General features: G+C 39.7%; 7 protein-coding genes, 7 long non-coding RNA genes and 1 pseudogene across 16 annotated transcripts; 8 read left to right on the top strand and 7 right to left on the bottom strand.

Annotated features, from left to right (window-relative positions):
* The first annotated feature begins 989 nt into the window (after positions 1-989).
* LOC149106267 (uncharacterized) lies at positions 990-2022 on the top strand. The gene is made up of 3 exons (XR_016209785.1): positions 990-1383; positions 1467-1532; positions 1891-2022. It is a non-coding gene; the product is annotated as an uncharacterized LOC149106267 (long non-coding RNA).
* Positions 2023-6515: 4493 nt separating this feature from the next.
* LOC149106266 (uncharacterized) lies at positions 6516-7494 on the bottom strand. Its single transcript, XM_089298270.1, has 2 exons — positions 7366-7494; positions 6516-7170 (listed from the first exon to the last, which is right to left on the bottom strand). Exons 1-2 carry the CDS (start codon positions 7398-7400, stop codon positions 6771-6773), a joined length of 435 nt encoding a protein of 144 aa, XP_089154396.1. The 5' UTR covers positions 7401-7494; the 3' UTR covers positions 6516-6770.
* Positions 7495-9139: 1645 nt separating this feature from the next.
* Positions 9140-16842, top strand: LOC149106265 (beta-1,3-galactosyltransferase 5-like; annotated as a pseudogene). Its single transcript, XR_016209745.1, has 2 exons — positions 9140-9244; positions 14767-16842. The product of XR_016209745.1 is annotated as a beta-1,3-galactosyltransferase 5-like (transcript).
* Positions 16843-24474: 7632 nt separating this feature from the next.
* Positions 24475-32751, top strand: LOC149106264 (beta-1,3-galactosyltransferase 5-like). Its single transcript, XM_089297936.1, has 2 exons — positions 24475-24654; positions 29581-32751. The coding sequence occupies exon 2, from the start codon at positions 29630-29632 to the stop codon at positions 30782-30784; it is 1155 nt and encodes a 384-aa protein (XP_089154062.1). The 5' UTR covers positions 24475-24654; positions 29581-29629; the 3' UTR covers positions 30785-32751.
* An 11991-nt stretch (positions 32752-44742) lies between these two features.
* Positions 44743-45707, top strand: LOC149106263 (uncharacterized). Its single transcript, XR_016209752.1, has 2 exons — positions 44743-45153; positions 45635-45707. It is a non-coding gene; the product is annotated as an uncharacterized LOC149106263 (long non-coding RNA).
* Positions 45478-68802, bottom strand: LOC149106259 (uncharacterized). Of its 2 annotated transcripts, none has more exons than XR_016209747.1 (3): positions 68345-68802; positions 65513-65541; positions 45478-45676 (listed from the first exon to the last, which is right to left on the bottom strand). It is a non-coding gene; the product is annotated as an uncharacterized LOC149106259 (long non-coding RNA). The 2 variants fall into 2 exon arrangements; XR_016209748.1 differs by lacking the exons at positions 65513-65541; positions 68345-68802 and adding exons at positions 46956-47264; positions 47347-47979.
* LOC149106258 (beta-1,3-galactosyltransferase 5-like) lies at positions 48517-81635 on the top strand. The gene is made up of 2 exons (XM_089297934.1): positions 48517-48916; positions 76913-81635. Exon 2 carries the CDS (start codon positions 76962-76964, stop codon positions 78132-78134), a length of 1173 nt encoding a protein of 390 aa, XP_089154060.1. The 5' UTR covers positions 48517-48916; positions 76913-76961; the 3' UTR covers positions 78135-81635.
* LOC149106262 (uncharacterized) lies at positions 52030-52839 on the top strand. Its single transcript, XM_089297938.1, has one exon. It carries the CDS (start codon positions 52465-52467, stop codon positions 52774-52776), a length of 312 nt encoding a protein of 103 aa, XP_089154064.1. The 5' UTR covers positions 52030-52464; the 3' UTR covers positions 52777-52839.
* On the bottom strand, positions 57353-60700 carry LOC149106260 (uncharacterized). Its single transcript, XR_016209751.1, has 3 exons — positions 60089-60700; positions 59513-59634; positions 57353-58224 (listed from the first exon to the last, which is right to left on the bottom strand). It is a non-coding gene; the product is annotated as an uncharacterized LOC149106260 (long non-coding RNA).
* LOC149106261 (uncharacterized) lies at positions 58349-59158 on the bottom strand. The gene has a single exon (XM_089297939.1). The coding sequence runs from the start codon at positions 58721-58723 to the stop codon at positions 58412-58414; it is 312 nt and encodes a 103-aa protein (XP_089154065.1). The 5' UTR covers positions 58724-59158; the 3' UTR covers positions 58349-58411.
* Positions 81636-88964: 7329 nt separating the features above from the next.
* Positions 88965-91042, top strand: LOC110057968 (uncharacterized). The gene is made up of 2 exons (XR_016209750.1): positions 88965-90426; positions 90906-91042. It is a non-coding gene; the product is annotated as an uncharacterized LOC110057968 (long non-coding RNA).
* On the bottom strand, positions 90760-91929 carry LOC149106257 (uncharacterized). Its single transcript, XR_016209746.1, has 3 exons — positions 91780-91929; positions 91583-91697; positions 90760-90947 (listed from the first exon to the last, which is right to left on the bottom strand). It is a non-coding gene; the product is annotated as an uncharacterized LOC149106257 (long non-coding RNA).
* Positions 91930-91941: 12 nt separating this feature from the next.
* LOC149106255 (beta-1,3-galactosyltransferase 5-like) lies at positions 91942-110699 on the top strand. The gene is made up of 2 exons (XM_089297935.1): positions 91942-92108; positions 104931-110699. Exon 2 carries the CDS (start codon positions 104980-104982, stop codon positions 106147-106149), a length of 1170 nt encoding a protein of 389 aa, XP_089154061.1. The 5' UTR covers positions 91942-92108; positions 104931-104979; the 3' UTR covers positions 106150-110699.
* LOC149106256 (uncharacterized) lies at positions 98982-103312 on the bottom strand. Its single transcript, XR_016209749.1, has 2 exons — positions 102692-103312; positions 98982-99155 (listed from the first exon to the last, which is right to left on the bottom strand). It is a non-coding gene; the product is annotated as an uncharacterized LOC149106256 (long non-coding RNA).
* Positions 110700-110845: 146 nt separating the features above from the next.
* LOC110059137 (uncharacterized) lies at positions 110846-117442 on the bottom strand. Its single transcript, XM_020765820.2, has 3 exons — positions 117145-117442; positions 113165-113273; positions 110846-112599 (listed from the first exon to the last, which is right to left on the bottom strand). The coding sequence occupies exons 1-3, from the start codon at positions 117388-117390 to the stop codon at positions 112436-112438; spliced, it is 519 nt and encodes a 172-aa protein (XP_020621479.2). The 5' UTR covers positions 117391-117442; the 3' UTR covers positions 110846-112435.
* Between the last annotated feature and the right edge of the window lie 2004 nt (positions 117443-119446).

The following is a 119446-nucleotide window of genomic DNA, read 5'->3' as shown; positions in this document are numbered from 1 at the left end:
ACATTGAGGGGCCCGATAGTATCACCAATTTTGTATATTATTATGTGTCCGTGGCTGTATGCGTATTTGGATGCATGTGTGTGTGTGTGTGTGGACGTGGGGAGGACGCCGGTATAAGAGGGATTGTGCAGTATGTTACATTTTCTAAAACATATCATTTTTCAGGTGTAAAATTAATTGCGTGAACTATAAGAAGCACAACTAAAGATGCTGCAAACGTTACCCGATGTCATGGACTGGTACCCAAGAAAAGATGAGGAAATTTGTTGATGAAATCATGAGATTAAGTTTGTGAATCTTTTATGCTGATCGTCCAGTTTATATTTATGACATTACATTGATCTGATTGATACATTTTGTTAACGAGTTAACGAGGGTTGATGCTGTTAATAGCAATATTTTTACGGTGAACGGCCTTTAACATTCCAACAATGCCGGGGTCTTTGCTGCGAAACTTTGCACTTTACTGTGTGAAACTTTTACGGTGAACGGCCTGTAACATTCCAACAATGCCGGGGTCTTTGCTGCGAAACTTTGCACTTAACTGTGTGAAACTTTTACGGTGAACGGCCTGTAACATCCCAACAATGCCGGGGTCTTTGCTGCGAAACTTTGCACTTAACTGTGTGAAACTTTTACGGTGAACGACCTGTAACATCCCAACAATGCCGGGGTCTTTGCTGCGAAACTTTGCACTTAGCTGTGTGAAACTTTTACGGTGAACGGCCTGTAACATCCCAACAATGCCGGGGTCTTTGCTGCGAATGTTTGCACTTAACCGTGTGAAACTTTTACGGTGAACGGCCTTTAACATCCCAACAATGCCGGGGTCTTTGCTGCGAAACTTTGCACTTAACTGTGTGAAACTTTTACGGTGAACGGCCTGTAACATCCCAACAATGCCGGGGCTTTGCTGCGAATGTTTGCACTTAACTGTGTGAAACTTTTACGGTGAACGGCCTGTAACATCCCAACAATGCTGGGGTCTTTGCTGTGAAACTTTGCACTTAACTGTGTGAAACTTTTACGGTGAACGGCCTGTAACATCCCAACAATGCCGGGGTCTTTGCTGCGAATGTTTGCACTTAACTGTGTGAAACTTTTACGGTGAACGGCCTATAACATCCTAACAATGCTGGGGTCTTTGCTGTGAAACTTTGCACTTAACTGTGTGAAACTTTTACGGTGAACGGCTTTAAACATCCCTTCAATGGGTATTTATGAAATTTTTACGGTAAACTACCTCTAGGAATGTGAGTGTCTTTGGTTGTTTAGCTTTCAAGTTAAATTAATTTTGTGACAGTTGTGTTGACAGTGCTTTGCAGTTCGTTGGGTAAGGCATGGATCAGTGACATGGACTGAGATGGATCACCAACATTCAAGGTATGTATTATCAAGATTTTTTTTTACTCATTTTATGATAAAGATTCTAATGTGGTTTATAAACTTTTATCTCGCAATTCCAGAGTGGGAAGCTCAGAGAAGACAGTTGTCCAAAGAAAAAGAAAAACACGTTTTTCAATGCTTTTGAGGTAGACATGGTGTTACTAATCAGCACTAAACCAGCTCCCTTTGGTTGTTTTAAGGAGCTGGCATAACCCTTTATTTTTCAAAAAAATTATTAGAAATAATTGTAAACTACTAAATCGGGGTAAACATATAAAGTGTGTTGCTGTTGTTGAAATTACAATCATTATTGGGCTAGCAATGTAGAAGTAAGGCCGATATGTAGTAGTAAAGGACTTCAATATTATTTTTTGTTCATTTCCCTTACAGCATTATATAAAAGTAATTTTGCAACAAGCATTTCTTTGGTGAAAGCAAGTTTGATCTGAATATCTAGAAGGATTAGAGGGATCTTATTTTAAACATAAGTGTGAATCGTTTTAGATGTCAGAACGTAAAGTGCCAAACTGTCACACGTATGCTGAACCTGGAAGGCATCTGAAGTATCGGAAAACAACGTGCTGGGAGACACCTTGTCCGACCCGCTTAAGACATAAATGGTAAGTTGTATTGTTTTTTAAGGAATAAGGTAATCAAAGTGTAGATTTTGCTCATAGCGGCAAAAATACCACATATTCCTAATTTATCTCTAATAATAGTCAACAGACAATAGGCTGTTGAATAAAGGTCCTAAACAATGCGTTTGTTTTTAATCTAGGTCAAAACGCTGGCCAGAACATTTTTTCGGCTATAATTGCCTTGCTGGCATTTAAAATGTTACCCTTTACTGCTGGCTGGCTACTTGGCTAATTGCCATTTTTCTAGCTCGGTATTCAAAATTTTCATTACGTCTGGCTGGGAGTTTATGAAATAAAGTCGATCTTGCTAGCAGTGAAGAGCGGATATTTTTCCCAGGAAAGTTGCTTATTAATGGTAATTGACGTGGGAGCACAGAATCAGTGCTTGGGAAGTCACATATCAAATTTCCAGTTAAAGTGTCGTTGGGTACTCCTGGGCTAGTGAGTCAATATGTATTGACTCGGTGTTAAGCTAAAGTACCACCGCGGTCTGCAGTCCCGTAGTGGTTGACTTTGAAATTAGGTAAGTATTGTAAACTACTGCTACCGCGGTCCTCAGTCCCGTAGTGGTTGATGTAAACATTTAAATAAGCACTTTTACAAGTACGACAATGTCTTAAATGGCTAAAAATCACGAGATAAATACGTATTTTCGACAAACGCGATCGTAGCTTTAAGCCGAATAATCGAACGAGCCGGATGTAGACATTGCGCGTTGTTGTCAGAAGGTTACATGCGAATCTGATGATTGAAAATTAACGAACGCTTTTGTTCAAAAAGTTTCTATTTCTTCGCCGTTTAAGCAGAAGTGTGGGCAATTAGCAGATTAAGAGAGAGTCCGCGAGTTTCTGTTTGAATCCCTACTTTATTGTTACCGAAGGAACAGTAGTTGAAATGACATTTCGTGCGTGGGTAAACATTACGTTGCGACGTACGTCTTACGTGTTTAACGTGAACGAAAGCTCAGAGATCTTAAACAGTTAAGTTTTGATGTTAAGCAGAAGTGCGGGCTGAAGCGGCAGGTATATTTTGCAGGTCGCAGGTTGCAGGTTGTAGGTTGAAATTTAATTATGACTGGAAAAACGCTGGCACTAAAAATAATTAATAACCTATATACTCGTCAGGGGTTCTTACATGATGTAGTTCGCCTCTTTCACATTGTGAAAACATGCCGTTATTAATATTGAGACCTTCTTTGGCAATCTCCTAACTTGTTACGCCGTGTACAGAAACCAGAGACTTCGTACGCTTCCCAACATATTTGTGATCGCACTTGGTGAGAGCGATGTTCTCATGTCCATCGAAAACACGATCGACCGCTATAAGTACTTATACGTCAGTCACCAACAACAGTCCTTTTTAACCGCGCGGCCATGGGCCGGGAGCGGTTCATGTTCTACCCTTGGTTTATTTTTTTAACCGCGCGGCCATGGGCCGAGCGCGGTTCTAGGTTTACCAGTGGTTTATTATTTTTTAACCGCGCGGCCATGGGCCGAGCGCGGTTCATGGTTTACCCGTGGTTTTTATTTTTAACTGCGCGGCCATGGGCCGAGCGCGGTTCATGGTTTACCCGTGGTTTTTTTTTTTCGACTTTGGTGCGAGCAGACCCAAGCTTCCACTCGGCCAAATTTTGAGTCATGCAACCTGTGATGTATACTCGCCAAAAGCTGTTGAAACATTAATAAATCTCATCTCCGATACTGACTTTCGCGGGAAAAAATTAAAAACCCAGCGTTCGTGAAAAATTATATTTTTTCAGCAGAAATTTAGCTCGGAACATATACATATTTATATTCCTTTGAATCGTCGATGAAATGACCTTTTCCGGATATTTTTTCCTTCGGGGTCAACAAAAACCTCCGATTACAAAATCACGCCGAACCCACACGTTGCAAAAAAATCTCTTCAAAACCCTGATTTCGAAGCGATATATCACTTAAGCGTTAATAGCTACCACACATTGGCAGGCGGTAAATCTATTCCTTAACAATCCAGCCTTATCGTGTTAAAATTTCAGCGAAATCCAACAAAACCAGAATTAACTCGAATTTTTTTGTGACCTCACTCCCCAGACTTGACCTAACAAAGGAAGCAACGGTCGCCCATAGCAACCGAAAAACACGAACATAACAAAGCTGACGTTTCGGCCAAAAAACTCCAGAATTATCGGCTGAGAGCTTAAACCTGAATAGGAACATCTTTTTCGAACTTTTTTCAACTGATTTAGACGAAAGACTGGCCTCGGCGGACTACAAAAAAGACCAAGAGAAAAAACAGAACAAGACAGCAGAAAGAGCCGATAATATTAATTCATCGCGTGGCTTTCGGCACGAAAACGAAAATACAGCTTACTTCTGGATAAATTCAGTCTTAGAAGCCAGCAACTGGTCCCAAATTACTTTCTGTATCCTTACAAATGTCTTGACTTCTATCTCCGAAAGATTTGGCCGCAATTTTTGAGCAAATAAACATTTCGCCGCGGCGACCGCCATTACGGTGGCTTGCATACTAAATTAGCTAACTTAACAAAATTCTCCCGAGGGGGGGATATGACAAATTTGGTGAGAATCAAAAGTAACGCCAATTTTCTGTCACGTTTTCGATCTGTGGTCACTGAAGTGACCAAAATCGATACATCGGTCTGGATAGGGTTTTTTTATATGACTTGTGTGACTACTTTGCTAGCCCTTTACTCGTGGAAAACACCAATCAAATTTAATCATGGCTTTTAAGAAAGAAAGCTGTTGTTAATAGTGTTATTATTGTGTCGTTCATATCGTTAATGCCCATACATATCCTGAAGAAAGTTCTAGATTAAGACCATTACGTCATCGGAGATTTGTCAACGGCTACCACTGATGGTGCAATAATACAGTTTGTGTTGATCAAGTGATGTGATGTCTACAGTAAGAAAAGAATCATCAATGACTGCTTTGGAATGTGCACTGCGTTCCGACGGTAGTGCTAAGCGAACCGTTTCATTTTTAAAGCGCGGTTATAAGATCTAACAGATCTTCTTGTTTTTTTTTGTCGGTGACCAGACGCAGACCTCCGCTCGGCCAAAGTTTGAGTCACGCAACGTGTGATGTTTTTCCGCCAGAAGCTGTTAAAACATAAATACACGGACAATTTTACGGATATTGTTTTCTTTCTTGTGGGTAAAATATATTTTCTTTTCGTTTTATCAAAGCGTTGGATTTAAAGGGAATAATAAATACGCTGAAAAAAGGTATTACGTCAGCCATGGAATGCGCTGACGTTGCAGCTTTCACTTTCGCTACGTGACAAATAAGATCGTGTTTACTTTGCAAGTTTATTTCGCCAGAAGCGACGGTCATTAATTTATTTGTAATTTTGCGAGTATTTCTTGTGGTTTTAGGCAAATGAAGTAAATCCTTTGACTGTTTCATCGCAGCGAATTCATAGATCGGAAGGAAAATTAAATATTTGCAAGCCAAGCAAAGAACGTGTCAGAACGTGCAAAGATTACGTCATTGATAGGGAAATAACCACCGTACTAAAGATAGCCGTAGATAACGCAATTCTTGAATTACGTGACTCGTGTGACTTCTTTGCTAACCCTTCACTCAAGGGAAAAAAACAATTAAATTTAATCGTGACTTTAAAGAAAGAAAGCGGTTTGTAATAGTGTTCGTATCTTCATGCCCATACATATCCCGAAGAAAGTTCTAGATTATAAGACTATTACGTCATCGGAGATGTCACAACGGCTACGACTGATGGTGCGATAATAGAGTTTGTGTTGATCAAGTGCTGTGATGTCTACAGTACTCAATGAATCATCAAAGATTGCTTTGGAATATGCACTGCGTTGCGACTGTAGTACTAAGAAAACAGTTAAATTTTAAAAGCGCGGTTATAAGATCTAACAGATCTTCTTGTTTAATTTTTTTTTTTGTCGAAGACCAGACGCAGATCTCCACTCGGCCAACTTTGGATTACGCAATTTGTAATGTTTACTCGCCAAACGTTGTTTCTTCAGGGTCAACAAAAATCTCAGATTACAAAATCACGCCGAACCTACACGTTGCAAAAAAATCTCTTCAAAACTCTGACATCGAAGCGATATATCACTTTAGCGTTAATAGCTACCACACATCGACAGAAGGTAAATCTATTCCTTAACAATCCAGCTTTATCGTGCTAAAATTTCAGCGAAATCGAACAAAACCAGAATTAATTAGAATTTTTTTTGTGACATCACTCCCTAGACTTGACCTGACAAAGGGAGCCACGGTCGCCCATAGCAACCGAAAAACACGAACATAACAAACCCGACGATTCGGCCAAAAAACTCCAGAATTATCGCCTGAGAGCTTAAACTTGAATGGGAACATCTTTTTCGAACTTTTTTCAACTCACTTAGACGAAAGAATGGCCTCGACGGGCTAGAAAAATGACCAAGAGAAAAAACAGAACAAGACAGCAGAACAAACCGATAATAGAGACCTTAAGCAAACACTTGAGGCGGTTAGGTGGAGGCGGTGATGGCCGCGCGGGAGTTGGGTTGAGACCGCCTCCTCTTGGCGCGAAATTAGAATATTAAGCTTTCGTAGAAGCGGCGGCGAGCAACGGCTGTTTTGCTTTCGTTTTCAGTTGTCCAATTTGACTTTGTTCGTGGATTTTACGAGCATAATGGCAACTTTTCGAGAAGTCCGAGACCTTCTAGCTGTTGCATGCTTTGAGGACATCATAGACGAGGATGAATTTCTGTTGCTGAGGGATCTACACACGTCGAAAAATCTTTACTTTCCTTACGAAGACTGAATCAGCCTTTTCTTTACTAGTGCAACCAAGGTCACTGGCCTCTGCCTCCTCCCATTTTTCTGATATTTCCTCCATCAGAATATCCATCTCGCTATCTTCGATGTCAACTCCACTCAGTTTCGCCTGACTGTGATGTTTTCGTTTCGCCTTGAATTTGTCCAGTAGTAGTTTGAAATGTTCCTGTACGTTTTTCCGCTTCACCTGAAACTTCACGGAGGTTTCGTCATTCAGACGATCCGTGATGGCATTCCATACTTTTCCTCGATCTACAGTCCTTGGTTTGAAGATCCATGGTTCTGAAGTTCTGACTTCTTTCGCTAGGATCAAATCATGTGCTTCTGTCCACTCCATGATCGAGCTAGATGAGAGAAAACAAAAGCTTATTAAAAACAGGTCCTGTCTAATGATTCACCTTTCGGAAATATTCCAAAGTTATAGAGACAAATTGGAAGAACAAAATAGCATTTTGTACCAGCAAGTACTTGCAATCTAAAGTTTTAAAGTCTACAAGACGTGAACATCACTCGGAACAATGTGAATCCAGGAAACTCACCCATTTCTTTTGCTTTTCTCTCCTTCGCTTGCCATCTTTCTTCTTCACTCACACCTCCAATGTGAAGTGAGATTTTCGCTGTAAAGCAAACGAAATATCAAATATTTGCAAAAAACAAAATACAAAGAGACGTGTCAAAAAACATTTTTTAACTTTATAAAAGAGTTTCTGTGTATTTTAGGTGCTACAAATGGGAAAATAAAGCGACCGTCTCTCGAGGCGGCCAAACCTACCTTTCTCGCCGCCGCCACTGTTGGAAGACGCGGGCAACACTCAACGTGATTATGCTAATTAGCTCGAGAGCGGGAAATTTTACTTCCGGTTGGCGTCCACCTCGCCGCCTCCAGTGTTTGCTTAAGGTCTCTAATATTTCACCGCGTGGCTTTCGGCACGAAAACGAAAATACAGCTTACTTCTGGATAAATTCAGCCTTAGAAGCCACCAACTGGTCCCATATTACTTTCTGTATCCTTAAAAATGTCCTGACTTCCATCTCCGAAAGATTTTGCCCCAATTTTGAGCAAATAAACATTTCGCCGACGGCGACCACCATTACGGTGGCTTGCATACTAAATTAGCTAACTTGACAAAATTCTCCCGAGGGGGGACGATGTGACGAAAAGAGCTGAAAAATGGCTTGTAATTGGCTAATGATGAGATCTTCCCACTGTCCAAATTTGGTGAGAATCGAAAGTAACGCCAATTTTCTGTCACGTTTTCAATCTGTAGCCACTGGAGTGACCAAAATCGATACATCGGTCGGGATAGAGTTTCATTATTAAATTACATGACTTGTGTGACTACTTTGCTAGCCCTTTACTCGTGGAAAACACCAATCAAATTTAATCATGTCTTTAAAGAAAGAAAGCTGTTGTTAATAGTGTTATTATCGTGTGGTTCATATCGTTCATGCCCATACATATCCCGAAAAAAGTTCTAGATTAGGACCATTACGTCATCGGAGATTTGTCAACGGCTACCACTGATGGTGCAATAATACAGTTTGTGTTGATCACGTGATGTGATGTCTACAGTAAGAAAAGAATCATCAATGACTGCTTTGAAATGTGCACTACGTTCCGACGGTAGTGCTAAGCAAACAGTTAAATTTTAAAAGCGCGGTTATAACATCTAAAAGATCTTCTTGTTAGAACTACACTCAACCGGACGATCACACTATACGAACTACCGATACTCCTGGGTTCAAACCATTTACTAAAGTTACTCTGACGCGTTGCGAATTATAATCTAAAGTTAACAAGCGCCACATGTTGGCGTAAAGTGAGTGTGACTAAAACGGTCCCGACTTACATGCACCTCTACCATTTCATTCAAATTACACTTTAAATCCAACCAGCCTTTAAACCCCTTGCAAAAGGTTCATACAGAACCAATCTTCTCCTTTGCCTGGATACCCATCGTTGTTTTTGACAATTCTTAAGTTGAAGCAACACGATCCACGCTTCGACAGCACGAGTCAGCAAACTACACATTACTCCACACAAAACGACTCCCCTGTACGGCTATTCTTTACGAACATTGTTTGAGTATTGAAAACCCATTTAAAGGACGTCAAACTGACCAATAACGAGAAGTATCAAGGATATTTTCGACCTTAAAACGAAGCAAAAAAAACAATCTTTTAGTCGAGCTCAGAGAACTGATCGATCGAAGGACAGCACAGCCTGATGGTGATGACCACTGACCAGTTACTGTGACGTCAAAAAAAGTATTTCTGCGGTGCCCTTTTTCATATGGCTGAACAATAATCATATCTTCTCATCTAGTTCTTCATCTATTGTTCCCGATAGAGGGCTACTCTGTTATCGAAGCTTAGAGTGATTTCAAAGAAATATTACTAAAGGAAACTCCAAGCACGGTAAGTCGCTTTTGTAACCACACGAATTTACAATGCTAACACTTACGGTAAGAGACTTTGCGAGACGGCGAGACAAGCGTTTTTCTCTGAGAGCCCGAGACATTTTGGTTTTTTTAGGTTGAGAAGCCGAGACTTCAAAGTGTTTTAAGTGCGAGCGCGAGACGTTCAGGCTCTTAAAATTCGAGCCCCAGATTTAGTTGAGAGCTAGAATGAGCTTGTACAGCCTTCTAGCGTGCTTGTTCGAGCTGGTTGAAACTGTTGCTTCATTGAAATTCAATATCAAGTGACGAGAACACGTCATTTCTAATATCAAATAAACAAACAAATTGGGACTTCGAAACCCTTAGACTTACGATCGCGAAAACTCGGGACTGCGAGACTGCGAGACGCACAAAACCGCTAAAAAACAAGACATCGAGACCCGTGAAATTCGACTAAAATTTGCGAGACCCAGAGATTTTGAAGGACCATTCGCCACCCCTGTAACTGATTACTGTCTTAACTTCTCCAGAGTAGCCCCAAGCGAGTGGCAGAGAATAATTCGGCCCTGAAGCCTGTTTGATTCGCGAAATTCAAGCATGAAGACTACCTTATGCACTGCATGAAATGGCATGTATAAGGAGGTATAATGGACCCGTATATATAATGTGTACGGAAAGGTATACTGAAGTATATGTGCAAGGTCTGTGTAATTATCAGTATACGTCTGTATTCTTATACTAATGTATACTGTCTTGTGGAGATTACCTTATACCTAGTGTAAGGGAACCTTATATGAGTTGACAAAGTAAACTCAAATCGTTTGTTATTTTGTATCATAAATGAAGGAAACGAAAGCCCCCCGCTGCTGAAAATAGTGCTGTTGTGAAAAATCATACCCGGTGATAATGAGTGCTTCGTACAGAAGAACTTACTTAGCGAACTTATCGGCGTGTAAAGGGTGTGTAAAGTAAGCTTTAAGTTAGACAAACAGTTATAAACGCCGGTGGTATCAGTATTAACACATTTTTACCCTTCCTTGCGGATTTCGCACAGGTATCATTAACGAAAGATAGCCATAACACATTTATACGCTTCTTTGTGCATTGCGCGAACACATCAATAACATATTTCAACGCTTCTTTACGCATTGCGTAAAGATATCCATAACGCATCTGTACGATCCTTTGCGCGTAAAGATATCAATAAGGCTTCTTTACGCCTCTTTATGAATTGCGTAAAGGTATCATTAACTCATCTGTACGCTCCTTTACACGTTGCGTAAAGATATCAGTATTCTTTATGGATTGCCTTATAAGGTATTATTATAGTGCGTAACCGGGTATGACGCTAACACAACGCCTCTTTACAGACTTAATCACGCATCTTTCATTTACGCTTCTTTAATTTCTCAACGGTATTTTAGATCACCTGAACGTATCGATCAACAATCTGAATAATGCTTCTTTTGATCTCATCTCTATGTATCGACGTAAAACGCGTTCGCAAAAAAAAAAAAAAAAAACAGACCCAGGAATCGACAGGATGAAGTGCCAGAGCGATTACATGCAGCCCATGATTACTAATGCGACCGGAGACCTAAATATGATATGCTTGATCAGTTTCTGATTCTGGTTGGGTTTGGGTTCACAGCACAATGAGTGTCAGCGGCTTTGCCAAGGGAAGACCAAATGTGTACCCATACATGACGTACGTGACCCAATTTCTATGATTTTGCCGGTTAACCGCCACATTTGAAAGGCGTGCAGATTCGTTGAAGACGGTTTACTTTTTTATTTCGTTGTCGGTTAGAACTTACCTTAGTTTTTGAGGCAAGGGATCTTAATTGGGTAATTCTGCAAACGGTAAGAAGTGGAATTTGAAGAAACATAAGACGAAGGAAACTTCATTTAGCCAACACTATGTGCGGCAATCAATCGAGTCGTCTTCGCTTTCCTTTGGAACTCACCTTGGAACTGAACACGGCGTCGTGCCACAAAGAACGTTTCTCAGTCACAGGGAGATGGATAGTCTTCCTCTTTGGTCTATACAACAGAAGAAATCATGACTTCTGAAAACGTTAACCATGTCCAGGTAAGCTGTAGCCTTCGTTTCATGTAAGCAAGATAAGCCCTTGATAATCTTGATGTTTTTATCTACTTGCAAGAGCATGCACTCGAAATCATTAAACCTTGCTGAAATTATATACATCCTCAAACCGTTTTTAGTACAGGAGATTACACAGAAATGTGCTCTGAACGTGCTTAACGGAAAGTACATTTTATCCCGAAGGACTTAAATTACAGTCTGCAAAATGGTGTTCTCAGGACAACTTGTGAAGAGAGTCATTTCAAGCTAAGGAACTTCAAGTACTCGTGGCTACGGAGGCGAAGGAAAAGGGAACTCTTAACCCGCATGTTAACCTTGTGTTTCTATTAGACGGATGCCGTCAGAGGACATTTTACGTGTATTTTATTTACGTACTCCATTTGGAAAGTACGTGTTAGAGAAGCACGAGACAACTTCCACTGGGTTGAGTTTAAGATAGAAATCAAGCAGGTTTTAATTTGTAAATAATGAAGACCAAAAATAGCAGAGAAGAAAACGATAAAAATGTTGCCACTGCCACTGAGAGTCCCGCAAACAAATTTCATTCTAGCTAAAAACCAGGGTCATTATCCACGAAATATACGAAATCAGCACATATTCCTTCGACACCACATTCAGTATACCCCTTCATTCTCCCAGTATACACACACTATACTGACATGCGGCCTGAACTAGAAGGAGCCCTACCACAACTGTAAGATTCCGTATACACACCGTCCACAGACCTTCCAGTAGTCCTTTTTTACTCAGTATACATCACGTACACTGGCATGTATGCTGACATATAAGGAATCCTGCCACAAGTGTGGAAGATCCTGGTATTTTCCTCGGCCAACCCTGAAATATACTTATCATCATGCGGACCTTGTACATTCTGCCTCATCCTTATATTTGTCTTATACGGATAGATTCGCTGAATGTCTACGACTTGAGGAAGGGTCCTTGTACGGACCATTTTGTGCAGTGTAATATATTTTGACACACAGAAAACCAACCTGCAGCCAAGTGTCTACAAAGAAAAGGTGAAAGAAAAGGTTACGCTCTATTTTGCACGCAGTTCTTTTCCTGTCCGAACGATTGGTGTCGCGAATTCTTTAAGGGTAAAGATTATTTCTCACCAACAGTAACGCCCACGGATTGAATTGCTCGCGTTAAAATCAGGACAGTAGCGACCATATACGCACGTACCAACCGGTTTATTTACTGGTTGAAAGTGTCTTTAATAAACAAATGGGCTAGATTGACAGTCTATAGAAATGCTACGTCCTCAGTGACCATTTTCAAGACCTCAGTCACAGCTTTTCACCATACGGACCTCTCCGCCGGCAAATAACATTTTTTTTTTACTATGGAAAAGCGCCTTTAATAAACAAAGCAGCTGGCTTTACAGTCCGTAGACTCTCCTATTTAACCTACTGACAATTATCCCCAAGGCTGTCATGCAAGATATAATTTATGTTTGGTAACTGTTATTTTAAAACAGTTCGTGAAAACCATTGTCACCGTCAAGGGTTTAAAAGGTTATGCTCTGTTTTGCACGCTGTTCTTTTCCTTTCCAAGCGATTGCCCTCGTGAATTCCGAGTCCTTAAGGGTTTAAATTATTCCCCTCACAAATGTCGCGTACGGATCACATTTCGTGTTAAAATCAGGGACGTGGCGACCATACACGCATGTGCCAACCGGCTCCGAAAATCGAGAAAAAAAAATTTCGGTTGGCTTGACAATCTGTAGACTCTTCTATTTAACTTACTAACAATTATCCCGAACATTGACATGTAAACAATATAAGCTACTAAGGAAAAGGTCAAAAAGTATTATGGAGGGGTGGATCATCAGTTTTTAAGCCTTCGGTAAGGAGTGGGTCATTCAGTTTTCAGCTACTCATGGGGGTGGGTCATCCTATTTTGTAACAAATAATCAAAGCCTTGAACTACTAAAACAGTTGGCCACACATGCATTAAAATTTTGTACGTATTAACAAATAACTGTTAGCCCTCTTTTGTGTCTTTATATGAAACTTAACTTATAATACATGCACGAGATTTTTTTCGTGTTTTACTTCATTGCTGTATTGTACCATGTGGTAAAGGCAACCACAATGAATTTTGATGAATTTTAGCCAACTTATGTCTACATGCTATTTATCGGCAAGGGTACGGGACTCGTGTTCATGGGTCTGGGACTCACACTACTCTTGAATTTGCTGGCTGTGTGAGTCCCAGGACTCACTACAGCTTTTTTCTAAATGGATCACTGTTCCACAGGAACAACACTGGAAAAAAATAAATACAACACAAACACCTGTGATAAGCATTGTCTTCCAACGCAGTTTTTTTTACAAAAAAAAAACAGTACTTGACGTTTCATGTGCTAGTCGACATAAAGCCGTTTGTTGGGACTGTAACGAATTTTACGTTGAAAAAACAAAACGAAGACTCCATGACAGTTAAAATCAACAATTCAAGGCCCTCGCTAAAAAAAGGCCATTCATCAGCCGTTGCTAATCATGTAAAAACCAGTGGTTACGACATTAAATGGGATCATTTTGACATCTTAGCGTTTTAGCATTTTAGCAAAACTGACTTTTATTGCATTTATTTCATTCAAGAGCTTAAGCCTTCACTAAATGTCAGAGTCATAATAGTGAGCAGTTGTTGTTTTACGTACTATCTGTTACTTTTCATGACGTCTAGGCAGGTTAACATACTGCTGCATATCATATTTTCAATCTAGGTTCCAGACCTCTAATATTTATGATATAAATAGCTTTCGAAAATTCGTAACAGCCACTATGTTGACTAGCATACGAAACATCAAGTTCTGTATTAAAATGCGTTGAAATAAATGTTCATCACTGCTGTTTGTGTTATATCTTTAATCAAGCTACGAGGACCTAAAAACAAGAGTTTATACGTTGCGGACATGACTTAAAGTTGCAAGAGTAATGGGAAACAATATTATATTTAGATGCGGTTGTACTATTGTTAAGAAATAAACCTAAAACGTCAATAACACCACAAGCTAGTTCATATACAAAATGTAATTTTGTTGGATTATGCAGCAAAAGTGTCATGTTTTATTAGGGGTGGGTCATGTAATTTTCGACCTTCGATTAGGGGCCGGGTGGGTCACTCAGTTTGGCACCAGATGGAAAGGCTGGGTCATGTGTTTTTTATCCACCACATTTTCAAATGCTCCGCGCCCCCGGCCCCAATACTTTTTGCCATTTCCCTGCCCCTAATTCTATCGGGCGTGCCTCAAACCTCCCTAGTGGCTTGAGCCTTTGGCGCCGAAGGCCTTAATGGAGGGTATATTTCTTTTACATTTTTTTCTTTATCCTCCTCAATCAAATACAATATCAATATTAAAAAAAATAAATTTTTACGATGTTTTAAATCTTTCATCAGACCAGCACAATTTTGTTCCTTTGTAGAAGGAGCTCGCACTTGGAGTGAAGTCATTTCAATTCACCCACTGGGAACATGCTTCATCGACGACAACACTGTCTGTTGTTTCCTTGGAATTGGTTGTGTTTACTCAGAAGGATACAACATGGCTCGATAAAGTTCAAGATAATCCAGCTCTCTCTTGTTACGGTAACGGCAGTTGCTTTAATAACGTATTTAAGTGGCTTTCACATGAAGTCCTTCTATCATCATGAAACACGCTCACAACTTATTAAAGCTCTTAACCTGGGCACGACTTTCAGGCGTTTTGACGACAAGCCATCTGCAGGCAGTGGCGCTCCCTCTCTATCGAATGTGCTGCCTACTCTAGAATGGGATTGAGGCCGTTTAAAGCCCAAACCCTCCTCCGCGCAGCCTGCAATTCATCCTGAGTTTAAATTGTGGAAAACAACGCTCCATCACAAAACCACTTTGATAACCAAGACTGTGTGTACACGGCACTACCCTCTCCTTATCCTAGTTTCGTCTGCACCAGCAAATTTTGAAAGAAGATATTTGATTCGTCAAACATGGGCTGTCGATAACAGCAATGTTCCTCAGTGGAAGACATACTTTCTCCTTGGCCAGACAAGGAATCAAACACATTCAGATTTACTCAAAAAAGAAGATAGCATCTATGGCGACATGATTCGTGCAGATTATTATGAACATTACTGGAACCAAAGTTTGAAGATACAGATGGCCTTCGAATGGGCAGCCAGATATTGTGGGTTTTCTTACCTTCTCAAAGCAGACGACGACGTGTTCGTCAACCCTAAACGTTTAATTAATAGATGTCTTACAGTTAAAAACAACACCTACGAAAGGCCTTTATATGGGTAAACTTCATCACAATCCGTTTGTACAACGAAGTGGAAAATGGCGTGTCAGTCATGAAGAGTACAATGGTACACACTATCCAGATTTCTGTAGTGGTGCTGGCTTTGTTATGTCATATGATGTTGTCGAGAGTCTGGTTCCTTTATTTGATGTGATTAAGCCGTATAGAATGGACGATGTGTATGTTGGAATGCTTGCAGATAAATGCGGTGTAAAAGCAGTGGGCCATACAGGGTTTGTTATGCCATTTGTTGAGACTCTTTATGATAAGTGTAATTTTGTTCCAAACACTCTTGTGCAGCATCGAGCTACTGGAGAATGTTTAATTCGACTGTTTTTAAATCACAAGAACCTTACGTTATCTTCATGAGCAACATTTTTGTGTTTCTATCGAATTTTTGTAGACTTCTACTAGAATACGTCGTAAATAATGCGAATACTTCAATCTGATTGGCTAAGCTATGGTAAACTATTGGCCGTTAGTAGAATTTTACTAGTATACCAATGCAAATGCTGCAATCTGATTGGCTGAGGTACTCGTACATACTATCAGCTATTATAGTTCACCACTAAATTTTCTCCGATTCTTTTTGGTTTAAATTGATCACGTGACGCGATAGTGTTCATCCGCGGAGAGACACTATCAGCCCACAGTACCCGTCCGAGGACAAAACCCGGATGGATAGTACTCGTCCGTGAAAATATTTCTGTAAACTAATAGTAATCAGAGATTATGAAAGTGCGTTCGACGCCCTCACTTTAATATAAATACCTTAAATGAACGATTTCACTAGCTGACTTTCAACCTTTGTCTATTGCTAAAATCAACATTTTTCAGCAGCAACCGAGGTTTTGCCGGTGAGATATGCATAGTGTCAAAGTCCATGCTAGTGAAGAGGTCACGATTTGTTAATACGTTGCGTGACGCCGCCAGTTTCTGTAGACTCACAAGTTTCATAGAATATTTAATTACGTACATTATTAATAATAATAATAATAATAATCAATATTTAAACAGGGTGACCCCTTCAGTCGCAGGACTGGAATCAACGGGTGCCCTGTATAACGTAAAATAAAAAGAGCATGTATAAATAATATATATCTATAAAAAAACGAACTACTTTAAAAGATACGCTGAAATGTTTAAAAAATTAAAAAGCTTAAAAAGGTAATAGCGTTCTCATAAAAATTGGATATCGAATTGAAAATGTTCTAAAAAATAACCTAAGAAAAAAAATCGGAGATAACCTTGAAACGTTTCTTAGGTGGCAAAATCTTTATGTTCGTTGGAAGGCTATTAAATGTGCATGCACCATGATAATAAAAAGACTTTTTAGGGACATCTAAATGAAATTTGGGAAGTATAATGTCAGTGATTGACGATCTAGTGCATCTGTTAAAAACATGTTGGTTGTCGCTCTGGCAGCGTAACAGGAAATAGTCTTTAAAGTATAGAGGAACTTCTCCGACCAAGCACTTGTTAACTAACAATGCACAGTGCTTTTCCATGGTTTTTGTAAGAGGGGGCCAGCGTAGGTTCTCGAGTATTGTTTCCGTGGCTATGTCAGGTTTAAAACCGTATATGATTTTCGCAGCTCGTCGTTGCAGGCGTTCAAGAGTCTTTCTGTTAGTGCTTCCCAGAGGGCAAAAGCACGTATCACAATAGCTTAATATCGGTAGCACCGTGGACAAATAGATCTTATTTGCTGCTTCCGTGGTTAAACAACCTCGTAATCGTGACAGGAGGCCAAGTCTGCTAGCAACTTTTGACATTAAATAGCTTATGTGATCGTTGAAAGATAAACACTCATCTAGCAAGACTCCTAGGTACTTGAACGACTTTACTTGGTTGACTTCCTTTCCTTCCATGCAAAGCGGACTATGAGATTCAGATCTGACTAGCCTTTGCCCAGTTCCAAATAAAACATACTCAGTTTTCTTTAGGTTGAGGAAAAGACCGTTCGCTGTTAACCAGTTAGAGACGTTATTGAGATCAAGGCTTAAGTTCAGCTGTAGTTGGTCAATGTTTGAAGCAGCAGTAAAAATAACGGTGTCGTCGACATATAACATAACACTAGACAGACCAACGGCCAAAGGAAGATTGTTTATGTAAAGAATAAACAAGAGAGGCCCTAACACGGAACCTTGAGGTGCTCCGCTACTGATGTTGGCGGCAGAAGAAAGGTAATTTTCAATGGACACTCTCTGAGTCCTGTTAGTGAGATAGCTCTCAAACCACGAGAGAGGCTGGTCTTGAATTCCATATCTGTACAACTTGTTTAAAAGACCGTCATGAGGAACAGTATCGAAAGCCTTTTTCAGGTCAATAAACACTGCCCCCGTCAATAGCCCTTTGTCCATATGACCACGAATTTTATCTGTAAGGAAGGTAACGGCCAACTGAGTTGAATGATTTGCGCGAAACCCCGATTGATAAGGCGAGAGAAGAGAGTTTTCTGATAGGTAGCTATGTAGCTGATGGAAGACAGCTTTCTCCAGAATTTTCGACAAGATCGGTAAAATTGATATAGGCCTGTAATTGTCCAGATCATCTTTGTTTCCAGATTTGAACAAGGTACAACCTTTGCTTGCTTCCATTCAGACGGGACTGCACCAGTTTCACTAGAAAGATTTATCAAATGTTTTACACAGTCAGCTATCACAACTGCGCTGTCCTTTAAAAGTCTAGCAGGTAGACCATCTAGACCTGTAGCTTTCTTGAGTTTTAGGCATTTAAGTTGCTTAAGCACAAACGGTTTACCCACTGCTGTGAACTCAAAATGATTCTTTGTAAACAGCTCCTCGGTTGTAGAATTAAAAACTGGTCTTGCATACCGGCATGATTCAAATAACTTGTTCACAACAGATGTAAAGTAAGTGTTAAACAATTCTGAAATGCTTTGTTTATCAGTAACAATCTTGTCATCTGCCTTGATACAGGTCGGAATAGATTTCTGTTTCGCGTCCGGCATTATTTTCTTCACAGACCTCCAGAAAGATTCAGAATCACCGCTGTTCTCTTCAAGTAGAGATCTACTATAGCTTTCCTTAGCACGTTTGATCCTTGCACTGACTTTGTTTCGGAGTAATCGATATGCGGCCAAATCGGTGTCTAATTTTGATCTACGATATTTCTTGAGACTGGCATCCCGAGCTCTCATCATCTGTTTGATTTCCAGCGTAAGCCATGGATAATTACGTCCTCTAACTTTTTTGTCGATTCGTGGAGCATGTTTGTCACATTCAGCCGTGAAGTTGCATTTCCACAAAGACCAGGCTTCTTCGACCGACGTTATTCTAAGCCGGAAGCACAAATTTAAGCTAGCATTTGAAATGGCGCGCTCTTTTATCGTAAACAAAGTCCGTGCGACTAACTGGAGTATTTCCCCTGATGAATAAAGTAGACTTTTGGATCTTGCCGTCAGAGTACTTTCCACCGATTCCAAACAATAAAATTTCGACCGGATAAAGACTGAGCTATATGTCGCGACTGGAAGTAATCAACAAATGCAGTCAAAATGTAGCCGTTCTCACGGTTAACATCCCAAAGCCAAGTCGTGTTAATAGACAAGGACACTTACCTCAGATTTCGATAAATGCTACCGTCGAAGCGTTTAAATTCGCCAAAATCTAACGCTGAGAGCACATAATAGCTAAGCTTACGGCGACTGAATGGAAAGAAGTCAAAGAAAGATCCAACGGAAAAACAAGTTGACATGGCCTGCTCACATGCTCACATGTCCGCCTTATGTCTTATCACATGTCTTAACATTAAACGGTACCAGTTTACTGGCCGTGACATGCCCCTGCAAAAATCAACCTGGGTGGCCATTTTGGTGTCCTTATAGGAATGTTGATCTTTCTGCATATAACCGTGCACAGGGCAACCAACTCTAGAAAGCCACAGGTCAAAATTAGGTTTGCGTTCTTCGAACGCAACAAGCGGGCTTATAAAAAATAAACAATTGAATTTGTATTTTCTTTTTCAAATTTTAAGTAAGAATTGTACTAAAACAAAACACAATCACCTCATAGAAATCTCGAGCTCATAATCTAATTGTTAATTATTGAATACTGGATCATTGGATAATGCAATTTAAGAGTTTTCATTGGCTTAGCCATCTTGGTATATGACCCATTATACCATGCTCTACAAACATAATAAGCGTACGCATAATTTTTGGGGGCGTTGTTATTTTAGTTTAGTTTCCCATATTTTGGGGGCGTTTTTAATGAAACAGTTATTCCACTCGCGCTTGTTGGATACGATATGAGATGATTATAGCCAATTAGGCACTATGCGCCTCGTTGACTATCTCATATCCAACGCACGCTAGTAAAATAATTGTTGATTGGTGTTCAGTGGATTGGGATCGTCCATACTGATTGGCAACGTTTTCTCTTTTCTCCGATGTTTGGAGGATGATTTAGAAATATTACAGGATAAATCAATTTCCAAGAACGCCAGAGAAAGGAAATTACTTTGACCGATATTCGACTTTAAAACCTCGAATTTTTCAAAGAAACTCATGAGCGCGTGAAAGCGGCTGTAAATACAAAGGAATAATAAGGGTCTGTTTTACAAGGAGGGACGGTTACCCTAGCAAGCGGGTTAACCCTAGCTGGAGGGCAAAAGATAGCCCGGGTTTACAAGGAAAATTTTACAGGTAGGGTAACCTTACAACCCGTGACAACTTAATGCGCGGTTACACTCAAAGGGTCTGGAAACAATTAGAAAGTTAACCCGGGTAGGCGGGTAAACCCGACCTGGAGTGTTTACAAGGGAAAAAATAACCCGCCTGCAAGGGTAACCCTAGCACGCAGATAGGGTAACCCGCGCACTTGGGTAACCCTAGCTGCCTTGTAAACACGATGAAGAAAAAAAGAGGAAATGTGTGAGTGCTAGGGAAACCCGCTTGCTAGGGTAACCCGCCTTCTAGGGTAACCCTCTCTCCTTGTAAACAGGCCCTAAGAAAAGAAAAGGCTGTTGTTGTTAAACGTGAGTTATGCTAGAGTCTAATGTCAAACACTACTTAATATGCAGAGAAACAACTGGAAACCTCGTTGAAACAGTTTAATGCTCTTTCAATAACAAATTGAAACTTCTATTTTTGTGTTTAACGCGCACTAACATCTATGTTGAAAAATGGTTCCGTGTTAAACCATTCTGAGTGTAAAACTTCGGCGGTCCCACGGGATTTCCCGATGAAATGAATCGTCACGAGTGCCATTTGGTAATGTCATTGTATCAAATCGGGAACACGGGCGCAATGGCGACCTATAGCTAACGCTGGTTCACGCCGTTCGTGTGCATGGGAAGCAGAGTTCGTTTAACTTGTTGTTTTAACTCATTCCCTATCAATCGACCGATTTTGGTTACGTTTGAGTAAAGGTGGCCATATACTTATAGCCATCGTCATCGCTATAGGCGAAACGAACTAAAAAGGAAACGACCATCAAATCTTTGTCACCTTTTAGAACCATGATACGCAAAAAGGATATGTCAGCTGTGTTCGAGGGATGCGGGGCAGATTGTAAATTATGTTTAACTTAGCTGTCACTGTGTAAGAAATATATTTATAATTTAGATAATTCTGTACTTTAGGTAGTTGTTTTTTTTAAAAAAAAATGCTGTAAGATTTGAATCTTAAGTTTTTGAAAGGATATATCAGCTGCGTTAGAGGGATGTGGGAGAAGTTGTAAACTATGTTCAACTTAGTTGTCAGTGTATAGGAAAATATATTCATAATTTTGTATTTTAGGTAGTTTTTAAAAAAATGCTGTAAGTTTTAATTTTTTTAAAGGATATATAAGCTGTTTTAGAGGGATGTGGGAGAGATTGTAAATAATGTTGAACTTAGTTCTCACTATATAAGAAATACATTTATAATTTAAATAATTCTTTGTTTTAGGTAGTTTTTTTTCAAAAAAAATGTTGTAAGTTATGAGCCTTAAAGATTTTTGGTTTCAATCTTTGAAAAGGTTTTCAATAGTATTGTATTTTATCTGTGTCTCCAATTAGTACTGCAATGGCACTAGAACGACCAGTCATTGCAAAAAGTAGGTGGCTAAGGTTTGCGTGACACAGCATAAATTGACCAGCAATCATTAATTTACAAATAATCTTTAAGTTTATTTAGGTGGAACACTAGAGCTGTTTTGATCATTACGATTATAATGAGTTCTAACAAAAATTTGAATGTGTTATGTACACAATACTTTACAGATAAATAACCGGCATAATGAACTTTATTTCTTTCAAATGAGACCAAATCCACATTTATTCGAAGTCTTCTTTCCTTTAGAATTACCCTATCGCACTCGAGTCTAGGGCGATTCTGTTATCGATGTTTCTGGCCTTAGGACGCGTTATTACAAGCATATTCGTTCCTTCACGGCCGAAAAAAAAAACGTTGAATCAAGGGATAGAAATTACTCACAAGAGAGCAGGCTTCCAACTTATCAAAATGGCAAATTTCTGAGGTTTTTAGTGCAGAGTGCACCATTGAGGTGGTTTAGGGGGCTGCTGCTCGCTAAGGCATCAACTCAATAACATGTGCTGATGACTTGTCGAGCCTCAATATCCAAAACTCAGTTCAAAATATAAACTAAGAACGATCTGACGAATATACATTTGAAGAATATACATTTGGCTGGTAACGTTGTGCAGTACTTGTTCTGTGATGTACCATCTTATGTCAGCTGGTGTGCATTGTAATCTTTGATAAACACCCTAACCTCGTCCCCAAGGTCTTTTCCACTTTTCAATTTTATAAATCGTAAAGAGAAGACCCTTGGGCCAAGGTTGAAAATACGCATAGCGTCAAATGTCTGTAAAAGTCACAAAACATTCAGCACCCAGGTTTTGTCATCCGCTACACCTCTGGTAAAATTCTCTCCGGGCCGATTTGGCGTTTAAATGACTGTTAGTCCTTTTGAAATTTGTTTGTGCTCCCAATCAGACTGGATAAACATCGATGATTATAACCCCTGATATATAGCTCCAGTCTGAGACTCAAACTTTTCAATATGCGCAAACCGTGACTGAGCTCCTTTAAATTGGCAGTTTTACTTGAAATCAGTGAGTAAATCTCAAATGTAAGTACCATGGAACCTCGATATTATCAAGGGCCAAGGAGCTGGCGAAATATGTTCGCTATAACGAGGCTTCGTTACATCGGGGTTCTTTTCCATGTATTTTACTATTTTGGGGGCGAGGAATATCGTTCGTTATACCGAGGACTTCGCTATATATATAGGTTTTACTGTACTATCTAATTTGAACAGGTTCCTGGCCGGGTAGGCAAACAATTGGCGACCTAATCGGGTGCCTGTTCACAGGCTACTTTATGAACCAATCACCCTACTAGCTCCTACACAAAACGATAATTTTCACCGCAGATTTGTTTACAAATACAATTATTTTGAAAGAAATTAACATAAACCCTTGTATATGACGTTTCTGCATCATCTTGTCGCCATCATCAAATACAGATAAGTTTTTAAGTTGGTTTAGTGCAAAAGAGTCAAGAAAAACTTATGTCAGAGACAATTTGAAAACTTTAAACACACAAGCTGACTCTATTCGCGCGAAAACTGTTTAATCAGCTGATATTTTCTGGACTCTTTTATGTCTAGATTTAATATATGCGATGTCTATGATTTAAAAATCTGCATTTGATAATGACGAAACATTTGGGCGTATATATATTTAGCTGTCAACCTGTAATCCTTATTTTGAAATAATTACTTCGCTTTCCAAACATACACGGATATTTGCCGGTTGACATTATCTGTTCCACGAAATGAACAGCGTTCTGAGAGCCTCATGGAAAAGATATTCTCCAAGCACATATTCATATCTAGACTTCTCGGGTTGATCAAGATATATCAGAGAGCTCAAGCACTGACGACGGCGACACCAAGGACGCCTTGTAAAATAATATACAGCTTTAGCCAAGCGTAAAAGCGGAGCTCCTTATTACAGTAATTAACCATAGACTGAAAAAGAGGATTTGTTTCCAGTTAAATTATAACAAACTTTCCCTAATAAGCGTACCCAATTTTTCCAAGGTTGTAAAAATTGCGTAAGCAATGTATCAGGGACTTGTGCAAGGAGTACATATGCGGAAGAAAAGTCAACAACGCGCCATCTAGAGGTTTATTTGGGCCGAAATTTTGGAGTTGCACGCACTCCCTACTTCTCTCCCAGAGTAATAAACTGACTTGAGCCTGCGATCCAATCGAAAACCAGTGCCTGGTCAGCGATCAACTTGAAAAACCACGTGATGTCGATGAGCTGTAAACCAGAGCCCGTTATATCGTCAAGTGATACCGGTCAGCGGATAACTTGTTTTGACAGTTGTCAAGTAACCATAACATGGACGTCCAACATCACAGATGTACCTATGATAATGGCACTACTCTTCCTTTTTTCCAAGGTATGAGGCTTGGCATACGGACCTACGGACGGACGGACGGACGGACGCACTTATGTACGGACAGTCACATGAAAACCATACTTTTTTAGATCGATGGGTGACCAAATTTTTCTAAGGTATGGGGCTCCGCTCACAGGCCTTCGCCGCGTAGGAGGTCCGCTATGAATTTCTATTTTACCCCGATATTTCTCAATTGTCGCCATCTCTTCAGTACGCAGATCGGTTTAAAAACCTGTTCAAACTAAGTATGTAATGCAAGCGATCAATTCCAAAAGAAAATTAAATATAATTTATAATAATACCATGGTGTTTACGCTTTCTCCGAAATACGTAGAACTTGACAATTTTCCGTTGTTGTTTTGCATTGGACGGCTACAGAAATAGCATTTCGTGACGCATGGGCAATGGCGTTGCTATTGAATAATCTTACGTAATTAAGCTCTCTGATTGGTTAAAACTCTTTTCTCCCCGACTTTCATTAAAATTTTTCCTATAACGACGTATGATTTAACGCATCCGCAGAATTGTTCATCTGTTACCAAAGCTTAGGCTGATTTCGAAGAAAAATATTGGAAAAGAGAAACTTCTTGTACGGTAAGTCGCTTTTGTAACCACACGAAGTTACAACGCTAACACTTACGGTTACATTACTGTCCTCCATTCCCTGGGCTAGTGCCAAGCATGTGGCGCAGAATAATTCGGTCCTGAAACTTCTTCCTGTTTGATTCGCGAAATTCAAGCATTAAGACTACCCGCTTATAATATATTGTGACACGCAGAAAGCCAATCTGCAACCAAGTGTCTACAAAGAAAAGGTGTACATGGTTTACGAACAGACAAAACCATCGCTTGTAAAAGGTGCGTTTTCTTGTTACTAAGTAAGAAAACTATATTGAATATCGTTTTCACATTTAATTAGGATAAAACTCGATACTATTTATTAAATTCTTGATTATAACAACACATCTTTAAGAGTTGAATATCGACGAATTAGTTATAATTAAGGGACGGATTATATTCGCGTAATAATCTAAGAGGCCAAGTATACTGATATCAGTATCTATTCCATGACATCTTCTGAGGGAGTAAAATTCATTATAAAATATAATATGAAAGATATATTTCATACTTAGTGGCTGTCAGTAAATGCTTGTGAAAATCATTGCTGTCGTCAAGGGTTCGAAAAGCAAACACGGTTTCGCACGCAGTTCTTTTCCTTTGCAAACCAATGGTCTGACAATTCTTCTTCTCGTCAATGTCGCGTTTAGATATAAACACCCCCTGCTGGACTTTTGATAATCGTGAAAAAAGGGACTGTTGGAGTGTTGGTAAACAGTCTACAAATTTTAGGCCCTGGGGTACGAACTGTTTGCATTAAAAATTAAAAGCGTAGCGACCATGTGGGTGCACGCAAGCATTTGCAGACCTCCGGAAATAAAGAGAAAAAATTAACAAATTGACGTCAGTTTTTTTATGCGTCTTTCTTCTTATTGATGATAAATTGTGTCATAACGTTGTCAACGTAGCTGTGGAACCACGAGCCGCAAGCGAGTGGTTCCGCAGTAACCTTTGACAACGCAACCTTTTTTACAATAACAAGACCCAAAATGGTCAAATGCCGGTCAAACGTGATGTATATCCCTCCAATGTCTGATTCATCACTGTGACTGCTTTCAAAAGCGTTGAACTTTTGAGAAATAATTATTTTAAAATCAGCTCCAACGTTCCATCTAATTTAGTATGCAATATTTGAAACTCTATTTTTTAATCGCTTCGGCATTTTTTTGATGTTTATTGAATGATATTGCATTAAAAGGCCTTTTTCTTCAACACTGTGTAGTTTTCTCATTATTTTGCGTTGCAATAGTAATTTCTGAACAGTTTTTAGCGGGGCCTTATTTTCGGCCTGATTTTGCTGCTATTCAGACGGAAAAAGTTTGCGGCTCGATATTTTTGGTTTAAAGCGAAACTGAAACAGAAGAAATTCATTTTTAAATAGTATTCGGTAACCTCTACTTGGGAGATAAAAATCGGCCGATTTTATTTTTTAGCCGGAAATCATCGGTCGTTTCTTAGGCGCAAGATTTTCAACTGATTATCGATCTTATCGACAAAAATGCAGACAAAGGTTTCATGGTTCTTATTTCCTGCCTTATACCCCGCCATCGCTGTGACAAATCTGCAACCCTCATCATTTGATCATGCAACGTGACAACATCCACCGAGAGTCTCTGACATGCGCGTGGATCCGCGCGGATATATGACGTCAGGATGCCGCAATCTGCTCTAAAAATAGGAAAATTGTCCCATATCAAAGGTGCGAGCGGATCCCAAGACTTACGGTCTCCGTCCCCGATTATGGCTCCTGCTAAAAATTAATAAATGGCTATTAAGTTTACATCAGTAGCTTACGTTATACTACAAGTGACAAAAAAGGAAACTACACAAGAAAAAAAACAACAACAAGAACAAAGGACACAAAAAAATAAATGAATGAATGACTTCGTAATTACAGAGAGCGAACAATCTAAATTATTGCTTTGATTACTATATTACGTATTTTATCTGTCAACATATTGATTTGATTTCTGGCCAGGGCTAAATATCCATATATTTTTTTCAAAATAATCCTTGTTTATTTTACGTTCAGTTTCGTATTTTTTTTCTATTTTGTTTTGATAACCTTTAATTTTAGGATGTATTTGGTTTCTTCTGCAGTCCCACAAAAACAGCTTTCCAACAACAATAAAGTAATTTAGTAATTTTGTTGAAGGGCATTGCTAAGACATTATACCAAATAGAACATTCTGCAATAAAAGACGAACCTGTTGATTTGATAAAAGGCACCAATAAGATTCAAAATCGTTCCAAAATCGCCTTGAGTAAGGGCATTGGTAAAGGATGTGGTTCAAAGTTTCTGGTTCGGCCTCACAAAAAGTACAAACATCGTCTGTTCTGTAACCAATTTTGAATAATTTTTTATTTGTGTAGAGTTTGTTGTTAAGCACTTTATACTGGAAAGCCTTAACATAAGATTCGAGGGTTCAAAACGTTATGCTCTGTTTTGCACGCTGTTTTTTTCCTTTCCAAGTGATTACTCTCGTACGCGTCGGAATTCCTTAAGGGTAAAAAATATTCCTCTCACAAATGTCGCGTACGGATTGAACTGTTCGCGTTAAAATCAGGGCAGTAGCGACCATATACGAACGTACCAACCGGTTTATTTACTGGTGAAAAGCGTCTTAAATTTAATAAACAAATGGGCTAGCTTGACAGTCTATAGAAACTCTGCGTCCTCGGTGAGCACAGTTTTTCACTATACGGACCTCTCGGCCGGCAAATAACATAAATATTTTTACTATGGAAAAGCGTCTTTAATAAACAAAGCAGCTAGCTTTACAGTCTGTAGACTCTCCTATTTAACCTACTGACAATTATCCCCAAGGCTGTCATGCAAGATATAATTTGTGCTTGGTGGCTAGTTGTCATTTTAAAACAGTTCAGTAGTGAAAACCATTGTAGTCGTCAAGGGTTCAAAAAGTTATGCTCTGTTTTGCACGCTGTTTTTTTCCTTTCCAAGTGATTGCTCTCGTGAATTCCTTAAGGGTAAAAATTATTCCTCTCACAAATTTCGAGTACGGATCACTGCTCATGTTAAATCAGGGACGTAGCTACCATACACGGATATGCCAACCGCCCCCGGAAATCCAGAAAAAATATAATTATTGATTTACTGGTGAAAAGCGTCTTTAATGAACAATTCGGTTGGCTTGATAGTCTGTAGACTCTTCTAATTAACATACTAACAATTATCCCGAAGATTGACATGTAAAATGTAAACAATATAAACTACTAAGGAAAAGGTCAAAAAGTGTTATGGAGGGGTGGGTCATCAGTTTTTAAGCCTTCGGTAAGGAGTGGGTCATTCAGTTTTCAGCTACTCATGGGGGGGTGGGTCATCCTATTTTGTAACAAATAATCAAAGTCTTGAACAACTGGAACAGCTGGCCACACATGCATTCACATTTTGTACGTAATAACAAATAACTCTTAGTCCTCTTTTGTGTCTTTATATAAAACGTAACTTACCAAAAAAAAATCACATGCAAGTATACGTGCATGTGATTTTTTTTTCTTGTTTCACTTCATTGCTGTATTGTTCCATGTGGTAAAGGCAACCACAATGAATTTTGATGAATTTTAGCCAACTTATGTCTACATGCTATTTATCCGCAAGGGTACGGGACTCGTGTTCATGGGTCTGGGACTCACACTCTTGAATTTGCTGGTTATGTGAGTCCAAGGATTCACTAAAGCCCTTTTCTAAATAGATCACTGTTCCACGGGAACAAGGCTGGAAAAAAATAAATACAACACAAACTGCGGTGATAAGCATTGTATTCCAACGCGTTCTTTTAAAGTACAGTACTTGGCGTTTCGTGTGCTTGTCGACATAAAGCCGTTTGTTGCGACTGTAATGAATTTTACGTTGAAAAACCAAAACGAAGTATCCATGACAGAAAAATTTAACAATTTAAGGCCCTCGCAAAAAGTGACAATTCACCACTGAGCCATTGCTAATCATGTGAAAACCAATGGTCACAGCATTAACTGGGATCATTTTGACATCTTAGCGTTTTAGCATTTTATCAAAACTGACTTTTATTGCATTTATTTCATTCAAGAGCTTAAGCCTTCACTAAATGTCAGAGTCATAATAGCTAGTGAGCAGTTGTTGTTTTACGTACTATCTGTTACTTTTCGTAACGTCTAGGCAGGTTAACATACTGCTGCATATCATATTTTCAATCTAGGTTCCAGACCTCTAATATTTATGATATAAATAGCTTTCGAAACAGCCACTTTTGAAAATGTATGTTGACTAGCATACGAAACATCAAGTTCGGTATTTAAATGCATTGAAGTAAATGTTTATCACTGCTGTTTGCGTTATATTTTTAATCAAGCTACGAGGACCTAAAAACAAGAGTTTATACATTGCGGACATGACTTAAAGTTGCAAGAGTAATGGGAAATAATATTATTTTTAGAAACGGTTGCACTATTGTTAAGAAATAAATCTAAAACGTCAATAACACCACAAGCTAGTTCATATGCAAAATGTCATTTTGTTGGATTATGCAACAAAAGTGTCATGTTTTATTAGGGGTGGGTCATGAAATTTTCAACCTTCGATTAGGGGCCGTGTGGGTCACTCAGTTTGGTGCCAAATGGAAAGGCTGGGTCATGTGTTTTCTATCCACCACAATTTCGAATGCTCCCCGCCCCCGGCCCCAATACTTTTTGACATTTCCCTGCCCCTAATTCTATCGGGCGTGCCCCAAACCTCCCTAGTGGCTCGAGCCTTTGGCGCCGAAGGCGTTAATGGAGGGTATATTTCTTTTACATTTTTTTCTTTATTCTCTTCAATCAAATACGATATCAATCTTAAAAAAAATTCGAAATTTTTACGATGTTTTATATCTTTAATCAAACCAGCACAATTTTGTTCCTTTGTAGAAGGAGCTCGCACTTGGAGTGAAGTCATTTCAATTCACCCACTGGGAACATGCTTCACCGACGACAACACTTACTGTTGTTTCCTTGGAATTGGTTGTGTTTACTCAGGAGACAGCATGGCTCGATAAGGTTCAAGATAATCCAGCTCTCTCTTGTTATAGTAACGGCAGTTGCTTTAATGACATATTTAAGTGGCTTTCACATGAAGTCCTTCTTTTATCATGAAACACGCGCACGACTTCTTAAAGCTCCTAACCTAGGCTCGACTTTCAGGCGTTTTGACGACAAGCCCTCTTCGGTCAGTGGCGCTCCCTCTCTATCGAATGTGCTGCCTACTCTAGAATGGGATTCAGGCCGTTTAAAGCCCAAACCCTCCTCTGCGCAGCCTGCAATTCATCCTGAGTTTAAATTGTGGAAAACAACGCTCCAGCACAAAACCACTTTGATAACCAAGACTGTGTGTACACGGCACTACCCTCTGCTTATCCTGGTTTCGTCTGCACCAGCAAATTTTGAGAGAAGATATTTGATTCGTCAAACATGGGGTGCCGATAACAACAGTGTTCCTCAGTGGAAGACATACTTTCTCCTTGGCCAGACAAGGGATCAAACACATTCAGATTTACTCAATAAAGAAGATAGCATCTATGGCGACATGATTCGTGCAGATTATTATGAACATTACTGGAACCAGAGTTTGAAGATACAGATGGCCTTCGAATGGGCAGCCAGATATTGTGGGTTTTCTTACCTTCTCAAAGCAGACGACGATGTGTTCGTCAACCCTAAACGTTTAATAGATGTCTTACAGTTAAAAACAACACCTACGAAAGGCCTTTATATGGGTAAACTTCATCACAATCCGCTTGTAGAACGAAGAGGAAAATGGCGTGTCAGTTTTGAAGAGTACAATGGTACACACTATCCAGATTTCTGTAGTGGTGCTGGCTTTGTTATGTCATATGATGTTGTCGAGAGCGTGGTTCCTTTATTTGATGTGATTAAGCCGTATAGAATGGACGATGTGTATGTTGGAATGCTTGCTGAAAAACTCAGTGTAAAAGCAGTGGACCATAAAGGGTTTGTTATTTTAGGTCTTAGGAGGTATTATGAGAAATGTAATTTTTTTCCGAACACTCTTGTGCAGCATCGAGCTATTGGAGAATGTTTAATTCGACTGTTCATGAATCACAAGAACCTTTAATTTAGTTAATTTTATGGGTAACATTTTTCGTGTTTCTAGAGTTTTGGTAGAATTCTACTTCAGTACGTAGTCACTAATGCAAATATTTCAATCTGATTGGCTGAGCTATCTTACACTATCAGCCATTATTAAAATATAATTAACACTAGATCATTGAATAATGCAATTCAAGAGTTTTCATTGGCTTAGCCATCTTGGTACATGATCTATTACACCATGCTCTAAAAATATGGTAAGCATACGCGTAATTTTTAGGGGCGTTTTTGTTTTTAGTTTAGTTTACTTCTATATCTTGGGGGCGTTTTCAATAAAATCTCTGAATTGACAGTTTATGAGACATCGGCAGGCTGGTTTTGGTCCTGTAATAGGGGGGAAAACAGATGACACCATCGCATAGCTGTCTGTATTGGTTTCTCGATCGTTCGCTTGTTTGTAGACCATTGTAGTTGATTCTGGACGGGGAAAATCAACAAAAACGTGGCCTGTTTCTTCGGGATGCGAGATGAAGTGCTTTTGTTACATGAATAGTACAATTATTTATTATTTTCTCGAACGCGACTTTGAATGGCCTTGGCTTTGGGATGTTAACCGCGGTAGCCTGCAAACAGGCTCCCGGCGAGGACGGAAAAAAAACATTTGGCGAGCGAAGCGAGTCGACGAGCGCGAAACTGAAGAATTCGGAGAGCGAGGCGATCGGGTCGGGGCGCTTGGGCTTGCCGGGAGCCTGTTCGCAAGCTATGACCTTGGGAACAGGATTTTGACTGCGTTTGTTGATTAGTCTGTTTTCGGTCGAAAATTGTTTGGAATCGATGAAAAAGTACCCTAAAGCCAAGATCTATGGGAATACAAAGCCTGAACTAAGGAACGACAGTATAAATTATACTGTTTTACCTATGGAAATACTCAAATCAGTCGCACGCAGTTTCTTTCCCTCGTTTGTTTACCGTAAAAAAAGCTGATATTCGTGCTTACAGCCGCTTAGAATAATGTATGTGAAAACTATACTTTAACAAATCAGCTTTTATGCTTAACCATTACCAGTAAATGTGAAAATATTTCGCATGAAATTTGAAGGCAAATATAAATATTTTAGTTCTAATAAATTGGTGAGTCTACGGAAACTGGCGCCGTCACACAACGTATCAACCATTCGTAATTTATAGAGGGAACTTCTCCTTGCTAACCAGAAAACCACAGGAAACCCTGGCATGGGCCTTGTCATTGTGTTATATCTGTCTTTAAAACCTCGTTTGTTAATTTAAAAAAATTATTATACTTTGAACTCCCTATCTCTTTTCTGATTGGCCGAAACCGCACAGTGAATTTTCGAAATCAGCGCCTGTGACGTCATCTAGCTGCAGATTATACACTAATCATGTCAAGGACACTCAAGGTCACGGGTAATTATCCCATGTATGACCGCGGGCCATGATTTCCAAGGGTTCTCACGCTTTGTGTTGATTGCCGTCAGTGAAGAAACAAAAACATGGCTCCCTTTTTTTTTTTTTCGTTCAAGGTATAATAAAACAATTATTAGATTCGGTCTCGGGGAGGGTTATCAGCCTCAACCTTCGGCTTCTTCTGATAACCCCTACCTCCATCTTGATTATTCTGGATATCGAAAAAACCTCATCCAATAATTGTTTAAAATTGTCGATTTTTTCATTAGACAGGAGTTGAAAGACAGCTAAAACTAGGATATTTGCCCTCGAAGCTTCGCTTCTTGGGCAAATATTTGTTTTAAGAACATCAAATTCTTTCGGCGCAACTATCAGCCGAGAGTTCCTCGACAGAAACACTCTATTGTTTAATTAGTGTGCAGTGGCTGGAGGTTGTTTGCGAAATAGCGACGTTTTCTCGTTTTTGCGAAGTTTCTGAAGAACGTTTAGATACAAATGGTTAAATAAATTACCGAGAAGACTAAAAAAGGGACGTTCACGGTTTTCAACGTAAAAAAAAAAAGAAAATGCTGAAAAAGCTGATGAGAGCTAGTGCACATCAGGAAATTTCAAACGACAATTCAGCCCACGCGACTGTTCTAAAGCGTTAAATTAAAAACAATGAACAGAAATACTTGGTAATGGTTAGCTGAAGGAAATTTAAGTAAGAATTCTACTAAAACAAAACACTATCACCTCATAGAAATCTCTGGCTCATAATATAATTGTTAATTATTGAATAATGGATCATTGGATAATGCAATTCAAGAGTTTTCATTGGCTTAGCCATCTTGGTACATGACCTATTACACCATGCTCTACAAATATGGTAAGCATACGCGTAGTTTTTCGGGACGTTTTTATTTTACTTTAGTTTTCTATATTTTGGGGGCGTTTTAATAAAACAATTATTCCACTCGCGCTTGTTGGACACGATATGAGATGATTATAGCCAATTAGGCACTATGCGGCTGATTGACTATCTCATATCCAACGCATGCCAGTGAAATAATTAATAATTGGTGTTCAGTGGCTTGAGGTTGGTCCGTACTGATTGGCAGCGGTTTCTCTTTCCTCCGATGTTTGGAGGATGAGTTAAAAACATTACTGGATAATTCAATTTCCAAGAACGCTAGAGAAAGAAAATTGTTTTGACCGACATTTGACTTGATTTAAGACCTCGAATTTTGCAAAGAAACTGATTAGCGCGTGAAAGTAGCTGTGAATACAAAGCGAATAATAAGAAAAGAGAAGGTTGTTATTGTTAAACGTTTCTGTCAATTTAATCCGATCGCGAATTTTGCTTAAGCGTAATGTCAAGCATTACTCAATATGCAGGGAAACAATTGAAAGCCTCCTTGGAACAGTTTAATACTCTTCTAACAACGAATTGAAACTTCTAAGTTTTGTTTAATGCGAATTAATAATTAATGTTGAAAAACGGTTCCGTCTTAAACCATTCGGAGTGTAAAACTTCGGAGGTTCCACGGGATTTCCCGATGAAATTCGTATTGTCATCGTATTAAATCGGGAAGGCCGAACACCAAGAACACGGGCGCAATGGCGACCTATAGTTAACGCTGGTTTACGTCGTTCGTGTACGTGGGAAGCAGAGTTCGTTTAACTTGTTGTTTTGAGCGTTTGAGTAAAGGCGGCCATTTACTTAAGGCCATCGTCATCGCTATGGGCGAAACTAACTAAAAAGGAAACGACCATCAAATCTTAATCAGCTTTTAGAACCATGATACGCAAAAAGGGTATGTCAGCTGTGTTAGAGGGATGTGGGAGAAGTTGTAAATTATGTTCAACTTAGCTCTCACTATATAAGAAATAAATACTAATTCTGTATTTTAGGTTGTTTTAAAGTAATGCTGTAAGTTATGAATCTTTAAGTTTTTAACTTAATTTTTGAAGAGTATATGTCTGCTGTGTTAGAGGGATGTGGGAGAGATTGTAAATTATGTTCAACTTAGTTCTCACTGTATAGGAAAATATATTTTTAATATAAATAATTCTGTATTTTAGGTAGTTTTAAAATAACGCTGTTAGTTATGAATCTTAATGTGTTTGATTTTTAATTTTTGAAAAGGATATATCAGCTGTGTTAGAGGGATGTGGGAGAGATTGTAGATTATAATCAACTTAGTTCTCACTGTACAGGAAAATATATTCACAATATAAATAATTCTGAATTTTAGTTTTAAAATAATGCTGCAAGTTATGAATCTTTAAGTTTTTAAGTTTCAATTTTTTTATGTCAGCTGTGTTAGAGGGATGTGGGAGAGATTGTAAATTATGGTCAACTTAGTTCTCATTGTATAGGAAAATATTTTCATAATATAAATAATTCTGTATTTTAGGTAGTCTTTTAAAAAATGTTGTAAGTTATGAGTCTTAAAGATATTTAGTTTCAGTTTTTGAAAGGATATGTCAGCTGTGTTAGAGGGATGTGGGAGAGATGAATCTTTAAGTTTTTTCGTTTTAATTTTTGAAATAAATGTTAATGATATTCTATTTTAGTACCGTATAGTAATGGCGCTTGAACGACGAGACACTTTAATAAACGACGGAAATGTATGTAGAGCATGTAGCTATATTGCTACAACTTGCTGGGCGTATCGTTGCATGTTGTGTTGTTACTGCCGTTTTTTTTTTTTTTTTTCTCTGTTTCGAATAATTTGTGCAGCTTTCCGTCGCCAGTTGGTTTCCAATTTTCAAGGCACCTTAAGGTATTTTACAATTCTCAGTCGCTCTGTCGTTTACTTCCATTCTTCGAAAGTTAACTCCACAGCCCTCGAGAATGTAAGCTTACATACCGACAAATGCCTTGTTTGCTCCTTGTTATTTCATTCAGGTGTTCCTAACCGAGTTTTCTCGGCGATACAGGACAGCTGACAGGAGTTGCTCTGGTGACGCAAGCCATTAAAATGTTATCCAGGCATGGCTAGTCACATTAAGCAGTGATCTGATTGCAGTCGAATTGCTGAACTTACTGTAGCTGTTTGTTAACTATATCAGTGAAAATATGAGTCTGCGAATACGATCGGCTGGCTCATCACATCTTCAACGAGGATGCTGAAATTTCATGCTTACGATTTTTATTTAAGGTTACTTCAAACCTTCGATTTTTTTTGGTCAAGAAAATCAATGTCCGCGAAGCACAAGTTTGCATACTGTGAACGCTAGGGGTTCTGTTATTTCATTGGCTCGCGGCTTTTCAAGTTGACACATTCCTCTGTGAAGGCGTGATATGTTTATAAATCTTTAGAAGGCGAAAACTCGCACTCGTTTTTCGAGAGAATCCCTTCTCTTTAAATGAATTAATAGGGTATGCAGATTTGACGGTTTTACATGAAATTTGGTCAGAACATTCACTGATAGATATGGAACAAAAGCGTGTTGACGAATTCCATTATTTTAAATACTTTCCTCGCAACAGGTTACGCGAATTTTTCGATAGTCGAACTTGACAGATCTATAAAAAGATAACCAATAGAAATAAAAGAAAATGCTGACACCTTTTTGGAGATTGAAGCTCTTTGATTAACTCTGCACAGTTATTTTGCATGATACCCGATTAATTCGCTGGAACGTCAGTCGGTCATTTTAGAGTTGACGGCCTCTACCGCCTTTGGAAAGCAAAATCCAAAACAAAACATAATTTTATCGAATTCTACATTTTATAACCTTTCTGTTGATATATAGTTTGGTGTTCACAAATGATCTGATATTCTACTAATACATCTGATTGTTTGTATGGCAAACTGAATGATGTGGAGGAAAGTCCAGGCCCTGCAATGTTTGATATGATTGGCCCAGTGACCACTGTGTCTGTGGACAAGAGATATCAAGGAAATGAATTCTCTTTGGTGAAAATGCTGGTAAGCAATGTGTTGAGTTGTCTCATTAAATAGAATATATCAGTTTGAAAACTTATTTCACTCTGAATTTGATTATTGGAAATAACCTATATGGCTCTTCAAGATATTCTGTACCGACAAATATTTGCAGGGGGGTTTATGACATTAGCAGCTTGCAGACGTTTTATTCATTATCGCAGTTTTTATTTCCATTACCGAGAGCTAACCGTAAACAGGCTACCCTGGGCGCCATTCAAGCTAGCCTGATTAATCCATAGTCAGGGTAGCCATAGTGAAATTTAGGCTAATCAGAGTGATTTTTAGGCTAACCAAAACACTATATAGGCCTAAATGTAGTTTGCAGTCTGCAGTCTGCAAAAGTCATATATACACCATTGCATGTTTGTTTTATACATGTACAATACAATAACTTACAATGTTCCATTCCCTTTATGAGATGCGCTAGCAGGGAATCATGGTAGTTGTATTCATCAAAACAAATATCCAATCCAAGATGATGAATACAACCATGATTCCCTGCTGGCACATCTCATAGAGGGAATGTGGAATGGCTATTATGGCATGCAATGCAATGCAATACAACACATATATCTTATAATGAAGTTTCCATATAACATACGCTCTGATTGGCTGAAACAACGTGCTTTATCAGACAACTGATGCATGGCAAGCTGAATTTCAAATTTTTGATTCGAGATTTCGAAACATGTGACTCTAATTAAACGTTCCCTGTGACTCAGACAAACGCAATGGAATCGCAGTGGAAACATAGCTGTCTGGAGGTTATTGTTAACAACAGAAGTGTAACGTGTACCAAAATAACAAGATTTGCTAGATTCCGATAAACCGGTAAGCTTAATTACGTAGCGAAATACACAAATTCTCAACCTAGCGAATGCTTCGACAAATGACATTATATTGGCTAGGAAGGCAGAAATTTTACTTAAGAGGTAAAACAAGGACAGAAAACACCAATTGAGTTGTCTTTGTTTATGATGAGAAGCTTTATTTTTGGAAAAATGCTCAAATAACACCGACATGGAGTTTAGTAACGCTCGTTCGCTTAATAGCGACCTCCGGTCATCTCAGCGAAGTGAAACTCGGCAATTACAACGCTCAGCTCAACCAACGAGCGATCAGTTTAAACCTTGCTGTGATATTCTCCCTGTACACGGAGTAGAACCAGTGGGAGTAGTTTAGTGTTTCCAACTTTGACGCTAGTTTGGGCAATCTTGTTGAAAACCGTAAAGAACTGTAGCTCCTTTCACATGAATACAGTTCAGCATTTCGCATTTTCATCCGCAAGCTTTGAGCTCTTCGTTTCGCAATTTCCATTGGAAAATTGAACGTTTTCATGAGCCACAATGCAGCCGGATTCCTCTGGACTAGAAACTTTAAGGTCGTGTTGTATTGGGATCAACCGTTCCAACTCCAATCGGTTTGGGTTGATGGGTTGACGTCTCTCAATAGCACAATTTTCCAACCTTTTTGGGATGATCATGAATGCGATCACTCCTGGGACAAGTCCTTACGCAAGCTACACTCACGCCACATAATCGCACAAATGCTTTTTCAGCCGTTTAGGCCGGTTGCAAAAGTTGATGAAACAAACTAACCGAATTAAAACGGTTTTCCCTCAATAGAACGCGTAAAAACCCAACCAACCCAACCAACCAGAAACGGCGCGCAACTTGTAGTGGGAGTTATGGGCTTACTGCTGAGTTTTTTTTAAACTTTTCTCCGTTTATTATGGTCTTTTTCTAGATTTCGCGGCCCTGCAAACCCGCCCGTCGCTGCGGTTCATGTTTATATCCGAATGATGTGGACTCTAACTTTTGCCAGGCGTGTTGAGTAGCCACCGCGCCTGTTAAACCAGCTGTACAGCGAGATCCTGTGAACGAGAAGGCGATTCTGGAACGCTTCCAAAACTGTAAGAATTCTGTTGGCTGCAAGCTCTATCAGCGTCAGAAGTCGGCTCTGGAGCAGCAATTGTCCACGTTCCTCTCGTCGGTTTCCCCGCCTAAGACTATATCGTCTCGTTCGGCAGACGACGTTATAAAATTCCCTTTTGCAAATCGGATTTGTGTGTCCGGTTATTTGGACAACCTATTACCTTTCTGTGTGTGATTTATTTAACGTCCGCTTAGCTCCAGGTTTTTCTTTAGGGCGTCTGACTGCAATAAGGATGTTGGTTCCGGGCCCTTTGTCGGCTCGGCGGTAAATCATTGGCTTCGTGGGTACCTCGTAGAGGCTAAGCCTCGCGATAGCGCCGGAAACCGTCCCCACAGTTTTCGGATGGGCTTGTCTAATACTTTGAGATTGTCGGGTTGTTCTCAACAGGATGTTGTACACGCGCAGTACATAGGGTGGCAGAGTGGGACAATGTTCCTAGTGCTGTCGACTTGGTCAGGATCCCAGTCTCCTACCCTGAAAACCTCCAGGCCACTTGTAATATTTGAATGACTTAAAGTTCAGTTTGTTATCGTCCTCATTAGCTCTCCCATCAACTCTCATATTTCAATTAGGGTTGTCCATTTTATAATGTTGTGTGTTTAGGAATGAAGGGATTGCTGAGGAATGGGAGGAGAGTTTGGATTAAAGACACGTTGGCTATGTTGCTGTTCAGTTTACCACGATGTGGTAATGGGGCATGCAGTGAGGATAAATTACTATTTAAATCTGTGGCACATGTTTGGATAGGGCAAATGTCGCGTAATGACGACGCATATTTCGTAAGCACCGCGGAAATACGATTTTTGGGGCGCGATACAGTATCTCAGCGGTACACCTTAGCAAAACTATAAAATGCCGGCAACTCGCCGCGAGTCTTGTCGACAGTGAAAAAGATACAGAACTTAGAGCGCACACTGTAAACTTAACTTTTGAACTCCGCTCATTTGTTGGATAGTTCTCAGGTAATATCATATATTGTGCCAAAGCCAAACTGAACTTGCACACGGTGTGAAATTGTTGCTGTTTCGTGAGAGTTTATGCTCGCAAGCGGCGAGTTAGTGGCAATTTACGTTCTTGTTGTGCGCTGAGCCTAAAACTAGGCAGCCTTTGTGTGTCTTTAGCGGTATTCTGAGGACATCAACCTCTCAAGTTTGTAGAGCTGGTGAGCTTGAACCATATGAATCGGTATGTAAACGGCATTTTGATTAAATTCGTTGGGAAAATGAGAAAACGTGCTCGTGTCTGTCCAGTTGTTCGATTGGGTGCACTCGCGTAAGTAACACCGTCATCATGTCCCCACTCGGTATTACCGAATTATAACGCCACTCAGATAATTTATGAGCACATCCTATATAACTTTCTAAATAACCTTTTACAACAACTGTCTAGTTTCTCGCGCGCTGATTGGCTCATTTTTATCATCAGTAAGAGTACGGACGGATAAAATTTTAATTTATGCAAGCTTTGAAGTTCATCTTTCAGCTGTCAAACTGTCAACTTTTCAAGCAGCAAGATTTTATGGACTTTTTCAAGTAGCCAATCAAAAAGCGAGAAAAGCTATTGACAATGTTCACGTCATTTTGAATAGAATTAACTTATCATTGTTACGACAAGTTTACGGCGTCATTTCCCCTCATTTATTCCCGCCATTTGACCATTTTGGGGTCTTGTTATAAAAAACAAATTGACGTCAGTTTTTTATGCGTCTGTCCTCTTATTGATGATAAATTAGGTCATAACATTGTCAAAGTCTACTGCAGAACCACTCGCCTGCGGCTCGTGGTTCCACAGCCACTTTGACAATGTTATGACCACTTCGACAATATTATCATCAATAAGAGGACAGACGCATAAAAACTGAAACTGACGTCAATTTGTTAAGTTTACATATTACTTTTACAGTACCGCTCAAAGGCATTGCAGCATTACACGCGCGTAAAGCGCTTATACTACACGCACATTACACGCAGTGTCCACGTACCTTACACGCAAATATGCGTGTAATCCGCCGTAAGAAAAAATATGGCGACTGGTACACTCACCCATAATTCTTAGCGCACGAAAACTTAAACAACGCTCACAAAAACATACAGGTACGTTTTAAAGCCTGGTTATCATATGTCGGAAAGATCCCAGACGATCGGGGATTTTACTTTTTGCCGACCATCCCAGATTTTGCCGATATATCGGATATTCGCCACAGGTCTGTCCCAGATTTTCCCGATTATGAATTTGGCGGGAAATGGAAAGTGCGGCGAAAATCGAAACTTGAACACAAACGTGATAGGGGGACTGGAGCCCAGATATTTAGGGGATTGGTAATGAGCAAAATCCATCGCCGACGGACGCCGACGTCCCCGATGGTACAAATTTGAGTTTTCATTTGTCGGGAATGATCGCCGACCATCGCAGAAATCTGGGACGCGTCGGGAAAATAGAAACGCCCCCGATTCTCCAGATTTGTCCTCGTTCATCAGCAGGCGATCGGGGATATCTACGATTTCAAGTTTTCATTAGTCGGCAAAATCAGGAGCGGGCTCCAGGCAAAATCTGGGACGGTCGGGAAACAGTAAAATCCCAGACCGTCTGGGATTTTCCCGACATATAAAAACCAGGCTTAAAACCCTCAAACATAACATACGCATGTCGATAGCACAGGGATAAAAGTCCGCAAAAATCTGGCTTTCCTTGTACTTCACGGGCTGTATTGGGCTCGCATGGTATTGTGGTAAAATGTACAGCCGCCATCTTTTTTCCTACGGAGGATTACACGCCTGCAGTAGACGTGATATTGCGCGTAAAATTACATTCAGTTCTTCAACCGGAACTCATTAAGTGCCTGTAATGAGAACGAAATATTCAAAGTGCGTGTAATGAAAACAAAACATCTACCGTGTAACATTTACCGTCCTGGACTGCACTGCGATACAATTTAGTCTTTCGCCTTCTTGCCTCTGGTCGTCAAACGTTTCCGATAGAATCGACCAGTTTCCTTAGCCGGCTTACTACTTTACTGTAAAAGTATTTTTTCCGTTGTAGTTTCAACAAGCGGCGCCAGTGACCGGCATAACAGAACGTAAACACATAATGTCGCTTTCAATTTTAAATTACAGCAATCAGTGTACTTTACAACAATCCGAAGATTCATTAAAAATATTTCGTACTCCGGGAGCACCTTCAGGATACCCTGCCACACACGCCCTCCTTAAATCTACTGCTCCCGTGGTCCTTGGTCCGTACTCGGCTAGTGAGTCAATATGTAATGACTCGGTGTTAAGCTGAAGTACTACCGCGGTCTGCAGTCCCGTAGTGGTTGACTTTGAAATTAGATAAGTATTGTAAACTACTGCTACCGCGGTCCGCAGTCCCGTATTGGTTGATGTAAACATTTAAGTAAGCAATTTTCCAAATACGACGTCTTAAATGGCTAAAAATCACGAGATAAATACGTATATTCGACAAACGCGATCGTAGCTTTAAGCCGAATAATCGAACGAGCCGGGTGTAGATATTGCGGGTTGTTGTCAGAAGGTTACATACGAATCTGATGATTGAAAATTAACGAACGCTTTTGTTGAAAACGTTTCGATTTCTTCGCCTTTTAAGCCGAAGTGTGGGCAATTAGCAGATTAAGAGAGAGTCCGCGAGTTTCTGTTTGAATCCCTACTTTATTGTTATCGAAGGAACAGTAGTTGAAATGACATTTCGTGCGTGGGTAAACATTACGTTGCGACGTATGTCTTACGTGTTTAACGTGAACAAAAGCTCGGAGATCTTAAACAGGTAAGTTTTGATGTTAAGCAGAAGTGCGGGCTGAAGCAGCAGGTATATTTTGCAGGTCGCAGGTTGCAGTTTGTAGGTTGAAATTTAATTATAACTGGAAAACGGCTGGTACTAAAAATAATTAATAACCTATATACTCGTCAGGGGTTCTTACATGAAGTAGTTCGCCTCTTTCACATTGTGAAAACATGCCGTTATTAATATTGAGGCCTTCTTTGGCAATCTTCTAACTTGTTACGCCGTGTACAGAAACCAGAGACTTCGTACGCTTCCCAACATATCTATGATCGCGCTTGGTGAGAGCGACGTTCTCATGTCCATCGAAAACACGATCGATCCGCTATAAGTACTTATACGTCAGTCACCAACAACAGTTCTTTTTAGAACTACACTCAACCGGACGATCACACTATACGAACTACTGATACTCCTGGGTTCAAACCATTTACTAAAGTTACTCTGACGCGTTGCGAATTATAATCTAAAGTTAACAAGCGCCACATGTTGGCGCAAAGTGAGTGTGACTAAAACGGTCCCGACTTACATGCACCTCTACCATTTCGTTCAAATTACACTTTAAATCCAACCAGTCTTTAAACCCCTTGCAAAAGGTTCATACAGAACCAATCTTCTGCTTTGCCTGGATACCCATCGTTGTTTTTGACAATTCTTAAGCTGAAGCAACACGATCCACGCTTCGACAGTCAGGGGCGTAGCGTGAGATTTTGAAGGTGTAATTTTGAAGGCCCCAAACTAGGGGTTCTGGGGGCATGCTCCCCCAGAAAATTGTGAAATTTAGGGTTTCGGAAATGCCATTTCCAGCTATTTCCGTGGAACTTTTTTGTAAATAAATGCGACGGAAAATGCAGTAGGTAGTTGTTTATTTTACCCATCTCTAGAGTTTTCGGTAACCTACATCAAAAAAATGAGGTAAAACAATGGTAAAAACAGAGGGTTTACAAGCAAAGGGCAAGACGTCTACCCTTTAGATGGGTGAACTCTGTTATAACATCATTAAGGTCAACGTCCTTGCGCTTGTGAATGTGCAAAATTGCTATAGAGCTCAATCTCCCGTCTGTCATGGTACTTCGTAAGGGCGTTTTCAATCTCTTCATACTGCTGAAACTACGCTCAGCAGTGCAAGTTGACACAGGATACGTCGACAATGTTATCTTAGCAACATAATCTCCGGGATAGAATTGAGGGTTGCCACGATCAAGAGACTCAACCAAAGTCTTCAGCTTCACATTACCATCTATTCCACACACTTCACTTTTGCCTCCATCTTTTGACCTCGGATTTGAATTCGCCCTTAGAGATTTCCACGTCACTGCCGAAGCAGCTGAAGATATCATTAACGGCTCTTTCTGTTAGCTCAGTGAGCTTCGCTGGAATATAGAATCAACGAATTAATGTTGTTTTATGCTAACAGCATAGGAGCAGTGATCTCTTTGCCGTCAGTAGGGTAAACAACATATGTAGCTTTTAGGCCCGCGGCTTCGTTTCTCTGTTCTGTTCTCTGACTGTCACCTTTTCCTGCGGCATCCCTATTACTAGCTTATATATATACACAACTTACCAGGAATAAGAAGCTGCGCTTGGAAGCCAGGGAGAGGTTTGACTAATTGCTCATCAAGCTGGTTGATGAGGTGATCTAAAAAGGGAAGATACAGACTCCTCTTCCAGCATGAAGACGCTGAGTTAGCCTCGACCTTCAGCATTTGCACTTTGTTCAGTGGTCTTGTTGATCACGTTAAAGTAATCATGTATGGATTTTCGAGCCATGATACAACTGTGTCAGGTAATACTGTGATAAATTGTGAATTTCAACTCGCAGAGATAGTCATCGGATCGTCTTCTAATTGTTTCTTGGGATTTTGAGGATTTACACAGTCAATGACTTCAGTTGCATTTTGCATGTATATATTCCTGTTCTGAGTTGAGTGCAATTATTTCTGAAGCCACATAGCATTTAAAGGTAATCTCTCCTTCAAAAATAACCCGGGACAGGGGATTGGGGAAAGGCGAGGACCACAGGGGGTGGAGCTTTTTTTTTCGTTTCAATCCACCATTACGTTACAACAACAACAACAACTTTATTAGCTCTTATATTTAGAAAAGAAGACATTTGCATCAAATAAAAATTAAAGCTAGACGGGTGTTGGCTTCCTAAAATAACTAGAGAGTTAACACGTCTAGGAAGCCAAATAACGTTTCTTGTTGTTTATGGAGTAATTAAAAGGTACTTGAAAGACAAACACAAACGCCAGTATAATTCGAAATTTAAAAATCGGTCCTATTTTGTAAAATGCTATAAGGGAATAATAAAAAAAAATTTCCAGATTTCAGCTGTACGCACGGGCGTACGTGCGTATATGGACGCTACGCCCCTGGACAGCACGAGTCAGCAAACTACACATTACTCCACACAAAACCAGTCCGGAATATCCCGATAAATTAGAACGGTCATGACGTCATGAAGCTATTGTTAGCAGGGAAAATGGCTGACCTTCTACGCGGACAAAGAAAATATGTTGTTTCCAGTCTCGCATAGAGTCTGGCCAGCATTATCCAGGACTTTTTGCTACCAAACGTTGAGAAGGAGAATAAGCGGCCATTTTGGTAGTGGGAGAACGTTGACTGTCTTCTAATCATTGAGTTTTTTTGGTATCAAGCGACGATGTTGACGCGGTTTTGTGGCCAAATATTAAGGTTAGTAAAGAGTACGCGTTATTTCCTAGTATTCACGTATTTTTCATTGAGCTGTGTATATTTTTTACTGGTTCTAGTGTTAAAGTTTCATCATGCCAAATTATACGGTTGTAAACAACGCCGATATTTTGTAAACTCTCTTTGAATTTGAGGCGTTACAAGTATACCTGAACCGCTATTGTTGTAAGGCTTGAGTAATGCATCGTTCCTTCATTTTTATGACAGTTGTTTTCAATTTCTCTCTCTTAAGTACATGGAAGGGCATACTCGACTGCTCGAGGCACTTTGTCGAATTTTTGGGGGAAAAACAAAGGGAAAAGAGAGGAAAGAAGACGTCGCTAAGTATGCGGACGAAATTAAACAAATTTGGGAGGTCTCTGTTTTGGTGGTGATTCACCGAATGCGCAACCCAGTTTTATCACTGGAGAGCCAGCAGCCTGTTGAAAACCACCTACAGCACAGAAGTGGCAGCGAAACAGACAGGCCGGGGGTAGTGCAGTGATTCCCTGTAAATGGACGTTATCAGTATCCCAAGGAATGGCACAAAGGGTAGAGAGATTGTTTGTGTTCATTTACCAGACGTTGAGGGCCATGCAAACATGTAAGTTAAGGTTTGTAGGGGCCATTGTACTCTTTTTTTTTTTTTTTTGGCATTTTTTTAAAAACTATACACACTGTAGCTGTTCCTAGCAGATGGTGATTCTTTTCACCTCCCCATGAAGCTTGAATGTACCAGAAAGTAATGTTTTTGCAAAATAATTTATATGAACGCAAAGACTGAAAAGGTACAAGAGTTTGGAATGTAGTGTCAAGTGTTGAACATTACTAATTGTGAAACTAATGCAAAACATTAATTGGTTGTGAACAGGAAACATATCAGTTTGGTACGTTAGGAATATGTAATAAAAAATAGAAAACATAAGAGTTATCAGACCACTTGAGGGCAATCTCTTATTTAGTGAGACTAATGTGGTAACTACATTCAAAATAAATTCATATGTTAAAACGAAAAATACATTTGTAATAATATTGACATCTTTAAGCAATGTAATAATCCTCTAAGTGCTTGTGATTTGTTTCAGGTCCTGCATTCTGCTAAGAGGCAAATTCAAGGTTGAGAGTACCTAAAGAGTGAATAAAATAAAATGGATTTTACTTTCAAGACTGAATTTGCTTTGTATACTTTAAATAAATATATAATAAAAGCTTGGGACATGTGGATGGATTGTGAATGCTCCCTTGTCAACCTGTCCAGGAATTATATTTTGATATTTTTGGGTAAATAACTTGTGAAAGTCAGCAATTATATGTAAGTTTTCATAATTTAAATGTGGAAATCAGACATGATATCTTCTAGCACAGCAACAAGTAGATACAAGAAATATTTGAAATAAATACCAAAATGGAGAAATTTCAGATTTACAAAGTAACAGAATTTTTGACTATCCATGCATCTGACAACACTAAAATTCTGGATACATTTTTTTAGTTTAGTTTATTTTGTATGACAGAACAAGAATTTCTCACTCGTATGCGTTATTGAAAATTCTCTTTTAATAATGATTTAATTTCTTCGATTTAGCCCAAAAAACACATAACATTTTGGACATTTTACAATTTATCTTTCCTGGCATATAAGAACACGCGTCTGCAGGAGTGCTCAACGGGAAAACGTTTTAAATTGACTTGTTGTTGCTCGAAAGTATTAATTGACATCCAATAAGAGATAAATAGTTAATAATTAACAACCGTGGGAAAATAATATCCGCTCCGCACTGCCAGCTAGTAGAAGATAGCTAAATGAAGTTGCCAGCCAGGAACCGTTTGGGGGATGCTTTTTCCCAGCCAGCACAACTTAAGAAACGTTGGTTTTCCCAGCAATTTTTACATTACTTTTTGCGCCAGCCAGGAAGAGTATAAATAACTTTTTTAATTCAATTTTAATTTAATTAATTGAGTTAATTAAATTAAAATTCTGCTGAATCTAATTAATTAATCAATTAATTAATTTGACTCAGTTATAATTAATCAATCAATTAATTAATTATAATTAATTAATTAATTAATTAATTATAACTAAATTAACTAGTGACACACAGGGGTCATGTAACTGCTGTGTAATATGACGTAGCGCATGCCTGGATAGACGAATCCCAAGTGACCATATCACTAGGCGGCACCCTGAGTCCATTCTTCGCGCGAAATGCCTTCGGTTGATGAGTGCATGCTAATTTCCCGGGGCTAATTTTCCAGAGTGGCGGCTGGTAATGGAGCTAGTCTACCAGGGAAAACCTCACATTAAAATTTACCAGCTAGATTCATGCCAAAAATGCGCATTTTCCAGCTAGGATAAGCTTCGGAGTTTAAACCAGTAAGCAAGCAATTGTTTTGAAGCGGGCTTACCAGCAAGTTCCATGCCAATGCTTAAGAATCCAGCGCACTAGGCCCTGCGTAGCGGATATTTTGTATATCGGCTCCGGTGAGCACTCCTGCGTCTGCTGTCAATTTCGGCCCGATAATCCCTAGATAAGAGGAAAGCCTCAATTCTCATATCGATCATTTCTGTGATTAGAAAAATGTAGAAAAATGATGCTTTCCGATTGTACGGTCTCTTTCCAAAGAATGATAACTGCAGCTCGTCAAACTTGGCCCGCATTGCGTTCCGAAGTGCTTCCTTCAGTCCGAGGATAATCATTATCTGGGCAGAATTGTCTGTGACATGGAAGGCGAACACAAACTTTCCTTTTATTTTATAATTTGGACACTATTAACTCAATTCGAGATAAATATATACCTCCTGAAGGCCCGCATTCATGGCATTGGAAAGTACTCGCGACTATCTTTGTCCGCCATCTTGAATCTTTTGGTTTGTTGTGAAACACAACACTCCAACCAAAACACGCACTCTCATTGGTTGAAATGTGTTTCGTGACATCACAGATGTCCTAATATATCGGGATATTCCGGACTGAAAACGAGTCCCCTGTACGGCTATTCTTTACGAACATTGTTTGAGTATTGAAAACCCATTTAAGGGACGTCAAACTCACCACTAACGAGAAGTATCAAGGATATTTTCGACCTTAAAACGAAGCAAAAAACCCAATCTTTTAGTCGAGCTCAGAGAACTGATCGATCGATAGACTACGAGTAGTCCCTCTTTCGCTTAGTCCGTCGTGCGTGACGCGAAAGAAATTCGCGAGAAAAAAATGGCAGCGCGAAATCCTGGGGGCTAGGAGCGCGCGAAAGGAGGGACTACCGCCTAAGCCCAAGAGTTTGCCCTTTCACGGCCGAGTGATTTTTCGGTGTAGGATTTCTCATCTTGACGTCCTCTTATTATCGCCTGTTATCAATAACCCCGGGAGATCTGAATAAAATTACTCTACTCTACTCTTCAAGTAGCCAGACAAAAACATATGCCGTGAGAAGTATATCTTCGTTCAGTGTTCGTTCAGCGAAACTGTCAAAGAAGTTTAAAAAGAAGACGGCGAATGAGGCCTCTTGTAACGATTTTCGCTGCGTCTAAAAGTTATTGCGAAAATTTGAATAGAGTTTCAACCAAGAATTTACATTATACATTATACATTATACATAGGAGATCATCCAACTGCGGTGAAATGTTTGCCAATAGCAGCGGAAAATTTCAGGTGAATGTCCGGCGTCAAGTGAGAGTCCGGTTATATCTTTCAAATGGACGGCAGAAAGGCCAAGCTCAGTGAATTTATATTCGCTGACTTAGACGATGCTGTCGAGCGGCGAAATCACTAACACGCTCGCAGTCGGGGTGGAGGCAGAAAGCTTTGCCAAACAAAACACTAGATAAATTTAAATCTTTCCAAAGTGCCTGTTGGCAGATTCGCAAGAACATCACGGCTTGCGAAGCGCGATTCCAACGCTTCGATTTGCTCTGGTACCGCTTCGATTTGCTCCGGTTCCAAAACATCCCTGCAAGACGTCACAGGTATCTCGAATGTTGACAACACGTTGTCAACGCTTCTAACAAAAGCCAATCATATTTTTGTGTTGTGAGAGCAACGCATAATTCAAACTCTTGGGCTTAGGCGGTAGTCCCTCCTTTCGCGTGCTCCTCGCCTCCAGGATTTCGCGCGGCCATTTTTTTCTCGCGGTTTTCTTTCGCGTCACGCACGACGGACTAAGCGAAAGAGGGACTACTCGTAGTCTAATCGATCGAAGGACTGCACAGCCTGATGGTATATTTCTGCGGTGCCTTTTTTTCGTATGGCCGAACAATAATCATATCTTCTCATCTAGTTCTTCATCTATTGTTCCCGATAGAGGGCTACTCTGTTATCGAAGCTTAGATTGATTTCGAAGAAATATTACTAAAGGAAACTCCAAGCACGGTAAGTCGCTTTTATAACCACACGAATTTACAATGCTAACACTTACAGTAAGAGACTTTGCGAGACGGCAAGACAAGCGTTTTTCTCTGAGAGTCCGAGACATTTTGGTTTTTTAGGGGTAGAAACCGAGACTTCAAAGCGCTTCAAGTGCGGGCGCGAGACGTTCTGGCTCTTAAAATTCGAGTCCCAGATTTAGTTGAGAGCTAGAATGAGCTTGTACAGCCTTCTAGCGTGCTTCTTCGACCTGGTTGAAACTGTTGCTTCATTGAAATTCAATATCAAGTGACGAGAACACGTCATTTTTAATATCAAATAAACAAACAAATTGGGACTTCGAAACCCTTAGACTTACGATCGCGAAAACTCTGCGAGACTTAACGAGGCGCACAAAACCGCTAAAAAACAAGACAGTGAGACCCGTGAAATTCGACTAAAATTTTGCGAGACCCAGAGATTTTGAAGGACCATTCGCCACCCCTGTAACTGATTACTGTCTTAATTTCTCTGGAGTAGCACTAAGCGAGTGGCAGAGAATAATTCAGCCCAAAAGCCTGTTTGATTCTCGAAATTCAAGCATTAAGACTACCTTATGCACTGCATGAAATGGCATGTATAAGGAGGTATCATGGACCCGTATAGTTAAGTGTACGGAAAGGTATACTGAAGTATACGTGTAAGGTCTGTGTAATTATCAGTATACGTCTATATCCTTATTCTAATGTATACTGTCTTGTGGAGATTACCTTATACCTAGTGTAAGGGAACCTTATATGAGTTGACACAGTAAATTCAAATCGTTTGTTATTTTGTATCATAAATGAAGGAAACGAAAGCCCCCACTGCTGAAAATAGTGCTGTTGTGAAAAATCATACCCCGTGATAATGAGTGCTTCGTAGAGATCCACTACGCGAAAAGCCAAATATTCGGGCCCGAATTCGCTCGAATACGGATCGGCGCACGCCGCGTATGCCGCAATATTCTGACGTATTCGATTACGGCTGACTCGAAATACACCTGGAATATTCTAGAGGAATCCGGCCTGTTTTTCCGTATTCAAATTTAATACTCGTGAATGACTCGAAGTGTTCGATAAATCATACGCGCCACGTTTTGGTAGATTAATGTTGCATTAGATGTTCTTCGAAGATATAGCGATCATTTATGACTCGAACATTTTCGAATACTCTCAGGAGTACCCGACGGAGTAGTCTCCTCCGCAGCCGTTTTTTGGGATGTCACGGCTGCGGAGGAGACTACCGACGCAGCCGCTCGACAGAAAACCCGCTCTACAGGCTGCAATTACGCTGGCTGGGAAATATTAGCATTAGATTATTTACTGGCTGGGATTTTCTTTCAGCGTCTGGCTTGCTAAAACCTTATTTAAAACACTGTCCCTAGCTGGTAAAAGAGTGACTTTTCTGTTTCTTCTGGCTGTGACTTTTTCGAGAAAGCAATCAATCCCGCCCTGGGACGTAAAAAACGCGAGACGATAAACCGCAAGCGGTCGTACTTACTCCCAGCGCCACGCGCTGCAAAAAAAAAAAAAAAAAAAATGCAAATCAACGCGCGCGTGATGCCATGCCCGAAAATGATGGCTCCACTGTCAGATTGTTGCGGTTTATCTTTTTCATCAACCAGTAAAATATTGCATAACACCAGCAGCTGTCATTTTCAATGACGTAATAACACTAGTATCTCGAATGGCCGAATCCGTTAAAAACGTTTTTTTCAATGGAACACGGCCGATCTCCAGGATCTCCGCTCGTTTGTCGTTCCAAAGGTCTTAAGAAGCCGTCACTTCAGAAAACCGCTACTGGCGCTATTGTGCTGCAAGCAGTCAGCAGTTATAAAGAAACAGTGGAAAGCAACTTAAAGGTTGGTAAATTCATTCCTATAATTCTCTTGCTTGCACACGGGACAGTGATGGTACATTGTGCTGGAATCAGTGACACTGTTCGCTGTCTGTTTTGCATTAATTCTTTCATTTATAGACAACTAAATTTAAAAAGGTATCGGAGGCATAAGAACCTAGACTCTAAGGTATTCATTTACATTACTATTTTGCAGTCATTGTGAGTTATTTCGAGGGCTCCGCTGGTAAAGGAAAGAAACGAGATCTGCCAAATCTGAGATCTGCTGTGAAAGGGACTTGGCGCAGACAAGCAAAGCAGCTGGATAAAGGGTAGGCATAATGTTCTGTTTATATGCGCTAGTCGTCTGCATCGGTGGTCAACTTTCCTCTCTTGATGCTAAAGTAATCACGTAAAGTAATCTCATTGTACCATACACTCATCGTTTCGCTCATAACATTTTTGGGTTGCTATAAATCTGCAAATTTGCTTAATCGAAAATTTCCCGAAGGTTGCCGGAAGACGAAGGACAATGGTTTGCCCTCTTTTTCAGTCTTATTGGGTACATTAAATGCCTTCATCGTGGTTCAGTACCAGCATAACGAGTTAATGTTTGTCCTCTGGAAAACAAGGGACTATCGCGCGTTGCTCACCGGAAATGGCCGTCGGGTGAATTCATTCCACACTGTTTGCTGTCTCTTTGAGAGAAATGCTTTTATTTTGAGACCCTAAACTTATTAATGTATCGGCGATTCAAGATTGCCGGGAGTTAATTTACATTTGCAGGCATTCTGAGTCATTTCAAAGGCTGGAGAGAAAAAAGAAAAGAGACTAAGGGAAGACATCTGCCCGACCTAAGTTCCGCTGAGAAAAGGACTTACCAAAGGGACAAAGCAGCTGGATAAAGGGTAGGCGTATTTGTTTATATGCGCTAGCTCGGACTGCATTGTTGGACATGCAACTATCCTCTCTGATGCTAAGATAAAGGGATCATTGTATCATACAATCAACGCCTCCCGCTCATGGCACTTTTGTTTTGCTTTAAATCAGTGCAACTTTGCATGATAGAGTTTTCCGAAAGTTGCCGGACGACGAGGGTCAATTGTTTGCCTTCTTTTTCAGTCTTATTGGGTACATTGAATGCAAGGGACTGTCGCGCGTTGCTCACCGGAAACTGTAGTTAAATCATGCAATGTATTTTATTGGCATAATAAGTAAAATGTTAAAATCGTCTATGTTATTAAAATCTTTGTCAGTTAAAAGAACTCAAGATTTTACCTTCTTAAACTTTCCTTCAGTTTGTAGTTGAGAAGGAAACAACTTTCGTCTTTCCGTGCGGCTTTCTTTGAGCAAAACTATATCATTTGTCGCCTTTAATTGTGTTTCACAAAGGGCCCGGACGCACTGGGCAAATTTTTGTTTATTTTGCGAAAAAATCTGTCATCAATTCCCTGAGACAAGTGCGTCATCTACCAAATTTTGTCAAGGCTTACCAAACTTCAAAGACGCCGTCGTCCTGCCTCGGAGCAGGATAAATTTTTGTCAGGCGTGAAATCTGACAGATTTGTCAATTTACACGCCATGATTTGAAGGAAAATGTCAATCAAGAAAATTTGATCTCTATTTTTAGTCGGAGTATTTCAGTCCGAAGCCCGCCAAAATTAAATTTATATTTGCGCGGCAATCAAACGATAAACATGGAAGATTCGTACCTCGGTATGCTCCATGACGATCCGTTCGCACAGTACAACTATTACGGTTCTCAAGTCTACGTTAACGTTCCAGCTGCATCTCCAGGACCAAGCTCTGCTCAATTTGTACATCCGTATGTCCACCCGAGTGAGCCCAATACAAGTACAAGTGCAAGTTTCACGACTACATGTAATCAAATTGAAAGCAGCCAAGCTGAGGATTCAAGAGCAGACGAGAGCAGAAAAAGGGGCAAAGGTCCAAACAAACAAGCGGCAAAGCATGGTGTTAATTTCCATGTGATTGACACTTGTGGTTAACAAATATTTTGCTGTGATTCAGTGCGCCCACGCTTGACAAATTAAAAATTTGGCAGAGACAAATTTTGTCGAGATTTTTGGAAGGGCCAAACAAATTTTGTCAGTCCAGTGCGTCCGGACCCAAAGCTAGCTGGTTGGACTTGTAGGTTCTGCGTGTAATCATGTAATAATTGAATTTCCGTACTAGGAACCGGAGGATCTTTCGAAGCCTAAAGAAGACAGAAATCAGCGAAGGATTACAGAACTCGCGATCGTTTGTCATTTTGAAAACACTGTTTTAGAATTGTGAAAAGCAAACTACTAAGCAAGTGTCCGGAAAATATTGCAAAAGTACAATTTGACGAGCATAACGCGCGATGTGTTTGATTGCGCCAAGCAAGTGAATTTCCGGTAATAAACGCGATCCAAAACAGCTTTCATTTGAACTCGTCGTTGACCTACCAGTTGAGGCAACGGTTTCAATCTGCACGCTAGTGCCGTGAATCAACTGGAGCCGTGTAATGAATGATTTATCGATGAACTGTATATCGAAGTGGACACTTCTGCCAGTTTAAAATTCTTTGACCAAAGAGCGCACGTCTGGATAATAATTTTGCCAGATTATTTGGCAGGCATCTGTCGCCCGTGGTATTGGGCGGGCGTAAAGGCGAAAACTCCCTTTTTTTTTTTTCGGCATGTTCACTCGCTTAACACAAGGCCAATGGGGCGAATTCCTTTGGGGTGATCCAGGTCAGGATTTATGATCCGAGATCACACTGATCATGTTCAAAACGAGAAGCCGCAAATGACCTTTGGAACGTCAGGAGATAAGTTGACCCATGAGAAACTTGACAGAGCCTTAAGACATGACCGCAAACAAAAGAGGTTGTATTCGTAATTAGGCGCTTTGACAAGGTCTGTGCACCCAGTACGTGCACAGGAACCACACAAAATTGCAAAAGTCGTTTCAGTTCGTCGACTAGTAGAATGGGTGATTGGGGGTATAGATCACGTTTCACGGAAAATAAAAAGGCCTTTTCACAATTCACGAAAACTGATATAATATTGGCATTTTACGCTTCACGGAATATATAAAAAAAAGAACGTTTTGGAAAATCACGGCTCACGACTACTAAGACAAAGCTAGTCGCTTCAGTTATGAGCAACTAACGATTGCTTTTGCTCCGGATCAGGAGTACCCAACGACAGTTTCGAAGAAAATCCACCATACAGTGTGCTTAACATTACCCGAGTGTCGCTACGTCAATCTTGTTTAATATTTAACTTTCCTGGGAAAAAAAAATACCCGCTCTTCACCGCCAGCAAGCATGATTTTGAAGTTATCGGACTCCCAGCCAGCGCTCGACGTTGAGGTCGTCAACGAGCCAGCATGCTTTAAATTTGTCACCTAGCTAGCCAGCATAAAAAAAGTTTGCCGAAAGTTTGCCAGCATGTTCGAGTATACCATTTTTTGCCAGCCAGCGAGCGAGTAATTTCAATATACCATAGCAAGGTACATTTCCTTAAAACTATTTATATAACAACGGATTTAGTATTGCGTACCCTGAACGCAAAAAAATACGTTCGTGGTTTCATTTTTACTTTTGAGTGGAAAGGTTTCGTAACACTCAAAAGATTACACTTACCATACAACAGTAAACCAAGAGGGGGAAAGATAAAATGTGCTTACAGTGTTCTGATTATCCTTGAGGGATCCAAGCTTCACTCTGAAAATAAATCGTGAATTCCTTCCAAAAGAAGAGTGAAGTATAAACAATGTCCATTCCGTTAACAGACGTAATCTAGATATTCAGTTAATGAAGATCTATTGTTGTTATTACAAGTACAACAAGCAACCTATCAGTTGTTTCAAACGCTTACATACGACAAACTTTCACATTCATTTCATTTCCCAGAGTTATTGTTCCAAAAAGTCAACGAACCTCCATGCAAAGAACTAAAAAACTGTTTAGCTCATGAAGTAAAAGCAAAACAAGATTACAAAGCCCTCACTAGGCTTTGGCTACCAAGTGTCTGTCATTTTTATAATCAAATAAACCTACGAAACAAACAGATGTCAGCTACCTTTATCAGTATAACATTTCCTTGGCGAAATAGCAAATCCTCGCAAAAGATTCAATACAGAAGCCGGAAGGATTTGCAGCAAAAGCAATCGCAAGTTGTTCGTAAGGTGATCACCGCAAAAGACTCACGACGGAAACCGCAAGGATTCGCAGCAAAAGCAAGCGTTAGTCGTTCATCAGGTGCTCGGCGCAAAGGACTCACGACAGAAGCCGCAAAGATTCGCAGCAAAAGCAATCGTTACTTGTTCGTAAGGCGATCACCGCAAAAGACTCACGACAGAAGCCGCAAGGATTCGCAGCAAAAGCAATCGTTAGTAGTTCGTAAAGCGATCACCGCAAAAGACTCACTACAGAAGCCGCAAGGATTCGCAGCAAAAGCAAGCGTTGGTTCGTCAGGCGATCACCGCAAAAGACTCACGACAGAAGCCGCAAGGATTCGCAGCAAAAGTAATCGTTACTAACTGTTGTTCGTAAGGCGATCACCGCAAAAGACTCACGACAGAAGCCGCAAGGATTCGCAGCAAAAGTAATCGTTAGTAACTGTTGTTCGTAAGGCGATCACCGCAAAAGACTCACGACAGAAGCCGCCAGGATTCGCAGCAAAAGGAATCGTTATTCGTTCGTCAGGCGATCACCGCAAAAGACTCACGACAGAAGCCGCAAGGATTCGCAGCAAAAGTAATCGTTAGTAACTGTTGTTCGTAAGGCGATCACCGCAAAAGACTCACGACAGAAGCCACAAGGATTCGCAGCAAAAGTAATCGTTAGTAACTGTTGTTCGTAAGGCGATCACCGCAAAAGACTCACGACAGAAGCCGCAAGGATTCGCAGCAAAAGTAATCGTTAGTAACTGTTGTTCGTAAGGCGATCACCGCAAAAGACTCACGACAGAAGCCGCAAGGATTCGCAGCAAAAGCAACCGTTGGTCATTCGTAAGGCGATCACCGCAAAAGACTCACGACAGAAGCCACAAGGATTCGCAGCAAAAGCAAGCGTTAGTAACTGTTGTTCGTAAGGCGATCACCGCAAAAGACTCACGACAGAAGCCGCAAGGATTCGCAGCAAAAGTAATCGTTAGTAACTGTTGTTCGTAAGGCGATCACCGCAAAAGACTCACGACAGAAGCCGCAAGGATTCGCAGCAAAAGCAACCGTTGGTCATTCGTAAGGCGATCACCGCAAAAGACTCACGACAGAAGCCACAAGGATTCGCAGCAAAAGCAAGCGTTAGTAACTGTTGTTCGTAAGGCGATCACCGCAAAAGGCTCACGACAGAAGCCGCAAGGATTCGCAGCAAAAGTAATCGTTAGTAACTGTTGTTCGTAAGGCGATCACCGCAAAAGACTCACGACAGAAGCCGCAAGGATTCGCAGCAAAAGCAACCGTTGGTCATTCGTAAGGCGATCACCGCAAAAGACTCACGACAGAAGCCACAAGGATTCGCAGCAAAAGCAAGCGTTAGTAACTGTTGTTCGTAAGGCGATCACCGAAAAGACTCACGACAGAAGCCGCAAGGATTCGCAGCAAAAGCAATCGTTAGTCGTTCGTAAGGCGATCACCGCAAAAGACTCACGACAGAAGCCGCCAGGATTCGCAGCAAAAGCAATCTTTAGTCGTTCGTAAGGCGATCACCGCAAAAGACTCACGACAGAAGCCGCCAGGATTCGCAGCAAAAGCAATCGTTAGTCATTCGTAAGGCGACCACCGCAAAAGACTCACGACAGAAGCCGCCAGGATTCGCGGCAAAAGCAAGCGTTGGTCGTTCGTAAGGCGATCACCGCAAAAGACTCACGACAGAAGCCGCCAGGATTCGCAGCAAAAGCAATCGTTAGTCGTTCGTAAGGCGATCACCGCAAAAGACTCACGACAGAAGCCGCCAGGATTCGCAGCAAAAGCAATCGTTAGTCGTTCGTAAGGCGACCACCGCAAAAGACTCACGACAGAAGCCGCCAGGATTCGCAGCAAAAGCAAGCGTTGGTCGTTCGTAAGGCGATCACCGCAAAAGACTCACGACAGAAGCCGCAAGGATTCGCAGCAAAAGCAATCGTTAGTCGTTCGTAAGGCGATCACCGCAAAAGACTCACGACAGAAGCCGCAAGGATTCGCAGCAAAAACAATCGTTAGTAGTTCGTAAGGCGATCACCGCAAAAGACTCACGACAGAAGCCACAAGGATTCGCAGCAAAAGCAAGCGTTAGTAACTGTTGTTCGTAAGGCGATCACCGCAAAAGACTCACGACAGAAGCCGCAAGGATTCGCAGCAAAAGCAATCGTTAGTAACTGTTGTTCGTAAGGCGATCACCGCAAAAGACTCACGACAGAAGCCGCAAGGATTCGCAGCAAAAGCAATCGTTAGTCGTTCGTAAGGCGATCACCGCAAAAGACTCACGACAGAAGTCGGAATGATTCGGAGCAAAAGGAATCGTTAGTTGCTCATAACTGAAGCGACTAGCTTTGTCTTAGTAGTCGTGAGCCGTGATTTTCCAAAACGTTCTTTTTTTTATATATTCCGTGAAGCGTAAAATGCCAATATTATATCAGTTTTCGTGAATTGTGAAAAGGCCTTTTTATTTTCCGTGAAACGTGATCTATACCCCCAATCACCCATTCTACTAGTCGACGAACTGAAACGACTTTTGCAATTTTGTGTGGTTCCTGTGCACGTACTGGGTGCACAGACCTTGTCAAAGCGCCTAATTACGAATACAACCTCTTTTGTTTGCGGTCATGTCTTAAGGCTCTGTCAAGTTTCTCATGGGTCAACTTATCTCCTGACGTTCCAAAGGTCATTTGCGGCTTCTCGTTTTGAACATGATCAGTGTGATCTCGGATCATAAATCCTGACCTGGATCACCCCAAAGGAATTCGCCCCATTGGCCTTGTGTTAAGCGAGTGAACATGCCGAAAAAAAAAAAAGGGAGTTTTCGCCTTTACGCCCGCCCAATACCACGGGCGACAGATGCCTGCCAAATAATCTGGCAAAATTATTATCCAGACGTGCGCTCTTTGGTCAAAGAATTTTAAACTGGCAGAAGTGTCCACTTCGATATACAGTTCATCGATAAATCATTCATTACACGGCTCCAGTTGATTCACGGCACTAGCGTGCAGATTGAAACCGTTGCCTCAACTGGTAGGTCAACGACGAGTTCAAATGAAAGCTGTTTTGGATCGCGTTTATTACCGGAAATTCACTTGCTTGGCGCAATCAAACACATCGCGCGTTATGCTCGTCAAATTGTACTTTTGCAATATTTTCCGGACACTTGCTTAGTAGTTTGCTTTTCACAATTCTAAAACAGTGTTTTCAAAATGACAAACGATCGCGAGTTCTGTAATCCTTCGCTGATTTCTGTCTTCTTTAGGCTTCGAAAGATCCTCCGGTTCCTAGTACGGAAATTCAATTATTACATGATTACACGCAGAACCTACAAGTCCAACCAGCTAGCTTTGGGTCCGGACGCACTGGACTGACAAAATTTGTTTGGCCCTTCCAAAAATCTCGACAAAATTTGTCTCTGCCAAATTTTTAATTTGTCAAGCGTGGGCGCACTGAATCACAGCAAAATATTTGTTAACCACAAGTGTCAATCACATGGAAATTAACACCATGCTTTGCCGCTTGTTTGTTTGGACCTTTGCCCCTTTTTCTGCTCTCGTCTGCTCTTGAATCCTCAGCTTGGCTGCTTTCAATTTGATTACATGTAGTCGTGAAACTTGCACTTGTACTTGTATTGGGCTCACTCGGGTGGACATACGGATGTACAAATTGAGCAGAGCTTGGTCCTGGAGATGCAGCTGGAACGTTAACGTAGACTTGGGAACCGTAATAGTTGTACTGTGCGAACGGATCGTCATGGAGCATACCGAGGTACGAATCTTCCATGTTTATCGTTTGATTGCCGCGCAAATATAAATTTAATTTTGGCGGGCTTCGGACTGAAATACTCCGACTAAAAATAGAGATCAAATTTTCTTGATTGACATTTTCCTTCAAATCATGGCGTGTAAATTGACAAATCTGTCAGATTTCACGCCTGACAAAAATTTATCCTGCTCCGAGGCAGGACGACGGCGTCTTTGAAGTTTGGTAAGCCTTGACAAAATTTGGTAGATGACGCACTTGTCTCAGGGAATTGATGACAGATTTTTTCGCAAAATAAACAAAAATTTGCCCAGTGCGTCCGGGCCCTTTGTGAAACACAATTAAAGGCGACAAATGATATAGTTTTGCTCAAAGAAAGCCGCACGGAAAGACGAAAGTTGTTTCCTTCTCAACTACAAACTGAAGGAAAGTTTAAGAAGGTAAAATCTTGAGTTCTTTTAACTGACAAAGATTTTAATAACATAGACGATTTTAACATTTTACTTATTATGCCAATAAAATACATTGCATGATTTAACTACAGTTTCCGGTGAGCAACGCGCGACAGTCCCTTGCATTCAATGTACCCAATAAGACTGAAAAAGAAGGCAAACAATTGACCCTCGTCGTCCGGCAACTTTCGGAAAACTCTATCATGCAAAGTTGCACTGATTTAAAGCAAAACAAAAGTGCCATGAGCGGGAGGCGTTGATTGTATGATACAATGATCCCTTTATCTTAGCATCAGAGAGGATAGTTGCATGTCCAACAATGCAGTCCGAGCTAGCGCATATAAACAAATACGCCTACCCTTTATCCAGCTGCTTTGTCCCTTTGGTAAGTCCTTTTCTCAGCGGAACTTAGGTCGGGCAGATGTCTTCCCTTAGTCTCTTTTCTTTTTTCTCTCCAGCCTTTGAAATGACTCAGAATGCCTGCAAATGTAAATTAACTCCCGGCAATCTTGAATCGCCGATACATTAATAAGTTTAGGGTCTCAAAATAAAAGCATTTCTCTCAAAGAGACAGCAAACAGTGTGGAATGAATTCACCCGACGGCCATTTCCGGTGAGCAACGCGCGATAGTCCCTTGTTTTCCAGAGGACAAACATTAACTCGTTATGCTGATACTGAACCACGATGAAGGCATTTAATGTACCCAATAAGACTGAAAAAGAGGGCAAACCATTGTCCTTCGTCTTCCGGCAACCTTCGGGAAATTTTCGATTAAGCAAATTTGCAGATTTATAGCAACCCAAAAATGTTATGAGCGAAACGATGAGTATATGGTACAATGAGATTACTTTACGTGATTACTTTAGCATCAAGAGAGGAAAGTTGACCACCGATGCAGACGACTAGCGCATATAAACAGAACATTATGCCTACCCTTTATCCAGCTGCTTTGCTTGTCTGCGCCAAGTCCCTTTCACAGCAGATCTCAGATTTGGCAGATCTCGTTTCTTTCCTTTACCAGCGGAGCCCTCGAAATAACTCACAATGACTGCAAAATAGTAATGTAAATGAATACCTTAGAGTCTAGGTTCTTATGCCTCCGATACCTTTTTAAATTTAGTTGTCTATAAATGAAAGAATTAATGCAAAACAGACAGCGAACAGTGTCACTGATTCCAGCACAATGTACCATCACTGTCCCGTGTGCAAGCAAGAGAATTATAGGAATGAATTTACCAACCTTTAAGTTGCTTTCCACTGTTTCTTTATAACTGCTGACTGCTTGCAGCACAATAGCGCCAGTAGCGGTTTTCTGAAGTGACGGCTTCTTAAGGCCTTTGGAACGACAAACGAGCGGAGATCCTGGAGATCGGCCGTGTTCCATTGAAAAAAACGTTTTTAACGGATTCGGCCATTCGAGATACTAGTGTTATTACGTCATTGAAAATGACAGCTGCTGGTGTTATGCAATATTTTACTGGTTGATGAAAAAGATAAACCGCAACAATCTGACAGTGGAGCCATCATTTTCGGGCATGGCATCACGCGCGCGTTGATTTGCATTTTTTTTTTTTTTTTTTTGCAGCGCGTGGCGCTGGGAGTAAGTACGACCGCTTGCGGTTTATAGTCTCGCGTTTTTTACGTCCCAGGGCGGGATTGATTGCTTTCTCGAAAAAGTCACAGCCAGAAAAAACAGAAAAGTCACTCTTTTACCAGCTAGGGACAGTGTTTTAAATAAGGTTTTAGCAAGCCAGACGCTGAAAGAAAATCCCAGCCAGTAAATAATCTAATGCTAATATTTCCCAGCCAGCGTAATTACAGCCTGTAGAGCAGGTTTTCTGTCGAGCGGCTACGTCGGGTACTCCTGCCGAATCATTCCGACTTCTGTCGTGAGTCTTTTGCGGTGATCGCCTTACGAACGAATAACGATTGCTTTTGCTGCGAATCCTTGCGGTTTCTGTCGTGAGTCTTTTGCGGTGATCGCCTTACGAACGACCAACGCTTGCTTTTGCTGCGAATCCTTGTGGCTTCTGTCGTGAGTCTTTTGCGGTGATCGCCTTACGAACGAATAACGATTGCTTTTGCTGCGAATCCTTGCGGCTTCTGTCGTGAGTCTTTTGCGGTGATCGCCTTACGAACGACTAACGATTGCTTTTGCTGCGAATCCTTGCGGCTTCTGTCGTGAGTCTTTTGCGGTGATCGCCTTACGAACGACTAACGATTGCTTTTGCTGCGAATCCTTGCGGCTTCTGTCGTGAGTCTTTTGCGGTGATCGCCTTACGAACAACAGTTACTAACGCTTGCTTTTGCTGCGAATCCTTGTGGCTTCTGTCGTGAGTCTTTTGCGGTGATCGCCTTACGAATGACCAACGGTTGCTTTTGCTGCGAATCCTTGCGGCTTCTGTCGTGAGTCTTTTGCGGTGATCGCCTTACGAACAACAGTTACTAACGATTACTTTTGCTGCGAATCCTTGCGGCTTCTGTCGTGAGTCTTTTGCGGTGATCGCCTTACGAACAACAGTTACTAACGCTTGCTTTTGCTGCGAATCCTTGTGGCTTCTGTCGTGAGTCTTTTGCGGTGATCGCCTTACGAATGACCAACGGTTGCTTTTGCTGCGAATCCTTGCGGCTTCTGTCGTGAGTCTTTTGCGGTGATCGCCTTACGAACAACAGTTACTAACGATTACTTTTGCTGCGAATCCTTGCGGCTTCTGTCGTGAGTCTTTTGCGGTGATCGCCTTACGAACAACAGTTACTAACGATTACTTTTGCTGCGAATCCTTGCGGCTTCTGTCGTGAGTCTTTTGCGGTGATCGCCTTACGAACAACAGTTACTAACGATTACTTTTGCTGCGAATCCTTGCGGCTTCTGTCGTGAGTCTTTTGCGGTGATCGCCTGACGAACGAATAACGATTCCTTTTGCTGCGAATCCTGGCGGCTTCTGTCGTGAGTCTTTTGCGGTGATCGCCTTACGAACAACAGTTACTAACGCTTGCTTTTGCTGCGAATCCTTGTGGCTTCTGTCGTGAGTCTTTTGCGGTGATCGCCTTACGAATGACCAACGGTTGCTTTTGCTGCGAATCCTTGCGGCTTCTGTCGTGAGTCTTTTGCGGTGATCGCCTTACGAACAACAGTTACTAACGATTACTTTTGCTGCGAATCCTTGCGGCTTCTGTCGTGAGTCTTTTGCGGTGATCGCCTTACGAACAACAGTTACTAACGCTTGCTTTTGCTGCGAATCCTTGTGGCTTCTGTCGTGAGTCTTTTGCGGTGATCGCCTTACGAATGACCAACGGTTGCTTTTGCTGCGAATCCTTGCGGCTTCTGTCGTGAGTCTTTTGCGGTGATCGCCTTACGAACAACAGTTACTAACGATTACTTTTGCTGCGAATCCTTGCGGCTTCTGTCGTGAGTCTTTTGCGGTGATCGCCTTACGAACAACAGTTACTAACGATTACTTTTGCTGCGAATCCTTGTGGCTTCTGTCGTGAGTCTTTTGCGGTGATCGCCTTACGAACAACAGTTACTAACGATTGCTTTTGCTGCGAATCCTTGCGGCTTCTGTCGTGAGTCTTTTGCGGTGATCGCCTGACGAACGAATAACGATTCCTTTTGCTGCGAATCCTGGCGGCTTCTGTCGTGAGTCTTTTGCGGTGATCGCCTTACGAACAACAGTTACTAACGATTACTTTTGCTGCGAATCCTTGCGGCTTCTGTCGTGAGTCTTTTGCGGTGATCGCCTTACGAACAACAGTTAGTAACGATTACTTTTGCTGCGAATCCTTGCGGCTTCTGTCGTGAGTCTTTTGCGGTGATCGCCTGACGAACCAACGCTTGCTTTTGCTGCGAATCCTTGCGGCTTCTGTAGTGAGTCTTTTGCGGTGATCGCTTTACGAACTACTAACGATTGCTTTTGCTGCGAATCCTTGCGGCTTCTGTCGTGAGTCTTTTGCGGTGATCGCTTTACGAACTACTAACGATTGCTTTTGCTGCGAATCCTTGCGGCTTCTGTCGTGAGTCTTTTGCGGTGATCGCCTTACGAACAAGTAACGATTGCTTTTGCTGCGAATCTTTGCGGCTTCTGTCGTGAGTCCTTTGCGCCGAGCACCTGATGAACGACTAACGCTTGCTTTTGCTGCGAATCCTTGCGGTTTCCGTCGTGAGTCTTTTGCGGTGATCACCTTACGAACAACTTGCGATTGCTTTTGCTGCAAATCCTTCCGGCTTCTGTATTGAATCTTTTGCGAGGATTTGCTATTTCGCCAAGGAAATGTTATACTGATAAAGGTAGCTGACATCTGTTTGTTTCGTAGGTTTATTTGATTATAAAAATGACAGACACTTGGTAGCCAAAGCCTAGTGAGGGCTTTGTAATCTTGTTTTGCTTTTACTTCATGAGCTAAACAGTTTTTTAGTTCTTTGCATGGAGGTTCGTTGACTTTTTGGAACAATAACTCTGGGAAATGAAATGAATGTGAAAGTTTGTCGTATGTAAGCGTTTGAAACAACTGATAGGTTGCTTGTTGTACTTGTAATAACAACAATAGATCTTCATTAACTGAATATCTAGATTACGTCTGTTAACGGAATGGACATTGTTTATACTTCACTCTTCTTTTGGAAGGAATTCACGATTTATTTTCAGAGTGAAGCTTGGATCCCTCAAGGATAATCAGAACACTGTAAGCACATTTTATCTTTCCCCCTCTTGGTTTACTGTTGTATGGTAAGTGTAATCTTTTGAGTGTTACGAAACCTTTCCACTCAAAAGTAAAAATGAAACCACGAACGTATTTTTTTGCGTTCAGGGTACGCAATACTAAATCCGTTGTTATATAAATAGTTTTAAGGAAATGTACCTTGCTATGGTATATTGAAATTACTCGCTCGCTGGCTGGCAAAAAATGGTATACTCGAACATGCTGGCAAACTTTCGGCAAACTTTTTTTATGCTGGCTAGCTAGGTGACAAATTTAAAGCATGCTGGCTCGTTGACGACCTCAACGTCGAGCGCTGGCTGGGAGTCCGATAACTTCAAAATCATGCTTGCTGGCGGTGAAGAGCGGGTATTTTTTTTTCCCAGGAAAGTTAAATATTAAACAAGATTGACGTAGCGACACTCGGGTAATGTTAAGCACACTGTATGGTGGATTTTCTTCGAAACTGTCGTTGGGTACTCCTGCACTCTCAGTTGTTCGAGAGTTTGCGACTGGAACAAGCGATGCACGACGCCTCTTCTGACGTGAAGGTCTTCGAATACTAATGAATACGTCAAGTATGCTCTAATTTTCGAGAATCGCACGCTATGAATACGAAAGTTATGTCACATTTTTCACAGCCAAAGATGTATTGCGTCGTCAAGAACGGGTTTTATGCAGGTAATATACGCTACCGCGTAGTTCGGTCCGACAACACGCTAGTGTTTCGAAGCGTGCGACTGGAACACGAGACTCATGCGAAGTATGAAACGTGTTCATGTTTGAATACTGAGGCATACGTGAGGTTTTAAGGTATTCTAAACGACACACTTCAAGTGTTCTGTGGTGTTCGACTGGGACACGAGACTCGTGCGAAGTATGAAACGTTTTCATGTTTGAATACTGAGGCATACGTGAGGTTTCAAGGTATTCTAAACGACACACTTCAAGTGTTCTGGTGTTCGACTGGAACGCGAGACTCATGTAAAGTATGAAACGTATTCGTGATTGAATACTGACGCCAACGTGAAGTACTGAGGACCCATACCAAAGCTTGTATATCCCCCAAACTGTGTTCAAACTGCCGAGTGTAACACACTTTTAAATTCCTTTGGATTCCTAACAAAACCCACCCAAAAGAAAGAAAATTATCAGGACAACATGCATGTTATCCCAACAAAACGTAAACAACTGCCCTTATGACATCTTCATTTCATTTCAAATAATACTTTATTTATACTGAAATAATAAAACTTATGCTGTTACTTGTTCGTGTATGTTTATTTTCATCAAACTATGGAAGAATTTACATTGCCAAGACCCTATGTTGTGAAAAAGTATAAGGAACCATCTGAGAAGCAAAACCTAAAAAAACACTATAACATTTTGTATGCTTTTACTTTATATCTATATGCTGCTTTGTTATGAAAAAGCATAAGCATCTGAGAAGCAAAGTCTTTAAAAAACACCATAACATTTTTTTTTGCAAACTTTATAACCAGATGCTGCTGTGTTATGAAAAGGCACAATGAGGCATTCGAGAAGCAAAGTCTAAAAAACCACTTCTATAACATTTTGCATGCAACTTTCTAACTAGATGCTGCTATATTATGAAAAAGCACAAGGAACCATCTAAGAAGCAGTCTAAAAAACACTTACATTTTGTATGCAAACTTTAGAACCAGATGCTGCTATGTTGCGAAAGAGAATTAAGGATGAATTAATGAATTGCTGCTTTGCATATTTAGAGCGGTTTTCAGTTGAATGTCGAAAGTAATAATTAGACAATTACTTTGGTTTTGGTTTTGGTTTTACTACAGTTCGAGATTAGCTGAGAAGTCTAATCGGTAAGTAATTGGCTTTGGTTTTGGTTTTACGACACTCAATTGAAAACCACTCTAACATGATTATTGTTTGGTTCAACAATTGGAACCCTCTTAACATTACCATATACCTTTAGAGGTGTCTCACACAAAAGGGATGTAGTGCATCTGATTTAATCTGTAGACACTGTATGTAAACCCCATATCAAATTAAAACTTATAGAGCTGGCTATCAAACTATACCAAGGACTTTCAAATAAAATGAATTGCCACATTTTTCTAGACATTTTAGTGCTGGCATCCAAATCATTATTATTATTATCACATTTTGAAAGCTACATGTACAAGTCAAAGCGAACTTTGTTTCTTGTTAATTTGTTTCTCGGTTTCTGGACACAAAACACGAAAAAAATTGCTTGCGTGTTGCCATATTCAATTGCAGTAAAAAGTTACAGAACATTTCCAAAACAGGATTAAAGAATGGTGGAGTGATCATTCAAAAATCACTCTCAGAGAAAAAATATTTCAAAATAAAAATTAACAGACATGGATGATAAACTAGCTACTGTCCAAAATTTGAGGCAGACTCACTTTGACTGAGCTTTCAAAAAGTGATTTGGATGCTCGCATGGAGAAACCCTGAAAAATTTGACAATTCATTTTATTTCAAAATTCTTGGTATACATGTACGTGTAGATTGATAGCCAGCTTTATTGGCTTTAATTAGACATGCTAAATGGTGTGGGTGCAAGACACTGAAAGATATAGGGTAACCTCAAGACAAAGAGCTGAAAATTCAAACCAAGACCTGAGATCAACACTAAGTGTTGACAGGATTGATGACCAAAAGGTTTTACAGTCACATTTGGAAAGCTACACTGTAAGCACCTGAGTTTCTACTGCATGCAAAAACATACTTAAGATGCCTTTGAGAGAAGAGAGAGTTGAGTTGCACATTAATCAAGTTTCCAGTGCAAATAAAGTATGAAAGGATGTGAGGGCCAGAGTTTGTGGGCTTAAAAACATTAAAAACCATTCAAGCAACAATGTTCAAGGTTACAGATTATGTTTCATTTTGCATTGACAAAGGCAGGAGAGCTCTAGAAGCCTTTCATTTTTTGCCAGATATGGTGCAAACTTTTTATGCATTAATTAATCCAATCAAAATTTGAGTATCAAATTCAATATTGTTCTGAATTTTCAGCTCTTGACCTGAAATGAGTGGCTAATAGCCACTCTGAACAAACAGAATGAACTGATTAGATAACTTCATGTAGACATGCAAACAAATTCCTCCTTAGGCTAATAGCCTAAACAAGTAATAACACTCAATTTTCAATATTTACCTTTGGAAGGAATATGGTTAGTACAGTGGAATCTCGATTTAACGAGCCTCTATATAACAAGGTCCTCAGTATAACAAATGATTTTCATGGCCCCAGTAATAGTAGACTATACAGAAAAGAACCTTGATACAAACCCTGTTATAGTGAACATACTTTGCCAATTCCTTGGCACTTCATTATATCAAAGTTTCATTGTAGTTTGACATTACTATAGCAAATTGTCTTGAAATTTGTAGTGGTCATCAATGAAACAGGGTTTACATGTACCTTAATATAATGTATATATAAAATAACAGATGACGAACTAATCAAATGTAGATTTGACTTGACATTTTATTACTATTTAGTTTCGTACTACACAACTTGTGTGCAGTACTCATCAGATAAAATTGCCAAATGGGAATTTACATCATTGCACTGATTTGAAATACACAAGCGACCACTGGAAATGTGATAGCTACAATAAGTGAATGCTTTTACAAAACAAAGGAAAGTTGGAAATTAGGAATAAACTCTGTTATTACTGAAATACAAGAGAAGATTTAAAATTTAACATTTAACATTTTTCAGGAGGAATTTGTTTGCATGTCTACATGAAGTTATCTAATCAGTTCATTCTGTTCAGAGAGGCTAACTCAGGTTTACAAATAATAAAGTACTTCTCCCAGAGGCATAGGTTACATCGATTTGAAGCGGGGTTATATTGGGCAGCCTCCAAGTGACTTTGACAATAAATCAAAGTTCAAAGTCACTTGAAAGATTTTAAAGCAAGCTTTGTAAACCTGAGTTAGCCTCTCTGAATAAATGGAATGAACTGATAACTTCATGTAGACATGCAAACAAATTCTTCTTGAAAAATGCTAAATTTTAACTGTTAAAGCTTCCGTTGTTACACAATAGTAACAGTGTTTATCTATAATTTCCAATTTTCCTTTTTTCTTTGTAAAAGCGTTCACTTATTGTAGCTATCATATTTCCAACGGTTGCGTGTGTATTTCAAATCAGTGTAATGATGTAAATTCGCATTCGGCAATTTTATCTCACGAGTGCTGCACACAAGTTGTGTACTACGAAACTAAATAGTGATAAAATGTCAAGTCAGATCTACAGTTGCTCAGTTTGTCATCTGTTATAATCACGCTCTAGTTTACTACTGAGCACTCTGAAAACAGATCCGCAAATCACCTTGTTTATATATAAAATATATTGAGACTGACTAGTGAAATGCCAAAATTTACTTGCCAATATAATTTTTCCAAAGCTCTTACAAAAATAAATCTTAAAAAGTCTCCATGGCACCCTAAATAGTCATAAATACATACATGTATCTTGTAAGCCAGGGTTCGTCCTCACAGGTTTTCCTTTTTTGCTTCAAATAAGGAGGCCAGGGATTATACATACATGTAAGGCATTACCAATTTTACTTCATCCTATGATTAAAATACAATACGCATAAAAGGTTAGTTAAGTTTATGTGTAAATCCACACTGGGAAACCTCAAATCAAGCTTGCAGTACTAAGGAACATATCATAATAAATCAATCAGTAAATTTTACACAGTAGTTTGATTTAATGGTTTAATTCACCATCATTCCCATTGCTGTCCCTCTTGAAATCAAGGTTACATTAACTTCCAATGTATAACTTCTGCTTGATAAAGAAATATTTACAACCAGAGGTAATTCTATACCTCTTATGCAAACATTACAACTGAACTTTACCCTGGAAACTTAAGCTTAACTTACTCGTACGTACAAGACAACCCGGGAAGACAACGATGGCTTACGTTTTACCTGTTGTTGTCGACTCGTACCTCCGTATGTATCGATGTTTTCACCAGCTGCATACCACCAAAAACTGCTTGAAATCGTGCACAAAGAAGAAGCGAAGGTAAACTGAATTTTGTCCGCCAAAGTAGAGTTTTTAAACAGCGAAAAAGGACCAAGAGATCGATGCAAGCTTCATCATTTCACACCTTTCAAAAAGGACGCCAAAAGATAGCGCGAGAACCGAGAGAACCTGGTATCTAATGTGGAAAACCGCTGATCCGTGCTTGTTGAAGGTCGGACACTCAGAATGCTGATGTAGGTCGTTTCTCTCATTTCGTTACAAGTCGTTTCGAAACACATTTAAAGTCAATTTCGTTTCAAAAGTAACCTCGAGGAAAAAATTTGATTAAAGTGTTTTCGTCTTCGTAATACGTTTTGTGATTTCTTGTTCAAGCGTAACTGCAATGTTGATATGATGGCAGGGAGTCGACTGAGGAAGCTATTTAACAACTAGTAGCAATCAGAGATTATGAGAGTGCGTTCGACGCTCTCACTTTAACATATAATTATATATCGTAAATAAATGATTTCACTAGCTGATTTTCAACCTTTGTCTATTGCTAAAATCAACATTTTTCAGCAGCAACCGAGGTTTTACAGTCAGATATGCATAGTGTCAAAGTCCATGCTAGTGAAGAGGTCACGATTTGTTGATACGCTGCGTGACGCTGCCAGTTTCTGTAGTCTCTCAAGTTTCATAGAATATTTAAATTACGAACATTATTCTAAGCTAGCATTTGCAGTCGCGTGCTCGTTTCGCGACTAATTCGAATATTTCCCCTGATGAATAAAGTAGTCTCATGGATCTTTCCTTCAGAGTAAACAATAAAATTTCGACCGGATAAAGACTGAGCTATCTGTCACGACTGGAACTAATCAACAAATGTAATCAAAATGTAGCTGTTCCCGCGGTTATCATCCCAAAGCCAAGTCGTGTTAATAAACAATGACAATTTCCTCAGATTGCGATAAATGCTGCCGTCGAAGCGTTTAAATTCGCCAAAATCTAACGCCGAGAGCACATAATAGCGAGGCGTACGGCGACTGAATGGAAAGAAGTCAAAAAAAGATCCATCGGAAAGACGAGCTCACACGGCCTGCTCACATACTCACATGTTCGCCACATGTCTTATCACATGTCTTACATTGTAGCATTAAACGGTACCAGTTTACTGGCCGTGACATGCCCCTGCAAAAATCAAGCGGGGTGGCCATTTTGGTGTCCTTACAGGAATGTGGTTTTTTTCAGCCTAGAACCGTGCACTGGGAGATTAACTCTGAAAAGCCACAGGTCAAAATTAGGTTTGCGTTCCACTTCGTCGAACGCAATTAGACCCGTAGCCCTTGCGGGCTACGGGTCAATAGTCCAGGAGGCGAAGCCGAATGGGCTATTGACCCGTGGCCCTTGAGGGCGAAGGGTCTAATTGTTTTAGTATCACCCAACTAGTCGGACAGAAAAGGTAATAATAAAGTTAGCAAATGCAAGTTGAAGAAATATTTATTTGGGAATAAAACGAAAGAAAGCGTCACGCTCGATGGCGCCAATTTCGCTACTCGATGACTATTACTAATAGTCCCCTAGTAGCGTAGCCAATCAAAATGCAGGATTTGCATTAGTCCACTAGTTGGGGGATACTAATGGGCCGTTATTTAGGAGTTTCGTTGCCCTGCGGGCTCCGGATTTAAACTCATCCCACAGAGCAAAGATATTTGTCTGAAGGTCTCGGGACTTTCTCCACTGAATACAGCAAAACTTCTCCGAAACGAACTTGATTCCTCTTACTACCAAACTTTGCGCAGCTTTACATGTCTCTAGTCAGTTTAACTTTGCGGAACTTTACGTATCCCTTAGTGTCCTATTTGCGGTTTCGTGCTGTGTTAACCACTTCAGACGAGACGGGTCACACAAAGAGAAATCGCTTTGTAGTGATTATCCCGAAAACGTCGGTCAAAACCGAATGAGGGGAATTCGAAGTAACAACAAAGTGTGTAAATTTCGTGACTCAAGCAAAACAAATGCGCTGCGCCGACAACATGAACCAAAAAAGTACAATTGTTCTGGTCAACGAACGAACACACGGTCGTGCTCCTGCCGTATGCCCATATTCGATAAGAATTTTCCAGGTCCACGTCACGGTTGTACACGCCATGAATACTCTAGAATTCTATAGCTTTGGCGTCAAGATCACGTATTCGAGGTTAAACGTATACACGCGCAGATCGCACATACTTTGAATTCATAGTCTAAATTTTGCTTCCAGGAGAATGCTATGCACCCGAACTGTTACCTTCTTTTATAAAGTTCTTTTTACAAAGGGTTCGCCATCATACTCTAGGAGTACGACAGATGTGTGGTATACTTTAATGAAAATCCTCGAACGATTATGAACGAAGCGTATTCCACCATATTCGACACGAATATTCCAGGTGTACGTCACGTCTTGTGTGGGGCTTGAATACTCCAGGATTCTATTGCGTCACAATCACATATTCGAGTCTAGAATACTCTAGAATATTTTAGCTTTCACGCAGTGAGAAGAACTTACTTAGCGAACTTATCGGCGTGTAAAGGGTGTGTAAAGTAAGCTTTAAGTTAGATAAACAGTTATAAACGCCGGTGGTATCAGTATTAACACATTTTTACCCTTCCTTGCGGATTTCGCACAGGTATCATTAACGAAAGATAGTCATAACACATTTATACGCTTCTTTGCGCATTGCGTGAATACATCAATAACATATTTCAACGCTTCTTTACGCATTGCGTAAAGATATCCATAACGCATCTGTACGATCCTTTGCGCGTAAAGATATCAATAAGGCTTCTTTACGCCTCTTTATGAATCGCGTAAAGGTATCATTAACTCATCTGTACGCTCTTTTACACGTTGCGTAAAGATATCAGCATTCTTTATGGATTGCCTTATAAGGTATTATTATAGTGCGTAACCGGGTATGACGCTAAAACGACGCCTCTTTACAGACTTAAGGTTACCGTAAACCTTCGCGGGTGTCCTTAGCGAAAAAAATATCACCGCGCTGTCTTTAAGACAGCCACTACAAATTATATATCAATGCAAAGGTTATAGAATGCTCTATTCGATAAAAATGGTTTTGCCTCAATTTTTTTTAATCATAAGGCGAGCGCGACCTAAAAGCGCGAAACGACCGACGTTCCATTGAGCGAGTTTATCGGGTATCAAACTCGATCGCATCAACAAAGCTACTGCATTATATCATTCACGAGGCACAATCATCAAAACCGTGTGGGGGATTTGCGTTTTTCAAAATTGATCTCCTGCGATGGCTTTCGTCGTAAAACGTGTCGCTGTATTTTTGGACATCAAACTTGACAGAAATTTTCCAAAACAACCAATAGGAATATCGACAAAACCTCACACGGTTTTGATGATTGATGCCTCGTGAATGATATAATGCAGTAGCTTTGTTGATGCGGTCGAGTTTGATACGTGTCAGTGACCAACACGATAGCATATGCTTCTTTGGTCACTGAGCACATTTTGTTTTGGTTTTATTATTATTATATTTTCCTTATTTTTAATTAATGAATTTTTTGTAATAGTGTGCGATAGTGAAATATGTCTGTAAATAGTGTCAATTAATAAAATCTGAAAATCTGAATACCCGATAAATTCGCTCAATGGAACGTCGGTCGTTTCGCGCTTTTAGGTCGCGCTCGCCTTATGATTAAAAAAAATTGAGGCAAAACCATTTTTATCGAATAGAGCATTCTATAACCTTTGCATTGATATATAATTTGTAGTGGTTGTCTTTAAGACAGCGCGGTAATATTTTTTCGCGCTAAGGACACCCGCGAAGGTTTACGGTAACCTTAATCACGCATCTTTCATTTACGCTTCTTTAATTTCTCAACGGTATTTAAGATCACCTGAACGTATCGATCAATAATCTGAATAATGCTTCGTTTGATCTCATCTCTATGTATCGAGGTAAAACGCGTTCGTAAAAGAAAAACAGACCCAGGAATCGACAGGATGAAGTGCTAGAGCGATTACATGCAGCCCATGATTACTAATGAGATCGGAGACCTAAATATGATACGCTTGATCAGTTTCTGATTCTGGTTCGTTTTGGGCTCACAGAACAATGAGTGTCAGCGGCTTTGCCAAGGGAAGACCAAATGTGTACCCATACATGGCGTACGTGACCCAATTTCTTTGATTTTGCCGGTTTACCGCCACATTTGAAAGGCGTGCAGATTCGTTGAAGACGGTTTACTTTTTTATTTCGTTGTCGGTTAGAACTTACCTTAGTTTTTGAGGCAAGGGATCTTAATTGGGTAATTCTGCAAACGGTAAGAAGTGGAATTTGAAGAAACATAAGACGAAGGAAACTCCATTTAGCGAACACTATGTGCGGCAATCGATCGAGCCGTCTTCGCTTTCCTTTGGAACTCACTTTGGAACTGAACACGGCATCGTGCCACAAAGAACGTTTTTCAGTCACCGGGAGATGGATAGTCTTCCTCTTTGGTCTATACAACACGCTATTATGACTTTGAACAACCTATCTGGAATAGAAATCATGACTTCTGAAAACGTTAACCATGTTCAGGTAAGCTGTAGCCTTAGTTTCATGTAAGCAAGGGAAGCTTGATGATCTTGATGTTTTTATCTACTTGCAAGAGCATGCACTCGAAATCATTAAACCTTGCTGAAATTATACACATCCTCAAACCGTTTTTAGTATAGGAGATTACACAGAAATGTGCTCTAAACGTACTTAACTGAAAGTACATTTTATCCCAAAGGACTTAAATTACAGTCTGCAAAATGCTGTTCTCAGGACAACTTGTGAAGAGAGTCATTTCAAGTCAAGAAACTTCAAGTACTCGTGGCTACGGAGGCGAAGGAAAAGGGAACTCTTAACCCGCATGTTAACCTTGTGTTTCTATTAGACGGATGCCGTCAGAGGACATTTTACGTAAATTTTATTTACGTACTCCATTTGGAAAGTACGTGTTAGAGAAGCACGAGACAGCTTCCACTTGGTTGAGTTTAAGATAGAAATCAAGCAGGTTTTAATTTGTAAATGATGAAGACAAAAAATAGCAGAGAAGAAAACGATAAAAATGTTGCCACTGCCACTGAGAGTCCCGCAAACAAATTTCATTCTAGCTAAAAACCAGGGTCATTATCCACGAAATATACGAAATCAGCACATATTCCTTCGACACCACATTCTGTATACCCCTTCATTCTCCCAGTATACACACACTATACTGACATGTGGCCTGAACTAGAAGGAGCCCTACCACAACTGTAAGATTCCGTATACACACCGTCCACAGACCTTCCAGTAGTCCTTTTTTCCTCAGTATACATCACGTATACTGGCATGAATGCTGACATATAAGGAATCCTGCCACAAGTGTGTAAGATCCTGGTATTTTCCTTGGCCAACCCTGAAATATACTTATCATTATGCGGACCTTATACATTCTGCCTCATCCTTATATTTGTCTTATACGGATAGATACGCTGAATGTCTACGACCTGAGGAAGGGTCCTTGTACGGACCATTTTGTGCAGTGTAATATATTTTGACACACAGAAAACTAACCTGCAGCCAAGTGTCTACAAAGAAAAGGTGAAAGAAAAGGTTACGCTCTATTTTGCACGCAGTTCTTTTCCTGTCCGAACGATTGGTGTCGCGAATTCTTTAAGGGTAAAGATTATTTCTCACCAACAGTAACGCCCACGGATTAAACTGCTCGCGTTAAAATCAGGACAGTAGCGACCATATACGCACGTACCAACCGGTTTATTTACTGGTTGAAAGTGTCTTTAATAAACAAATGGGCTAGATTGACAGTCTATAGAAATGCTACGTCCTCAGTGACCATTTTCAAGACCTCAGTCACAGTTTTTCACCATACGGAGCTCTCCGCCGGCAAATAACATATATTTTTTTTTTACTATGGAAAAGCGCCTTTAATAAAGAAAGCAGCTGGCTTTACAGTCCGTAGACTCTCCCATTTAACCTACTGACAATTATCCCCAAGGCTGTCATGCAAGATATAATTTATGTTTGGTAACTGTTATTTTAAAACAGTTTGTGAAAACCATTGTCACCGTCAAGGGTTTAAAAGGTTATGCTCTGTTTTGCACGCTGTTCTTTTCCTTTCCAAGCGATTGCTCTCGTGAACTCCGAGTCCTTAAGGGTTTAAATTATTCCCCTCACAAATGTCGCGTACGGATCACTGTTCGTGTTAAAATCAGGCACGTAGCGACCATACACGCATGTGCCAACCGGCTCCGAAAATCGAGAAAAAAAATTTCGGTTGGCTTGACAGTCTGTAGACTCTTCTATTTAACTTACTAGCAATTATCCCGAACATTGACATGTAAACAATATAAGCTACTAAGGAAAAAGTCAAAAAGTATTATGGAGGGGTGGGTCATCAGTTTTTAAGCCTTCGGTAAGGAGTGGGTCATACAGTTTTCAGCTACTCATGGGGGTGGGTCATCCTATTTTGTAACAAATAATCAAAGTCTTGAACTACTAAAACAGTTGGCCACACATGCATTAAAATTTTGTACGTATTAACAAATAACTGTTAGCCCTCTTTTGTGTCTTTATATGAAACTTAACTTATAATACATGCACGAGATTTTTTTCGTGTTTTACTTCATTGCTGTATTGTACCATGTGGTAAAGGCAACCACAATGAATTTTGTTAATTTTAGCCAACTTATGTCTACATGCTATTTATCCGCAAGGGTACGGGACTCGTGTTCATGGGTCTGGGACTCACACTCTTGAATTTGCTGGCTGTGTGAGTCCCAGGACTCACTACAGCTTTTTTCTAAATGGATCACTGTTCCACAGGAACAACACTGGAAAAAAATAAATACAACACAAACACCTGTGATAAGCATTGTCTTCCAACGCAGTTTTTTTATAAAAAAAAAACAGTACTTGACGTTTCATGTGCTAGTCGACATAAAGCCGTTTGTTGGGACTGTAACGAATTTTACGTTGAAAAAACAAAACGAAGACTCCATGACAGAAAAAATCAACAATTCAAGGCCCTCGCTAAAAAAAGGCCATTCATCAGCCGTTGCTAATCATGTAAAAACCAGTGGTCACGACATTAAATGGGATCATTTTGACATCTTAGCGTTTTAGCATTTTAGCAAAACTGACTTTTATTGCAGAATTAAGGAGACTGTTCAGTCAAGAGCTTAAGCCTTCACTAAATGTCAGAGTCATAATAGTGAGCAGTTGTTGTTTTACGTACTATCTGTTACTTTTCATGACGTCTAGGCAGGTTAACATACTGCTGCATATCATATTTTCAATCTAGGTTCCAGACCTCTAATGTTTATGATATAAATAGCTTTCGAAAATTCGTAACAGCCACTTTTGAAAATGTATGTTGACTAGCATACGAAACATCAAGTTCGGTATTTAAATGCATTGAAGTAAATGTTTATCACTGCTGTTTGCGTTATATTTTTAATCAAGCTACGAGGACCTAAAAACAACAGTTTATACATTGCGGACATGACTTAAAGTTGCAAGAGTAATGGGAAATAATATTATTTTTAGAAACGGTTGCACTATTGTTAAGAAATAAATCTAAAACGTCAATAACACCACAAGCTAGTTCATATGCAAAATGTCATTTTGTTGGATTATTGAAACAAAAGTGTCATGTTTTATTAGGGGTGGATCATGTAATTTTCAACCGTTCATTATGGGGGGTCACTCAGTTTGGTGCCAAATGGGAAAGGTGGGTCATGTGTTTTCTATCCACCACATTTTCAAATGCTACCCCCTACCCCCCTCCAATACTTTTTGACATTTCCCGGAGTCTAATTCTCTCGGGCGTGCCCTCAAACCTCCCTAGCGGCTCGAGCCTTTGGCGCCATAGGCGTTAATGGAGGGTATATTTCTTTTACATTTCTTTCTTTATCCTCTTGAATCAAATACAATATGAATCTAAAAAAAATTCGACATTTTTACGACGTTTTAAATCTTTAATCAAACCAGCACAATTTTGTTCCTTTGTAGAAGAAGCTCGCACTTGGAGTGAAGTCATTTCAATTCACCCACTGGGAACATGCTTCATCGGCGAAAACAACGTCTGTTGTTTCCTTGGAATTGGTCGTGTTTACTCCGAAGGAGACAACAAGGCTCGATAAAGTTCAAGATAATCCAGCTCTCTCTTGTTACAGTAACGGCAGTTGCTTTAATAACGTATTTAAGTGGCTTTCACATGAAGGATTCTTTCTATCATCATGAAACACGCTCGCGACTTATTAAAGCTCTTAACCTGGGCTCGACTTTCAGGCGTTTTGACGACAAGCCCTCTTCAGGCAGTGGCGTTCCCTCTCTATCGAAGGTGGTGCCTACTCTAGAATGGACTTCAGGCCTTTTGAAGTCCAAACCTTCCTCCGCGCAGCCTGCAATTCATCCTGATTTTAAACCGTGGAAAACAACGCCCCAGCACAAAACTACTTTGATAACCAAGACTGTGTGTGCACGGCACTACCCTCTGCTTATCCTGGTTTCGTCTGCACCAGCAAATTTTGAAAGAAGATATTTGATTCGTCGAACATGGGGTGCCGATAACAACATTGTTCCTCAGTGGAAGACATACTTTCTCCTTGGCCAGACAAGGAATCAAACACATTCAGATTTACTCAAAAAAGAAGATAGCATCTATGGCGACATGATTCGTGCAGATTATTATGAACATTACTGGAACCAGAGTTTGAAGATACAGATGGCCTTCGAATGGGCAGCCAGATATTGTGGGTTTTCTTACCTTCTCAAAGCAGACGACGATGTGTTCGTCAACCCTAAACGTTTAATAGATGTCTTACAGTTAAAAACAACACCTAAGAAAGGCCTTTATATGGGTAAACTTCATCACAATCCGTTTGTACTACGACGTGGAAAATGGCGTGTCAGTTATGAAGAGTACAATGGTACACACTATCCAGATTTCTGTAGTGGTGCTGGCTTTGTTATGTCATATGATGTTGTCGAGAGTCTGGTTCCTTTATTTGATGTGATTAAGCCGTATAGACTGGACGATGTGTATGTTGGAATGCTTGCAGATAAACGCGGTGTAAAAGCAGTGGACCACACAGGGTTTGTTATGCCAGTTTTTGAGACTTTTTATGATAAGTGTAATTTTGTTCCAAACACTCTTGTGCAGCATCGAGCTACTGGAGAATGTTTAATTCGACTGTTTTTAAATCACAAGAACCTTACGTTATCTTCATGAGCAACATTTTTCGTGTTTCTATCGAGTTTTGGTAGACTTCTACTAGAATACGTCGTAAATAATGCGAATACTTCAATCTGATTGGCTAAGCTATGGTAAACTATTGGCCATTAGTAGAATTTTACTAGTATACCAATGCAAATGCTGCAATCTGATTGGCTGAGGTACTCGTACATTCTATCAGCTATTATAGAACACCACTAAATTTTCTCCGATTCTTATTGGTTTAAATTGATCACGTGACGCGATAGTGTTCATCCGCGGAGAGACACTATCAGCCCACAGTACCCGTCCGAGGACAAAACCCGGATGGATAGTACTCGTCCGTGAAAATATTTCTGTAAACTAATAGTAATCAGAGATTATGAAAGTGAGTTCGACGCCCTCACTTTAATATAAATACCTTAAATGAACGATTTCACTAGCTGACTTTCAACCTTTGTCTATTGCTAAAATCAACATTTTTCAGCAGCAACCGAGGTTTTAGCGGTGAGATATGCATAGTGTCAAAGTCCATGCAAGTGAAGAGGTCACGATTTGTTGATACGTTGCGTGACGCCGCCAGTTTCTGTAGACTCACAAGTTTCATAGAATATTTAATTGCGTACATTATTCTAAGCCGGAAGCACAACTTTAAGCTAGCATTTGAAATGGCGCGCTCTTTTATCGTAAACAAAGTCCGTGCGACTAACTGGAGTATTTCCCCTGATGAATAAAGTAGACTATTGGATCTTGCCTTCAGAGTACTTCCACTAATTCCAAACAATAAAATTTCGACCGGATAAAGACTGAGCTATATGTCGCGACTGGAAGTAATCAACAAATGCAGTCAAAATGTAGCCGTTCTCACGGTTAACATCCCAAAGCCAAGTCGTGTTAATAGACAAGGACACTTACCTCAGATTTCGATAAATGCTACCGTCGAAGCGTTTAAATTCGCCAAAATCTAACGCTGAGAGCACACAATAGCTAAGCTTACGGCGACTGAATGGAAAGAAGTCAAAGAAAGATCCAACGGAAAGACAAGCTCACATGGCCTGCTCACATGCTCACATGTCCACCTTATGTCTTATCACATGTCTTAACATTAAACGGTACCAGTTTACTGGCCGTGACATGCCCTTGCAAAAATCAACCTAGGTGGCCATTTTGGTGTCCTTACAGGAATGTGGATCTTTCTGCATATAACCGTGCACAGGGCAACCAACTCTAGAAAGCCACAGGTCAAAATTAGGTTTGCGTTCTTCAAACGCAACAAGCGGGCTTATAAAAAATAAGCAATTGAATTTGTATTAAGAGGGTTTTTGTTTGTTTTCTTTTTCAAATTTTAAGTAAGAATTCTACTAAAACAAAACACTATCACCTCATAGAAATCTCGAGCTCATAATCTAATTGTTAATTATTGAATACTGGATCATTGGATAATGCAATTTAAGAGTTTTCATTGACTTAGCCATCTTGGTACATGACCCATTATACCATGCTCTACAAATATAATAAGCATACTCATAATTTTTTGGGGCGTTGTTATTTTAGTTTAGTTTCCTATATTTTGGGGGCGTTTTTAATGAAACAGTTATTCCACTCGCGCTTGTTGGATACGATATGAGATGATTATAGCCAATTAGGCACTATGCGCCTCGTTGACTATCTCATATCTAACGCACGCTAGTAAAATAATTGTTAATTGGTGTTCAGTGGATTGGGATCGTCCATACTGATTGGCAACGTTTTCTCTTTTCTCCGATGTTTGGAGGATGATTTGGAAATATTACAGGATAAATCAATTTCCAAGAACGCCAGAGAAAGGAAATTACTTTGACCGATATTCGACTTTGAAACCTCGAATTTTTCAAAGAAACTCATGAGCGCGTGAAAGCGGCTGTAAATACAAAGGAATAATAAGGGTCTGTTTTACAAGGAGGGGCGGTTACCCTAGCAAGCGGGTTAACCCTAGCTGGAGGGCAAAAGATAGCCCGGGTTTACAAGGAAAATTTTACAGGTAGGGTAACCTTACAACCCGGGACAACTTAATGCGCGGCTACACTCAAAGGGTCTGGAAACAATTAGAAAGTTAACCCGGGTAGGCAGGTAAACCCGACCTGGCGTGTTTACAAGGGAAAAAATAACCCGCCTGTAAGGGTAACCCTAGCACGCAGATAGGGTAACCCGCCCACTTGGGTAACCCTAGCTGCCTTGTAAACACGATGAAGAAAAAAAGAGGAAATGTGTGAGTGCTAGGGAAACCCGCTTGCTAGGGTAACCCGCCTTCTAGGGTAACCCTCTCTCCTTGTAAACAGGCCCTAAGAAACTGAGAAGGTTGTTGTTGTTAAACGTTTCTGAGAATTCAATCCGACCGGGAGTTATACTAAAGTCTAATGTCAAGCACTACTTAATATGGAGAGAAACAACTGGAAACCTCGTTGAAACAGTTTAATGCTCTTTCAATGACAAATTGAAACTTCTATTTTTGTTTTTAACGCACATCAACATCTCTGTTGAAAAACGGTTCCGTGTTAAATCATTCCGAGTGTAAAACTTCGGCGGTCCCACGGGATTTGCCGAAGAAATGAATCGTCACGAGTTCTATTTATATTTGGTAATGTCATCGTATTAAATCGGGAAGGCCGAACACCAAAAACACGGGCGCAATGGCGTCCTAGGTTCACGTCGTTCGTGTACATGGGAAGCAGAGTTCGTTTAACTTGTTGTTTTGAGCGTTTGAGTAAAGGCGGTCATACACTTACAGCCATCGCCATCGCTATGGGCGAAACTAACTAAAAAGGCAACGACCATCAAATCTTTGTCAGCTTTTAAAGCCATCAGTACGCAAAAAGGTTATGTCAGCTCTGTTCGAGGGATACGGGAGAGATTGTAAATTATGTTTAACGTAGCTCTCACTGTATAAGGAATATATTTATAATTAGATAATTCTGTACTTTAGGTAGCTTTTTTTTAAGAAAAAAATGCTGTAAGTTTTGAATCTTCAGTTTTTGAAAGGATATGTCAGCTGCGTAAGAGCGATGTGGGAGAGATTTTCAAATTTTGTTCAACTTAGTTCTCACTGTATAAGAAGTATATTCATAATGTAAATACTAATTCTGTATTTTAGTTAGTTTTAAAATAATGCTGTTAGTTATGAATCTTAGTGTTTTTAAGTTTTAATTTTTGAAAAGGATGTGTCAGCTGTGTTAGAGGGATGTGGGAGAGATTGTAAATTATGTTCAACTTAGTTCTCATTGTATAGGAAAATATATTCATAATATAAATAATTCTGTATTTTAGGTAGTCTTTTAAAACATATTGTAAGTTATGAGTCTTAAAGATTTTTAGTTTCAGTTTTTGAAAGGATATGTCAGCTGTGTTAGAGGGATGTGGGAGGGATGAATCTTTAAGTTTTTTCGTTTTAATTTTTGAAATAAATGTTAATGATATTGTATCTTAGTACCGTAATGGCGCTTGAACGACGAGACACTTTAATAAACGACGGAAATGTATGTATGAACATGTAGGTATATTGCTACAACTTGCTGGGCGTATCGTTGCATGTTGTGTTGTTACCGCCGTTTTTTTTTTTTTTTTTCTCTCTGTTTCGAATAATTTGCGCACCTTTCCGTCGCCAGTTGGTTTCCAATTTTCAAGGTAACCTTAAGGTATTTTCCAATTCTCAGTCGATCTGTCGTTTACTTTCATGCTTCGAAAGTTAACTCCACAGCCCTCGAGAATGTAAGCATACATACCAACAAATGCCTTGTTTAATCGTTGTTATTTCGTTCAGGTGTTGCTACCCGCGTCTCCTCGGCGATACAGGACAGCTGACAGGAGTTGCTTTGGTGACGCAAGCCATTAAAATGTTATCCAGGCATGGCTAGTCACATTGAGCAGTGATCTGATTGCAGTCGAATTGCTGAACTTACTGGAGCTGTTTGTTAACTATATCAGTGAAAATATGACTGAGTCTGCGAATATGATCGGCTGGCTCATCACGTCTTCAACGAGGATGCTGAAATTTCATGCTTACGATTTTTATTTAACTGTGTTTTACTTGCCAACATCGCAGCAAATTACGCTTATGTACACCATGATAAACCGGAATCAAATAATGTTTTGGTTTTCACAAATGATCTGATATTCTACTAATACATCTGATTGTTTGTATGGCAAACTGAATGATGTGGAGGAAAGTCCAGGCCCTACAATGTTTGATATGATTGGCCCAGTGACCACTGTGTCTGTGGACTAAAAATCAAGGAAATGAATTCTCTTTGGTGAAAATGCTGGTAAGCAATGTGTTGAGTTGTGTCATCAAATAGAATATACCAGTTTGAAAACTTATTTCATTCTGAATTTGATTATTGGAAATAACCTATATGGCTCTTCAAGATATTCTGTACCGACAAATATTTGCAGGGGGGTCTATGACATTAGCAGACTGTGACGTGTTATTCATTATCGCATTTTTATTGCCATTACCGAGAGCTAACAGTAAACAGGCTACCCTGAGCGCTATTCAAGCTAGGCTGATTAATCGATAGTCAGGGTAGCCATAGTGAAATTTAGGCTAATCAGAGTGATTTTTAGGCTCACCAAAACACTATTTAGGCCTAAATGTAGTTTGCGGTCTGCAAACGTCGTACACCATTGCATGTTTGTTTTATCCATGTACAATACAATACAATAACTTACCATGTTCTATTCCCTTAATGAGATGCGCTTGCAGGGAACCATGGTAGTTGTATTCATCAAAACAAATATGCAATCGAAGATGATCAATACAACTACCATGATTCCCTGCTGGCGCGTCTCAAAAAGGGAATATGGAATGGCTATTATGGCATGCAATACAATGCAATACAACACATATATCTTATAATGAAGTTTCCATATGACATGCGCTCTGATTGGTTGAAACAGCGTGCTTTATCAGAGAACAGATGCACGGCAAGCTGAATTTCAAATTTTTGATTTGGAATTTCGAAACATGTGACTCTAATTAAACGTTCCCTGTGACTCAGAGGAACGCAATGGAAACGCAATGGAAACATAGCTGCCTGGAGGTCATTGTTAACAACAGAAGTGTAACGTGTACCAAAATAACAAGATTTTCCAACAAACCGGTAAGCTTAATCACGTAGCGAAATGCACAAATTCTCAACCTAGCGAATGCTTCGATAAATGACATTATATTTGCTAGGAAGGCAGAAATTTTACTTAAGAGGTAAAACAAGGACAGAGTACACCAATTGAGCTGTCTTCGTTTATGATGAGAAGCTTTATTTTTGGAAAAATGCTCAAATGACCCCGACATGGAGCTTAGTAACGCTCGTTCGCTTAATAAAGCGATCTCCGGTCATCTCAGCGAAGTGAAACTCGGCAATTACGACAACGCTCAGCTCAACCGACGAGTGATCAGTTTAAACCTTGCTGTGATATTCTCCCTGTACACGGAGTAGAACCAGTGGGAGCAGTTTAGTCTTTCCAACTTTGACGCTAGTTTGGGCAATCTTATTGTAAGCCGTAAAGAACTGTAGCTCCTTTCACATGAATACAGCTCAGCATTTCGCATTTTCATCCGCAAGCTTTGAGCTCTTTGTTTCGTAATTTCCATTGGAAAATTGAACGTTTTCATGAGCCACAATGCAGCCGGATTCCTCTGGACTAGAAACTTTAAGCTGCGTCGTTGCTGTACTTTGCGACGGCGATTAGCCGCGACAATATTATTATTATTATTATTATTATTATTATTATTATTATTATTATTATTATTATTATATTATTATATTAAGGTCGTGTTGTATTGGGATCAACCGTTTCAACTCCAATCGGTTTGGGTTGATGGGTTGACGTCTCTCAATAGCACAATTTTCCAACCTTTTTGGGATAATTATGAATACGATCACTCCTGGGACAAGTCCTTACGCAAGCTACACTCACGCCACATAATCGCACAAATGCTTTTTCAGCCGTTTAGGCCGGTTGAAAAAGTTCATGAAACAAACTAACCGAATTAAAACGGTTTTCCCTCAATAGAACGCGTAAAAACTCAACCAACCCAACCAACCAGAAACGGCGCGCAACTTGTAGTGGGAGTTATGGGCTTACTGCTGAGTTTTTTTTTAAACTTTTCTCCGTTTATTATGGTCTTTTTCTAGATTCCGCGGCCCTGCAAACCCGCCCGTCGCTGCGGTTCATGTTTATATCCGAATGATGTGGACTCTAACTTTTGCCAGGCGTGTTGAGTAGCCACCGCGCCTGTTAAACCAGCTGTACAGCAAGGACGAGATCCTGTGGATGAGAAGGCGATTCTGGAACGCTTCCAAAACTGTAAGAATTCTGTTGGCTGCAAGCTCTATCAGCGTCAGAAGTCGGCTCTGGAGCAGCAATTGTCCACGTTCCTCTCGTCGGTTTCCCCGCCTAAGACTATATCGTCTCGTTCGGCAGACGACGTTATAAAATTCCCTTTTGCAAATCGGATTTGTGTGTCCGGTTATTTGGACAACCTATTACCTTTCTGTGTGTGATTTATTTAACGTCCGCTTAGCTTTAGGTTTTTCTTTAGGGCGTCTGACTGCAATAAGGATGTTGGTTCCGGGCCCTTTGTCGGCTCGGCGGTAAATCACCGGCTTCGTGGGTACCTCGTAGAGGCTAAGCCTCGCGATAGCGCCGGAAACCGTCCCCACAGTTTTCGGATGGGCTTGTCTGATACTTTGAGATTGTCGGGTTGTTCTCAACAGGATGTTGTACACGCGCAGTACATAGGGTGGCAGAGTGGGACAATGTTCCTAGTGCTGTCGACTTGGTCAGGATCCCAGCCTCCTACCCTGAAAACCTCCAGGCCACTTGTAATATTTGAATGACTTAAATTTCAGTTTGTTATCGTCCTCATTAGCTCTCCCATCAACTCTCATATTTCAATTAGGGTTGTCCATTTTATAATGTTGTGTGTTTAGGAATGAAGGGATTGCTGAGTGATGGGAGGAGAGTTTGGATTAAAGACACGTTGGCTATGTTGCTGTTCAGTTTACCACGATGTGGTAATGGGGCATGCAGTGAGCATAAATTACTATTTAAATCTGTGGCACATGTTTGGATAGGGCAAATGTCGCGTAATGACGACGCATATTTCGTAAGCACCGCGGAAGTACGATTTTTGGGGCGCGATACAGTATCTCAGCGGTACACCTTAGCAAAACTATAAAATGCCGGCAACTCGCCGCGAGTCTTGTCGACAGTGAAAAAGATACAAAACTTAGAGCGCACACTGTAAACTTAACTTTTGAACTCCGCTCATTTGTTGGATAGTTCTCAGGTAATATCATATATGGTGCCAAAGCCAAACTGAACTTGCACACGGTGTGAAATTGTTGCTGTTTCGTGAGAGTTTATGCTCGCAAGCGGCGAGTTAGTGGCAATTTACGTTCTTGTTGTGCGCTAAGGCTAAAACTAGGCAGCCTTTGTGTGGCTTTAGCGGTATTCTGAGGACATCAACCTCTCAAGTTTGTAGAGCTGGTGAGCTTGAACCATATGAATCGGTATGTAAACGGCATTTTGATTAAATTCGTTGGGAAAATGAGAAAACGTGCTCGTGTCTGTCCAGTTGTTCGATTGGGTGCACTCGCGTAAGTAACACCGTCATCATGTCCCCACTCGGTATTACCGAATTATAAGGCCACTCAGATAATTTATGAGCACATCCTGTATAACTTTCTAAATAACCTTTTACAACAACTGTCTAATTTCTCGCGCGCTGATTGGCTCATTTTTATCATCAGTAAGAGTACGGACGGATAAAATTTTAATTTATGCAAGCTTTGAAGTTCATCTTTCAGCTGTCAAACTGTCAACTTTTCAAGCAACAAGATTTTATGGACTTTTTCAAGTAGCCAATCAAAAAGCGAGAAAAGCTATTGACAATGTTCACGTCATTTTGAATAGAATTAACTTATCATTGTTACGGCAAGTTTACGGCGTCATTTCCCCTCATTTATTCCCGCCATTTGACCATTTTGGGGTCTTGTTGTTATAAAAAACAAATTGACGTCAGTTTTTTATGCGTCTGTCCTCTTATTGATGATAAATTAGGTCATAACATTGTCAAAGTCTACTGCAGAACCACTCGCCTGCGGCTCGTGGTTCCACAGCCACTTTGACAATGTTATGACCACTTCGACAATATTATCATCAATAAGAGGACAGACGCATAAAAACTGAAACTGACGTCAATTTGTTAAGTTTACATATTACTTTTACAGTACCGCTCAAAGGCATTGCAGCATTACACGCGCGTAAAGCGCTTATACTACACGCACATTACACGCAGTGTCCACGTACCTTACACGCAAATATGCGTGTAATCCGCCGTAAGAAAAAATATGGCGACTGGTACACTCACCCATAATTCTTAGCGCACGAAAACTTAAACAACGCTCACAAAAACATACAGGTACGTTTTAAAGCCTGGTTATCATATGTCGGAAAGATCCCAGACGATCGGGGATTTTACTTTTTGCCGACCATCCCAGATTTTGCCGATATATCGGATATTCGCCACAGGTCTGTCCCAGATTTTCCCGATTATGAATTTGGCGGGAAATGGAAAGTGCGGCGAAAATCGAAACTTGAACACAAACGTGATAGGGGGACTGGAGCCCAGATATTTAGGGGATTGGTAATGAGCAAAATCCATCGCCGACGGACGTCGACGTACCCGATGGTACAAATTTGAGTTTTCATTTGTCGGGAATGATCGCCGACCATCGCAGAAATCTGGGACGCGTCGGGAAAAAAAAAAAAACGCCCCCGATTCTCCAGATTTGTCCTCGTTCATCAGTAGGCGATCGGGGATATCTACGATTTCAAGTTTTCATTAGTCGGCAAAATCAGGAGCGGGCTCCAGGCAAAATCTGGGACGGTCGGGAAACAGTAAAATCCCAGACCGTCTGGGATTTTCCCGACATATAAAAACCAGGCTTAAAACCCTCAAACATAACATACGCATGTCGATAGCACAGGGATAAAAAACCGCAAAAATCTGGCTTTCCTTGTACTTCACGGGCTGTATTGGGCTCGCATGGTATTGTGGTAAAATGTACAGCCGCCATCTTTTTTCCTACGGAGGATTACACGCCTGCAGTAGACGTGATATTGCGCGTAAAATTACATTCAGTCCTTCAACCGGAACTCATTAAGTGCCTGTAATGAGAACGAAATATTCAAAGTGCGTGTAATGAAAACAAAACATCTACCGTGTAACATTTACCGTCCTGGACTGCACTGCGATACAATTTAGTCTTTCGCCTTCTTGCTTCTGGTCGTCAAACGTTTCCGATAGAATCGACCAGTTTCCTTAGCCGGCTTACTGCTTTACTGTAAAAGTATTTTTTCCGTTGTAGTTTCAACAAGCGGCGCCAGTGACCGGCATAACAGAACGTAAACACATAATGTCGCTTTCAATTTTAAATTACAGCAATCAGTGTACTTTAAAACAATCCGAAGATAGATAACCTGTATTTTAAAACGATGAGTATTAAAGCTACATGAGCTTGTGGGGTCGTTATTCATTCATTAAAAATATTTCGTACTCCGGGAGCACCTTCAGAATACCCTGCCACACACGCCCTCCTTAAATCTACTGCTCCCGTGGTCCTTGGTCCGTACTCGGCTAGTGAGTCAATATGTAATGACTCGGTGTTAAGCTGAAGTACTACCGCGGTCTGCAGTCCCGTAGTGGTTGACTTTGAAATTAGATAAGTATTGTAAATTACTGCTACCGCGGTCCGCAGTCCCGTAGTGGTTGATGTAAACATTTAAGTAAGCACTTTTCCAAATACGACGTCTTAAATGGCTAAAAATCACGCGATAAATTCGTATTTTCGACAAACGCGATCGTAGCTTTAAGCCGAATAATCGAACGAGCCGGGTGTAGACATTGCGGGTTGTTCACAGAAGGTTACATACGAATCTGATGATTGAAAATTAACGAACGCTTTTGTTAAAAAGGTTTCGATTTCTTCGCCTTTTAAGCAGAAGTGTGGGCAATTAGCAGATTAAGAGAGAGTCCGCGAGTTTCTGTTTGAATCCCTACTTTATTGTTATCGAAGGAACAGTAGTTGAAATGACATTTTGCGCGTGGGTAAACATTACGTTGCGACGCACGTCTTACGTGTTCAACGTGAACAAAAGCTCGGAGATCTTAAACAGTTAAGTTTTGATGTTAAGCAGAAGTGCAGGCTGAAGCGGCAGGTATATTTTGCAGGTCGCAGGTTGCAGTTTGTAGGTTGAAATTTAATTGTAACTGGAAAACCGCTGGCACTAAAAATAATTAAGTAATGATCCAGATAAGAACTGTAGCATTTTCTATTATTCTGTGGCAATACGCTTTCCCCACATCAAAACGGTTGTGTTTTCATACGTAGAATGAATCAACCGATGGAAAGAAGGTTTATGAAATAAAATGTATTTTAACTCTATTTTGAAAGGTAGTTTCCTTTGTGTTAAAACATTCAACCAATCACAACAGTCGTAAACAAAGGCAATAAAAGCTTCCAGTTTTCCAATGTTCCCCACGTAGGATTACTGTGGTATTTAGACTCAGAACAGGTTTTGTTGAAAGGAAGATAGTTGATCAGTTACGCATTAATATATAAACAGCTATCTGAAGTTTTGGTAGAGTTTATTGATTGAGCCAATCAGAAGTATGGTACAACAATAGCAAAATTGCACAAAAGTTAGCACCTTTTTGCATTCCTTGCCGCGTGGTGCTATCCTTCTTATATGGACCGATACTTAATAACCTATATACTCGTCAGGGGTTCTCACATGAAGCAGTTCGCCTCTTTCACATTGTGAAAACATGCCGTTATTAATATTGAGGCCTTCTTTGGCAATCTTCTAACTTGTTACGCCGTGTACAGAAACCAGAGACTTCGTACGCTTCCCAACATTTTGTGATCGCACTTGGTGAGAGCGACGTTCTCATGTCCATCGAAAACACGATCGATCCGCTATAAGTACTTATACGTCAGTCACCAACAACAGTTCTTTTTAGAACTACACTCAACCGGACGATCACACTATACGAACTACTGATACTCCTGGGTTCAAACCATTTACTAAAGTTACTCTGACGCGTTGCGAATTATAATCTAAAGTTAATAAGCGCCACATGTTGGCGCAAAGTGAGTGTGACTAAAACGGTCCCGACTTACATGCACCTCTACCATTTCATTCAAATTACACTTTAAATCCAACCAGTCTTTAAACCCCTTGCAAAAGGTTCATACAGAACCAATCTTCTGCTTTGCCTGGATACCCATTGTTGTTTTGGACAATTCTTAAGCTGAAGCAACACGATCCACGCTTCGACAGCACGAGTCAGCAAACTACACATTACTCCACACAAAACCAGTCCGGAATATCCCGATAAATTAGAACGGTCGTGACGTCATGAAGCTATTGTTAGCAGGGAAAATGGCGGACCTTCTACGCGGACAAAGAAAATATGTTGTTTCCAGTCTCGCACAGAGTCTGGTCAGCATTGTCCAGGACTTTTTGCGACCAAACGTTGAGAAGGAGAATAAGCGGCCATTTTGGTAGTGGGAGAATGTTGACTGTCTTCTAATCAATGAGTTTTTTTGGTATCAAGCGACTATGTTGACGCGATTTTGTGGCCAAATATTAAGGTTAGTAAAGAGTACGCGTTATTTTCTAGTATTCACGTATTTTTCATTGAGCTGTGTATATTTTTTACTGGTTCTAGTGTTGTTAAAGTTTCATCATGCCAAATTACACGGTTGTAAACAACGCCGATATTTTGTAAACTCTCTTTAAATTTGAGGCGTTACAAGTGTACCTGAACCGCTATTGTTGTAAGGCTTCAGTAATGCATCGTTCCTTCATTTTTATGACAGTTGTTTTCAATTTCTCTCTCGGCTTAAGTACATCGAAGGGCATACTCGACTGCTCGAGGCACTTTGCCGAATTTTTGGGGAAAAAACAAAGGGAAAAGAGAGGAAAGAAGACGTCGCTAAGTATGCGGACGAAACTGCTTAAACAAATTTGGGAGGTCTCTGTTTTGGTGGTGATTCACCGAATGCGCACGCCAGTTTTATCACTGGAGAGCCAGCAGCCTGTTGAAAACCACCTACGGCACAGAAGTGGCAGCGAAACAGACAGGCCAGGGGTAGTGCAGTGATTCCCTGTAAATGGACGCCGTCAGTATCCCAAGGAATGGCACAAAGGGTAGAAAGATTGTTTGTGCTCATTTACCAGACGTTGAGGGCCATGCAAACATGTAAGTTAAGGTTTGTAGGGGGCATTGTACTCTTTTTTTTTTTTTTTTTTGGCATTTTTTTAAAAACTATACACACTGTAGCTGTTCCTAGTAGATGATGATTCTTTTCACCTCCCCATGAAGCTTGCATGTACCAGAAAGTAATGTTTTTGCAAAATAATTTTTATGAACGCAAAGACTGAAAAGGCACAAGAGTTTGGAATGTAGCGTCAAGTGTTGAACATTACTAATTGTGAAACTAATGCAAAACATTAATTGGTTGTGAACAGGAAACATATCAGTTTGGTTAGGAATATGTAATAAAAAATAGAAAACATAAGAGTTATCAGACCATTTGAGGGCAATCTCTTATTTAGTGAGACTAATGTGGTAACTACATTCAAAATAAATTCATATGTTAAAACGAAAAATACATTTGTAATAATATTGACATCTGTAAGCAATGTAATAATCCTCTATGTGCTTGTGATTTGTTTCAGGTCCTGCATTCTGCTAAGAGGCAAATTCAAGGTCGAGAGTACCTAAAGAGTGAATAAAATAAAATGGATTTTACTTTCAAGACTGAATTTGCTTTGTATACTTTAAATAAATATATAATAAAACCTTGGGACATGTGGATGGATTGTGAATGCTCCCTTGTCAACCTGTCCAGGAATTATATTTTGATATTTTTGGGTAAATAACTTGTGAAAGTCAGCAATTATATGTAAGTTTTCATAATTTGAATGTGTAAATCAGACATGGTATCTTCTTACTAGTACAGCAACAAGTAGATACAAAAAATATTTGAAATAAATACCAAAATGGAGAAATTTCAGATTTACAAAGTAACAGAAGTTTTGACTATCCATGCACCTGACAACCGTGACACTAAAATTCTGGATACATCTTTCTAGTTTAGTTTATTTTGTATAACAGAACAAGGATTTCTCACTCGTATGCGTTATTGAAAATTCTGTTTTAATAATGATTTCATTTCTTCGATTTAGCCAAAAATTCGTATAACATTTTGGACAAAATCAATTTATCTTTGTTGGCATATAAGAACACGCGTCTGCTGTCAATTTCGGCTCGATAATCCCTAGATAAGAGGAAAGCCTCAATTCTCATATCGATCATTTCTGTGATTAGAAAAATGTAGAATAAAGATGCTTACCGATTGTACGGTCTCTTTCCAAAGAATGATAACTGCAGCTCGTCAAACTTGGCCCGCATTGCGTTCCGAAGTGCTTCCTTCAGTCCGAGGATAATCATTATCTGGGCAGAATTGTCTGTGACATGGAAGGCGAACACAAACTTTCCTTTTATTTTATAATTTGGACACTATTGACTCAATTCGAGATAAATATATACCTCCTGAAGGTCCGCATTCATAGCATTGGAAAGTACTCGCGACTATCTTTGTCCGCCATCTTGAATCTTTTGGTTTGTTGTGAAACACAACACTCCAATCAAAACACGCACTCTCATTGGTTGAAACGTGAGTTTCGTGGCATCACAGTTGTCCTAATATATCGGGATATTCCGGACTGAAAGCGACTCTCCTGTACGGCTATTCTTTAAGAACATTGTTTGAGTATTGAAAACCCATTTAAGGGACGTCAAACTCACCAATAACTCTGTTATCCGCCGAAGCTTAGATTGTTTTCGAAGAAATATTACTAAAGGAAACTCCAAGCACGGTAAGTCACTTTTTTAACCACACGAATTTACAATGCTAACACTTACGGTAAGAGACTTTGCGAGACGGCGAGACAAGCGTTTTTCTCTGAGAGCCCGAGACATTTAAGTGTTTTAAGTGCGGGCGCGAGACGTTCAGGCTCTGAAAATTCCAGCCCCAGATTTAGTTGAGAGCTAGAATGAGCTTGTACAGCCTTCTAAAGTGCTTCTTCGACCTGGTTGAAACTGTTGCTTCATTGAAATTCAATATCAAGTGACGAGAACACGTCATTTCGAATATCAATAATAATATTGAATAATATCGAAAACTCGAGACTGCGAGAATGCGAGACGCACAAAACCGCTAAAAAACAAGACAGCGAGACCTGAGAAATTCGACTAAAATTTTGCGAGACCCAGAGATTTTGAAGGACCATTCGCCACCCCTGTAACTGATTACTGTCTTAATTTCTCTGGAGTAGCACCAAGCGAGTGGCAGAGAATAATTCAGCCCAGAAGCCTGTTTGATTCGCGAAATTCAAGCATTAAGACTACCTTGTGCATGCACTGCATGAAATGGCATGTATAAGGAGGTATAATGGACCCGTATATATAATGTGTACTGAAAGGTATACTGATGTATACTGAAGTATACGTGTAAGGTCTGTGTAATTATCAGTATACGTCTGTATCCTTATACTAATGTATACTGTCTTGTGGAGATTACCTTATACCTAGTGTAAGGGAACCTGATATGAGTTGACAAAGTAAATTCAAATCGTTTGTTATTTTGTATCATAACTGAAGGAAACGAAAGCCTCCGCTGCTGAAAATAGTGCTGTTGTGAAAAATCATACCCCGTGATAATGAGTGCTTCGTACAGAAGAACTTACTTAGCGAACTTATCGGCGTGTAAAGAGCGTGTAAAGTAAGCTTTAATTTAGATAAACAGTTATAAACGCCGGTGGTATCAGTATTAACGCATTTTTACCCTTCCTTGCGAATTTCGCACAGGTATCATTGACGAAAGATAGCGATAACACATTTATATGCTTCTTTGCGCATTGTGTCATTACATCAATAACATATTTCAACGCTTCTTTACGCATTGCGTAAAGATATCCATAACGCATCTGTACGATCCTTTGCGCGGTAAGATATCAATAAGGCTTCTTTACGCCTCTTTATGAATCGCGTTAAGGTATCATTAACTCATCTGTACGCTCCTTTACACGTTGCGTAAAGATATCAGTATTCTTTATGGATTGCCTTATAAGGTATTATTATAGTTTGTAACCGGGTATGACGCTAAACAACGCTTCTTTACAGACTTAATCACGCATCTTTCATTTACGCTTCTTTAATTTCTCAACGGTATTTAAGATCACCTGAAGGTATCGATCAATAATCTGAATAATGCTTCTTTTGATCTCATCTCTATGTATCGACGTAAAAGGCGTTCGTAAAAAAAAAAAAAAAACAGACCCAGGAATCGACAGGATGAAGTGCCAGAGCGATTACATGCAGGCTATGATTACTAATGAGACCGGAGACCTAAATATGATATGCTTGATCAGTTTCTGATTCTGGTTGGGTTTGGGTTCACAGCACAATGAGTGTCAGCGGCTTTGCCAAGGGAAGACCAAATGTGTACCCATGCATGACGTACGTGACCCAATTTCTTTGATTTTGCCGGTTTACCGCCACATTTGAAAGGCGTCCAGATTCGTTGAAGACGGTTTACTTTTTTATTTCGTTGTCGGTTAGAACTTACCTTAGTTTTTGAGGCAAGGGATCTTAATTCGGTAATTCAGCAAACGGTGAGAAGTGGAATTTGAAGAAAAATAAGACGAAGGAAACTCCATTTAGCGAACACTATGTGCGGCAATCGATCGAGTCGTCTTCGCTTTCCTTTGGAACTCACCTTGGAACTGAACACGGCATCGTGCCACAAAGAACGTTTCTCAGTCACAGGGAGATGGATAGTCTTCCTCTTTGGTCTATACAATAGAAGAAATCATGACTTCTGAACACTTTAACCATGTCCAGGTAAGCTGTAGCCTTAGTTTCATGTAAGCAAGATAAGCTCTTGATAATCTTGATGTTTTTATCTACTTGCAAGAGCATGCACTCGAAATCATTAAACCTTGCTGAAATTATACACATCCTTAAACCGTTTTTAGTACAGGTGATTACACAGAAATGCGCTCTAAACGTGCTTAACGGAAAGTACATTTTATCCCTAAGGACTTAAATTGCAGTCTACAAAATGCTGTTCTCAGGGCAACTTTTGAAGAGAGTCATTTCAAGCCAAGGAACTTCAAGTACTCGTGGCTACGGAGGCGAAAGAAAAGGCAACTCTTAACCCGCATATTACCCTTGTGTTTCTATGAGACGGATGCCGTCAGAGGACATTTTACGTAAATTTTATTTACGAACTCCATTTGGAAAGTACGTGTTAGAGAAGCACGAGACAACTTCCACTGGGTTGAGTTTAAGATAGAAATCGAGCAGGTTTTAATTTGGAAATGATGAAAGCAAAAAATAGCAGAGAAGAAAACGATAAAAATGTTGCCACTGCCGCTGAGAGTCCCGCAAACAAATTTCATTCTAGCTAAAAACCAGGGTCATTATCCACGAAATATACGAAATCAGCACATATTCCTTCGACACCACATTCAGTATACCCCTTCCTGATTCTCCCAGTATACACACACTATACTGACATGCGGCCTGAACTAGAAGGGACCCTACCACAACTGTAAGATTCCGTATACACACCGTCCACAGACCTTCCAGTGGTCCTTTTTTCCTCAGTATACATCACGTATACTGGCATGTATGCTGACATATAAGGAATCCTGCCACAAGTGTGTAAGATCCTGGTATTTTCCTTGGCCAACCCTGAAATATACTTATCATTATGCGGACCTTATACATTCTGCCTCATCCTTATATTTGTCTTATACGGATAGATACGCTGAATGTCTACGACCTGAGGAAGGGTCCTTGTACGGACCATTTTGTGCAGTGTAATATATTTTGATACACAGAAAACCAACCTGCAGCCAAGTGTCTACAAAGAAAAGGTGAAAGAAAAGGTTACGCTCTATTTTGCACGCAGTTCTTTTCCTGTCCGAACGATTGGTGTCGCGAATTCTTTAAGGGTAAAGATTATTTCTCACCAACAGTAACGCCCACGGATTGAACTGCTCGCGTTAAAATCAGGACAGTAGCGACCATATACGCACGTACCAACCGGTTTATTTACTAGTTGAAAGTGTCTTTAATAAACAAATGGGCTAGATTGACAGTCTATAGAAATGCTACGTCCTCAGTGACCATTTTCAAGACCTCAGTCACAGTTTTTCACCATACGGAGCTCTCCGCCGGCAAATAACATATATTTTTTTTTACTATGGAAAAGCGCCTTTAATAAAGAAAGCAGCTGGCTTTACAGTCCGTAGACTCTCCTATTTAACCTACTGACAATTATCCCCAAGGCTGTCATGCAAGATATAATTTATGTTTGGTAACTGTTATTTTAAAACAGTTTGTGAAAACCATTGTCACCGTCAAGGGTTTAAAAGGTTATGCTCTGTTTTGCACGCTGTTCTTTTCCTTTCCAAGCGATTGCTCTCGTGAACTCCGAGTCCTTAAGGGTTTAAATTATTCCCCTCACAAATGTCGCGTACGGATCACTGTTCGTGTTAGAATCAGGGACGTAGCGACCATACACGCATGTGCCAACCGGCTCCGAAAATCGCGAAAAAAAAATTTCGGTTGGCTTGACAGTCTGTAGACTCTTCTATTTAACTTACTAACAATTATCCCGAACATTGACATGTAAACAATATAAGCTACTAAGGAAAATGTCAAAAAGTATTATGGAGGGGTGGGTCATCAGTTTTTAAGCCTTCGGTAAGGAGTGGGTCATTCAGTTTTCAGCTACTCATGGGGGTGGGTCATCCTATTTTGTAACAAATAATCAAAGTCTTGAACTACTAAACAGTTGGCCACACATACATTAAAATTTTGTACGTATTAACAAATAACTGTTAGCCCTCTTTTGTGTCTTTATATGAAACTTAACCAGGGGCGGGGGAGAACACTCTGCGACGCCTGGCACTTTTTGTGTATCTGAATCATCCAACAAAAAATGACGTCACATCCGGTAAAAAAGAGCGCTGAGCGGCAAAATCAAATTTGAACATGGCATAATCGTTCTCTCAGTAAGTAAAATGGCAATATTTTGCAATCGGCCGGATATTTTTCACGTTTTATTTGGCCATGATAAACAAAATTTTGTCTTCTTCCTCGTCGTATCAGTTTGTTTGAAGGACAGGGTAATTATTTATTCAAAAACACGCTGTTTTGAAGGCGTGTTTTTTACGAAATGTCGCCATTTCTTCCTCGCTGAATTCCACAGGAGTCATCGTTTGTGTGGAAATAATGAATTCTAGGTAAGTTGCACTCAATTCAAATATCCTATTCTCTTAGGTAGGCATCACACTAAGAAAAATGCACAATGACAGGTTTCTAGACATGGGGGAACCTTATTAACAGAAGCGCATTTTTTTAAAATTTACTGTTGCCAAACACTCGAGAGTACTTGAGTGCTGTTAATCGTATCACTGCAAGAACAGACCCACACACATAACGTGCTTTGCAGAACTTTCTTGCCGATCGACACTAACACAAACTCGTGTCTTTGCTCATGACTCAAACTGATGCCATAAAATATGTTACGATTGGTTAAGAACCTTAAACAAGATATGTTTTCCCTAAGCAATCCCTTAATTGATAAACGCTTGGTTACAGGCAGGCCGTGAACCCCTTAAAAAAAAGCAAGGGGATTAGTTTTAACGGCGATTGAGTAATTTGGACATGTCGTGGTTTTTTCTCATTTATAATCAAATTTATTTTTCCGTTTCAACAGTGTTAGACGTCAGCAGTGCTAAGTTCCAATACCCTCCCCCCCCCCCCCCCCACTGAGGTCAAGCATGCACCTTTAATTTCTTCAAACCCTCTCATTTGCCCTGTTTGCAGACCAAGTTCCTCATCTATTAATCCCTGTCATATTGGCAACCCATTTTGAAAGGTTACTAAAAAATTGTGCATTATATTTCAGTGTGCTTTCTCTTTGTAATCTTACATCAAGATATTTCAATCCCTGAGGAAATGAGAGAACACTAGCAATACTGACAATTTTCAGTAATTCATCACTTTCAATATGCCATCTAAACAAATTGTGCGTAAACAGTAGTGAAATTTCATGCCCCTACACCTAGCCATAAAAGGAAGTCTGGGAACAGGCAATAGCAACAGTGACACTGCCAGGGTGGTGAATTTTACAAGCTAATGAGCTCATGTCCAACAATGATGAGTGATGATGAAGCATGGTGCAGTGAAACTGAAGAATCAGACTGTGAGTGACATTGATAGAGTCAGTGTCGTGAGAGTGATGCTGGTGTCTGTGAACTTGGACCAGATCAGCAAAGAAAAGGTTTTGTACTAGAAATTGACGGAGGGCAACAAGTTTGTGCTAAAAAACTGAGGAAGCTGGCTCAGACCAGTCTTAAGGCCAGCATCTACTTACAGTACTTGTCAAGAGTTCCTGACTTGTGTACGTGGTAAGGCTCTCTGTAATGACCTATGTGGGGAGGCTCAGCTCACGGTGAGTACCTTTTTCAGGCTTCAGGTATAAACTTAATGATAGGGATTTCACAAGTTGAGGTGTATGAAAGGGTAGGAAAATCTGTCATTTAGGGATTCCATTCTCATGGTTCTAAAATGTTGTTGAAAAGCTCTCATTTACTCTCCTCAGCCAGAATGAAGAGATTCTATAATATTATTTATTAACTTCTTTCCAAGGGAATAGAAAAGGGATGCAGTATTCTTAAATAGGTTTGTTAAAGGGGTACATTTACCCTTTTGCAATGTAAGGTCGACAAAAGAGGTGCCATTTTTATCAAAATGGTACAAATGTATACAAAAGGGTAAGGGGTAATGGACCTTGAGATAAGGCCTTTCCATTTAAAACTTTGTAGAATACCCCTTCTCACCCCCCCCCCCCCCCCACCCCTCCCAGCTTGTGAAACAAAGATGTTCAAATTATTGTTTTGTGAAAAAAGGCAATTATTAAAAATACAAAACAGTGTCAAGAGATTAAGTGATTGTCAATGCAAGTTTCCATTTGTATTTGGGATTAAAATGGGTATAACATGATCCTCAAGTATACTATGCAGGATCACAGAGAGGCCCAAACTGATAATGAAAACATATGTTTTAACACTTAAAATTCTATTTTTACCTCTTCCCTTGTACCTTGTGATCTTTGTAGGGAAATTCTGAAAAGATCCCCACTCCCCCACCCCCCCCCCAAAAAAAAATTCAAATTTTATATACAAATCTCTTTTTTATCTTGAAAATGGTCTCAGAGACAACAAAACATTTTTATGGCTAGCTAAACTACTTATTAGGAAAATAAAAATGTTCAAGGAAAAAATGATCAGGAAGAAACAACAACAAATTTAAAACCATTTTTTTTTTCAGAAGAGCTACTACTTGTGTATTTTTTTAACTTACATGTAGGTCAACATAATTTGTTTTCACAATTTACCACAAAAGAAAACACCACAGAAAGGAGAACTTTAGTTGTGGCATCTGAGCTACATTTTAAAATGGAAACATTTCCCATAAAAAATTTCCAAATTATATTCTTACCAGTACAACAACATACCAACTATATTTTGCAGAGAAGTATACTTAATTAATAAAACTGATGTAGTGAAATTTTCTATTTAATTTTTGTACACCTGATCTTACAGAGTGCAACCTTTGGTTTAACTGGTTCACTTTACCGTTAAGGAATAATTAAATAAATCACACCAGAGTGGCTTTGTATCTTTATTACAATTCTCATTTTCAGTAGAGAAATCACACTTGTACATTGGTCCACTGATCAATACTCTTACGTGTATGTTAAACATGGGAAAGCAGGTTGCATCATCTAAATCATAGCATTGTATGCCTGTGTGGGGTGTATAATTATGCCAGGAGGTAACCACCTAAGAAAAGACAAACATAAATTATGTCATTGTTTCAATGACTCACCCTAAGTGGGTATTATGCTCATTACCACCTTAATAAACAAGATATATTAAAGTATAATTTTTACCTCCGCTTTAAACTTTTCAAACCTACATTTTGTTTTCACTTTCAGAGAGGTTCTTAAATTCACAAGCACACCACCCACCCCCCTCAGCCCCGATTCCTACTCTCCCATAGCCAGGATCCCATTTCAACCCTCCAATAAATCAGTAATTTTTTGTCTAATTTTGGTCTGACTTAGATTCATCTCCACTCAGCCATGAAAGCAATGGTGGTAGATTTCTGTATATTTGTTGGTCTAGTTCACTATTGTTCTCAGATTCCCACCTCCCTTTTGACAGAATTAAATTCCGTTAAAAAATAAACTACAGTAGTTTAATCAAATTAATGCAGAGGAAAACATTGAACCAGAAAAATTACTATAATTTTGGTATGAACGATACTAAAGTATAACTTACATAATTAACATCACATCTTTTCTATTGTAATTTAAGACAGTGCAACTACTAATAGATTGACCACAAAAACCTAAAAACATGACTTTAGAAACACAGGTAAGTGAGAATATTGCCAGTTTTGCTTTTGCCATCAACCACTCTGCTTTTAAAAAAAAATACATGGAAGATAATGACAAAGCAGTAACAAAACCAGCCAACCAACCTCTGGCAATTCAATAAACACACCAAATTCCCCTCCAAAATTCTCTTCAACACCTTAGAGTACATGTAAATGTCAGCAGCATAAATTCAATTCAATGATTTGGCATGCTACTATCATCAAATTTTTACTCCTTGATTCAGAATTTTTAGGAGTATCAAATAGAATTCCACTACAGATTACAAATGCTGTTTACCTTTGCAAATATCTGCATTAACTCTGGAGATATTTAAGTTTAAAATGTGTAAAATATATGCAAATGAGAGGACTAATGATGTCATACACTAAACCCAATATTACATCAAGTGCAGACCATATATACAGCAGAGATCATTGAAACTTGGTAGCCTTATAGTTCTACAGGCAACACACTAATATGGCTATAAAAATATGTTCCCAATTGGCAACTCAATCTTTTCCAGTCCCCTCTAACCCAATTTCAATAATGCAGTGATTTTCAGCTTGAAAAACATTAATCAAGGCCATGAGTTGGCCAGAAAAGCCTAGAATATCAGGGAAGGTCTGAAATGCAGCCTGCTGCTATGGTGACAAAACTGTTAAGCTCATATTATGTAGCACATCTGCAAATTGCATCATAATAGCACTGTCCCCACTGGAGCCCATGGTTCAGTAGTTTACTTGGACAATAAATTTCATAACTTTCCTGGGGGACTGGATGATCTAAATGGTATGTGGGAGACTCCCAGAATATTTGCAAGAATGTATGACTATCTCTTCACAGGTATTCATAAATAAATAAATAAATAAATAAATAAATAAATAAATAGACACTAACACTACTAACATGATTGAGTTTGGAAAATATATATATTTTTACTTTATGATACTTTGAAAAATTCCCCTCTCCCATCTAACATGCTGATCTTCTTTAATTTGGTACTTGAAATTGATAACAAGGACGCTACACCTTGGCAACTCATTGGCCAGGATATATTGCACAGTCTTCACATCAGATAATGGGTCTGTTCATATTATTTATGTATTTATTAAACAGAGATCTCCCCATCCCATCCCTATGGAAATTCCAATTTTCTTTCAATTTTCTTTAAAAAGACCCTCCCCATCCCTGGAATTTCCAATAATCTCCTTGGGGTGGGTATGGACATTTTCTAGAACCACACACTAAAACAAATAAGCAAACTTTAAGATAGACTGTTAAAGTATAAGTCAGTGGGACATATACACATTGATCAACTTATAAAGACATGACTGATCATTGCAATGTACTATACACAATTTAAGCAAAGGTGAAATTATAGCCTGAAAAAAATTAGGTGTGAACTGGATTCTAACCCATGACCTCTGTGATACCGGTGCGATAACTTAATTAATTAAAGTTCTACGCTACAACATACCAAACTGCTAATTTATTATGAAGTGACACAGCTAAAGGAGAGTTGTCAAGAAATCAACTTTTTTGTGAATTCTAAGATCAATATGAGTCTTCTAAATTTAAGATTATTATACCTAACAAAAGACATACAGTAGGGCACTGCACTGTGTGCTCTCTCTACACACTCTTCCAGGCAGGATAGTAATACATTTACATGTACTTTTTTTTTTGTTTGGAGTATACTGTTACTGCATGGTCATACAAGAGGTACTAGTTGCTGCTGAGTAGTCTTAAAATAAGTGAACTAAGTGTGACAAAATATAATGTATATTAAATCTGAACCACTTCAGTACAATTTAAGACCAAATTTCAATCAGCCACAAAAAAAATTGTTAGCACCTGATATTACATGTACTTTGTGAAGGCTTCTGGAGGGGTTATACTTTTATAAAGTACCTGGCAGCAAGTACTACTTTGATTTACTAAAGCAAGACTGTAGTAACTGCTAAGAAAATGTGTTTGGTACATCCCAGAAAAATTGGGTGGGGGTCAGTGCGGCCCTCTTCACAAAAGTTAAACCCTTAACCTATTTATGACCATAATCTGTGATTTTCCGTACCCCATTTATGACTGTTGCGACTGCTACAGTTGCCCTAAACATAAGTTTTGAAGGACTTTTGTTTATGGTCTTATCAATAATGATGAAAATTGAGGTAGCTTATTCTAAAAAACATAACAAATTAAAGACTAGAGGGCAAAAGCCTTACCCTAGAGTATTTATGACCAAAACAGCTGAATAACCATACCCTTTGGGGCTGCACATAGCTATATATAGCACATAGAGGAGAGTTCCCTCCCCCCCCCCCCCCCCCCTGCCGCTGGGGCAGGAATCAAAATATTATAATTGCCTTGATGACATAATAAAGATAAAATCTCAAAATAATCAAGAGTTACATATATGCATGGGACTTCACTAACAAAATGATGCCTGTTGCTTGCTGTAAATTGTACATAAATTACTCCTACGATGTGCCAGAATTCTGTTAATCTGGTCACCAACAGGTCACAAAAATCTGATACACTTGATAAAGTTGCCTCAGGGGAAGGGTTATCTCGGGTACCCGAGACCATATAAATGGGACCTGTGTTGCCTCAAAGAACACCCCCACGATTTTCAAAGGGAAAGGTCCATAAACAGGACCTTAACTTAGGGCAGCTTCAATGGCAGATTCCCTCTGATGGCTTGGATTTGAACAATTGATTTAATTACTTTTAAAGAGGACTAGAACTTGAAAATGTTGCTCGAATTTCGATCCAGCGAGGCATAAGCTTCCATGCCGTGAATCAAGTTTTTACTGGGCGTTTTAAAAGCACTCACCAAAGAGAAAGAGACTGATGACCCCAAACTACCAATACATATGTACTGTATCTTACTGAAAACAACAATCTTCAACGAGAGATGTAGGAATGTGGGATACTGACCTTCAGCATGCGATCCAGCTTGTCTCTTCTACCAATACACGTGAGCAAAGAGCAACAAAAGCTCTGGTGACAGCGACTTTCGGAGCTAAACGGCTTCTGTTAATTATGTTCCCGTAGTCCACAGTGCAAACTATGGCCAGCAATACTTCATCCAGGTTGTTGTTAACAGTATAGGCTATTGCACTTATTGTTATCACTAAATCACGAACAACAAGAACCAAAAGTCGGAACAACACCAGTTTTGCAAATGTGTAAAATTCGCCAGACGATGACGGAAGGCTCTCCGTTATTTTGCTTCAAAACAATAATAAACTTTTCTCTTTTCCCGAAATTTTTGCTTCAAAAGTCGAAGTAATGTGTCTGCAACATCCTTCCATACTCAATATAAAATGACACGAAACTGATGGTTTACAAATAGAGGGAAATCATGAGTAATTGAAACGCCATTTTCTCGCTTTGTGAAACGAGCCGCGGAGCGCAGTTTAAACCGGATGTGACGTCATTTTTTGTTGGATGATGCCTATACGAAAATTTCAGGAGTCTTCTGCCCCGCCCCTGAACTTAACTTATAATACATGCACGAGAATTTTTTCGTGTTTTACTTCATTGCTGTATTGTACCATGTGGTAAAGGCAACCACAATGAATTTTGTTGAATTTTAGCCAACTTATGTCTACATGCGATTTATCCGCAAGGGTACGGGACTCGTGTTCATGGGTCTGGGACTCACACTCTTGAATTTGCTGGCTGTGTGAGTCCCAGGACTCACTACAGCTTTTTTCTAAATGGATCACTGTTCCACAGGAACAACACTGGAAAAAAATAAATACAACACAAACACCTGTGATAAGCATTGTCTTCCAACGCAGTTTTTTTATAAAAAAAACAGTACTTGACGTTTCATGTGCTAGTCGACATAAAGCCGTTTGTTGGGACTGTAACGAATTTTACGTTGAAAAAACAAAACGAAGACTCCATGACAGTTAAAATCAAATATTCAAGGCCCTCGCTGAAAAAAAGGCCATTCATCAGCCGTTGCTAATCATGTAAAAACCAGTGGTCACGACATTAAATGGGATCATTTTGACATCTTAGCGTTTTAGCATTTTAGCAAAACTGACTTTTATTGCAGCATTAAGGAGATTATTCATTCAAGCACTTAAGCCTTCACTAAATGTCAGAGCCATAATAGTGAGCAGTTGTTGTTTTACGTACTATCTGTTACTTTTCATGACGTCTAGGCAGGTTAACATACTGCTGCACATCATATTTTCAATCTAGGTTCCAGACCTCTAATATTTATGATATAAATAGCTTTCGAAAATTCGTAACAGCCACTTTTGAAAATGTATGTTGACTAGCATACGAAACATCAAGTTATATATTAAAATGCATTGAAATAAATGTTTATCACTGCTGTTTGGGGTATATCTTTAATCAAGCTACGAGGACCTAAAAACAAGAGTTTATACGTTGCGGACACGACTTAAAGTTTCTAGAGTAATGGAAAACAATATTATATTTAGATACGGTTGTACTATTGTTAAGAAATAAACCTAAAACGTCAATAACACCACAAGCTAGTTCATATGCAAAATGTAATTTTGTTGGATTATGCGACAAAAGTGTCATGTTTTATTAGGGGTGGGTCATGAAATTTTCAACCTTCGATTAGGGGCCGGGTGGGTCACTCAGTTTGGTGCCAAATGGAAAGGCTGGGTCATGTGTTTTCTATCCACGTGCCCCAAACCTCCCTAGTGGCTTGAGCCTTTGGCGCCGAAGGCGTTAATGGAGGTTATTATATGGCAAGCTCCGCGAGCGGGAAAGATGAATCAAATCCTGCGCTGTGATTGGCTACCTGAGCGGGCAAGATGGGGGTATCTTGCTCGCTCGGGACTACCCGCCGTGTCCCGCAAGAAAAATTTCCCCGAAAGCCATATAATAAATCCTGTATTGACCAAACTTGTTCGGTCAAGATGGCTGGATATTGGCCTCGTTCTTTTTTTGCGAGTTTATGGACCTCGACTCCGTCTCGGTCCATAAACTCGCAAAAAAAAAGAACTTGGCCAATATCTAGCCATCTTGACCTCACACTTGGTCAATAACCCATTTGCATATTTCTTTTACATTGTTTTCTTTATCCTCCTCAATCAAATACAATATCAATATAAAAAAAAATAAAAATTTTTACGATGTTTTAAATCTTTAATCAAACCAGCACAATTTTGTTCCTTTGTAGAAGGAGCTCGCACTTGGAGTGAAGTCATTTCAATTCACCCACTGGGAACATGCTTCATCGACGACAACACTGTCTGTTGTTTCCTTGGAATTGGTTGTGTTTACTCAGAAGGAGACAACATGGCTCGATAAAGTTCAAGATAATCCAGCTCTCTCTTGTTACGGTAACGGCAGTTGCTTTAATAACGTATTTAAGTGGCTTTCACATGACGTCCTTCTATCATCATGAAACACGCTCACGACTTATTAAAGCTCTTAACCTGGGCACGACTTTCAGGCGTTTTGACGACAAGCCATCTTCAGGCAGTGGCGCTCCCTCTCTATCGAATGTGCTGCCTACTCTAGAATGGGATTCAGGCCGTTTAAAGCCCAAACCCTCCTCCGCGCAGCCTGCAATTCATCCTGAGTTTAAATTGTGGAAAACAACGCTCCAGCACAAAACAACTTTGATAACCAAGACTGTGTGTACACAGCACTACCCTCTCCTTATCCTGGTCTCGTCTACACCAGCAAATTTTGAGAGAAGATATTTGATTCGTCAAACATGGGGTGCCGATAACAACAATGTTCCTCAGTGGAAGACATACTTTCTCCTTGGTCAGACAAGGAATCAAACACATTCAGATTTACTCAAAAAAGAAGATAGCGTCTATGGCGACATGATTCGTGCGGATTATTATGAACATTACTGGAACCAGAGTTTGAAGATACAGATGGCCTTCGAATGGGCAGCCAGATATTGTGGGTTTTCTTACCTTCTCAAAGCAGACGACGATGTGTTCGTCAACCCTAAACGTTTAATAGATGTCTTACAGTTAAAAACAACACCTAAGAAAGGCCTTTATATGGGTAAACTTCATCACAATCCGTTTGTACTACGACGTGGAAAATGGCGTGTCAGTTATGAAGAGTACAATGGTACACACTATCCAGATTTCTGTAGTGGTGCTGGCTTTGTTATGTCATATGATGTTGTCGAGAGTCTGGTTCCTTTATTTGATGTGATTAAGCCGTATAGACTGGACGATGTGTATGTTGGAATGCTTGCAGATAAACGCGGTGTAAAAGCAGTGGATCACACAGGGTTTGTTATGCCAGTTTTTGAGACTCTTTATGATAAGTGTAATTTTGTTCCAAACACTCTTGTGCAGCATCGAGCTACTGGAGAATGTTTAATTCGACTGTTTATGAATCACAAGAACCTTACGTTATCTTCATGAGCAACATTTTTCGTGTTTCTATCGAGTTTTGGTAGACTTCTACTAGAATACGTCGTAAATAATGCGAATACTTCAATCTGATTGGCTAAGCTATAGTAAACTATTGGCCATTAGTAGAATTTTACTAGTATACCAATGCAAATGCTGCAATCTGATTAGCTAAGGTACTCGTACATACTATCAGCTATTATAGTTCACCACTAAATTTTCTCCGATTCTTATTGGTTTAAATTGATCACGTGACGCGATAGTGTTGATCCGCGGAGAGACACTATCAGCCCGCAGTACCCGTCCGAGGACAAAACCCGGATGGATAGTACTCGTCCGTGAAAATATTTCTGTAAACTAATAGTAATCAGAGATTATGAAAGTGCGTTCGACGCCCTCACTTTAATATAAATACCTTAAATGAACGATTTCACTAGCTGACTTTCAACCTTTGTCTATTGCTAAAATCAACATTTTTCAGCAGCAACCGAGGTTTTACCGGTGAGATGTGCATAGTGTCAAAGTCCATGCTAGTGAAGAGGTCACGATTTGTTGATACGTTGCGTGACGCCGCCAGTTTCTGTAGACTCACAAGTTTCATAAAATATTTAATTGCGTACATTATTCTAAGCCGGAAACACAAATTTAAGCTAGCATTTGAAATGGCGCGCTCTTTTATCGTAAACAAAGTTCGTGCGACTAACTGGAGTATTTCCCCTGATGAATAAAGTAGACTTTTGGATCTTGCCTTCAGAGTACTTCCACCGATTCCAAACAATAAAATTTCGACCGGATAAAGACTGAGCTGTATGTCGCGACTGGAAGTAATCAACAAATGCAGTCAAAATGTAGCCGTTCTCACGGTTAACATCCCAAAGCCAAGTCGTGTTAATAGACAAGGACACTTACCTCAGATTTCGATAAATGCTACCGTTGAAGCGTTTAAATTCGCCAAAATCTAACGCTGAGAGCACATAATAGCTAAGCTTACGGCGACTGAATGGAAAGAAGTCAAAGAAAGATCCAACGGAAAGACAAGCTCACATGGCCTGCTTACATGTTCACATGTCCGCCTTATGTCTTATCACATGTCTTAACATTAAACGGTACCAGTTTACTGGCCGTGACATGCCCCTGCAAAAAAATCAACCTGGGTGGCCATTTTGGTGTCCTTACAGGAATGTGGATCTTTCTGCATATAACCGTGCACAGGGCAACCAACTCTAGAAAGCCACAGGTCAAAATTAGGTTTGCGTTCTTCGAACGCAACAAGCGGGCTTATAAAAAATAAGCAATTGAATTTGTGTTAAGAGGGTTTTTGTTTGTTTTCTTTTTCAAATTTTAAGTAAGAATTCTACTAAATTCTACTAAATTCTACTATGATCATTCTTCACTTTCAAAACAAAACACTATCACCTCATAGAAATCTCGAGCTCATAATCTAATTGTTAATTACTGAATACTGGATCATTGGATAATGCAATTTAAGAGTTTTCATTGGCTTAGCCATCTTGGTACATGACCCATTATACCATGCTCTACAAATATAATAAGCATACGCATAATTTTTGGGGGCGTTGTTATTTTAGTTTAGTTTCCTATATTTTGGGGGCGTTTTTAATGAGACAGTTATTCCACTCGCGCTTGTTGGATACGATATGAGATGATTATAGCCAATTAGGCACTATGCGTCTCGTTGACTATCTCATATCCAACGCACGCTAGTAAAATAATTGCTAATTGGTGTTCAGTGGATTGGGATCGTCCATACTGATTGGCAACGTTTTCTCTTTTCTCCGATGTTTGGAGGATGATTTAGAAATATTACAGGATAAATCAATTTCCAAGAACGCCAGAGAAAGGAAATTACTTTGACCGATATTCGACTTTGAAACCTCGAATTTTTCAAAGAAACTCATGAGCGCGTGAAAGCGGCTGTAAATGCAAAGGAATAATAAGGGTCTGTTTTACAAGGAGGGACGGTTACCCTAGCAAGCGGGTTAACCCTAGCTGGAGGGCAAAAGATAGCCCGGGTTTACAAGGAAAATTTTACAGGTAGGGTAACCTTACAACCCGGGACAACTTAATGCGCGGCTACACTCAAAGGGTCTGGAAACAATTAGAAAGTTAACCCGGGTAGGCAGGTAAACCCGACCTGGCGTGTTTACAAGGGAAAAAATAACCCGCCTGTAAGGGTAACCCTAGCACGCAGATAGGGTAACCCGCCCACTTGGGTAACCCTAGCTGCCTTGTAAACACGATGAAGAAAAAAAGAGGAAATGTGTGAGTGTTAGGGAAACCCGCTTGCTAGGGTAACCCGCCTTCTAGGGTAACCCTCTCTCCTTGTAAACAGGCCCTAAGAAAAGAAAAGGCTGTTGTTGTTAAACGTGAGTTATGCTAGAGTCTAATGTCAAGCACTACTTAATATGCAGAGAAACAACTCGAAACCTCGTTGAAACAGTTTAATGCTCTTTCAATAACAAATTGAAACTTCTATTTTTGTGTTTAACGCGCACTAACATCTATGTTGAAAAATGGTTCCGTGTTAAACCATTCTGAGTGTAAAACTTCCGCGGTCCCACGGGATATCCCGATGAAATGAATCGTCACGAGTGCTATTTGGTAATGTCATTGTATCAAATCGGGAACACGGGCGCAATGGCGACCTATAGGTAACGCTGGTTCACGCCGTTCGTGTGCATGGGAAGCAGAGTTCGTTTAACTTGTTGTTTTAACTCATTCCCTATCAATCGACCGATTCTGGTTACGTTGGAGTAAAAGTGGCCATATACTTATAGCCATCGTCATCGCTATAGGCGAAACGAACTAAAAAGGAAACGACCATCAAATCTTTGTCACCTTTTAGAACCATGATACGCATAAAGGATATGTCAGCTGTGTTCGAGGGATGCGGGGGAGATTGTAAATTATGTTTAACTTAGATGTCACTGTGTAAGAAATATATTTATAATTTAGATAATTCTGTACTTTAGGTAGTTGTTTTTTTTTTTTTTAAAATGCTGTAAGATTTGAATCTTAAGTTTTTGAAAGGATATGTCAGCTGCGTTAGAGGGATGTGGGAGAAGTTGTAAACTATGTTCAACTTAGTTGTCAGTGTATAGGAAAATATATTCATAATTTTGTATTTTAGGTAGTTTTTAAAAAAATGCTGTAAGTTTTAATTTTTTTAAAGGATATGTAAGCTGTTTTAGAGGGATGTGGGAGAGATTGTAAATAATGTTGAACTTAGTTCTCACTGTATAAGAAATACATTTATAATTTAAATAATTCTTTGTTTTAGGTAGTTTTTTTTTCAAGAAAAATGTTGTAAGTTATGAGCCTTAAAGATTTTTGGTTTCACTCTTTGAAAAGGTTTTCAATAGTATTGTATTTTATCTGTGTCTCCAATTAGTACTGCAATGGCACTAGAACGACCAGTCACTTTAATAACGGATATGTACGTACATGTATGTATATTGCTACAGCTTGCTGGGCGTATCGTTGCATGTTGTGTTGTCAGTGCCCTTTTTTTATTTTTTTATTTTTTCGCTTTTCCGAATAATTTGCTCAGCTTTTCGTCGCGAGTTGGTTTCCAATTTTTGAGGTAAGCTTAATTAAGTTATTTACCATTTCTCAGTCGCTCTGTCGTTCTCATCCTGCCTTCGAAAGTTAACTGCACAGCGCTCGAGAATTTAAGCTTACGTACCGACAAATGCCTTGTTTACTTTCCCCCATTGGCCAATCAAATTATTTGAATAGTTCTAACAAAGGTGGTGATTGGCTTATCTTAGCTTGGGTTATCAGAGAACAGACCCCCGCTGACGTCACTTTTCCTCGTTTGGAAAATCAACTGAGTTTGGTGGGAAATATTAGCTGAATGTGCGGCAGAATTAATAGATTCTTTATCATGAAACAAATAAAGAAGCCTTGACTGTGCTCTGTTCTGTTGTAAAGCACTTCGGAAGCGGAAGAGCACCCACGTAGTAGGGGAGAACACTCGACTACGTTTCGTGTTTCGCCCAACACTTCTTTCGTGCTCTACCGCTTCCTACATACGTCCTTTACAACAGAACAGAGCACAGTCGAGGCTTCGTAATTAGATGTTTTGATGTGTTAAGTACTGCTCTGTACAGTTATGAGTTGTTCTGTCTTTTGATGAGCAAGTCAATACGTACACAAACGAGTAAAATTATACTTTGGTACTGCACATCAAATCATCTAATAAGAGTAATAATCAATAATAATTTATCAGCGAAAGAGGGAGAGTGCGACAGTTTTGAATGACTCGCGCAGACCTAACAAGTAGGATTTCTGCTGTACAAAAAACTAATTATACAATTTTGCTGTATATTTGAACCTTTTCATGTGTTTTTTGGACTACATTTATTGTGGTTGGATAATTAAGTGAGTTGTTAAGAGATCTAGTTAATCAAAGCAGCACTAATGCAAATTCACAGTGGTGACATTTGCCTACAGATGCAAAAGCAGATGACATACCAACAGTTTTACCTGCACCTATAAAGAACTAATGTACAATAAAGTGGTGGACAGTTGCTATGGAAGCATGCTCTTACACTTTGAGTTAAAGATGGCACTCATCTGCACCATGCTATATGAGCACAAGAACTTAGTAAGCCAAAGTCAGGCACACAGTGAGCAATGAGAAATGAGAAATGCAATGAGAAATGCAATGAGAAATGCAGGAAAACTCTGTACTCAATTAGATATTTATTTTTTGTCATACAAGCATTTTAATTTGAATCAGCATCTTATCAACACATGTATGTTTTTATGTTACGAAGTGAGCTAATTCACAGACCTCTTTGTGCATCTACTGTATGCTACAACCACTTGAAGATTGTGACTGAGTCATCAGAAACAAACATGAACTGATGCACTCTTCTGTCCAGCAATACTATACAAACCACTGCCCATTGATCAACATACAACCTTACAATGTTCAAGCTATCATAAAAAGTATACAAAATCTAGTGTATCAGCATTATTGCTTTCTTTTCACTGCACTTACAGTAACATTTCAATGAAATAACCTAGTAAATTCTCCATGCCAATTGATTGTTATTCAGCATGTCTACATTTCCTTTACAGTCATGGCAAAAACTTTATATCAGAACTTCAGTGTAATTCAAGACTACTGAGGTGTCTATTTGGGGCTAAATGGTGATTTCTCAGTAACAGAATTTTTATGTAACAGGCTTAGTAATTTCTCAAAACCATCTTGACACTTCATGTAATGTACAAGTTAAACTGACATCGGCACACAAAGTCTTCCTCCATCAATAAAATTTCCTGCTTAAATTGATAAGAACTCATCTACATGTATGTTCACTTGACATCAGCAATCTAAAATATCTATGCAGGTCATTGATTTTTATACCTTTATTTTTATATCTTTACTCCTAAACACTCCTACTCCTAAACACTGACAATTAGAATCAAGGCTACTGCCTGACGGGCGTCTGGTCACCAGTCGCGACTAAGTTATGCTGAATGTGGCCAACTTTTAAGGTCTAAGAAGTAACTCCTTGAAACTACCTTACATTTACAATAGTCAACCAATTGATCCAGGTTCGAGAATCATTGCATCATAACAATCTAATCACTCCTTCGGATCATAAGGCAGGGTTGCTGAGCACTGCCCTGGAGCATACATGTACATGTATCTACATGTACATGTAGGGGGTTTGGGGGGATTCAGCCAAACCCCCTAAATTAAAAAACAAATGATATAATAACACGCTTACTTGGCCACAGAATGCCAGAAATCCCACTGCATTTCTGAAGACCTCAATTTTAATACATTTCCAGGGCAGGATGCCCCCAGACCCCCTAAAGGGGGGTATCTCAAACCCCTGTATCTGCCTAAGATGCCTTAGCCTGTTCTAGAGATTTGGTTAGTCAGCAACAGTACAAAGAATGGAGAGTGAAGAAAGGCATCAGGCTTAACCCCACACAATTTCTTCAGTTACACGTATACCTTTCTTTGCACTGCTCTCCAATTAACCAAACCCTGGATGCTGTTTACTAATTTGCTTTGGAGAATTCAGTGCATTAAAACAGAGGATTTCCAGTCGTTCAACATCCCCAAGCGGTAAACAACCTGAGCACTGCTTTAACATGGTAAAAATAACTTATTTACTACAAGACACTGTAAAGGCAATAATTAATGACTTCAAGTCACTTTCCTCCAGATCTTCATTGTATAAATACTACAGTTTGTGGAATAGCACACTATGGTAAAATTTTATAATTCAACTACCAACAAGTACATTTTGGTCTATTTCTTTGTTTCACTGTCTGGTGGTGACTGAGGTCTGTTTGTTATACTTGATACAAGAGATGCTTTCCATTTCTCTTCAGGCACAACCTTGGCCCACTCAGGAATGGCTGACGTGGGAAGTGTAATTCCTGACATGACCTGTCTGATAAGGTCCACTTGTTCTGAATGAAGAAAGAAAAGACAAGTCAACATCTAATACCACATATATTTATCAGCTGAGTGTGAGACAAGAGAAGTTTTGCTTCAGGCTAAATGCAGTTACCATCAGTTTTTTCCATTAGAAATAATAGAAATGAAATGTCAGAAAACAGCAAGGTGCAGGAATGTGCAGTGCAGACAATTATATTGACAAATAATAAGTAAAAATGGCCAGTAAAGAGACATGTCCCAGACAAAAGTAATTTTGTTTTGTTTCATAAATCTGCCTCTTGAAAACACATGAGCAATACATTGTATAAAGAAGTACTGTAATAAGAATCAATGGTGAAATATTACTTCAGATACATGTAGAACACCCTACACTGTACATGTACATGTACATGATTTTTGATCTTGAAGCTCGCAGAGGAAAGTAAAAAAAAAAAAAAGAAAATTAGTAGAACTTTAACATTGTTCCTAGATGCAATTTTTCTCTCAAAAATCTCTAAGGTAGCTGGCACACCCAAGACTACTGGATGGCAGCTTTCGCTGGGTGCTGGCAGTACTTCTAGAGAACCTTACACTTGCCTTGTTTCATTTCTGGCTCAGCCCTTCTGACTGCAGATGATGAACTATTGCTGTCACTATCATCAGTAACTATAACTGCACTTTCAACTTCTGAACCTTCCTCCTCTGTCTGAAAAATGAATGGTAAACCAAATTTGCTTCTGGAAAGTACGTACAGTAGAAATATTTTAACAATATATCTGAAAGTGCAAGTACATCATTATCACTTGATATCTCCAGTAAAGTGTTAGAGAGAGCCAATCCAAAAAGAATTTGAGGAAGTGAATATTTACCAGTTGGGAAGTCCAAAAAGAATCAACTGGGCAGTGCTATCCACTAGTAAACAACCAGACACTGGCCCAAGTTGCTCAAAGTATGGACAAAGTTTAAGCCACCTGTAGAGATTAATATCACTGCTTTCTAGGAGCTAAATTGCAACTAGGCAAGACCTACATGTACATGTAAGAACATTTGTTTAGGATGCTAGAGGCTAATCAGTGTTATCATCCATGAAATATTTTTGCATGCACACAATTGATCTAAATGCGTCACATGATGGAAATATGCCCCAGCTACATGTAAACCTGGGGAATATGCAGGTGATATTTCACAGTTTTAAAGGCTAATAAAGGATAACAAACACAATACATGTAGCCTCCATTTGGCCCGAAAATATGCTCAGAAATTTTGTCCTTGGACATTATCTGTTCCTTAAAGCCTAATGTTTGCTTCTTGGAACAGATAATGTCCGCAGACAAATATACGAGCATATCATCATGCCAAATGAAGGCTATTGTTTAATTATATGTACCAATACACCAGAAACACTATGATATCCAATTTGTATACATGCAGTTATTATGTGATGGATAATACCATCCATCCTTTAAACAACCAGGAGTCAGATAAAACAATGCCCAGTGGATAAGTGATTCAACAAAACCAACCGTGTTATAATGAATACATATTGTATGTACATGTTACATAGCATAAAACAACTCTTTGAATAACCCTCAACCAGATAAATTCAAAGAGCTGTCCACTGGATAAGATTCAACAATTTAAATCAACTACACATGAATGTACAATATTGACTGAATAACGATTGTGGATTTGACTGGTGCATAGCATTTATCAGTACTCTGAACAATGGAGGGCAGGGTCTTGGACAGTAAAGGTTTTAAAAGGACTTAGTGGTCTGTGTCCGATCAACAGGCCTTCTGATAGGGTGCGAGAAAAATTGCAAATTATGCGAAATTTGCAGGGCAGATTATGCGATTAGAAAGGCCAATTGTGCGATAAATAATGTAAATTATGCGGTTTTTTTCTGAGCAATTTTGAGCTTGTTTTATAAGGTTCCAGGATAAGAAAAACACTTTTTTGCGGCCCTAAAGACATTTTGAACACAAAGGAACAGTAATTATGCATCTTGATCGACATTAGTTGGGATAAATAAAAAAAATGAGGTCTTCTGCACTATCAGTGCACCACGTTAAAAGTTGAAAGGACACAGCTAACATGCCAAATGAATGATCAATAATTATTGACATTCTTGCATGCTATGATTAGCTTCTTACGCTTTGTTTTTATGTGCAGTATTATATTTCTGAATACAACAAACCAACGTTTTTAAATTTATTTTGCAAGGATCATCAATAAAACCACCATTGAATTTTCAGTTTTTTAACACTTCATCCTGCTTGACAATAATATTATTCAATCCATAATTAAGCAGGCAGATCATAAACTTATATAAAACCCCACAGTACATGTAGGTTAATTTATAACATATGCCAGTTTGTCAAACTCACATCTGATCTCATAATAGTATTGTATAACAAAACTAACTTGAACATAATAAAACAGTCTTTCTCCCTGTAGACAGTAGTTGATAATCAAAGGGGAGTCACGACTGAAATTTTTTGGTCAAATCCAGGGGAAATTGGAGTAAACCGACTCAAGTTAGCGGGGTTCTACTTTACAAGTTGACTGCGAACAAAATTTTCTTCAACATGTTTCAAAAATCTCACTGGTTAAAGTTTGCAAGGTGACGAAAACATACTATGACCAAATGTTTACACAGATGAATGTAGCCAGTAAAACAAGCCATTTGGTTAAAAATGTCGAACCATTTCCAGTTTAACAATTAACAAACCATATTTCCAATCAAACATATAAACTCCATCGAGTGCGATCGTGCATATATCAGCCATTCAGATTGGCTAATCTGAACAAAGGGCGTGTTTGTGTTTCATCAATAGGCGACTCTTTAAGAATAAGACTCGTACCAGGCCCCCAACATGCAAAATAACGCCTTGCAGCTTTGAATGTTTACAAAATCGAAGGTGACAAAGGTTTTTAGGCTTTTTCCAAGATAATCATCTTTAAAATGACGTATTTATGCAGGAATTCCGAAGAAACTTGTTGATTTATGTTTTATTTTATGAATTTTGTGCGTTCTTTTGTGAATTATGCGATTTTTTGTGAATTGTATGATCGGATGCGATTTAAGGTCGATTGTGCGAAATCGCACCATCGCGTAATATCAGAAGGCCTGGATCAAGTGGACCCTAGTACCACAGGAACTTAGCCCAGTTTCCATTGCATGATGTAACTACACGTGTAAGAGTATTTCTACTCCACCTGGATGAGATGCTTCAGCATATTCACATTTACCGATTTTTACACCCGGGTGGACAGAGGTACTGTGAGAGTAAAGTGTCTTGCCCAAGAACACAACACAATGATCTTGACCAGGACTCGAACCCTGACCATTTGATCCAGAGTCCAGTGTACTAGACATTACGTCACTGTGCCTCCTGACTCAGCACAGTAGCAAAGGAAAGTTACATGTATACCCTACAACATCTACATGTAGCCAGTAGGACAACCATACAATGTACATGTAATTAAGTATTAAGGTCTTTAAAACGGTCAATTACTAAAGAACAATGATCCTTACAGACTTCACATATGGAGGTTTGATATTATCCAGGATACAGTATTCCAATGTTACTGATCAAACTGTCCAGTAATCGAAATTTAATTGAACCAAAAAATTTGTCTGAGAGAGTTTGATTGCATTCAATTTCTGAACTAATCAAACCCTATCAAATTCAGTTGAACACAATCAGATAGTTTTAACAGTCTGTCTTAGAAGCAGCTACAAATTAATAATTAGCCAGTATATTTTTATTGTAATAACCTTTGGGCATGGAAAATACATAGATTTTACTACATGTACTGTATCATACCCCCATTTCTAGTTGAAATATGCAATCTGACCAACCTTAAATTCGAACTCCACTGTTGTTTTGCAATCACCATGCCACATACATTAAGGATGTAGCCTCAAATCGAATGCGATCAAACCTTAAACAAACCCAAGTCAAACTCAATCGAAACTAATTGAACACAATTGAGCATTTGATTGGGATCGATTGCTCAAAATTTTTGTGAGAGATTGACTGTTCAAACCCAATGGAGTGATTGGGGGTTCAACTGAGTTCGATTAGTAACATCGGGATGTTACTAATCGATGTTACTCTGATACCACTCACACATCACTGATAAATTTGCGATTCTAGAGACTATGGGGGAACTGAGCACTAGCTTTTGTAAGACGAATGACATACGCAAGCACAGAATAAACAGGATTCTCCATACCAACTTATTCTTGTCAAATAAATGCATGGCTCAGAGGCAGAGTCTGCCATATTGTTTACGATGTTATCAAAGAAGCCTGGGTCAAAGTGAGTTTTATGCTTGTACTTCAGCTTATGTGACAGGGAAAACCAGCCTTCTGGAGACAAGTTACTCCCTGAAAGGATGACTTCCTTTCATTGGAAATTTTCTGCTACTACTGAAATAACATTGGTGTTTTGAAGAGGCCCTTCCTTGATGTCAACAAACATGTATTGTAAGCTTAAAATAGTAGCATACAGCTGTAGCTTGCAAGGCTGACATGTTTTGATCTACGAAAGATAAACTACAGTACTTACATTAGATAACCATTGATCTGGAGTTTGTTGCCCTTCGTTGTCGTCTTGAGCTAACTGTACGTATCCCTGGTTCAAGTCATGCTCGTCCTCCGCCATGTTGTCTTCATCGTCACTACTGGAGGTTTCCAAGACGACTGGCGCCACTGGTTCGCCCTCTTCCGAATCAGAAGTTTCTTCTCCTCGAGGAATATCCTTGGGAGAAATCTGTGGAGCCATCACGGAATTTCCTTCCAATAAATGGGACATCTGACACGCTTAGTTTCATTGACTCACATCATATCTTTCTCTTCGGCAAGCTTAAACTGACCGAGAGAACATGGGTACGAACATAGATTTCTGAAAGGTAGATACGTAATGCGTGCAAAAGCCACTTCTAGCCTTCACCTAGCTTAGTGCTTAGCGAGACGTGAAATGAAGCGAATATTGGAAGCTTCGGAGCAGCATAGTACGTTGTTGAAATTAAATCGCAAATCAAAACTGCAGCTTTATTTAGGCTTCGCAAAAAATTTTTTATCAGATCCCACGGAGGGGCAAAGGGGACGAAATAGAAAAGGGTAGAATAAAGAGGAAGATATAACATTGCCTCAGGAAACATTTTGGAGAAAAAAAAAAAAAGAAAAAAAAACGGTGGCCGGAATTATACATTTAACTCTGAAATACAGGGCTTCTTTAGGTATTATGAATAATTAAATTAAGGATCATAGGAAAGTATACTCTGATGGCGGTTTTTTTTTTTTTTTTTTTTTTTTTCCACTTTCAGGTTTCTCTATTCAAGAATGTCAATTCTCGGTTATTTAAGTAAAAAAAACTACAACGCAACTCGAATTGATCCTTGGAGACTCGGAGCATACGTAAAAGCTAAAAAGGTTTTAATGTATGTCCATCACCGTCAGAACATAGCTTAAGATAACGCCATGTCGACAAAGAACAATCCTGCCAGGGAGAAGCACTGGGAACTGGCTTGGCCATAAAGGGTTGATGGTTTCCATCAATATGTTATTGATCGGCCGCTTATGTATACCTTTGGCAATGGCGCCAAACTTGTTTCGCAACAATTAGTTAGAAACAGAATATAAAATTTGTGCTATCAATTTCAATATGTACATAAAAATTTATAACTAAAATTATTGATTAGCATTTTACATTTAATACGTTTCTTTTGCATGCCCCCGTCTTAGTTATAACTAGTCTATTTTTTAAAAAATGGCTCAATCAAAAAGTAGTTTTGCACATTTTGAAAAACCTTTTTACACTTTCTAGGTTATTCTCTCTCGTGATTTCACTGGAGTTTCTTTGTGATAAACATTCAGCATAAGAAAACACATGCATGTTTTGTTCAAGTGCTCCTGGATACTCGAGGTGTTTATCTAAGGGAGCCAGCGTGGCCGAGTGGTCAGCGTGTCGGACTCGCAATCCAGCGGTCCCGGGTTCGAGTCCCGCTCTGGCCACTACCCGGATTTGTTTCTCGGTAGCCCCGAGTTCAAATCCTCGGCCACGCTCGTAAATAGCCAACTGGTTTGCCTCCGGCCAGTTGGGATTATTAATAATGGTAACAGGACTGAGTGGAGTCCAATTCGGTGTGTAATCATACGAGTGACTAACAAAATCGGACGACCGAGAAGCGGGAGTCCGATTTGTTAATCACGAGTATGATTACAGACTAAATTGGACGACACGATGTCCTGTTACCAATTAATCAAAACTATGACAAAATTCGAGAAATGAATTACAAGCATGACGCGTATACACTGTCCAATTAATGCTCAAATCGGGCTGCTGCAGCTGATAGCCAATCACGTACGAGATTTTGTTATAGTTTTGAGTAACAATGTTATGTTCAGTTTAAATTATTTGTTTCAATTCTTTGCTCGGTCCCACTAGCACTTGTGCTATAAACATTGCCGAGGGTAAATAAAGGTTTTTTTTTTTTTAAATCAATATGCATGAAAACGTCTGCTGAAATCGTCTAACTGAAATCTTGCTAGATAACGTTGTTTTGATTTGCGTTGGTAAGAAAGAAATCATTCATTTTCCCACAAACTTGGGGATTACATATTTAAGTTATCTTATTCAATATCTTCTTTTCTGTATTTTCTTTTTACTTTGTTGCTTAACCAAGTTTAGTGGTTGCCTTCAAGTTTGCAGAACATAAAGAGAGTCCAGAAATGAAAAATCTATTTCCATGTAAATAAATGATTTGCATATATAGGGTTTTTGTTTCAAAGAAAAATTACAAACAATGATATCTCACAGCAGTTGACCCCGGGGTGGGTGTATATAACTCTGCAGAGTATCGATATCA

This window comes from Orbicella faveolata, unplaced genomic scaffold (genome assembly GCF_042242905.1).
Source record: "Orbicella faveolata isolate gen_17 unplaced genomic scaffold, um_ofav_v1 contig_3, whole genome shotgun sequence".
Taxonomy (NCBI): Eukaryota; Metazoa; Cnidaria; class Anthozoa; order Scleractinia; family Merulinidae; genus Orbicella; species Orbicella faveolata.
The sequence above is the reverse complement of the archived record's forward strand: the minus strand, read 5'-3'. Positions and strand labels throughout refer to the sequence as shown.

What these genes read in the sequence shown, in the direction of transcription:
- LOC149106266 (XM_089298270.1), bottom strand. Translation starts at nt 7,400, where the DNA reads ATGGCAAGCGAAGGAGAGAAAAGCAAAAGAAATGG. An exon ending in GAGAAAAGCAAAAGAAATGG is followed by an intron (nt 7,171 to 7,365) that starts GTGAGTTTCCTG and finishes TCTCTCATCTAG; the next exon opens with CTCGATCATGGAGTGGACAG.
- LOC149106264 (XM_089297936.1), top strand. Translation starts at nt 29,630, where the DNA reads ATGCTTCACCGACGACAACACTTACTGTTGTTTCCTTGGAATTGGTTG.
- LOC149106262 (XM_089297938.1), top strand. Translation starts at nt 52,465, where the DNA reads ATGGAAGATTCGTACCTCGGTATGCTCCATGACGATCCGTTCGCACAG.
- LOC149106261 (XM_089297939.1), bottom strand. Translation starts at nt 58,723, where the DNA reads ATGGAAGATTCGTACCTCGGTATGCTCCATGACGATCCGTTCGCACAG.
- LOC149106258 (XM_089297934.1), top strand. Translation starts at nt 76,962, where the DNA reads ATGCTTCATCGGCGAAAACAACGTCTGTTGTTTCCTTGGAATTGGTCG.
- LOC149106255 (XM_089297935.1), top strand. Translation starts at nt 104,980, where the DNA reads ATGCTTCATCGACGACAACACTGTCTGTTGTTTCCTTGGAATTGGTTG.
- LOC110059137 (XM_020765820.2), bottom strand. Translation starts at nt 117,390, where the DNA reads ATGTCCCATTTATTGGAAGGAAATTCCGTGATGGCTCCACAGATTTCT. An exon ending in CAGATCAATGGTTATCTAAT is followed by an intron (nt 113,274 to 117,144) that starts GTAAGTACTGTA and finishes TTCATTTTTCAG; the next exon opens with ACAGAGGAGGAAGGTTCAGA. An exon ending in TGAGCCAGAAATGAAACAAG is followed by an intron (nt 112,600 to 113,164) that starts GCAAGTGTAAGG and finishes TTCTTCATTCAG; the next exon opens with AACAAGTGGACCTTATCAGA.